This window comes from Osmia lignaria, chromosome 9 (genome assembly GCF_051020975.1).
Source record: "Osmia lignaria lignaria isolate PbOS001 chromosome 9, iyOsmLign1, whole genome shotgun sequence".
Taxonomy (NCBI): domain Eukaryota; kingdom Metazoa; phylum Arthropoda; class Insecta; order Hymenoptera; family Megachilidae; genus Osmia; species Osmia lignaria.
In genome coordinates, this window is record NC_135040.1 from 4,532,095 (window position 1) to 4,648,553 (window position 116,459).

General features: G+C 43.3%; 13 protein-coding genes and 2 non-coding genes across 16 annotated transcripts; 12 read left to right on the forward strand and 3 right to left on the reverse strand.

Annotated features, from left to right (window-relative positions):
- Positions 1–53,670: 53,670 nt before the first annotated feature.
- Positions 53,671–76,640, reverse strand: LOC117604222 (adult-specific cuticular protein ACP-22-like). Its single transcript, XM_076689864.1, has 3 exons — positions 76,302–76,640; positions 54,495–54,729; positions 53,671–53,957 (listed from the first exon to the last, which is right to left on the reverse strand). The coding sequence occupies exons 1-3, from the start codon at positions 76,326–76,328 to the stop codon at positions 53,782–53,784; spliced, it is 438 nt and encodes a 145-aa protein (XP_076545979.1). The 5' UTR covers positions 76,329–76,640; the 3' UTR covers positions 53,671–53,781.
- LOC117604238 (uncharacterized) lies at positions 57,424–58,954 on the reverse strand. The gene is made up of 3 exons (XM_076690156.1): positions 58,535–58,954; positions 58,190–58,493; positions 57,424–57,905 (listed from the first exon to the last, which is right to left on the reverse strand). Exons 1-3 carry the CDS (start codon positions 58,952–58,954, stop codon positions 57,745–57,747), a joined length of 885 nt encoding a protein of 294 aa, XP_076546271.1. The 3' UTR covers positions 57,424–57,744.
- On the reverse strand, positions 61,472–69,600 carry LOC117607178 (uncharacterized). Its single transcript, XM_034330578.2, has 6 exons — positions 69,377–69,600; positions 64,017–64,243; positions 63,419–63,656; positions 62,474–62,626; positions 61,893–62,100; positions 61,472–61,628 (listed from the first exon to the last, which is right to left on the reverse strand). The coding sequence occupies exons 2-6, from the start codon at positions 64,221–64,223 to the stop codon at positions 61,472–61,474; spliced, it is 963 nt and encodes a 320-aa protein (XP_034186469.1). The 5' UTR covers positions 64,224–64,243; positions 69,377–69,600.
- Positions 72,922–75,399, forward strand: LOC117607261 (tRNA N(3)-cytidine methyltransferase METTL6). Its single transcript, XM_034330807.2, has 9 exons — positions 72,922–73,487; positions 73,565–73,710; positions 73,771–73,914; positions 73,991–74,158; positions 74,342–74,392; positions 74,575–74,623; positions 74,813–74,869; positions 75,064–75,117; positions 75,286–75,399. The coding sequence occupies exons 1-4, from the start codon at positions 73,095–73,097 to the stop codon at positions 74,154–74,156; spliced, it is 849 nt and encodes a 282-aa protein (XP_034186698.1). The 5' UTR covers positions 72,922–73,094; the 3' UTR covers positions 74,157–74,158; positions 74,342–74,392; positions 74,575–74,623; positions 74,813–74,869; positions 75,064–75,117; positions 75,286–75,399.
- On the forward strand, positions 74,425–74,510 carry LOC117609377 (small nucleolar RNA snR60/Z15/Z230/Z193/J17). Its single transcript, XR_004582582.1, has one exon. It is a non-coding gene; the product is annotated as a small nucleolar RNA snR60/Z15/Z230/Z193/J17 (small nucleolar RNA).
- Positions 74,664–74,746, forward strand: LOC117609374 (small nucleolar RNA snR60/Z15/Z230/Z193/J17). The gene has a single exon (XR_004582581.1). It is a non-coding gene; the product is annotated as a small nucleolar RNA snR60/Z15/Z230/Z193/J17 (small nucleolar RNA).
- Positions 76,641–77,838: 1,198 nt separating the features above from the next.
- On the forward strand, positions 77,839–78,960 carry LOC117607322 (uncharacterized). Its single transcript, XM_034330936.2, has 2 exons — positions 77,839–77,994; positions 78,439–78,960. Exons 1-2 carry the CDS (start codon positions 77,980–77,982, stop codon positions 78,694–78,696), a joined length of 273 nt encoding a protein of 90 aa, XP_034186827.1. The 5' UTR covers positions 77,839–77,979; the 3' UTR covers positions 78,697–78,960.
- Positions 78,961–80,222: 1,262 nt separating this feature from the next.
- On the forward strand, positions 80,223–82,320 carry LOC117607063 (uncharacterized). Its single transcript, XM_034330321.2, has 2 exons — positions 80,223–80,310; positions 80,428–82,320. Exons 1-2 carry the CDS (start codon positions 80,296–80,298, stop codon positions 82,318–82,320), a joined length of 1,908 nt encoding a protein of 635 aa, XP_034186212.2. The 5' UTR covers positions 80,223–80,295.
- Positions 82,321–85,753: 3,433 nt separating this feature from the next.
- On the forward strand, positions 85,754–87,828 carry LOC117607119 (uncharacterized). Its single transcript, XM_034330443.2, is given in 3 exon segments — positions 85,754–85,842; positions 85,844–85,871; positions 86,025–87,828. Coding segments are annotated over 3 exon segments (1,530 nt in total). The 5' UTR covers positions 85,754–85,768; the 3' UTR covers positions 87,453–87,828.
- Positions 87,829–90,192: 2,364 nt separating this feature from the next.
- Positions 90,193–91,955, forward strand: LOC117604244 (uncharacterized). Its single transcript, XM_034324102.2, has 2 exons — positions 90,193–90,298; positions 90,423–91,955. The coding sequence occupies exons 1-2, from the start codon at positions 90,287–90,289 to the stop codon at positions 91,845–91,847; spliced, it is 1,437 nt and encodes a 478-aa protein (XP_034179993.1). The 5' UTR covers positions 90,193–90,286; the 3' UTR covers positions 91,848–91,955.
- Positions 91,956–95,494: 3,539 nt separating this feature from the next.
- Positions 95,495–98,493, forward strand: LOC117605611 (uncharacterized). Of its 2 annotated transcripts, none has more exons than XM_034327262.2 (7): positions 95,495–95,541; positions 96,403–96,639; positions 96,710–96,977; positions 97,053–97,291; positions 97,450–97,845; positions 97,921–98,117; positions 98,192–98,493. In XM_034327262.2, the coding sequence occupies exons 1-7, from the start codon at positions 95,539–95,541 to the stop codon at positions 98,274–98,276; spliced, it is 1,425 nt and encodes a 474-aa protein (XP_034183153.1). In that variant the 5' UTR covers positions 95,495–95,538; the 3' UTR covers positions 98,277–98,493. The 2 variants fall into 2 exon arrangements, with proteins under 2 accessions (XP_034183153.1, XP_034183065.1); XM_034327174.2 differs by lacking the exon at positions 95,495–95,541 and adding an exon at positions 96,214–96,286.
- Positions 98,494–99,691: 1,198 nt separating this feature from the next.
- On the forward strand, positions 99,692–103,733 carry LOC117602273 (uncharacterized). The gene is made up of 2 exons (XM_034320076.2): positions 99,692–99,746; positions 101,174–103,733. The coding sequence occupies exons 1-2, from the start codon at positions 99,726–99,728 to the stop codon at positions 103,313–103,315; spliced, it is 2,163 nt and encodes a 720-aa protein (XP_034175967.1). The 5' UTR covers positions 99,692–99,725; the 3' UTR covers positions 103,316–103,733.
- Positions 103,734–105,070: 1,337 nt separating this feature from the next.
- Positions 105,071–110,519, forward strand: LOC117605128 (uncharacterized). Its single transcript, XM_034326121.2, has 2 exons — positions 105,071–105,260; positions 106,299–110,519. Exons 1-2 carry the CDS (start codon positions 105,246–105,248, stop codon positions 110,517–110,519), a joined length of 4,236 nt encoding a protein of 1,411 aa, XP_034182012.2. The 5' UTR covers positions 105,071–105,245.
- Positions 110,520–111,987: 1,468 nt separating this feature from the next.
- On the forward strand, positions 111,988–113,835 carry LOC117604254 (uncharacterized). Its single transcript, XM_034324114.2, has 5 exons — positions 111,988–111,993; positions 112,079–112,454; positions 112,517–113,116; positions 113,177–113,590; positions 113,648–113,835. The coding sequence occupies exons 1-5, from the start codon at positions 111,988–111,990 to the stop codon at positions 113,833–113,835; spliced, it is 1,584 nt and encodes a 527-aa protein (XP_034180005.2).
- Positions 113,836–114,244: 409 nt separating this feature from the next.
- LOC117604257 (uncharacterized) lies at positions 114,245–115,463 on the forward strand. The gene is made up of 5 exons (XM_034324130.2): positions 114,245–114,388; positions 114,454–114,693; positions 114,757–114,953; positions 115,011–115,248; positions 115,368–115,463. Exons 1-5 carry the CDS (start codon positions 114,245–114,247, stop codon positions 115,461–115,463), a joined length of 915 nt encoding a protein of 304 aa, XP_034180021.2.
- Positions 115,464–116,459: the final 996 nt, after the last annotated feature.

Here is a 116,459-nt window from a genome sequence, read left to right on the forward strand (position 1 = left end):
ATCGTCGGTTTGTTTTACGATTAATATACGATATCGTTGCTCCAGATATGGGGGCATTGAAACAAGAATGCGTAAAGATGCACCCTTTACCTAAAAAAGTGGAAAATTAATATAATGAATCCCCGAGAACAAAGAAATGTCCAGTTTTATTGCATCTGTAGTCACAGTTGAGCGTTAAAAAACTCATTACATTAATTTCTTATTTTTTTATTAACCCTTTAACTGCGGGTTTTAAATTATATTGCTCTAATTTTAAATTATATTACTGAAGTGATATTCTATTTTAAAAGATTTATTGTATTTATTTGATTTTTATTTTAGTGGTATATAAGTCACAGCTATTTGATATTAACAAAAATTAATATGTTGTTTATATACCATATCCGCCTCTGGCTATAATTTTAGTATGTGGTTTATAAACCACCCCCGCAGTTAAAGGGTTAAAAAAAGAAATCGATCATTGTATCGTCAACAACTGTACACGTTACTTTGCTCAAAACAATCATACCGAGCACACGTGTTTCTTTATACGCGAACGATTCCATTTTCTCGATTACTTAGGTCAAGAGCTGCGAAACGCCAAAGTTATTTTTGTCATTTATTCCCGTCAACATTTATTTGATTTATACATTTTTTTTGTACGATTAATGGTAAAAAGGGTACACGCGTTGCCCGAGTTGATCCCTCTCGATAAAAGGTCTGAACAATAGGGACAAGGTAGGAAGGCAAGCCAGGCTGTGGCGGCATTCAACGCTCATTGTCTTCGCCTAGTCGGCCGGGTCAATTAAAATTCTCGGTGAAATTTCTCATTTAGTCGAAACACTTGCTCGGCGAATGTCGCGCGACGAATGGAATTTCGTCGGGGCCATTTTTCGCCGGCCGTTATACAGCTGAATGTTCCTTTTCCCTCCCCCACAGGACGATAAAGAAAACGCGATTCCGACCATTCTTTCCGCGTTATTGCGGTTCTGTCCTGCGTTTCGAAGCACAGGAAGGCAATGAAACGTTAAAAATGCCTGGCTATTAAGAGCCAATGTGCCAGGATACCGTTTCATTTGCATCCGCGTTGCCGTATTTCCGTTTCTCGGAGACCGGAATAGTTACTGTCTGCCAAAGATCCTCCGGTATTATACAAACTCGTGGGGCTCGTGGGATATACGAAATATTTTCACGTTGGCCGATTAAGAACTGAATTGAAACATAGAGAAGCTCTTCCTCGAATAAGCATTTGGAAAAAGAATCATTTCCAATGATTTTCATTCTCGCAACGTCTTAGACCAAATGTACCTTTCCTTCCAACACGAGCAGATCATCCGCTCGATGTTTGCGATACGTACACGTGTATCTGTCCATGTCACGATGTCTCCAGTCGTAAGGAGAGCGCTGTACACCTCGGCAAGATCCTAACAAGACCGAGCGTACAGCTAATCAATCTTCATTCTCAGCTACTTGATTAATCATGCATCGCACGAAAAGGCAGATCGAGCATCGTGCCCGGGGGTATAACAAACAAGCCGCAATTAGGCTGAAGGCTGCTAACGATACACGTATTTTCCACCAACGCGAGGGGTAATTAAAAATGTCCGATCCCGTTGATAAGTCGCTGATAGGTTCTTCCTTGATGGAATTCTCAAAACCCATTTATTCCTCGTAAGATTGATTCATCGCCGTTGCGCTGGATTCCAAGATCGCGGAGGATAATTCACGATTCGGACGTACGCGATCGAACAGTGCAAATACGACCTGTCACGATCGAAGATTAACGCGTTAACGGGCTGTCGAGGGGGGCCGTAAACGAAAGTCGAAGATGCCAATTTACCTGGGCGAAGTCACCCTTCCCTTACTCGACGCTTTCGCCTCCGCTCGCGAAGATCTTAAGACCTGTTGATCAAGCACGATCGAGTCTCTGGTCGCAGGACAATGTCGGTCGCACGGTACTCGTGGCAAGGCACACACGGTCTCGAAACACACGTATGTCAATTTGCCGCCACCTAACTAATCCCCGGACCACGCTAACAGCTGGGGAACACGTGTGACGTGGATTGGCAATTATGCTTTCATCGAGAGGAACAAGCACACGGGAGTGCATCCAGAGTGTTAACGATTTGATCGAATCTTCGCGTCTGATCAATGCTTGTCAACTTTGCATTTTCATTACACCGATTCGATGGCTAATTTACAAACGGCTCGGACGGATAATCGAACCCCGTTTGAAGAACAATGAACATAAATAAATAAATAAATGATAATTGAGATTCATTGAATCCCGGATATATTTAATAAACCATCGGCTGGATTAGATAGCTCAAGGCTGTAGCTACAATTAATTTCCATGAAGTTATCAGCGTCGACGATCTCATGCAAATATCACTTCCACCCGACGCGATGCGACCGTCTCGACGAGCGTTCTTGGGAGGGATGATAACCCCAAGGCAATCGTCGCCGACAGTCTCCTAAATAATGCATACTCTTCGTTCGTTGCTTCTTAAATTTTACACGACTACCTTTCGTTTCTACGAAGGATCATTTTCCTGCTGAACGTAACCGTAGCTCTTCGAGGGAGGATTAAACGGTAAAGGAAGTGTTACAAATGAATGGCGACGTACACGCAACCGGTTCGAATGATCGGTGAGCGAGTCGGGTTGAAAGCACGAATTACAAGCAAGTTGTAATGTTAGATGGCTCTGTTGGCTCTATCAGGGCCTGTTACGCGCCGAAGCCGCGTAATGTATCGCCCGAAGGGCTCCCGTGGAGTTTCCCGTTTAATTAAACTTCTGATTGGTGACGATCCAGCGAACGCAACGTTACGACCACCAGCAATCAACCGCACCGCCTTGAGGGAGCCGCGTACTTTTCGAAAGCGCCCAACAGGAAGACAGACCTGGGGTCAATCCCGAACAAAGGTGAAGGGATTCTGATTAAATCTTAAGAGTATTTTCGAACATTCTATTTGCAAAGGTTCGAGAAGATATGTGTACTGTGTTGCAAGTTTTCCAAGAAAACTCAGCGTGAAACTTTAAACTCCCTTTAATTGAAAATGATCTTCCACTGTTTCAAGAATAGAGAACAGGAAGTCTCTCAAAGAGAAATAGAGTAGCCTCTTAAAACAAATATGGTACCTTTCGATCCTGATTTCAAGTCCTTTTCAAAGTTTCAAATCATCCGACGCGAGAACTGTTCTTCTCTTTCTACGAAGCAAAGAGACTTAACAAAGAAGTTATTTAGATCGCGTCAGAGAAGATTGGACAGAAAGAGAATAAATCGTTCGGCGTATTCGATAATGATTTTAAAGGGTAATGATGAAATCAGGCAGTCGATAAATTCATTATCCCGCCTGTCGTTATCTCAAACACTTTAATGAACACAAAGGGATAACTGATCGATGCGTCGGATCTTTAATTAGCGATCACCGTTGGTTCGTAACGATACGAGAGCGAAAAAGTAATCAATTTGCGACCGCATCGGGGCAGTTGGACCGCGTTGGAAGCTGTATGAACGGGAATTCGAAGTCTAATTAAAGTTCAAATAGGCTCGGCCAACTCGACACGAAATAATAGAGATGGAGAGTTGGTAGCTTCGTGAAGCATCATTAATTTGTTGCGGCACTGCTCGAGCCAAGATCGAATCCCAAAAAAGAATTTTCCGTATAATTAAATCTGTCGTCGATTCGCGTTCTCCTTTCGTTTAAACATCGTGTCCAAAGTATCGTTAAATAAATTGCTGCTCGCGAACGATCTGAGACCATCTGGACACATATGCATGCATCTATCTCTTTCCGTCACGAGATAAAGAGAAAAAGAAAGGCTTTAATAACGTTCTCGATATCGGTACGATTTTAATTATCGTGGAATATGTTTGCCACCCTATCGCGTGAAAATCGATTATTCGTAACCGACGTTTTAATTAATCAACGCGCTAGTTAATGCATCGATGCAGCTGCACTTCGGTTTCGTTATCCATCGGCTGTTCTTATCGCAGAAAACGAGAAGTTAATAAGCGAGCTTACCCGTCGGATTCATCTGATTATAGAAATTTAGTTTTCTTGAATTTTTCTTTCAAACAAAGATTAACTTTCCGGTAAAAAGGAAACGTTCAAACGATTTTTAGATTATTAATTTTTTAGATCATAAGCTCGCGGATTTTTAGACAGTCTATCTACGTAAGCCTAGGATGTTCCAATCAATCATCTCGTTTGACTGATATTGGACGAACCTCGCTACATCAATCTTTGATTATCCATCCTTCGTCGCTTCTGTAATCTTGCCTCTCGTCAATTCTCTTCAATCGCGTCGCGCAAAGACACGTGTACCGATATGCACCAGGAACGCGTGTCAACGGAATTTTTACTTCGACCTATAAACGGTTTTTTTTTGTTTCATTCGTGACTTTTCGTGAACGAAATTCCTGGGGCTCGATGTTTCGGAGAAAGCTTTGAAAGCTTTTTTTTGATAATTCCATTTGCATGGCGAGTCAAAGTCTATTTTTTTAAATTTTAATCTTCGTTATTGTTCAATTTTTACACACAGTGTTTCAACGAAATATTTGCCACTAGATGTTTCAACAATTGAAGAAAACGAATATACTTAGTAGAAATAAAAAGTGGAGCGTGAACTTTTCCCATCTTACGCTCGCATTGTTCTTGCAGAGTTTCGTAACAATAAATGGCCACTTGTTCGCGTAAATTACACTGTTCGTAACAAGTTCTGATACGTAACATGGCCACTGTAATAATTATAATGAAGCAGCCTGCGACGATGGCCGACACGAAGCATAATCTGGCTCGTGGTGACGATAATGGTGGTCACCTGCGAAACGGGGGTAATCTTTAGCATAATTATTATTGTCGCTTCGACTTGCTTCATAATGACGATCGGTTACATGGTTATCAACACCTCCATCGTCCTGTTGTACTCGTAATTATTCTTCTTCATTATCAAGATTGCAATCGTCTTCCGTTAATATAGACAATTTTTCTACCATGGTCCATTGTAAAAATTCACTTTTTTATTCCAGTTGCGCGCAAACGATTTGCATCACCTCTCTTCCTATCGACGTAAAAAATTTCCTATCTGACCGATAATGGGGATCCCATATCGACGGCAACTTTTCTTTACAATCTACTTCGCTCCGTGCAGTGGGAGAAGAATTAGGAGAAAGTTGGTTCGATAGGAAACGGATAAAAAGTTGTCCGATGCAGGAACGGTATGTTGATAGGGGTTCTATTGTACCGTTACTCGTTTGGTTAGCAGATTGGATCGATCGAGTCCATTCAGACGATCCTATTCATGGATCGAGAAAAGTTTTCAGTTAGGAATCGTTTCTCTAATTTGCCGAAGAATTGATACTGATCAATTGAAAAAGATCCTTGAAATTTCTCCACGTAACATTAATCAGACCCTTCTACGAATCCTCCGAAGCTTTTTGCCAATTTGTTGCGAAACACACCGAGCTCAAAATGAGACCGAATAAAAAATTCATGTAATTGTTAGAAGAACACAATAGAAAGCTTCTCGAAGTTTCTCCTGTCACTTTTCAATTTATATCCTTGTACGCGTGTACGTTCGCCAGACATTATCGTAAATTATAATAGAATATAGAGGACGTGGCACGTTTATTGCTTTCTTATTTGCAACAACCGGAAAGAAAAATTTACGACCCGGATCGATTCTCTGGCAGACTCCGTTTGAGCCACGCAACTTCATTCAATTGTTCCCGGTTTGTGCACGAAACTTCCTTCGCTCGTTTCCATTTGTATCTTTCTTTAATTATTTTGTCAATTTCTTCAAAGTCTCTGTATTCATATTTATTTTCTACTATCTTCTTTGAGTATCTCACCCTTAACCAACCGTATATTATATTTTAGCGTCGCTTTTCCAATACCAGGGAGATATCTTTCTGGAAAATAATCCCTCGAATCACCGACAGAATTTTTCCCACGGAAATGAAGATATCACCGTGAAAGCTGTTTCCGGATCACTTTTCAAGATTTCGTGAAATTACAGCAGCGTTCTTTCTCCCCTTTGTCCTCCTTTCTTCCTCCGAGTAGCACCGTCTATGAAAAGTTTTCGGCAACGGGAAAAGAACAATGAGCGCTCGTGAAATTCCATTTTCAAAAAGTGTCGCGCCGCTGGATGTCCCTTTCAACGTATAATCGTCCGAGAAAAATTTATTTCCGTCCTGGCTAACGCGTCCTGTCGGCGCCCAAAGGGTGCAGGACACAAAAAAGCTGACGTTTCCGTTCCGCGTTCCCGATCGGTCGGCTTACTTGCACGGTAATTAGCCGTACGGCAAAACAGAATTCCCTAACCAGTCGGCTCGTCAAGTGGATCACTGTGAATTACTAATTTGTCACGATGATGTATTGCGACCGTGTAATTAGAAGTTGTCGCCTCATGAATTACAACGGTGTGCGAGCAATTCTTGGCTTACCACGCAATCCGCACACTCTTGCGCATTCCTGAGAATGTGACACAATTGGGCTATTACGGCCATTCATTATACCGTAATTGTATTCAGCTTAATTTCGTGTTACGTTTTCACAGTTGGAAACAATAGTGTCCCCTGACGTTACTGCATTGTCATTACCGCGAAACGCGGCCCTCCCTAGGATATCTACCTGTGTTACCAGAGACCCCCTCGGCCATTGCTACATTATTAAGCGGTCTCGCGAACGTAATTCCCTTCACGCTGAATACTTTCATCCGTCACGTGTGCCATTGTCATTGTTTCATTGGAAAAAGAAACGGAAATCGAGAGCGGTGTTAAAAAGAAGAACGCTTTGCCCGCGATTCCGATCGTCCGAACGTCGTTGCCTCTGGAATTCTTGAAATTTCATTTCATTTCATTTCAATTTCTCGGACTCGATTACTCAAAGTAGCGAAAGCTCCTCGTCGCCAAGAGAGAGCGTCCAAGCGGAGAAACGCGTCTGGATAGTTGACAGAGGGGTCTCGATAATTGACAATCGAAACGACGCAGCGTTTTTACGATTCGAGGAAACATTGATACGTTTCCCGATAACCATCAAACTCTTTACGATCGATGCACCCTTCGAAGGGTAGTAAACGCGGCGAGGAATGGTCCCTGAAATTAGAGACCCTCGGCGAAGATACTCGTGCGGGTTTGCGATCTATAAATCACGATTGCATCGCGTGAAACTGAACGAGGATAGGTGTCAACAGGCTCGAGAACGTAATCATATTCCTCACGAACCATATTCCTGCCGTGGATTTACAAGCCGGGGTTTACGATTTTGTAGCTGGAAACCGTGTTGCGTACGCTTGCGGAGGTTGCATCGATCAAGCAAGGTCCGGAGCTCGTTAAGATCGAATCTAATTACCGTCTGCACGATTTATAGGTCGGATGCGTGTCCTGGGACCCTTTTAAGACTCTGCTAAGACCGTAAGGATTATCCTGCCTCGAGGATTATTCAAAAATTACGTCCGCTCGAACGATCGTCCGAAAAAAAAAGAGCGAAGTAACGAGTCGGTGGTCTTCTTCGAACTGCAATGAAAAGCAAAAGGTCCGCGACGAGGAACGATTACCGGGCTCTAAAATCGTATCGATTCCTTCTCCGCCATTAACTCGAACGATCGTTAACGAATCGTTTAGCTTTAACGATCCTGTAATTGTTTCTCGCTAGTCGAGTAGCTGTAACCGGGCAGACGAAAATGATTCAGCACCTCTCGATTGAGATCGTCCCGCTTTGAATTCTCTCGATCCTGTTTCGGTTGGACGCGCGCCGATCGAGCGAGGATCGCACGGTGAAATCGTCGACGTCTGCTCGAGTTTCGAAAGTCGACGCGAACCGTGGAGAGTAAGTTTTCGCGGGACGTGACGAAACTAACGAGCGCCGCGTCGGTTTACACGTTTCTCGATCTTGCTGCGAAAATTTTAACGACCAGGTAAGAGATATCGATAGAGTAAACAACGATACGAGTCGACGCGATATTAGTGGAACGAAAGGAAAGAGAAATAAAGAGAGATGAAAAAATACCCAGCTGGGGATTATGAACCTACGGAACATCTTATTAGAAAATTTTCTCTTGTTTGCGAGCAAACAATTATATCTCCGCCTGTTGTGTTCACGTTTAATGCTCTAATAAAGAGCACCGGGGCTGCAGATATAATTGTTGACACACAACACCCACGACACCCCGTGTGCCATCGTTCCCGAAATAACAACGTTGTAAATCTCCTTTACGGCTCGTTTTACGTGTCGCGTTCGAGCATCGAAGGGAGGGAAAATTTGGACGAAAGGGTCGAAGGAATTGCTTTGATTTCATACGCGTGACCATCTACAGAGGATAAAACGAAAAACGCTCTAGTAAAATGAAACTGCTCGTTCTATTTGCTTTTGAAAACACGCTGAAATTCGGTGAGCGACGATAAATACGCCCGAGGATTGCTTCTGAAATTTCGCGTTTCAACCGGGCTAATTCTTTATCGCGGCCTTTTACTCGATCCCGTTGAATTATCCTGTCCTGTGTCGAAGCAACGAAAATAAAGCTGGCTGACTGTCCATTTATCTGACCGCTGGAAGCGACCCTATTGAAATATTCATGCGAATCGAGGCTGTTTCCAACAATAAACTCGCGCGATTCGTCCGGTCAGGTATCGAAATGCGCGAATCGATTACCGTGCTAACATTTCACCGAGTTACCACGAAATATCAGGAAATATTAATGATTTACCGAAAAGAGTTTCTCGATTAGCAGTCGCAAAGGGTGCTAAATGCTCTGTAAAACGTTAATTATCGGAATATCGTTTGTACGTTCTACAAACTCGAAGATAATGCATCATTCTGTATGTTTAATCGTTTGTTTCCGCGTGAAAAGTCGCCGGATATACTGGGATGGGTTCTCTAAACGACCGAACGTGTAGATTCACTCGCGCTAATGATGCCGCGCGTCAGGACAGTGCTTGCTAAACAATCGTGTTCCGCGTGCACGGTTCCGCTTGTAATCGCGCTGATTCAGAAGCGGTGCCAAAATGTTTCGCCGCGATATTACGACGGCAACGAGCTCGTTAACGACGGAAAGTAAACTCTGCCTGGATAAACGCTAATCGAATATTCCTGAGAGGAAGAATTTCTCCGATTCATCCGATCCTAAATAATATTCGTTTGAAATTTATTCTCGAATCGATTAGAACGCTCTGGTTATCGAAAGGAGAAGGCACATCGAGCGGGAATCGACGGAATTCCTTTCGAGGATAGGAAACGTTCGGACGGTGAGATTCGATCCGGAACGTGTTCCTTTTTGGATTTACTTTATTTCACGCGGAAAAATGAATTGACACCTCCGCCCTCCGGGGAGCGGAAATATCGGGACGCGAAGTTGCCCTGTTTGTCAGCCCGAGAATGAGAAGCTGCAAAGTACTTTGAAACTCCGCGAACGTGGTAGATTTCGTTTACATTCTTTTCGAATTCCCAACGCTGTCATTTCCTGTCAGATTTCATAGATCTGCGCGGATTTACTTTCGCGAATATTTGATATTCCCACGGACTGACGGAAAAGTGGAGAGCGAACAACGTTACCTGGTTAATTTAACCTTCCGCGTTTAAAGAGGAAAACGTGCCGCCTCGTTACGATTCATCGCGACATCGAGGAGAACGAGGAAAGGGCGACCCGTGCAATTTCGCGAAATCCTTTCTCCCTATATCCCTGATCCTCTTCTCTCGTCCCTTTGATTCGTACCGGTGTGGAATTCTTAAGAAGCTCCTCTTGCACGATTCGCCACGTGATCCGAGAACCCTGACCTCTTGTGTTTCCAAAGGATCGACTTCCGGAAACGAGAACCCGATAATCCTGTTCGTATTTGTTCCTCTACATAGATTTTTCGTTTAATTCAACGAATTATATACAACGAAGGATATATAAGTGGAAAGCGGAACGACCTAATACCACGCTGCTTTTCTTCGCAATTTTCCTCCATCTTAGCGTGGAAAGAAATGCGGAATCTCCGTAAGATTCGAGCGGAGCACGCAAGAATAAGGAAGAGCCGAGCCAGCTGGTATTTCAAAGTAAAGCTGTTCCCAACGGGTTGCGGATAATGTTTGCAACAAGCCCGAATGGTATAACCGTGCGCGTTGTAACAGCAACTCTAGAAACACGTTGCCCTGTCAGCTAGTAGCTTCTACGTACTTCTATAAACGTACGATACAGCGGGAAATCCTTGTGTCCCACGTTTCTGGCCGTGTTTCTGGGAAAGCGACAGGGCCTCGAAAGCTCTCGAAAACCGCGAACCGACGCGTCGGTGCGCATACGAGCGAAACGAACACGCGTGTCCACCGCACGATGACAACCATCGGTATTTGTACAGCCACGCTTGTCATTTCCATTTTCACAGCTCCGCAATGGCATTCTCCCTCGCGTGTTTGTTTCACTTATGTTCCATCACTTTCCTCGATAAGCTCGATTCTTCGCCACGCGGTGAAAAATCGCGCGGCGATAAGCGAAGCGGAACGATAACGAATCGGTACGAACCGATTCGTTCGATTATGGTAAAACGCGAGTTTCCAACGGTGATATTATCGTACGAGAAACTGAATTTCTACGATGAAACGAGGAAAAACAGAAGTTTTTGTTTCGGTTAATGCGATTGTAGATTCTTACTTTTTCTATCCGAAAGAAGATCATCGATGGAACAACGCGTTTCAATTGATTCGCCGAACGGAAGCTGAAGTTTCTATTAGAATCGATGCATTCACAGTTAACGGATGACTCGGCTAAGCTATAATTAAATCGACTGTTCTCCCATTTAATCGAAAAGACCATCTCGTAATCTATTCACGCGTCGTGTTTAGCTCGATAATGAAACCGGGATGTTGTGCGTGCACGCGTTCGATTACTTTACCCCTGATTAATATAACCCCGATTTATCGATCGATCGATCTATAAACGCGTATAACCGAATCTAGCGACACACCTGTACACCCAGTCGCATATTAATCCATTGGTGACACTGTGCCAACGTAAATATCTTGATCTACCTCAATAGTTACGGGCAGTCTCGTCGGAATTCAATTTAGATCGAATGATTCGAGCCTTCGATATTGATCGGATTTAAAATATTTCAATTATTTCAAGAGCGTTAGTTCCTTTCTGCCTAAATTTCTAAATTACCCGCGAAACGGACCATTTAATTAACGCTTAATTAGTAGACGATTACACGCTCTCGAATTCAATCTCTATGTTATATTTCTAAAAGTTGCATAGAAATTTCCGGCACGGTTTCGATGTTAACAGAGGAGCTCGTTTTACAGAGTAATAAGGTCGTTAGTTGCAGATTTACGTTATTTTTCAGCTTGTCGAGAAGAACAAGAAGCCATCCGAAAACTAATAGTTTAATGACGCGAAGGAGCATCGTTAAGACTTTGACAGATGGAAACTGGACCCGGGTGGCACTAATTTTCACGAAAACTCTTCTGTTATCCAGCTCGCGATAACGAGCAGGTCTCGGTAACCCACCGTGGGTTCAACTTTTATTCGACCTTTTTTATCGTCCCTTTCATCTACCCCTGGACACACGCATGCTTTCCTCTCGAATCCCTGTACACGGTGCTCTCACGGAACACCCTTTTATTCGTTGTCCCTTTGGACGAGCACGCGAATTTATCACGGTGAGCTTTGCCAGCGATCCTCCATCAGAAAGCTTCCTATGTGTGCTTACAAGACCGTGGACTTTCAATGGGAAATGTAAATACCCTACTCTGAATATTTATGGTTCCGGAAAATATAATTGGATTCATTTATAATTAACGGGATACAGGCTTGTTGAATCCTTGGCCGATGAAAAGTATTAAATATTTATTATTACACAAAATTTCATTGGTATTATTTGAAATTAATGAACTGGAAGATGGTATCCTTGGGCAGTGGGAGATATTAATTATTATAAATACACCGTTTTGAATTTCAACATGTTTATTCTTAATATACAATCGGATAATGCTTATTGTGTATGTTTTAAACAGAATTGTATCCTGTGAATACTGTATTATCTACGATTCTCGTACGTTCTTCGCCAGCTACCCGCACGGATGGTAACATCAGCAACGCGCTTGTCGCCCGTTATGACTGCGACACACATCACGTAACTTTCTACGGTTTTTATCACGTTGCTGGTTGGCCAGAGTGCTGCTGGTTGCACGGTGAAACCGGCTGATTTCCAGTAGTTATCCTCCTGGGGGATATTTATTGTCTCCGTGGCAAGCGGTCGCGAAACTCCGCGTATCGGGACGAAACTTTACGCGCGTTTCTCTCTTCCTCTGTACAGTCAAATTTCCTGGTCTGTATTTTTTTGCCAGCCCTGTTTCCCACTATCGAGACGATATTCCCTTATTTCGCGCAAAACGCGACGAATTGTCAAGTTATTCCCTGAAGAACGCCGATATTCGTTACGGGTTCTTAACGATAAAACATTTCGTTGCTTCAACTGCGACCAGTTTCGCCAGTCATCGCGTACTCGTGCGATTGAATATCGCGAAAATCTCCAAGTTGCCGCGTAATTACCGTACACACCTGATGGATATCAACGCAACACGAATTAGCTGTTAATTATTCGCGACACGCAGTTAGACAAATTGCAGCTATTCTCGTGGCCCACGGCGGAGCAGTTCGATCGCTCGAAAACGAAAGGATTCGCTAGTGGAATTAACCGAATTTAAACGGCATTTCGAACGCCGACACGGTAAATAAATTACCGTGTTACGTTCACGGAGAGAAGGAATTTCCATTTTCGGATATCATTTTCACGGAGCCACCTTTGGAAAGCGAAACACCGTGAAAAAGATTTGATTTCGAGGAAATCATTGAAATTTCGAGCAACGTCTACAAGAAACTCGGGCGGTTCGTAAAGCTTGAAATATCATTCCGAGTGTATCGCTTAAATTGATCTCCGAGCTCGCTTCTACCAGGCACGAAGCTGATACTCGAGCGTATGCGGAATCTGCATATTTAAATAGTATGAATATTAAAGCGAACAGAGCAATGTACAGACAATTTTGGACCATGAAACGGAATACCGGTAGATAAACGAGACAAGTGCGATGGTACAACATTTCGGATCGCTGCAACGCGAATGAATCGTTAACCCTTTAACTGCAGGTACTTTTAACACAGTCGATTACATTCTAATTTTAAATTATATTACTGAAGTGATATTCTATTTTAAATGATTTTTTTATTGTATTTATTTCCTATATAAGCCACAGCCGCTATTTGATATTAGCAAAAGTTAACATGTTGTTTATATACCGCATCCGCAGTTAAAGGGTTAATAGCAATTACACGCCAGCCTTCGATCGCGATTGTACGAATCAACGATGCAAGAAAACGGGTAAACTAGTTTCCGACGACAATCCGGTGGAAATTGATGAAAGTATGGAGCTTATAAAACGAATCAATTCATGAACTTATCGATAAATGAACGATTTACCGTTCGACGAACAATCGCGAGGCAATCGATATGCAAATAACCATGCAAGGTAGATCAATATGCAAATAAGTTGAAGTGAACGGTTTCCCTCTAAAGGGGGAGTAAATAATAAAACCGGGCGAGTAGATTCAGGCCAAATAATTCAGATCACGTTTCCATAATTTTGAAAGAGCGTTCGCTCGAATAATAGTCGTACGCTGCACGAACTACCTTCGATACTTTCCACGTTGTTTCAGTACGGTTGGAACACGGCCGACGGGCACGCATAATAAATCATTATCGTACACCTGGCAGACTTTTAACGAGCCAATCGCTGTCTTTCTCTTTTCTCCCGGATCATCTTCATACAGGTTGACAATCTTGCTATTTGTACAGCTTTCATAGAAAGTGCAAACAATGGAAATATTCACTTTGCATCCCGGATATCGGCGATGGAGATGTTATTAAAATTAAGATCGCACGATGGGAACTTTCAAAGAAATTCGTAAAATTCTAACGCTGCGACTGAAATGCAGGAAAATAACAGAAAATGTCGCGATAACGCGTCGGAGTGAAAAAATGATCTTCAATCGAACGATATAGGATATCTAATATCCGAACCGCATCATAGAGTCGATGCTGGAAAGTCGGGCGACTTTTCTTATTTTCGTCGACGTAGTCTATCCGGCGCGGCGGTGGCAGAAGATTTGCTTACATTGGTTTTGCATTACCGGCTTCCTATACCTCGTAAAGATAGAATATAAAGGCAGAATCTGGATCATCTGCGCGCCGTTCAAACGGTCTGTGTATTTTTGATAGAAACACTTTCGGAAACTTGGTACAGAAAGCTAATGATATTTTTCTGCAATCACGCTATCGCGTCGCGGGACGATCGTTTTAACCGAATAGTCGAATTATGCATCCGGGAAACGATATCGCATCTCGGTAACACCGAGTGAAATCATACTTTCTCAACGTACGGAGAGAATATGCCGCATGAATCACCCGTATCGCATCCACTTTCGATTTTTGCAAGTCCACCGGTTTCCTCTTCGTTGCCCCACATATTTCTTCGCGAGGAATTCATCAGCGTCCATTGAAACGCCGTTTCTTCAAAAAGACCATCCTGCTCCGAAAATTGAAGCGATGATTGAAATCACTTTCTTGGAAGGTTAAAGAAAAGAAAAATAGAGCAACGAGGAATAGTCCCATTACGCGAGCCTTACTAAGCGCGTAATCTTCGTCGAACAGCGGTTTCAGCGGTTCTAAAAGTAGCCTAGCGGTGGTAAAACCGATACCGACTAAAGCCGGATTCCAGCTTAAGCGCGTGGCTCCGCTCCGATAAAGTTTTCGTTACGGTTCCTGGGTTCATGCTAGAAGTCGATTTTTCGTCCGTTTCTCCCTATCCTTTTCTGTTCCTTCTCTTTTCCCAGTTCCCGGCTCGCGGCACCCCTCGAAAACGCCACGGAGATGCAACGCGACGCAATGCTGGCTTATAAGTACGCTCATGAATAATGCAGAAACGCAAACAAAAGTACGGGCCGAGCCACCGTCTTGCCATATAATACTTGTGTATTTTACAAACACCGACACCACCCGTTCCCAAACCACCGTCGTGCAACCCGTCCGCTTCTCCTCGTTATCGCGGTACGTATGAACACGTCTACGTGAAAACCGGCTCCATCTACGTGCAAGGTCTGATTCGTGCTCGCGATATCTAAAGGTATTTATTAACGAGTCTACCGTCTTAACCCTTTCTCTAATTTCTAGCAAAAGCTCCAATTTGTAGGACAGGGGGAGAAAAAGACGATCCATGCCCCAGACACCTATGATACCGCAATTCGGAACTTCTATAATTGCATGCCGGGCGACCGATAGCGAGAACGCTGTCGTCTCGTCGCCATCTAGCGGTCGCCAGCCCGAATCAAACCCTCTCCCTCTCCACTAAACGCCTACAAATTCTTACCCCTTTCACCTTTTTTTCTACGATGAAAAGGTTCAATTAATTCTCGAAGCGAAGTGCACAGAGTTACGAAATTACAACGAGCTTGCAGGAAGATTTTAACGCGAAGTTACTGGGACACGTTCTTAAATCTCTCGTGCGATTTAAATAATGCCTGTCATTTTTATTGCCAAGCGTTAAAGTCTCATCCATAAATTAGCATTCACGGTTCCGTGCGGTGTTTCACGCGCGTCGCACGGTTAATCCTGTTGCAGGCTCGCGACTCGCCTCGGGAAAAGAATAAAAACAGGACACCGAGGGCTTCCGGGACGATTTTCGCTGCTCGTACTTACGCTACCGACCACCCTCGATGAACCGACGCCGGGTTTAAATGAAACAAGTCTGGGATTATTTTCACTCTATTCCTCTCCCTCTTTTCCGCGTTTTTTCGGTCCCGGAGGACCTGGGTTTCCGGAAGGAAGCACGGTGAATGTTAATCGCGAGGAAGATATCAGAAATATCGATCTCATCATGCCACTTCTGTACATTCTAATTATAATTTTAATTTTAATTGCTCGCCGAAAGAACAAATTGCTCCACTTCGCGGGTCGATGCGAGTTTAACTGTTTTTCGATCCTGCCTCCTGTGTAAAGGCTCGATGTCGCTAAAAATGAACTTCATCTCGTCGAAGAATGTTGCCATTAGTCGAGAGAGACTGCAAATTGCCTGGTCGTTTCGCAGCGGAGTAAAAGTCCTTATCCTTGTACTCGTCGCTTAAGTTTTCAGAATAAAGTTGCGGCAACCGACGCTCTTCTTTTTATCCTGCTCCACATACCTGTATACTCGCAAATTATTATTCCTCCCTTCTTGCTCTTCATGTTTCCCTGACTTTCTATTTCCATCGATATCCACCATCCAACAAGAACTCGATTTAGAGAATAAATACTGAACGTTATATCGAGAGACCACGTGAACGAGAAAGAGAAAAAACGAAAGAGAAGGAAGAGTTGGAACATTCGACCTGAAAAACGACGCGTTACCGTCAAGGGAAATATTTCTCGTTCAAACAGTAATATATTTTCCATGGTTAACCGCGACCGCTCGTCATTTTTCCTCCGCTTGAAAAATACTGTCCCTGTAAAAAGCTCTCGCTCCTGGTCGACGGGGGGTAAAAAAGAACAGAATTCGTTAAAACGTTTTCGAATTGATTAAATTTTTAGCATACCCCGAATACCGGCACGAATCGTCGATTTAATGGTAATCGACGAACGCATTATCACGGAACAACAGGAGCGAAAGAACGTTCTGCTCTAGTTTCGTTATTTTCTTGCAAACGCGCCACCGGTACGAGTCATCAGGAAATTACACGTTTCTTCTAACTCTTAAGCCACTTTTCTTGATACTCAAACTTCTCCACGATCGTCTGTTTGGGAAAATCGTTGGGCTATTATAAAATACTTCGCAATATCATCCAGCCAGTGACAAATCAAGGAAAGCTAGCTGCTTCGAACTAAGACTTCGAAACTGTTATGAACGTTTCCCTGTCCAACGGACAAGTCGATTAATTCCAAACGGTCCGTTTGTCGGGCCACGACAGTTCGCGTAACACGTTTCCGTCCAAACATTCCTGCCTATGCAACTATTCTCTGTGACCAGGTCCCAGTGACAGAGAGAAGTCGAGGGAGCAACCGTGCTCCTGTCTGAGGAGACTCTCTCTCTGGTCAACATTCCTGGATCGGATTCGGCACGACACGCAGAGAATTGCTGGAAACTAGTGACCCATTGGACATCGGGGATCGATATCGTGTAATTTGCTAGCTAGCCGGACAATCGATACACGTTGCGTTGTATTTCCCTTGATTGTTCCTGTTGGATTAAGGAGCTGGAAAAATCAGGATTGGAAATAATTCGAACGACTTGCAACTATTTCTTTATTAAACAATTCTGAATACTTTGTACAATTTATTCGTGAACAGATAGTTAAGTGACGTCAAGTGCTCTTCTGGTGCTATAGTTTACGTTTAACGAATTTATCGCACGCAATTAACAGAGGGCATTTGAAGATTGTAAGTGTAGGGCGTGTAAGAAGTTGTGTACAATCCGTACATGCAGCTCGATAACAGCAGTAGAAGCTGAAAAGCCAGGCTGAGCAGACCTGAATGAAGATATTATTACCTGTACACGAGTTTAACGTGTCTCCCGTAACACGTACAGTCACACAAATACGTTACAGTAAGTACTCGCTTGCCAAGGAGCAGTTAGATCGCTCTCGAATAATTTTTCTTAATTTTCAAGTCGCACTTTATTTGCAAAAAGTGTCGGAGTTATGGACCGCGGACTTTGCGCGAGAATTTTTCACACACGTGAAATTAGCTGCGGACATACCTCCTCTATACCTGTGTATATTTATATTTATTACGTATATTGCAGAAATTCGTTCCGTGTAAAATAAACTGCTCTCCTCCTGTATTATCTCTCTGCCAATAAATTCACTCGCAAGATGCTTCGTAATGTCGCTTTTAGTTTCCTCCTGGAGATATTTTTTTAACATCGTTTACGCGAGATACTGTTTTCCTTCGAATGCTCGCTGCAATTAAATTTAATTCCTTTACCGTGTCAGATTCTATACACTGTTGCTCAAAGGCATTTCGTTCCATTGAACGAAGTTTCCTCGCCGCGTGCATTTATGAATTGCATAGGGGCACTTTGTATTTGATTAAACTTCGCAAATGCAGTGCGCCGAGTTGGTGGCGATTGTTGTTAAAGGTTACACCAACAGTCGATTCCTTCGATCAAACGTTACGTAGCGAAGGTCTCGCTCTGACAGCGGTTCAAAAGCCCTTTGACACGTGCCTGCTGTTCGCGTTTATTCAGTCGCCCGTGCGGAGCAGAACGGACCGCAAACGGACCGCGGCACGAAATAACGAGCTCGGAGATCTTCGGAATAAAGAGCCGCTGTTTGTACAGCAGATAACGCGAAAGTATCGTCTCCAGGGCGACGAACTTAAAAACTTGTAACGAGATAAAAAGCGTGCCCGAGAGCTGGAAGATAAGCGTTCCCGATTAATAAAACTTTCCCGCAAATTTTACTCGTCTCATCAAAGTTGCCCTGGAAGAAATGGAAAGAAAGTTCGCTATCCGGCCCAAAAAAGAATCGCTCTTTCGAAACAGCGACGAGGATGATTTAGAGGGTCCGAAGCGACGCGGTAATTAGTCAAGAGAAGTTAATTCTGTTGCCTTGAAAAATGTTTAAGATACGATGTCGAAAATTTCGAAAGGGTTCATCTATTATATTATCTACCTCCCTGGAGAAAGGTTATATTGCTATAAATATAGTTGTAAAACAGAACGATCCGAAGGAGAAGAGGGACGTTAAAATAAGTAGCGGGTATTTCGTTTATTATAAAAGTTAACCTACTTCCTCGACGAAGATTACGATCGACAGTCGGTCGCCTGGTATTTTCGTGCTCGCCAACGTAACTTATCGATAAGAAGAAATATTCTGCGGTGCGGTGTGCACGAACGGATGAGAAGAATGGAGGCTCGCGCGATTCCCTCGAATCGGGCTGTAGAAACGGTGGATGAGAAGGATGATACGTGGAAACCACCACGTACGATCGTATCCTTCTCCCCTTTCGGATCTCCTCGAGCACCGACCGCGTTATATATTCCAATTCGATAGACACGTTTTTCCAATGTCTGATAGGAAAATGGCTGACTCTATCGGCAGCCCGGTTTTGGATTACCTGCTCGCCGGGATAACGACCGCGGGGTGGGAAGCAGGCAGTTACCGAGGATAGACGGTGGAAAAAGAATTTCCAATGGATATCTTCGACACTCGTCGAAATATCGATTCTATCCGTTCCCTGCTTCTACCGTTTAAAACGACGAAGAAAAGGGACGACAACCCTGTTTCGTCAACGATTCACCATACGAATCCTCGGTATCCACGAATTTCATCCCTTAACGAACGTCGAATTCGTGTTACCTTGACGGAACTTCCTGACGGATGCTGCCGGAGAGTGGTTTCTTTCGGAAATCGCGGTCACACGAATTTCCTACGTAAATATTTGAGAAGGACAGATTACCCTGCTGGAAATCTGGACTTTGAAATCATCGTTTTGTCGCATTGCACCAGCACGTACGAGCGAGTCGTTAGAACTTTCTTACAGAAACGGAGACTCGATCGATCCTCGTTTAATCGTTTCGCTACAATCTCCGTACATGGATTAGTTCTTTTTTTTTTTAAATACAATCATTTTTCTTTCTCATCGAACACTGCGAAAGTGATCCAATAAGCCGTCTCGCGTATTCAATGAATTCATAAAACGTAGCTCGCGGAAACGTGTACACACTGCGCGGTAGTTACACTGTTTTTTTTTTACCAACCCTTCCCAATGAATTTCAATGAAAAGCCGCACGGTAGGCGAGCACTCGACGCGACGTTCCGAGCTTCGTAGTTTCGAACTGACCGCACGAGTCGACCATCGGCGTGCAGTTTGCGGTCGCTGTAAATTCGTCACCCGTTTCTAACGACCGCAAAACGAGTATGATTCGAGAATGGCATCGGTATCCGTTTGCTCGCTTTCAACGCGAACCACCGTCAAGATCCCATTCGTTAATTGAAACGCGCCCGGCTTCCACGCAACGCGTTTGTCTTTCGAGGTTTCGGGAACGCGGCAATAACTCCGCGTTGCATTGGTGCACCGTTCCTCTTTTCCCTTTCGCGCCATTGATATCGGTTCATAGAAACCGCGGCGAGGAAGTTCGCAGTCTTTGCGATTCGTGCGACGGGACGAGCTTTTGTGCCCGCGCGTTTTCGAATCGGAACAGCGATCGACAGAGCCGCGGGCGTGTAACTCTTAGGCAACGAGTCTTGTAAATGTAACGCGAGCTTTTGGTAAAAAAATTAGTAAAAATGGATTGATACATTTTGATAAGAACTGGGTTAAACTTTCCGACTTTATTCCAACTTCTGATATTTCTTTTTTCTGTAAATTGAATAACGAATGCTTTATTGAAAAATAGAATACTTATTCTTTCGTTTCCATTCTCTAAGGGATAGAAGTCGAGAACTCGTTCGAGGTGACTTTACCCATTCTTTGTAGCCGCTGCATGGTGACTTTTATCAATTGTCTAGCATGCACCGCGAACCGATATAAAACTCCGCTTTGCCGTAGTAAACACATAAATACTGCTCCAACCTGTCGTTCGGCCAATGGTTTTGCAATGGAAAGAATGCGCGCTGGTGGAAAAATATTTTATACCGAGCGATGTTGCTGCTGTTTAACCGACCCGTATTTCATCGCTGAATTATTTGACAGATAACAAATATTAATTTGGACATCGTTATGCAACACGACAAGAATATTCCTCCCGTCAGTCTGTTAAAACATAAAAATGCTAGGAAAATGAAAATTTTTCTATTCTCACACATCAACATGAAAGGATTAAAGAAATGGTGATATCCAATGTAGTTCTCTCCTAGCAGTTTATTTCCCTCGTTTGTCAACACAAACTCGGAGACGATGAAATATTTTAAGCATACTTGTCCCATTGAGTATCCGATGACAGTGATACATAAGCTTTCCATTTGTTCGTACGTAGATTCTTCGAAAGTAGTTTTATTCCATCCTCTTCGCCGCGGACAATTTTCTTTGGAAACAGCCAGCGAATAAGGGCGGATTTCGTGTACGTTACAGAGATGACAGATACGAACGACGTTTTCATTCGTAACTATGAAGCCTTGATAACAAACAAATATACCCCGAAGACAAATAAAAGCATTGAAACGCCTGTAGAAAATGTATCAAACTGCCGGCCTGAAGGATGAGCTCCGCTACTTTCTCTCCAGCGATATTTCACCGGCTCGAAGGGAAGAAACGATGCTCGAACAGAAATTGCCACTCAAATATCGAAATTCCTTATTTTTCAGTATTCGGGTCAAAAATATATTCCACGTCCGTAATATCAGCTGATATCAAAATGGCAGCGATACGTGTTTTCACTCGACCGCAGGCCCATTTACAAATGGGTATTTTCGAAGTAATTAAACCTTCCGACAATTAGCGAGTAACTACATTTGCCGAATGTTGTTTATCAAACAATGGTGAGCGTAGCGCTCGTTAAATTAAAGAAATAATACCGTACGGTTTTGTATCGTTGTTGTACACGATACGGCCGACCGTGAATAATGAGAAACATTTACAAATTGCAGCCTTGGTAATTAATGCTACCGGTTAAATTGCACGCCGCTGGTTTGATTAAGAAGGCTACACGAATCCCAGATAAAATATCAAATTTCACTGATTTTCTTCAGAGCTCAGAATAAAAATGTCGAAAATGATTTTTGGTAACGTAACACTTTGATATTGAAAATTTACCAATCTGCTACGAATCGTAAGACGTTTCCATTATTGCGTCGTTATGCTCGCTGATAGATTGACCCATTCACTGGCATACACGCGTACGTTCGCGCGATATTATCGAGTGTCAAGCAACCTTTTACACCGACATATCACATCTGCTGCATCGAACGAAGCTGTGGATGGCTTTCATTCCGCCGGTATTACCGCGTCACGCGAAAGGGTACGTGTTTCTGGCAGACTAGCGAGCTACTACTTCGTTTCGATTCATTCGACGAAATATTAAATTCCACGAATCCACCCTCCCACGACAACGTCGATACTACCCTTTCGATTCCTCGTCTCTGAAACGGTCTCGCGCAAACGCTTTATACCCGATACACGAATCGACGTCACTCCTTTTTATGTTTCGCTTGCATTCATCGCGAGATAAATTCACGGTTGACCGATCGAACGCACAAACTTTCCGCTCCGGGTACCTGATAATTGCTCGCTTCCCCGTTCCAGGCTTAATTGGTCTCGAATGCGAACCACTTTCAGGCTACCTTGCATTCACGTTCGAAACGGGAAAGAAAGGATAATATACAGGGCGTCTCAAAATTGATACGTAAAGAGAGTATAAAAATTGTTTATAAAAATTCGAGATTCAATGTTTCGGTGGAAATAAGTAAATCGTATTATTGTTCTTAGAATTTCGATGGACAATCGCGTGGCACGGGTTTTCTCTGCGCGCAGCTGCGGTAAAAGTTTTCCCAGTTTCATCCCCCGGCCACGAGGCACTGCGAAAACAGTGAAACGTAGCTATATTAAAATCGCATACACATCCCGACCGCGCAAGAGAGTAATTCGAGAAGCGGATTCGAAAGTTTGAGTAGCCGACTCCGGCCCCATAAAAGTTACCCAACGCTCCAACCATGCCTGTCTGAATGAATTTCGCTGAACGACTCTTCTGGGTCTGTACCGTGAAACTCTCCGCGTTTCCCGAGGATTTTCTAGTTTGTCGTCGATAACCGGCCCACTCGAGCCGGACTTGGTCAAAGGAAACGCGAGAACGTTGGTGCGTGAACGATTCCTCTCGTACGCTGGCCACTTATGAAACCTCGCGTTAGCTAGTTAGGAAAACTGTTGAAAATGGCTCGACTTGACATTTCCCAGGACCTAAACCAAATATGGAATTTTTAAAAATTCCTGTCGCTATGTAAAGCTATTTAGTATTCGCTTCCCTCCAGCCTCGAGACAAGAGTAACGCGTAATAATTACTAAGCAAACAGGGAGAAACAATTTGTAGGGTGGTCCGTTGAGCCGGGCATCGTCGTGCAACGGGCGATCCTCGTGTTTGCGTCTCGAGCTGCAGAAGAGGATCGTTCGTTGCCAGGCGATACCGAGCTGTTTGCGGTTGGTCAACATCGATTACCTCGTCGATAGTAGCTACAGGCTGAGTCAGCCGGTGCGCTAATACAGATCGATCTTGGTGACTGGTGCGTCATCGATTGTCTAAGTGAAATCTCCTTAAATTGACAACGGGATGGATCGGCCCCGTCGCGAAATCCATCCTGGATGCCAGGACCGTTCGTCGGATTTATACGGTATTAAAAAGCTCGGTACTTTTCTCTTCGCCTCGTACGGGCACTCGGCTTTCGATCGTTTCATAGTTTTGCTCGCGTGGCACGACGCGTACCTCGTATTTTTCCGGGCTTAATCATATTTTATCCAGCGTCGAACCACGCTCGATCCGAGTCCATCGGATTACCAGCTTACAGGCATCCTCTTATATTTCCTACCGCGGTTAGCTAGCGCTACCCACGCGTGTCAATCTGCCCGGGAGCCCTGGGTTTAAGTCGCAGTTTATCGTCGGGCCAACCGCGAGCAACCATGATTTATCCCCGCTCTTGCGAAATCAATTGTTCCCCGGCTAAATCTATCGGATTCCAGTTGTTTGTTTCAAGGAATATCACTGAGAAATCCTGTTCGTTTTGTATCCGTGCTAGAAGGGGAAGTTTGAAACCACTGTTATTTATGATGGAAACGAACTTTTGAAATGACCTAATGGATGCTGTGAATTATGGCCCTCGGAAAGGACGCTTTGCTTACATCGTAACTTTGTTATTTTCTAACAGCTGAGTTCAATCGCGAATCAGGTCACAGACTCCGGTCTCCTGTCCGCGCGATGTCATCTAATTATTATTGCTATCGTTCCGTTAGTTTTCATTTTTAACGTCCTCCACTCGACGGAGAATTTTCATTCGTGCCGTGTCCCAGTTAAAGGGTTAATAATAACGTGTACGTCAATCCATTAACGCCTAACGATCCGAAAAGCCGGGTTCTATTCGAACAGTAGTCGTGCCAATTCCAGCCCATTTACGGATTGACGAGTCTGAAGTTGAGTCGAGATTCCAAGTAGCGGGTAAAAATTTTTCTAGAGCAGTTTCCAGTTTCTCGGCCGAGCAGCAACCGGCGGTCGAGGCGAGTCGAAATAATTAACCCAGTTGGAATAATTTTCTCGACGCGTTCGAAGCTCTTAGCCGTTCGCGATGTTCATTAATTCTTCCGGGTCCCTTAAAAGACAAATGGTTAAACTCAATAAACTCGCGTAATAGCAATTTCGCTTTCGCGTCGATGCTTGTTGCGTGAAAGGAGCGAGCGAGGGAGCGAGTACGGTTTGCAGAAGCGTTAAGCTAAGAAATCTCGAGAAGTTGCCGTTCTTACTATGCAAATTTTATCCGAAGGTACCTTAAAGACCGACACGCTTCCACCTTTTTTCCCTTTAATCCCTTCGTTGCCCTTAATTGGTCGCGTACACAACGTGAACGGTAAGAAAAATACATTGCTCGCGATAGTGCCAGCCTCTTCGAGCGTGTTAAACGACGTAATCCGCTCTTTAATGCCCAATTACCGTACATTATCTTGGTATGCTAACCGTACACGTTCGCGTCCCACGTACGAAGGGGATGAAATTATTATTAAAGTCACCCCTAGCACGCATTCCAAGGGATGACCCGATATTATTGAGTACTTTCACCTTTCCTGTTTCGGACGATCGTTTCTCCGGATGAAACTGAACGTGAATTATTGTAATATATTTCAAAAATATCGATAGTCCATTACGGTCGTTAATTGTTAACAATAACGTAATTACGTGACATCGTCGCGTCGACTACGCGGCGGATGAAATTGATGTCAACAGGATCGTATTAATTAAAACAATACGCGTAACGTTTACAGAGCGGACGCAACAGAACGCGATCTCGTCCATTTAATTAAGCAAACGAAAATTTATAACTCGTCCGTCGCGCTTCCCTTTCGATTTCGCACGCTTGTACGGAGAAACTTTAACGTTCTTTCACCTGGAAGCGTACAGTTCGAATAACGTTACAATCTAATTACTTTTCAACGATGACGACGGCACTTGAGGAACTTTCATCCAGCCTCGTAAAGCGGATGAATCGTTTTATATAAGTAATAAAGATATTATCCGGATCGTTGAATGGAGGGAAAACTTTTCACCGGATTTATCGTTCACCTTTCAAACCAGCGTAATAAAAGGGGGAAAAAAAAGTGGCAGCAGCTAGTCGTGTCTTTCAAGCTACGAATGTGTCGTTCGTTCAAAAACGATGCTCTCTTGCGAACGTACCGCTGCAAAAGGCGACTCCTAAGAGATCACCGAAGAATCCTCGTAAATCCCAATCGGATCACAAACGAGAAGGTAAAAGATGCTATTGGAAATGGATCGGAGACCCTTCAACGAACATTTCCCTACGACTCGTCCCTGAAAACGACTGCGACGCGACTCTGGCCTTCGTATAATTTTATATTTTACATTTCGATGCATGTCAGCCACGTCCACGGCACGGCTAAGCCGGAATAAATGAATAGAAATCGTTTTGTCGCCTCCTCGACGCGGTCCACTTGCGTGGAGAGTATGGGAAAATCGGTGGAAAACGTAGAGAACGTTTCGTGTTTTCCAACGTAACGCGTCTATTGCTCGCAATACCACGTTGTTATAATTAAATTTACCCCGTTTAATCGTCTCGAAACTCCGACTATTAATCACACCGAGTTTGTTACACCTGAAGTCGATAATTTTCTCCCGGCAACCAGTTAAGTAGGGAAAGTTTAATTATAACCGGCCGGTAAATTGAAGAAAAACTCGGTAAAATTAGTTCAAGCGGTTCGTTAAATCCACCGAAATATCCAAGTACTCGCGGTTTCTCGAACAAAATTTTCCCGTTATAATTTCAAAGACTGCCATACACCTCGAGGGTGTGTTTACGTGTGGGTGCGCGAAAATGTTCACGTACTCGAGGTATAACGAGCAAGCATCTGAGGCCCTCCGTGAGGCACAAGCTACCCCCGGCCTTAAATCGAATTTCGATCGAAGGAAATTGAAAGGAGAAATCTCGAAGACGAGGATGGCCCGGAACGCGGTGGAAAATTACTGGAAGACTGCGGCTAAGGTGCTCGGGAACCGAGAGAAAGCAGAGGAGAGCCTTTGCCCTTTTATTGCGTTATAATCCTACCTCAGCCACGGGAAAATAGAAGCATGGGCATTATCCAACCTGCTGGAAGAAGATCGATACGATAATCAATGACTCTGCCTTGTTCTACCTCGAATGACTCGATCGTACCATGATCAAGTCGCTCGACTTTCCACCCTTTTTCAAATCCCTCGCCGAACCATTTGATTTTCTCACAGAAAATTTTTAGAAAAATTCTATCTTCAAAGAATTCTATCTTCCTATTCCGTCGACGTATTCTCAAAACTTTCAGCGCGATTCTCGTACAGCTCGAGATCGCAGCTATTTACTCGATAATTGCGCAATTAACGCCTGAAATAGCGGTTCTCTTCCGTTTTCACGGTCTGTAGGAAACACAGAGTGGAGTAGCAGTCGCGTGAATAGTTGCATGCAACACCGTGGACCTGGTGCGCTGCGTATTGTCTCGAGAGCAATTTGTATTCAAAAGTTCGAGGACGGGTGAGATTCGGAAGAGGGTGAAAATCCGGCGGAGTCGAGCTCGGAAACAAACGCCTGCCGGCGGCGTTTTCTCCTAATCCGCGAGGTAATTAAGAAGCACGATGCTTGTGTTACGTCAACGACGGAAGGGAACGTTCTTAGCGAACACGATGCTGTGCGCAAACGAGTCTCTATGAAAGTCGTTCCTCGTGCATCGTCTTTCAAATTCTACGCTTTATTTCAGCCTTTCAATGGAAGATAAATGCACCCTATAAAAAGCGCGAACCGTCGTCTCCTTTAATATCCATTCCCGAAGCTCGTTCGTTTATTAAATAGAAAAAGAAACATTTAATGCATCCGCAAAACGGCGATCGATCGACTTTGTGGCAATTCAAGAAAGTTGCTAAGGGAAACTGTTGTTAACCGATAACACGCGGATTAAGTACTTTCCTTCGTAATTACTGTAATGGATTAGTTGCTCGTAATATTCGCCGAGTACAGAGGAAGAAAATTTGAAATAAGGGAACGTGATTGATTAAATTTTATGACAACGCGATTTTAATCAGAATTCCTAACCGTTTCGGTTTACTCGCGACTGCGAGGAGGCGCGTTTCGCTTCCTCGTAAATATTCCTTGGAGGTGGATTACAATTTTTCCAGAAAATAACGCGATCCTCGTAGGAAGACAGTTTTCAATAATTTATAGAATACGTCTGAAAGAAATAAACGCGTCGTAAGTAGCCGTAAGTAGCGATGTAAAATTCAGCGACGTCCTCTCAGGGTGCACGGTGCAACGGAGGAAACGTCACATTGTTTATGCGGCAGGTCGTACGTTTCGAGACGCTACGTCATTTTTCACTTAGTATGCGACCTTCGTTTTCATTAGTATCATACTTGCCGTCCTTCGAACAACACCGTGGCATGAAACGAACAGCGAAGACGAATTCGAAATAAATTACGATTTTCATTTCGAATCGATGCGATTTCATCCCCCGATGAATAATCAACGGGATTATTGGTAAAATACTCGACTCAGGGTGCGATTAAGTTCCGCGAGTATCGATTCGAAGATGGATCTTAAGCTGGTTAGCAGCCGGTGCGCGATAAGGAAGCAGGTACAGGGGGGACGCAGGTGTTCGTTCTCGGAGGAGCAAATGCAGCTAGTGAATCTGTCCAAAGGTGAATAAGAGCTTCTGTTAATCCATCGGATACCGACACCCCCGTGATCGCGTCATTTAACTTCATCAGCCTACTTTGCGCTCATCTAGCGATTTGCAAACGATCGATCTTCTTTCCCCGCGAAATGATCGCGTCGAGTATTTGTGGATTCGAGTAAAATTATCTGCAGGATGTAACAGAGCACTGAGAAAATTAATGTAATAATCGTTGTACGCCGAGCGCTCGTTCAATCTACGCGCGTTTAATTAAATTGTAAATCGTATTAATTGAATCAATATACGTACCGAGAACTTTAATCGCGTAATGCGGTGAGGAACGTATAATCGCTGAACGAACAAACGAACGTTTCCGTAATATCGAGGTTTTCAAACAGGTTTTATTAAGTCAAACACAATGAAATGCTTTTCAAAAAATCCACAGGTATACCAGCTTTTTCACGATTCTTTTTTTTCAGCATTAAATTGTACTGTAATTACTTTTCAAGCTTCCAAGTTGAAGAGAATTTACATTGAATGTGGAGCGTGTAGCCGAAAAGGAAATTTTCAAATGAAAGGAAGCTTTATCGCTGCGCTGACGCGGCCGAAGGTGGCTTATCAGCTATTTAATGCTACGGTATTAAAAAAGAATCGTTTTGTATGCATATGAGCGGACTCTTAAATTCAAAGCCGCTCGTGAAACTTGACAAGATAAGATAAGTATCGTAGGAGAACCTCTACGAAATCTCTTCTGCCTCTCATTTCCCGGTGAACTGCTGGATAAATTTCCCGGCTAAGTGAAAAGACGTAGTGAAATCTGCGGGAAGGAGATCTCTGTAAATACCGGGATCAATAGCGGCTTATCGTCACTTCCGACTTTGACGAAACCACTGGATAATTTCTTATTAGATAGAGGATAAATTGCCATTTAATTTTCAGCTAGTTTAAAACGTTTAACGCATATCGTTTCGAGTTTGACGCGATGATAAAAATCCATTGATTGTAAAATGTGTTCGAGGGAAACCCTCGACGTTAGCAGTTTGCGAATTTACGAGCTATTATTTCACACTGTTCCCCGCCTTTGAATCATTCGCGCGGATCGGCTGTTTTATGAGCGTTCCCGCGGGTAATTGGTAATTACACACCGCTGTTCGGGGAACAACGACAGGCTTACCACCGTTGAAATTGGTCCCCTTTATTTTTATGCCGTCTCTTACAGTGATATCTCGCGAGAATCGCGTCGCCAAAGACTCTCGCTGGCAAACTGGAAAATTACACCCTTGTCTTTCTCGCTTCAACTGGCGAACCTCTGCTTCTTCTCGACCCTCGATCCTCTTAAGTATCTTTTTGCGATCGCGTGAATATCGATAAGAATTCATTGTCCGAAGTAAAATATTCTTACAATTCTAGATTTCGACTTTTCGAGGTCGTTCGACTGAAAGAGACGAAACATAAAAGACAGTTTACAGGGGAAGGAATAAACGAGAAATAGAGGAAGAAAATCCATCGAGGCTAGTTTAATTCGGAATTGCTTTCCTCTTCGCGCGTCCGAGCATCGAGCCTTTTATTTTCTCGCAATCTCTAATCTTTCCAATCGATTTAAACTCAATCACGTCTCTCCATCGAACCACCGTTTCTTCCTTCCTCCGTTCACCTCTATTGCTCTTCTACGCTTGTCCATCGTTTTTCACCCTTCCTTCGCCGCAAACCTTTACCATTCTCTCGATCGTTTCCGTTGTCGGTATCATCGTTCCTCGTGTTGATCTTGCTTTCGCGAAATAAGCCACTCGTTTCTCTTCTTCTTCCTCCTCTTCACCGATCTTAACAAACTCCAACCTTTATGTCTACCATCACGTTTAAATCCGATTCGAGATACCCCGCGATATTCCTATAAATTGGCCATTTTCGCTCCGACAGTCGACCAGTTAATTTATTCAAGCAACGATGCACTTGTCGAAGAGAAGACGATTTCGTGGAAATAGCTGGTAATTATGCGCGTCGCAACTTGCGACTATTCAGAATTGTTCGAGAGACTGCAACTGGTAACACATGGCGTGAAATTACTGCGTGGCTTCTATTAAGTCGGCAACTTGGCCGAATCATCTCGTTGATCTCCACGTTCATTTGAACGTGTTCACATACAGAGCGTTTCAGGAAGTCCAAAGATTTTCGTGTATTAGAAAAGGAATAGCCAGTGTTTTCATTCTTTTTTTTAAATTATTTATTCGTAATGATTGGAAGGTGCGATACATAGACAATTTCTTATAATTTACGTGCGAGTTAATTAAATTTTATTGCACAAACTAACGTGTCGCAGCAATATTTTTTAGATCTGTCAGACAATCACTGAGATTTTTCGGAAGATTGAAATCAAATCATTTTGATTGAAATATTGAACAGTCAAGTAGAATAATATAAAGGGTTGGTGGGTTTTTAATAATTTTATAAAGGAGTGTAACATTCTAAGTCGCGTGACAATTTGATCTCTCCTACTAATAATATCACACCATTTATTACTATAAATATCCTTTGTTTTCATTCTTGTTACCCACTTCTGTTATTGAAACTTCTGTTCAGTCGCGAAGACCGACGAGTGACATCGATTGGGTGTAAAGGAGAGCACTCGACAGTTTTCTCCGAAACGTTAAAGTTATTACTCCCGAGAAATGTTTTCCCATTCGCTGTACATTTACCTGCCAGCAAAACTCCGACGGGAAATATCATCCTTTTCTTTGTCTTCGTGGTCGTTCGATAAGACGATCACAACATCGCGTACGAGGAACATCGGGGAAAGCCGATACGCGATTCTTCCTTTTCTTCGCCGCGTTATTATCTTTCGCATGGATGGAATGCTTCCGCAGTCGAGCTCCAGCAATTCGAGCACTCGAATCACGTACTCGATCGGATAAAGAGATTTTCCTTCCTTTATTTTTTCCCCCGCGTTATCGTATTTCTCGATATTCTTGACCAACTTGCTGAGAATCTGACGGACGAGCTTTGCATCCTTCGATTTTTCTCCATCCCCTTTAAATTCGTCTCACTTAATTTCGCGTTAATAACAAAAATTCATCGTTGAAAGTGGGTTGGCTGGTATGGAAGAATTGTTCGGAAGAAAATGGCGATTGAATTCGAAGGAAATTGAGTACAGAGAACGGGTTTACGAGAGTCGTATTAAATTTAAAGACGAGCCGAGTTTGGTCTGCCGTTGAAACTTCTTACGGAAGCAAATTAATATACTCCGCTCGAGAGTTTCTTTCGAGGGAAGAGCGTAAAACGCAGCCTCGCGTGCTAGTCTCTCGAACAAGAAACCAAATTTTTAAGCACCTACTAATTCCGCGCTGTAATTACGCTTAATGGCTCCTTCGAGGTTCCAGTTGAGAACTCCGAGACTTCCGCTACAACACTTGTGATAATTGCTTTAGCGTCCTCGAAATACACCGGCTGATCTTCGTTAACCCTTTACCTGCCAGTGAAACTAGTATGGATACGAGTAATGAGATAGTTTAAGCCATCTTATTCACGTTGCAGTGATCTATAGAGCTCGGGATAAAAAATATCTTAAGGAGCAGAGATGACAGCTGACGTAATGGACAAAGTAGCTGGGTGTAACCTGAAAAGATTCAATTTCCGGTACCAGGAATCTCCTATTCCTCAGAAATTCCTCCCATTTCAGGGCTCGTCCGGCATAATGACAAGCTGACGACACCTTTATTGTAAGTATTCCGAGAATCCCTACCGAGTTCCCTGCAGGATGCGTCGAATTTATTAACAATAAATTTCGTCGAATTATCGGATCGATGAAACATAAAAAACCAGGATACTAGCAGCTTTTTATTTTTACAAAACGTTAAACGAAAGGTCGTGTAAATTTTTATCAAATTATTCTGCCATCGTGGAAAGAGGGAAAACAGGCGCGCCATTATTGCGGCTTTCGTCGGATAGGGATGATTGCGCTTAAAACAGTTCACGAGAATTCAAAGGCCGTGTATATTATATAATTGAACGAGGAAAATGGCGCCGCTGGCCGGTCGTAGGTAGTGCTGCAACGACGGGAAACAAGTTAAAATAAAAACGACTTCCGGTCCCGTTTATTCGCCGACATTCTCTCCCCGTTATGAACGAGCACACGCGTTCTCGCAGATCTTTAAAAGTATCTCGGCCAGCAATTTTATGTCCTGCGGAATCGCGTTGTTACGCCGTTGCAAGCTCGTCTACTGAAACGCTTAAACGCGTCGGAGAAAATGGAATTTTACAACTGGGCCGTGGAACGGTGGGTCGCTCTTAAACCGATAGCGCAGCCAGGCCAACGTTGTAACCGGTCCAATGTAACCTTCTTTTTGTTTCTTGCTAGAAGTATTTTAACGATCCAACGGCACCATTCGAAAGGTGTATCTTTAGACACGTATAATATATTAAAGGGAGGATAATTTTGTAGAAGACCAGCTGGGTGAAATTGTTCGAAAATACGTAAAACAAGATTCGACGAGACTGTACGAAAAGCGGGCTTTCTACGTACAACTCGTTGTACAACGCTCGCATCGAATTACTTGCTGAACAGCATTGTTTTCGCGGACAATGCGAACAACCCTCCGAGGTTCGCGCGACAAGCACCCTCCAACAGTGACGCTCAAACTCCTATTAACGTTAAGGTTGACACGTGTGTAGCGATAGCTCTGTCAAAATGTTTCGTCTGTACGATTTAACTTTCGCGGTACAATGACTAAACGGAACGGCAATTCAGTTTTCTAAAGGATTACGCTCGAAAAGGTGAGAATGAAAATTCGGGCGATCGTTAAAGGAAAGGAATGCGGTTTGTGCGAATTAACGGCTTTTAATCGGAGAAAGCGCGAGGAGAGTAGGAAGAATCGATTGGAAAGCGATCGATCGCCGCGCGAAATCGCACGTAGATGAAACGAAATCAGACGGTCGCTCGACGAAAAGCCTCGACCGGTCGTCTCACGTTCGATTAAACATTTTTAATTGCTTTCGACCGATTAGCGCGGCGAGCGAACGCCAGAAGGCAACCTCTCTGCCGAATTTCGTTTCGCGCCCTGCTAACCGCTTCAAAATCATTCTCCCTATCTATCCTGCCTTTGCCTCTCCGATACGCTCCTCTCCTATTCGCCCTTGCTCTATCTCCCTTTACTTCCAATCGACGGATTATTGGAGTTAATCCAGCATCGCCTACAACCACCCCGTCATCGACCGATTTCTGATTGACTTTTCGCCCTATCGGCTGCTCTGCACTTTTTCCCCCAACCCCCCTCCGTTCACCCTCCGGTCCACTTTCGACGGCGTAAAACTGAACGAGCATCGCCCATAATGAAATAGGGAACTGCCGTGTCCACTTGGACGGTAATTAACGGCAATTACGACGTTCGTTCGGCCGGCGTTACCGGCTAATATCGCGAGAAATCGGCTTCGCTGCAATTCCAACGAAACAAGTGCCCGTTAATGGCGTGTCAATTCGATCGGGATTTTCCTCGTTTAACGACGCGAGCGAAGAAAAATCGACACCGTGTCCGACGATTGTTTCCTCGATTAGTCCCACCAGAATTTACCACGTCGCTCCGTTTATACGTAATTAACGGGTTTCCTCTTCCATTTGCTGTCGTGGACACGGCAGTGTTAGATTATTTATTTTCACTAGCTTAGCAAAAATGAATTGTGGAGTTTAGGGACACTGGGTGCATTGTATAGAAAAAGGTCTAACTTTGTAACCAGAGTCAATGGGTCTCTGGCCGTATCTAAACTTATAGGCCTGAGTAATAAACACGTTGCAGACCCAGGCCGTTATTTTCTTTCTAAAGTGGGCACCGAATTTTCTGCGTTGCATTCGGAGAAAGCCTCACTTCTTAGCTCAGCTTTCATGAGTAAAAACGTCCTTCCGAGCTTATAATAAAGTTCACTTTTAATTTAATATTGTGTGTTTTTATTTAGTTTTAAACCCCATAATCTAATAGGCAGAACCTGCCGATATGATAACGAATTTGCGATTCGTCCTAATTAAACCGGCCGTGTAAATATTATTCGTGGTTCGCTGTATTCGCACAGCTGATTAGGCAAACATCGCGTTAGAATATTTATTTGAAACCGCGGAAAAATCAGTCACAGTTGCGGTAATGTAAATGGCGCAGACTTTTCAACGAGTCGCGGAAAGTTGAGGTCCTTTTCACGGATTTATAAAGACGCTTTCTGACGAAAAATCTCTTCACGGTTTATGCCCGTAGTCCACACGGTCTGACCATCCCGACGGGATATAAAAATTTTACAAAAACCTACTTCACGTCTACCCGCACGTACATTCCCTACTTTTTGTTCCCCCGGCCGCAGATGGGAACGCGAGCCGCGTGCCAGTCTGCGGCTCGAATTATATTCCAGGGAAATTTTTAAGAGGATTTTCGTGCAGTGCGTTTGAAAGTGTACGCGTGCACCGTCATAAAGCCTCCGCTTGCCCGTCCGTACCTTTTGTTCGCCGTCGCGAATACAACCGTAGAGTTATTAAAGTCGACGCGTTTATTCCTAGCAGTAAATATCGCGTTCTTTATGCCGACCGTCTGGTTAATATAAGAACATGTTACCGCGATAATTTCACGGTTTTAAGTCGTCTCGTAAAGAGGCCGGTCGCCTTCATTAAGCTTCCTTCGCGTGTTCAAACGTTCCTTCGATTCTTCCTAAGTCTCAGACTTAACCCTGTTTAATTCAACCTAAATTTTATGGAAGTTATAGGAGATGCTCTAAATAAATTCTACATGTTCTATATACTTCATTTTGGAGGACTGTCTTCTAAAAACTGCTCTTTTCGAGAGTGCCTCAGGGTAAAACATCTGGGCACGTAATAAATTAATATTAAAATTATTTCTCAATCGATAACATTCGTTCTGTGACCCTGCGAGGGTCTGGACTATCTCTAAGGTCCCAAAGAAGCTAATTGGGGAGTAGGTAATTAACAGTCTAATAGTATGAAAAATTCATTCGTATCAGGGCATCTAATTAAACGTCGTTTCGATGATGAAAACGATACCGGTTCTTATTAGAGGGGCCGGTTGTTAGCGGGCTCGAGGCAAAGGGGACACGAGTGGAGTGATAAAAATCAATGGACAGACAAAAAGAGGAGGGCAACGACAAACCGTGCGAGAAAGGTGCTCGTTACTTGCACGCTCACGGGTATGTACAAGTGGTCGTTGTAACTGGCTCGTTATTCCGTCGCTGATGCTTTATCGTCGACGGACGCGATCGGTCGATTCTTTTGTAACACGCGCACAGCCGTCGTGTTACTCAAATTAATTAGCCGGCGCGCAATTTTCCCCCGCGGTTAAACTCGATTTTCGCGTGTCCCGTCGCACGTTATCATATCTTCCTACCGAGCATGTAAGCCCGATAGGAAAAGTTGCGCTACAAGTGGAGGTATAGGCGGATCGATAAAGTGGCAAAGTAAAAGTTCCCGGGTAAACTAGGTCGTTTAGCACGTAACATGTTGCGCGACAAACAACGATTATAACGGTGACGCTTCGAAAAGCTCTGCCGGTGTTTCGAACTAACGAGCCCGTTGTAAACAGGTAATGCAGGTGTTTTTGTTTCGAATCGAAACGGTGTGCGGAATAAACGTGAAACGTTGGAGATGCGACATTTGTCTCGGCACCCGTGACACAGCATCTCCACCTTTGTGGCGCATAGTTTAGTTATTCGAGTGAAAGCTTTTCCGGGATCCAGACATCCTCCTCGAGCTTACACCTGACACCCTGTTTCCCCTCGCTGTTCGCGAATAATCGTAACTTGCAAACTGCGAGACGAAGGATATCTTCAGTCACTCGAGCACACCGGTGTACATTAACGCGAAAGTCGACAAGCGTCTCGTGATAAAAGTTACAGATCAAAAGAGAGACGAAAAGGAGGAAGGATCAAAGGATGTCGCGTTGCAAATTCGTCTAAAGTATCTCCGTTTGTTATCTTAAACCGAGAAATTCTTCGAACGTTCAGTACATCGTTAATCCGATCCATTTACATCGCGAATAGATTAAACGAAACGAGAAACCGAAAAGTTTTCTCCGTGCATTTCCAAAATTTCAATGCTCGCCGCTGGAAATGAATATTGTATTACAGTGTAACAAAAGTTAGTATCGAGTGGAACGCAAGGACGGAAATTAAAGGAGAGTAGAAAGTTAGTGGAAGCTAATTTCACCGTGTCGTAAGTTCGTTTACAAGTTCGTCGTAGCTGGCACGAAATAAAGATTTCGAGGGCTATTCAGCGGCAGTGAAGCGGCCACGTGTATTAGCGGCGTGTTGACAGGTGTGTCATCCAGGGTAAAAAAGGGGTAAGAGACAGGAAAAGAGCGTCGTTGACGAGGAACTAAAGCAAGCGAGGACAAAAGAGAAACCCGAAGCCCTCTGAGAAAATCGTTGGCACGTGAAAGATAAGTCGTTGCGTGATTTAACGTTGGATGACGTACTTGACTCACGCACAATGCACGTCTCCCTTAATGAGTAGAAGATGATGAAAAAAAAAATTAACAAGACAGATTCTTCAGGGAAATATAAATTTTGATTTGAACGCGTTCCGAATGACAATTGTATTGGAGGAAGAGATTGCTTGCGTTGCGTATCCATTGGCAGAGAGGTGAATCGGTCTGGCAGGCTCATTCACGACGCAGCTTTAGCGCCGGTGCTTTTCATTAGAAGCGTGTGATTGATGAGCACCCATCGCGCTGCGATATTATTTTGAGTAGGCGCGCACCTAGACCAGCAGCCGGGAGCAAGTCCCATTATCTGTCGGTCCTTTTGCCCTCTGACCTCTCTCCTCTTCAACGCTCCTCTTCGTCTCATCTTTCTCGGTCGGCACGAAGCTCGTTCCATGCCGCGCTCGCTTGCCTTTCGTACTCAAACCCCTTTGTTCCCGTGGGCTGTCGACGCTAATGGAAAGCACTTTTAACCGATGCTAATGGAAACGCGCCACCGGCTTACTTCTACGGGTCGCTGCGGACCTTCGACGCGGAGCATCCCTGCGAAAAATTATCTCGCCGACCTATCACTCTTTCTCTCGTTACCAGCAACGGTACTTACAGTTCTGAACAGCGCCGGGGACGATTGACGAGAGAGAGAGAGAGACGGGTTTTCGAGATTGATGATCGCAACTCGCGCGATCAGCCCTTTCATCGCGAACTACCCCACTCGGGAATTAATACGCGTGCGATCGATCGGTATCCCTCGATTGTTCCAGTCAATCAACGACTTATTCGTGGATTTAACCCGTTGCCCTACAATACGTGTCGCAATAGTGACGCAAGTTCAAATGTGTTTAATTTGGTTGGTACTTCTAAGTATGGTTGAATTTTCGCATATTTCATTTTTCTTTTTCATAGGCGAAGGGGTTAAATTTTGATTCAGTGAAATAGTTTCTTCGTTAACCCTTTGAGGACGGAGCAGTTTTAAGCTTGCTCAGAGTATTATTAATTTAAAATAAAAGAAATAAAATATTATAAATCTCTTCCTGCCTATACTTATAGCTTTGTACGTAAATTATGACGTATCGTCCGCAAGGGGTTAAAATATGTTTTTCATGTGTATCGTTGATGGGAATCGGGAAAGCGACCCTGCGGGTGGAGAATAAATCTATCGAAGGGGGTTGGAAGCGTTAAGAGGGTAGCCGAACGAAATCGTTACGAGACAGCTTTCACGGCACATCGGTCTTTGTCCCAACGAATTTTCGCATCGTTCCAACTCGCGTCTACCTAGTTTCCATCCTCGCCAGGGCGAAACGTCCCGTTCGCTTTGAGAATTTGTCTCGGTCTTATCTTAACGCGGCGCTGCATGCATCCGAGCCGAACGCGTTCGACGCCATAAATTCCCATCGCGTTCAAAGACAAACCGAGCGGAATCGATTCATTCTTTAACATCGCCGAAAAAGGAAAAAGCACCCCCGCAATCCGCGTTGCGTTTCCCTTCGCTTATCGCGTCCAAACGACGAGCACCGTTTCGTGGATACGATTTATCTTTGTCGGGAAATGCAATACGTAACTTCGCGAAGATCGCGCGAATCAACATCCTCCGTCCGGTGAAGATTCTTGAAGACGATGGATCTGAACGTCTCGAAGAAACTTCTCCAACGGAGTATCGATTCGATTTCGATCAAAATCGAGAATTTCAGTATGCGCGAAAAAGTCATTTGCGTTCTTCCAGCTCGTTTTCGAACGATCGCATTCTAAACGAACCTCGTTTCGCGTGGGCGTGGAATGAAAATCACGCGTTCCTTGGTTGAACGTCAGTCCCGACGACGTGAGCCGCATTTTCCTACCGCTGCCTTTTCGGCCAGCGCTAATTAAACGAAAAAATTCGCGCCCCAATGCCGGTTTCGAGTGTCTTTTTAACCGCGAGCCCCGAATAACGAACGTATCGTTGCTTTTAATCAAAGAGTACAGAGAAAGGTGGAGGATTCTATTCGTAGCTTTCACAGATTCCACCTCTGTCGTTATATTCACTGCTATGGGAAAAAATGGAGCAACGCTGATTAATCTCGTTGAGGGGAAAAGCTATATTTCACTGGCATAGCTGGTGAACCGATGCTTTCGTTCGATATACCTGACTAATTTTCTAATCATTAGACATCGGAGAACCTTGTGGAGAGTCTTGAAGCAACGGGCCATAACCTCGGGGGCTTTGCACGACCGCGTGGAATACAGAGAAATCCTTATCAAAGTGGATTCTCCGAGGGTAATCGAGCGTATGATTTATCGGAAGCAAAGGGACTACTTTCATTTCCGGGTCCTCCTAAGCCTTCCAGATCTCCCTACCAGTGAATCGGAATCTCCCGTACGTTTGATCGAACGCTACATTTGCGTAATACACCGTGCAAACTCGGTCACCTCGGTCAGAAACAGGAACAACCCGTCCCTTTCATACTGGCGAGCTTATTTATTACGTTTCGATGATGTCTCAAGATTTTTCCCATAGCTGTTGGAAGAAAAATAACTCGATATGACGAAGCGTTGTTCGATTAGTTTCCTATCGAATGGACCTTTTCCCGGAAGTATTGCGGGGACCGAAAGTTTTTTCCCCGCGATCCTGTTGCCGTTCGGTTCGCCACCGTGAAACAAGCACGGATTGTAAATCCGGCGTGAGTTATCGCCGCGTTTCGATCAAAACTGTGAAACTGCAGTTTCAAGCCGGGCACGTGAAATTTTTCACTTCAAGTTCTTCCGGGTTACATCGGTTCGTTGTTCCGTGAAAAATAGTTCCATTTCGTGGATGTCGTTTCCCCGTGGGCCGACCTGCATATGTATCGAGTACCCTATGTTTCCATCCATCGTGCATTAATAGCATTAGATAATTTCTCGTTGAAAAAAATCAAATTTTCTTTAAAATTTTAAACACTATAATTCATTTGCAACGATTGTATCGAGTCCCATCTCTGATGGAACGAGTTACCTTCTTTTTTTCAAAAGGGTGCCATCTTTCTAAACGTCAGACAGGAACGATGGTAATATTTCTTCACGATATTCATGACACTAGTGTGTCAAGCAAAGATACGGTCGGCGACAATTTGGAGAGGGATAGTGTGGATATGGGTTCGGCGATAAGCTCGGCGTCGATTTTTCATGGCGACGACACGGCCAGAAGTCGGTGCTCTTAACGCGTTCACGTGGAAGTCGAAATGTCCAGCGGCGGATCTGGAAAACCCTCGAAAAGTCTCGAAGCAGCAGCTGGAAAGTATGAGGTTCGGGGTTCTTAACGGAGTCGCGATCCACAACTTTTCAAGGGGCGGCGAAGCAAGGGCGTGTCCCGTTCAATTCGCGACTTTCCACGTCTATTCTCGCTTTTCCCTTTTCCCCATCTTCCTCAATACATCTTTCCGCATTTTTATTTCGTCCAATTACCGCTCCCGATATTTATATTATAACACGTCTGACCATATTCGTAAAATTTCACTGCGCCAGTAGTCATAGTCAATAATACAGCCTCCTTCGGGGTTAATTATTTTTTGAAAAATTATTTTCCACTCGAAGAAGATAATTTATTACTTTAATATAATTTCACACGTCGAATTTGTCTCTGAAAGGCTTGCAATATTCCTGATAAGTTAGCCGATCGATCAATAGATTTTCATAAAGCGCCGATAATACTCGATTATCGGTCGGTTTCAAATTGAACGGAAGATTAGAGAAACGAGACGATGCTACTCGCCGGAAGAATAACCGAAGTGAGTAACCGGCGTTGGTGAACGAGGCTGGCTGTACGTTGTAGTATCGACCGGAAGACGGATGTTCGCTTCGATCGAACGCGAACATATTTCAACCTATGGCAGCTTCGATCTCCGCGATATCTCACGAATCTGACGTCGATCGTGCGGACAACATAGCCCAGATGTGAACCACGGATACCTCTCGAATATTCATACAAGCTCAACAAATAGTTGAATAAATAATGGTGTAATGAAATAGCTGGCAAGAGTAATGTTGGTCCTTCAACAAATCGTCGGTGAACGATTTACAGAAATCTCGATGATTTATTCGGAAAAATATTTGACCAGCGTTCGCGGTCAGTTTCCAAACTTTCGGTAACAAAGTTTCTAAGATCCCTAGCGGGATTTTATTTCATCTACTAACTTCGGAAACAACCTTGAATTTTGAAAATCTGTAGGAACGACGAAGGCGCCGCGGAGAAAGTTGAAGAGTACGCAAACAAAGAAATTGAATCAATTGAAATAATGGTCGAACGAATATAATTTATCGCAGCAATTTTTCACCCTACCGTCCTTCGTTCGACCTTGCCCGTCGCTGGGTGTATCTTGTCAAACGGCCATCCTATTGATTAAGTTTTTCTTTTCTCTGCGAGAAATCCTTCGCCACGGTACAAAGAGAGACGACATAAAAACGGATCGAACAGTTCGAATTGTTCTGGTAAGAAGGGCGGCACGGACTCGATTCGAGAAGCATCCTCGACGAAAGCAGCATTTCAGATTTTCTATCCGGAACTAATTCGACCGTACGATCTTAAATCAACCGCGAAAAATGTGATAGCCCGTGACAATAGAATTGCTTTTAAATCGAAATCGTCTTTGGAGCTACCTGTTGGAACTAACTGCAGTTCCCTGCGCCTCGATTTCTTCATCCTCCTCTCGTTCTTACCATTCCTACCCTTTTCTCTTCTTATATGCATCGACCTCTCGAAAACCAGATCAATTCCATATCCCCGAGAAAACCGTTCCCGTGGCTTCCAACTACGTTTTACTTCTCCAGCTCGATTTATGTATCTCATTCCGTTACCAATAGATTTTCACCGGCGTTTTCCTCCAATTTGTAATGGTTTCTCTGTGCCTGCTCGTATATAAACGGTTCTTTCTCGCGTTCCACGGGACTGTCGATGCCAGGAAATCTTTGCTTCCGTATCGAGAACGGTGCTGATTAAAAAACTTTCCGACCATAACGTATCACTCGTTTTCAGGGGAGAAAAGCAACGCGGAAAATTTAGAAAAAAAAAAAAGAAAAACTTTCGCCTTTGCAACTGACGTTCGAGAAGTTTGAAAATTCTTTGAGAAACGATTTTTATTAATATATCTTCGCAGCTCTGGCTACGTCGAGTAAAATCTTGGGGTAATTTTTCTTTCAACCCACGAAAGTGTTCGCGAACGAGCTCGCAGATTTTTGGTGTTCCAATGGCACCGACGACATCGAGGAATTCTGTAAAAGCGGTACTTGGCAAGTTTGAAAGTATAAACGCGCCGGAGAAGAGCCGGTGGACGCAGCCTCTGTCACCATTTACTCTTTGGTAAGTTTCCAAAAGTTGGAACTTTTAGAAGATGCGCGCGTACGCGGCGAGCCGTGTGCACACGCTACACACTCGCCTCTTCTTCATCATCTTACTCGCGGTTACACAGCTCGACGAGCACAGGAAACGTCGCGGTACGCCATTAGAAAAATGGAGCGATTCGGGTTACTACTCTGCTAAAAATCCGCCCTCCTCTCCTTTCCTTCCTTTTCACTGATTGTCATCCTCTATTTCGTGTCAGCCGCAAACATACGCGTGCCAGCTATTCGAAATAATATTTCTTTTTTTCTTAAATTAAATTATCAACGCGACTAATTAAATATTGCAAGCTTAGCAAAAATACTGCCAAGGGGAACTACCCAAGTGTTACACTCACTTATTAATGAAACTTTGCCTGCTTGTAGAGCTCGTCGAGCTGAACACGCCTATACCCCCTTTTGGGGGCAGACGGCTAATTGTTTAAAAGATATTAACAATTACAATTAGTTACTCTTTACATTCTGAAGTATGACAAACTCACACATACAACTCGTAATCTAGAGATCCACGGTTCAAATCCTTGGTTCCCAACCGAGAAAATTTTTTTTTTTTTTTTTTTTTAATGATAATTTGTCTCTTTTTGAATAACTATTACATAAAAATTATCATAAAAAAAAAAAAAAATTGTTGAGAACCAGGGATTTGAACCGAGGACCTTCAGATTGCAAGTCATGGATCCGCTCCGTGATTGAACACATGACTCGCAATCTAAAGGTCCTCGGTTCAAATCCTTGGTTCCCATTATTTTTTTTTTTTTTTTTTTTTTTTAAATGATAATTTGTCTCTTTTTGAATAACTAAAATTCTATATTCTATTTTGAATAACTTAAATTCTATAAAAATTGCAGTGTATATAATTAATTAATAATAAATGCAATGATTGTAGCACTGCTGTATGAGTAAGTTTCCTCCGTTTCTTGTATCGTTGCACAATTAATTCATCGGTTGATTCCTGATTCGTCCAAATTAATACTTAACGCGATAATCAAAGTCACGCGTACACGGTGTTATAGGATAGCATAAATTTAGTTGCAACTACCGTTCAATGTCTGACTATGCAGCCGAACTACTGAGATTTCCCAGTGAAATTCCTACCGGGAACTTCGCTTATTGGGAGAACCCTAGCTGGATTTAATCCCGATATTCGATTCGGCCAATCTGCATGAATCTGGCCCGTAGAATGTCAGCGCGTTGGCGTTGCTCGTCGATCGACGTCGTTAATGTCCAATGCACACAGTTTGTATCCTCCACGCCGGCCCATTCTCGCCGACCTGCTGCGAATCTCCTGGAAAATCCTCTCACGCGAACCCCTGGGATAAAATTGAAAACATTCCAGGAGAATTTATCCCATCGGTAAGACGCTCTCGACTGTCCACATAAATCCAAAGTGTTTACTGTCTGCCGGGATTACACGTTACTGTCCATCGTATTCTCGTAGATGCGAAGATACATTTTAACAATTTATCGAACTTTTCAAAGAGAAACAATGCTGTGTTCTTTAGAACAATTTTTATCGAATGACGTTACAAGATCGAGTACGTGAGGTTTCGTTTCATTGACGGATTCTGAATGTCTGGTTGTTCGAAGACGACTTAGCGATAACAGTACTCATACTTGCAGGCAAAAATGATATTGCCCGGTTAGACTTTGGCCCAATAACGCCGTTCTAGGAGTAGCAATTGAAACGAGGAAACCCCATAATCGGATTACACTTCGAGAGGGACTGTAATCCGAGGTCCTCGAACAATTAAATTTCCCCCCGTAACTCGTATATCTCTGGCGGTTCTCCAAAATACGGAAAGGTACACTCTGTTCGCGTAGAACGAACGGCATTCCGTGTAAAAACGTCGGGAATGCGGATGATGTTTCATCGGGAAACGCGGCGATTCGCGAAGATGCTTGAAATTTACGGAACACCATTGCTCTCTTCCGTCTCTCCATCCGGTTGTCGCTCTTTTTACGATCGGTTCTGCCAGCTTGTTGTCTTCTCTCCGGGGTCTCGTCAAGAGGAATCGGAGATTCTATGATAATGGAACTTCGATGCTAGTTTTTCAGGTAATTTGAAAGAGTGCTCGCAAAGAACCAGCCGGATGAATAGCATTAAAAGTGCTCGGTAACGCTGAGTTTGCGGTACACTCGGTTTCTTACTCTTATCGAGACACGGACCGATCATCAGAAGCTCGAAAAATTCTAAAACGTACTAAAAATCGTTAGAACTTGATTAGCGATCGTTTTATTAATCGCAGAGGCGCAGAAAACGTCCACTCGATTCTCAAGAGTTGCTGCTCCCTGCGGGTTACTTGCTACCGCTCTAAACTAGGCTCCAAACTTCCAAGTATCCGAAAGGAAAACCACGCAAAGTCTTAAAACGTCCAACACCAGCAAAGCAACCAGAGTAATCGCGTTTCCATTCCTCCTTTCCTCCAGCAAACGTCTATCCATCCACGATAAATTGCCGACTAGAAACAGTTCGCGCACGTATCGTTTTCCGCATCTCGTTTCCGGATATCGAGGAGCGGCAAAAAATAGATGGTATTGTTGTCCGTGGAATTACGCGTCACGGTCCATCGGGTCCGCTCGAAAAGTCCACCGCTTTCCCGGCCCGTTTTTCCCCGCGACGAAGCTTCGCTGGTAGGTGTTGTATACGGGCGGCGCAGGCATATTTGCATGATATGGTAATTTTTCTCGATACACGCCGGAGAACAGCGTGCACGGGTACGGTTGTATCCAGCCACGCATCTATCGCCGTGCACAACACGCTCGTACGACGCGTGTATACACGAGCGTGGCCGATATTAAAGCACGCGCCGGTCTGGCTGAATCACGTGCCGTGGCTCGTTTCACGGGGTATTGTAGGCAGAGGTACAAGTTTAGATATCGCGAACGGCACGCTAATTATATCCGGTTTATAGCTTTACGCGAATTCCATTGTCGCATAGTTAGCGAAGCTGGTCGGGAGACGATGAATGCGAGGCGTAACGCGATGGATTTTTCTATCCCGTCGTTCGAAGGAAGAGATTGAATGGTAGAAGAGCTCATTTGACGGTCGGATAGTTGGCTACTGACCTCCTTTAAAAGTAACTTCTTGAATATCGTTCAATAGTCCCGCGTCGAAGGGGCAAACGCTCGATACGCTGTAACTTTAATAAGCTGGCTGAATGAATCGAAGAGGTGGCAGTCTGGCTTCTCGCGATTCAACGAACCGGAGTACCGAATAGACTTGACGAGATCGTAATTTTTAAGAACGCTTTTATTTACGTATTCAGAGGTAGATGGAACGGGGACGAAATCTGGCCGCGTAACAGTTTATTCGACATTTTACTCGCGCGCTAGTTGCAGGAAATCTGATTTCACGTAGAACGCGTTTTCGTTTTAACGTCGTCGAATTGACGAAGCACGGAAACGCAGGTTTTCTCCGGGGACCTCGTTAATCTTACGAGGCAACAAAGCCGTACAAGCATCCATCTCGATGTCGAGGGGAGTCTATACGTATGCATGAAAGTCGAGCATGATAACTGGGTAGGAAGGAGGAGAAAAATTGTTTCGCGCGAAGGGGCCGCGTTGGAGCATAATAAAATAAACAGTCGGCGAGAAAACTTACCAGGCATGCTTCCATTTTCGCTCTTCGCGAGTGGGGAGAAAAAGAAAAAGGCGCGAAGCAATGTTGGCTGCTTGCGGAAAATTGTTAAGTGCACGCAGAAGTATACGCGCCGCTTGGCCGCGATATTTATTTTAAAATGTAATTTACCCTAGCCGGCGAACAAACGTTATCCATTATATTCTTGAAAAATATTCCGTTTCGTACGGTAAACCGGAACTGTGCCGGTTGTTTCTCGTTGAAACGACGAGCGTTTCGAGTGAAAAATCCAAAATTACCAGTGAAATGTTTCTCTGATGGGATATAAATTAAGATCCGATGAAGCTCTCCGAGACAGTCGCGATATTAACGCAGAAACGATTCGACAGGCATCAATCATGGAATAATCTGAGAACAGCGCGGCAACTGGTTCCATTTCCTATAATTCGAAGATTCATGACTCCTCGAGACGCGAGTGTTTGCGAAGGATCAGGTTTACTAGAAGGGAAATAATTTGACGGTCGGGCTTGAAATCGTATTTAAATTTCGCACGAGCTTTGAACGTTCACGGAACCACGGTGACACTCCCTCGAGAGAGAAAACCGAGCATCGATCAGAATCAGGAACGTACACTGCGATCTTAGAACCTGGGTGATTTTCTGTCGCTTCGTCAACGATGTTCTATTTTTGACGACGCGTTAAGAGGAAAAATAAAATAGAGGAGAAGAAATATTTGATCTAAGGCGAAGCTATGGAAATTATTTCGGTGTGTGACGAATGGAATGAAGGATGGCGACGTCGAGTCTGCAGAGCTCGTCGATAGATTTCCCCTGGTCGTTAGCCGACGATATTCGAAAAGAAATAAGAGCGGAAATCGCGTGAATAGGTTGCGAGGGAAAAACCGCGTATTCTTGCAATTCCATACACAGTTGCTTTCGAGTACGCGGCTCTTCAAATACGAAGGAATGAAAGAAGGGACGTGTTTGCGCGATCTTCTTCGAGAGCACTCCTTCCTGTGCCGCGTTATATTTTCGTCTGACGTAACAAGAACGGCGTACAAACGATTTCGAGATCGTTATTTGTCCTGGAATTACAGGAAGATAGCGGAGCTTCTATAATTCAAACGTTTCATAAATTAAAAATCAACCGACTCCTCTCGAGACTGCCAGTGAGTACACGTTCCTTATTTTCCGTCGGTTTTCTGACAAAAAGAAGGAAAAAAGCAACAATGACCGGCGGATAGACGCATCGAAAAACCAGACGAATCCCCGGCAAATATTGGCGCAACCGAGTATTCGCGGGTGCCTGGGTCTTTAATTAAAAGACACTTCTCCATTCGTGGCGCGATTTCAGGGCGAAAGAAAGAGGTAAACACGCCTTATTCCGAGAATTCGAAACACCGAAACTCTGACCAACGTCGAGGCAAATACGTCTGGAAGGAAAAAGTTAGCCCCGAAGGAAGGGTGAAAGAAGAACGAGCCACGGAAGGGACGGTTCCGGTACGTAAACTATCTCTTTTTCGAGTAAACTCGATGTAAACTCATTCCTACGACGCGGCAGACAGTCTTCTCCTATACAAAGTTTCGTAGACGGAGGGAATTTGATAGACACGTAGGAAAAGACGCAAACGTTCGTGGCCGGGGTACAGAGAGATACTTCTTCTATCGCGAAAGATCGACACGGAGAAGATACTTTCAACGATTCTTCAACGCATCGTCTCCGTTCGAGAGAAACGAAAGCGAGCAGGATGAAAATAGGGGAGGAAGAGATTGATACGAAGGTGCATGGAAATCGTAAGAATACGGGATCGTTTGCACAGGGTATCGAACGTTCTCCTTTCGAGAGATGCTTTGTACGGTTGTTCGGGGAATCACGATTAAATCGAAGAAATCATTTCCCTCGTGGAAATTGCAACGATATCGCGCGAAGGGTAATAAAATGATGCGTATGACCGAGGAAACGCGATGGAAATAATTATTAACGACTTCAATTTTATCCCAGAGGATGAACGCGAAGACAGACGAGCTCACTGGATATTCCGTACTCTTCGAACGTCGGCAACATTATCCACGCCACTCGATATCCTCCGGCGACCCTCCGCATTTTCCTTGACGATCCTCGAACGTCAACCGCTGTCCATTTAGTCCTTAGTCACGACGCTTCCAGGAAGCAAGGAATCCCGGGCGAGGGCAACCCGAGATCTTTCGAGATGTAGAAGAACTTGATACCGGCGCTGAGACGAATTGTGCGGCAAGGAAAGGACGGCAACCGGGCTGAAAGTAATAGGAAGGTATTTCGGGTGTTTATTAAACGGCTGTCAAAGATCGTCGATTTTTCACCGTGCAAACGGATGTAACAATTGTTCGAAGGATGTATCATTGGAAAGGTTGAAAGGAACCTTTCGATTTTTTCATTCCAGCTGGTAGCAAAGTTGATTGCGATAAGGTATTCCAGCTTGTAAATCTGTGGAAATCCCGGAACGGTCCCGGCGGCCTCGACTGGAGTCGGTTACCATCCCACGGGTGTGTTTATCTAGCGGGTGTGCCTGGTGAATGCGACCGCGAGCAAGGGAACAGGAGGCAAGGTCTTATCTTCTATCGAGGATTCCTCGGATTCGAGGTCTAGGGGTTGGCCAACGGCCAAAATGGTAATGCAAAGCCCCCGTTGCCACGGCCGTACTTCACGAATCACATTTCCCAGTATTCACTTTTCGCTTTTCCGCTCGCCTCTTTTCCTTCTGCCCCGGCATCTGGAACGAAGAAACGGGAAGGAACGAATGAAACGGCCGATGGCGTAACAGAGACAGGTGATACGGGTAAAAAAAAAGAAAGGAAAGAAAGAAAAAGAAAAGGGAACTCGAGAAGGATAAAAAGGCAGGAACACATTCAGGAAGTTGGTTCATTCGGTGGGTAGCGAGGTAAAAAGCAGCGTTTTCATCACGTTAATCACACCCTGGAACGCTGCGTCTAGGTTGATCCGTGCACACGAGTACATTAACCTGATCGATTCCACCGGTTTCTTCGATCGTGACCGTTGCTTCCCGTTTTTCGCTTTGACGCTTTCATTGCTACGCTAAACACGATGGAAATTCCGCCAGGAAGTAATTTCATTTTTTAACCGGTCTAATTAATTGCCGCGATGTTCTTTGATTGGGAGCTCATTGAAAGTGCTAACAGGCGATTCCTATCTCTGTTATCCAATTCAGTATGTTTCCTAAATGAGTTTAATTAACAAGGATCTGTGATTATTCACTGCATGGTGCATTATTTTTCGAACAGGTTTATTTACCGTTTTTTTATTAACATGGTTTTATAAGGGGTGATACATAGGTAATTTTTATCTCTATTATCTAATTCAATATATTTCCCAAATGAGCTTAATTAACACGGATGAACGATTATTCACTGCATGGTGCATTATTTTTCGAACAGATTTATTTATCGTTCTTTTATTAACATGGTCTTGTAAGGGATAATACATGGGTTATTACAGTTCTCTAAAGAAATCAAGGAGCACCTTTTGTATAAAGACCACTTAACGAAGAATACATTTAACCCGGTAAGAACCAAGATTACAATCCCGCTGATCCCGTTTAAACTTACGAAACGATACTTCAATTATTAAAATACGTTGAAGCAAAGCTAATCGGATAACGGTGTTAGAGTTAACGAGAGGAAAAAAGAAAGGAAAACGTAGCAACGCGGCCTTCCGACCGTAAAATTAACGCGTCGCTAAGCCGAGCTTAAACGCGAGAAGCTTCTATAATCGGTCGAGAACGACGGAGGGAATAAAAATAAGCCTGGCATTTTACTAATTCATAGCCTGTTATATTCTCCCTCTCCTGTGGACCGACTTTAGAATTCCACGCCACGCCGGATGAATTTCTATTCCCGATGAAAAAAACTGCGTTGAGAAAACGGTGGGGAGGGAAGAAATAAAAGGGAAAGAAAAAGAAACGCTCATTGTATATGCCGCCATTTAAAAGGTCGAGAATCGGGAAATGGAATTTCATTACTGGCTGAAATCGCGTTCGCTTAAAATCGGCGACTTCGTGAGACCACGCGTACACCCCCGCGTCTCCTATACAACACCTATCGTACGCTCTATTGTGTAATAACAAAATCCTATTGAAAATGCGTCGAATATTTTTCGCGTTTCTGTCACCGTTCGCTCGTCGAACATATTGATTAAACTCAATTCGCAAGCTCATTGCATTTGCTATTGAAAGTACCGCTTTTAATGCTCTGCAATGCGAGCGAATAAATGGAAATCCAAATACGTGTCTGAAAATATTCCACGCGGAGATTGCGAAGAATTTCAATCAGTTTAATGATTAGAGAATTCACTTTCCGTCTCGATTATGCAGGAGAGAAATGTATCGTTTCAGGGGCACGGACTTTGCGGGAAAATCAAAGCCGATGACGGGCGCGGTTGAAAAATATCCACGGAGCAAAGTGGAAGAATTTCATTTCGAGGATACATTGCCGTGCGCGGGTCGTAAATAACCCGTCGTTCTTTCGCGTCGTCGTGAAAGGACGCCGGAAATCGAGCTCGAACGCATCGACGATCGGTTGCGGTACGTGCACGAGGGCCACGCGGAAAGGAACAGCCGAGAGAAAAGAAGAAGATTAAGATCGAATCTCAGCGACGAAGCACGCGGGGGTGGTTTTGTTTCGAGGACTAGCCCCCGAGTTATATACACCGCGAACGTGTACGTACGTAGGTTCGGTGAGTGCTGGCAGATGTATCTTGGCAAGCTACCAAAATGTTCTCCGGCAAACGAGGAGAGCCCGCTTGTAGACGAACGGCGAGTAAGGTACCGCGAAATTATCGTTGCCCAAGAATTTACTGGTTAGAAGTAGTGTGCCAAGCGTCTAACTGGTGTCGAGGGAAAAGAAATTTTTCTCCTTTCTTTCCCTCCTAGCCTCGTTGCGTACCCATTCTACCATTCGATGATGAATTATCGCATCTTTTTCGAGTTGGCTTTGCAGGAAGGTTAATCGATTCGAAACGACGAATGTTATTCGAAAGATTGTCGGAGGAGTAATAATAGAGTAATAGAGTAATAAAATCGACGGGGGGTAATTGTTCGAAGATATTCAGATTTGAGAGAGCAGGCGATGATATTAAGGGTAGTTGCAGTTCGAAGTCAGTTACGGTTCGCGAAAAGTTTGCCGAACGATTGGAAGTTCGCGAGACACACTTCCGCCCCCGAGACGGCGAGTATTGCGAAAGTTAAATGAGAACGAGTTAGGCTGGCAACAGGCGATAAGCTGTTCGAGTCTTCGCCGCTTCCTGAAGCATATCGATAATGATGCGCCATGGTGTGCCACTCTACGAACCTTATAAAAGATTCTTATTAAAAAAAAGAACGATTAGGACATTGAAAGAGCGAGTAGTCGTGGGAAAGTTTATTACTCGTTTATCCGTTTCGACATTTTCTGAAAGATGGAATTATTTTCGATTGCGTGTAATCTAATTTGCTCCAAGCGCTGATTGTTACGTTGAATTCGCGAGCTTCTTTCTCGACGTATTATTGAATCATTTCGACGTTAATTAGGCACGAAGCCGAGAAGTGCCCTGTGACGAGAGACTTTACGATCCTCGAACTTTCCGATTGGTCGAACCAACGTTTCGTGCAGCCGGAAAACATGGCCAACTTCCCGAACTTCTCTATGTAAATATGTTTACCGAAGAGAAAGCTTTTTCGAGCGAACAGGCGGCGGGTTTCTTTGCGCCACGGATACACTTTGTTTCCCGCCAAGACTGACTGAACGAAACTTTTCAACTAGTTCATCGTGAATTTCCCGTGAAAGATAACTATCTGGATTCATTGGTTTCTTTAGCAACGAGATTTGTTTTTCGACATCAAAGAAACTGTTTGCCCTCGTTTGAATCGTTTAACGTTCATCGGCAACGTTGGTCGAGGAAAATTCTCTACCAGCTCCCGTTTTTCTCCGTACAAAATAAAACGATACACTACGGTTTTGGTTATAGCTTTTATTCCATCGGACGGTTTCGATAGCGTTTCGCTGAAAACAGGAAGTGTAACAATTCTATCGGGTTAAAGCGATCGGGCAAAAAGAGGATTATAAATTCCATGAATACTCACGCAACATTCGAAATACTTGAAAGTTTAATCATTCTCATGGGTCAGTCGATCAACCTTTGCCTCCGGGCACAGCGAAATCGAATGTTGAATTAAGTAAGACGTGATGGAGGGATCATTAAGAATTAATTGGTCATGGTCCGAACCGTGGCAGATCGTCCAGATAATTTTCAATCAGTCGCGAAACGAACTATACACCGCGTTAAATCTATTTTCCTTATAATTACCAAAACTTATCTACATTCCTGAGGAAGTTTAAAAAGGCAAAAGTTATTAGCGAAATTACGAATCGATCGGTGAGTCGAGTTCGATAGACCACGAAGCTTCGTTACGTCGAGCCATTACGTAGCTACGATTCAACGTTCCCGTCCTCTTATTTTCCATGCGACGAGCCTGGCCAGAATTGGATTTCTACCAACACGGAAGTAGGCTGAAGAAGAGAAAAGAAGAAGAAGAATGGCGAGTATAAAAGAGCCGGGAGAAGGACGCGAGAGAATCGAGGGGGTAGATTCTAGTCGACCGCTGCTTCGAATCGAATAACGAAGCTACCCCCCTGAAGGAGTGCCGCCTTCACGCCGGAATAATAAGAACTCCATTCTCTCGAGATCGAGAAAATCGATCGCACCCTATCACGTTCATCGCGTATTATTGCCACCGTCTGTTCCCGACAACTCGTGCCCACCCTTTTGCTAGACGCCTGATTGTGGCCACCGCCGACACAGCCACTCTAGGTGGTCGGGGATGGCCGAAAGGGGATGACGGTCGTTCTCTGTTGTTACTGCTGTTCCAGGATGGTGTTCGTGTCTCCCCGTGTTACACTTCGACACCCCAAACATCCAGAGGAAAGAAGATACATACTGCAAGGAGACGATGGTCCACCGTTTCCAACGCACCCCTCCCCGATGAAACTACCCTCCTTATACGATCGCACGTTGAAATTATCGGTTTTTACGCGCGAACAGCTGTGCGCGATATCGTTTACGAGTTTCAGCGAACGAGAAACGAAGCGAATTAAAGCGATATACCCTCGATGATTTTCCGAATTTCTACGTCTCCGGTGTACAGACTGAAGAAGCAACTCGTTGTCATCCGAGCATAAACGCGTAACGAGAATATTTAGTCTGAATTTCTAACGATTCGCGTGAACGTTGTTAAACATCCCTAAGCATTTCCCTTAAAAGGCAATTATGCGACTAATACCTCTAATTGGAAGCACCGTAATCCGTGATAGAGAGCGCAGCTGGGGCAGCCTGAGAATTTAATACGTAATCTAGTAAGGGATTAACCGAGGCTACAACATCTTTCACGCAATTCCAATTTGAGCTTCGCCTCGAAAATTAGTATCTTTCCTCAGCGCTACGTAGAAACGTAATACCCTGTCAGACTCGTAAACGGCCACGTAATAACAACGTTTAATCCCGGCACGATCGAGGTACAAAGCAACACCGAATCCGAACGCCATAATTTCCCGTTAAATCATCGAGAAATCTCGGGAAAGACCTATTCGTCTTGACTTACACAAATTGATACGATTAGAAAGGTCAAAGGGTAGAAATTGAGTGATTGATTTTGCAACGATGAAAATTCATTTCTCTCTATGCTGTGGACAGAGATAATAACAGTATCCGTCGAAATACGTGACTCGATGCCTCGGGACAGGTTTAGGAGCCACCCTCGTCGTTATTAAGTTAACCCTGTACACACGCGATCCAGACATTTATTTATCTCGCTTTATTCCATACGAGTATTCGTGTCGTTCGAGGGCGGACAAATGCGAAGGTTATGCATCGAACGAAATCAATTTACACGCGGATTCGCGTTGAAAAAACGAACGAGTGTAATTTTTGAGAGTCGTTAAATTTTAATAGAAGGAACTTGGAAGAATCGCGTTCATTAAGACTTTACCTTTTTCTAGGTTAATGGGGATGACAAGCGGTCGCGAGAGGGTTCGATCGATTCCCTGAAACAGTCTTGTTCATTGGGAAAAATCCTCACGCGATCTTGTTACGCCACTCGACACCCGAAAGTTTCAAGTTCGCGAACCGGAGACGGGAAAAATTCGTGTTAATCATTAAGAACGTTAACGAACTTCATTCGGTCAATTCATTAGAAGAGCGCCGAATACAGCGCGAGGGCTTGTACAATTTATAGCCGAGCAATGAAGTTTTTATCGGTACAGGAAACCGATAAAAAACATCACGAGCCTCGTATTTTCTACTGAAAATATAGCTTTATTATGACGGTGTTATGATTGTTACAGTCTTCGCGTTTCTCTTCAAACTCCTTTGATCGCTCGGAATGCGCATCGGTACCGGGAATGGATGGAATAAAAAGGGGATGAAATTTTGTTGCAACAAGGATATATTTAACGGAACAACAAAAACAGTATCAACGAGAAACGTATACTAACAAGATCTCTTGTAATCTTTTTAACGAATCGTAAGTTTCTTTGGTCAATTTGGTCTTCGTCAATAGTAGCCTGATCCACCATCGTGTCCATGTCCACCTCCATATCCATCGTGGTCGTTTCCATTGGAATTATGCACGTAGGCGAAGAATCCTCCATGAGGATCGGCGTGGTACTTGACGGTTCTCACGTTTCCTCCTGGTTCCTTCACCGTGTACTCGCCAGCTACATTTTTCCCTGTTTAACGAGAAATTTAATCATTATGTTGATGGTAAATTAAAAATTCCCGGAAGATAAGAACCCAGCCTCCGGATACTTCGGTCACAAATTACTGTCGAAAATTCAATCAGTGTCACTTCATAAAAAAAAGAAACAACTTACCGTGTGCTTCTTGAATAAAATAATAACCAAGCCAGAGAATTATAAAATAGGGATTCACGAACCTGCCTGTGCCGCAGGAAAAATGTACGAACCAGCAAGGAATATAATATATCAACCTGTTGAGCAGAATTTATCCGCATCTATAATTTACTTTCTTCCACTACGTTCCTGCAGGTCCACGATAAGCGTGTACCCTTATTACAAGCAATACGAGCACCGAACGTTGACAGAAATTTATGTTTCAACGTTTACCACAACTAGGAAAGCATTCTTTTTATTTTAACCAATAAATAGCCAGACGTCTACCTCTCTAATTGCAACTTACTTCGTCGTTCGTTAAAAAAGGTAACGTCTGTTGAAATTTTCTGTGAAAATATGATAGTTTCAACTTACCGTCTCTGTGTTCCTTTTGACTATGATGGTCGCCAGTATGGTGATCTTGGACCCCGTAAGAGAAATCGTATTTTGGATGAGCTACGTATCCATGGTGATATCCATGTTTACCATGGAAGGTGATCTCCTCCGCGGGACCTTCCACAGGACCGTGGAAATGCGCGAAGCTGTGAGCGTGTCCTGCTGATCCATCCTGCACCGATGCCATCATCAGTACGGTCGCAATTAAAACGAACTGTACAGGAAGAAAGTAAGTGAATCAATATTAAAAATTAAAAGGCTTCGAAACGAACCTTCGTCACCATCTTGCTAGCGTATGAAATCGTGCTCGAATGGTGCTTACCAAACGGTCCATAGCACCTTATATAGCAGATATTTGTGTGAGGGAACATTGGACGTGTTACGTTAGTATCAAAAAACTGGAACGGGTGTCTGTTGATTTTCTAAAACTAAAGTATGCGTTTTTTTCATTGGAACCACGCACGTGGGTTTCTCTAAAACAATAATCGATTCCGCTCTATTGATCTCGATGCGGAAGAATGTTTGCATACACAAGGAGAAAACGATCTTGTCGTTAGTAAATGGTAGAAGAAATTATTCGAAGTTATTCCCCAAACTGATCGATTCAAATAGAAATTTTATTTCTGATCGGGATAACTAACGAAGTTGTTTTTGTGCCACGTTGTTCTACTTCGCAGCTCTGATTACGTTTTCCGTGCAACGTTTTAATTCGAAAATAAACAACACGGTGTCACAGGTCGGAATCGAGTCCACCGGTACAGGTAACGTTTTAAACAATTCTTTACAGGCAACGAACTTTTCACGCAACTTGAAGCAAACAATTTAATTTAATTCGAAATTATCTAAGTGAGATAGAAGTTCATTTATCGTCCTGCTGAAAGTTTCGTTTACAAACCTGGAACGTACAGCTATACATATAACGGAAGTTATATTTAACGATAAAAAATATCCAAAAAATACGAAAATGGTCGGTAAAAATTTCGGTGAACAAACTCGGAATATTGCGAACTGGGTTACACCTGGAAAATCGATTTTCATCCGAAAAACAAAGTAATATTTAACCTTCGTCCACTGATGCGTAAACGTACACCCCTCGATATTTTCAGAAAAATATAGAACAAAAGCAAACAGTTTACCGAACTAGCTCGGTCCGATAACCAAAGTTTCGAACTGTTCATTAAATGAAACGTCGAATGATACGCTTTTGAAAGTTGCATTTAAATGAATCTTGGGGAGGGAGACATATACGGATAACGTTATTAAAATAACGAGTCAGCCGGCGAGTAATACTCTTAATTAAATAAGTGCATTCGTTGTGAACGAGCTCGAAGGGAGCAAGGGTCGATAGATTCCTGTGGGATAACCAAGGTAGGATTGTAGCTGGATGGAGTCGTGGCTTTTTTCATGCTTCCCTCGAAAGACTGTTTCCCTCGTTCGACTGGTAATCCATCCGTTTACTTCGGTAACGACTGTATCGATCCGCGGGCCGAGTTGCAACGCGCATTCGTATGCGGAACGGATATGCGTCATTTATGCGTGAGCATGCGGAAGGTAACTCTGACTTCTAGGCACCGCGATGCTTTCCATCGGTCGATCGTTTATTTAAATATTTACCAAGCAATTAGTCTCTTCCAAACACAGGGCGCGGCACGGACGGGAATATTTACTAATAGCTCTCGCCATAATCGGGAACGAAGTTATTGCTGGCAAACGACTCCGCGAGCGACGGCTGTGCTTTATCAAAATGTGCGTAAATTTGATAAAAACACAAGAGTGAAAGTTCTGACTGAAACGAGTTAATTAATTCGAGGAACAGCATCGGGCGGTGCAGGTAAAACGAACTTGCTGTAACAGTAATTTCTTTCAAATTCAATTGCTTCCGGTGAGTTGCGAGACAATCCCCAAGGGATCCGCTGTCTCTAATATCAAAATTGTTTTCCCTCGTCAAAGGATTACGTTTAAAGGAATCGTTCATCCGTCGGTTTATTATAAAATATTTTTCCCAACTTGTGCATGCTCTGCAAAGAGGGTGGATATTATTTCGTAGACGTTGCGGAAGGGAAGATGCACATCCGTGGAAGTTAATTACTTTAACGAGTTTCGAGTGGCATCCGATTGTCGCAAGAATCGTGGACGTGAGAGTGAAACAGTAGGTGTGCAGAAACAGAAGATGTTGCGAGAAGCGACGCATCGTTGTAGAAACGAGAGGGTGGCGTACAATAGTCATGCGGATATTTTTAGGGGTAAAACGATGTCCTCTCTTCCCTGCACCTTTTCTTCCAGAGCAACAGCTATACGTAATTATTTTGTATTTCTGTCCGTGCACAATGGCTGTCACGCTTGGTAGCTTCCAGTAAAATCCTTCGAATGGCAGAAAAAATAATTTGCTTTAATTCTCTTCTTCTACTTCTATATCTTTCGCTTCTTTCCCCGAGTTCTTGATGAAATTCCGTCGTCGGTGGAATTTAAACTTAGCATTCTTAATGGCGTCCGGGAAACTTCAAGGTAGGATAATTTCAAGGTAACCGCGATAAGTTCTACTAATTGATTAAAGAACCTTACTTTCTACTCCGATTCTTATTCCGGGGAAAAATTCGCTGAAAATTTCCCAGCTACGGGAGCTGGGAAACATTTGGATACGATGCATATTTCGTTTTAATTGCACGCTCTTTCACTCAAGTATTCTACGCTTCCTTGTGCGTCCCAGTTCTCGAAGGGGAAGCATCAAGAAAGGGGCGCGAAGTTGGCGTGTCTGTTCGAACGACCAGCCACGTCTACTCGATATCATCCTACGTAAACTTAGAGAGAAATTATTGAAGCGTATGCGCAATACAATTACTAGCGATGGAAATTGATAGCGGAATTGGCGGGGGTGGGTCAGTAACGAAACGAACGTTCGATCCTCCTACAACGCGATCGATCCTGCTTCTTGCTTCTTGCAAACGTAATGCTGTTACAAGCACTTTGAACTACGCGTCTTGATATTCTCTACCTCTGATGAAACATCATCAAAATTGAAGGGTTAGGTCATTCTATTATTCTTCGTTTGGAATTTGCATTAAACAACTGCAAATCAAATTCAATGTACTGATTTATTATATTCTGTGCTTAATAATTGACAAACGATAACAAGTAGTAAATGTTGAGAAACAAAAAGGTGTGACAAGAGTATAACAATAGATAACAAGGATCGTATTTTTAGTGAATGAGTTGTGGGATCACAGGGCTCTCATCTATGCTTGTGTCCTCCGTGTCCGCCTCCGGAGTGATCGTTTCCGCCATAATTATGAACTTCGGCGAAAAATCCACCGTGAGGATGAGAATGATACTTGACGCTTCTCACGTTACCGCCAGGCTCGTGAAGATGATACTCCCCGTCGACTTCCTTCCCTACAATCCCAAACAGAATTTAGGTTAATACTATTTTATCGTATTCAACTACGTACACGGGATTAGCGGTATTAAAGGGAGAAAGACGTAGAAGATTTCAAGATTTTTGCGAAGTGCGTCGAAAGAAGTGAGGGGATTAGCGTGCACCGAGCAGTTCAACGGCCGAACTTGCTGCTAGTTTTAATTAAGAGCAAGGCCGGCTGTCCAATTAGTTCGAGATTCTAATTAAGAGCACGAAATCGAGTCTCTCTACGCTTTCTTGCCAGTTTTCGATCGATGCGTACCGTCGCGGTGCTCCTTCTGTCCGTGATAGTCTTTCGTGTGGCTGTCTTCTACACCGTACGCGTAGTGGTATTTAGGATACGCTTTATAATCGTGATCATAATGTCCGTGTTTATCCTTCCAGCTGACCTCTTGGTGGCCACCCACTACAGGCCCGGAGAAATGGTGGAAAGAGTGCGCGTGTCCACCGCCTCCATGTCCACCGCCACCACCGTGTCCACCACCCCCGTGTCCTCCACCGCCACCTCCGTGTCCTCCCCCGTGTCCTCCACCGCCACCTCCGTGTCCACCGTATCCACCCCCGTGTCCTCCACCGCCACCCCCGTGGCCTCCGCCGTGTCCTCCACCGCCACCTCCGTGGCCTCCGCCATGTCCACCGTATCCACCCCCGTGTCCTCCACCGCCTCCTCCGTGGCCACCCCCGTGTCCTCCACCGCCACCTCCGTGGCCTCCGCTGTGTCCACCGTATCCACCCCCGTGTCCTCCACCGCCTCCTCCGTGGCCACCCCCGTGTCCTCCACCGCCACCTCCGTGGCCTCCGCTGTGTCCACCGTATCCACCCCCGTGTCCTCCACCGCCTCCTCCGTGGCCTCCCCCGTGTCCTCCACCGCCACCTCCGTGGCCTCCCCCGTGTCCTCCACCGCCACCTCCGTGACCTCCACCATGTCCACCATATCCGCCCCCGTGTCCTCCACCGCCACCTCCGTGGCCTCCCCCGTGTCCTCCACCTCCACCGCCATGGCCTCCCCCATGTCCACCACCTCCATGACCGCCTCCATACCCGCTTCTCTCTATGCTATCATCATCGTCATCGTCTAAAATCAATTATCAGCATTATAATTAAATGGCCATCAACTTTATATTACATCTCTGTGCAGTAATTACCATACCTGCATGTAAGGATGTTTCATAACAACTGGTCACAGTTATCGATATTAAAGCAACGATGAGCAATTTCTAAAACATAAAACTTGCATTGTGATGCGGGATATGCACGACAGCGAAGGTTAGACGAAATGATGGTAAAATTTATTTCGATCACACGAAGTGGCACTTTGGAACGAAAAATTGCAAAAGAAGTATTATACTTTGTCGGAAGCCTTCAGAGACACTTTCGGGAGTCACGTATAGGTCTTTAGAACACTTTGCGCTCACGACTTTGAATCTGATCCATTTGACGAAGAGTACGGTTCAACGAACAATTGTATTATCCCTAGCTGTCCAAGTTTCAAATTATAATTAACACATTTACTGCCATTAGAATCACCGGCGAGCGAAAAATTAATTTTTAACCTAATAGTTTACCTCTATTAGTGCCATGTTTTCTCTCTGGAAGGATCACCGATTGACTGTTTTCTGGATAGCGAAAATGCCATTTTATAGGAGTGATTGGTGAGCAGAAGAACAGTCTCATTAAACCATTAATTCGTTTGTTACAGCTTGTCGGGGACTTGGATAGAGCGAGAGGCGAAGTTGGTTCCCCGCTTCAAAGGACGTCGTTACGGTTGCAGTTTTCGACATAGCCAGACACGAGCTGGCATCGACGTCGCATTATGATGCAAAGGGTTCGAAAAAATCCGTTGCAAGGTGTTTGATGGGGCGAGAAATGTAGGTTCCTTGTTTCAAAATCGGACAAGAAATCGAAACCGAACCAAATTCTTCCTGTTCGGACACTGGGAGCAGAAGTTGTGACACGGATACCTTTTCCCATTTTTAGGATTTCAGGAATTTACCTTCTTCGACCCCGCAGCGATTGACAAGGTCGAGGTGCAATAATTAGGTCCACGTTTATCTAATAGAAATATTATCTTAATTAGGTGCCCGCCCACTTCGTAGAACGCTATTCAATCATTTCAATTTATCTGAATTTTCAAAACAATTCTGTCAAATATTATTCGACAGAATAAGCTAATGCATATAATACTCGGCAAACATTAATTATTCGCTGCATTTCACAAGTTCTCGTACTTGTACACGTTTATAGGATGGTCATTTACGAGATTTATACAAACCTGTCGCGTAAAGGAATTTTAATTCGATGTTTCGCTTCGAAATTATCCGTGAGTTTCGCATACGCGAACGCATTACCGATGCTTTAGTAGTTTTAATCAGCTCGGAAATCCGCGATAATTCTAAAATTATAGAGCTACAATTATTCTACCCGTTGGCTTCACTCAATTCCATTAAAGAAACCGCCCTATCATATATTCGATCGGCCACGTAAATTCGACTGTCGAGATTAATGAGCAATAAATTGCACATTCTCGACGATAGAGCGAACGAGTGTCAATATGTCGCCTGAATAGCCGCATCCCAACCTGGCGATACAGTTTATTGTTGAATTTATTGCATTTCCGCGTACCGCCCGTTCGCATGATACATTTATTCCTGGCTGAATTGTAATCTATCGATTTGACGCAAAGTCAAATACCCTTTCCCCTTCTCTCCCTATCGTCCGATCGGTTTGTCTCTCTTCATTTATTTCGATGATTATTATCACCGATGTTCCCTGTTAACGACCGATGAAATGCACTTTTGACGAATTTCACGATGAATTTGCGTTAACATCGCGTTCAAAACAAAAGCTACACCGAGACAAATGTTTTCAAATAATTTCCCTTCGAAACGATTCCACGTTTCAAGAACAACCATCCGGAATTTCAATCGTAATACCTTTTCTTTTTACATAAAGATATATTTAAAAACTTCCCGACAAGTTTTGGCTACCATCTCGTATATTTTAGGAAACTGGTTGCCCGATTTTCTAACACATTGACTTCGGACGCGATTCTTTCTTGCTCTCGACGAAAGTATTGGAAAAAGATTATGCACGGTCTGATGATTAATTAGAATAGCGTTTTGCGCGACAAAAATATCGAGCTACATAATATTTTAAGAAGCGAGCACGTATTTTGTCGGTTACGTATTTTTACATGCGATTCAATTTCATTATATAATTATTACACCCTCGAACTGCATTTATATTGGAAATTGAAAAGGATCTGTACAAATGAATTACAAATCTTTGTTAACATTATATTAATTACAAAACTGTACACACACACACACGCTGTCTAGAAAGCTTAAGCCTCTTAAATAGAAAGGTAATTGAAACGTCAATTATATTCATCCGACATCGACGGGTACAATGTAGGATTAATAGGCATTAAGTTAACGTTTCGATCATTAATCTTACAAAAGTATTACTGGCTGATACGTAACCTAACGTGATATCGATTAACTTATCCGGAGGTAACTTCTTAGTATCCGCGAGATCCGGCGGTTCATCTGCAGAAAAGCTTCGGTTTATCAACCATGTCGTAGGAAGTTCGTGGACAAGGTGTCGTGAGTGCTGGTATCAGGGAATTCTGAATGGCGTGAGTCGACATCGGAGCAGTCCATGTTCCCTCGGAGGAGACTATACCAGACTCCACGTCAGATCTGTGAACACATCGTTTTCTTTTCATCTATCAAGTTTTTCCTTTTTCATCTCGTTCTTGAATACGAGTGATACTTTCTCTTCGTCTTTGAATGGTAACGTTCGCGACAGAGACAGCCGGTAATGATCTCTAAACGTGGCACCAATTACGAACGAAATGCAAACTCTTTTTGAGAATTCAACTCCGCGGGCTAAGCACTTGTACGAATTACTTATCCAACGAGAAGGCGTTCGTGAAATACCGTTTGAGAGAACGGGGGTCTTACGTCTTGAGTACGGGCGAGCTGTAAAGAATAAGAGGATTCACAGGCGGTGGTTTAAGAAGAACCACGTCGACTCCGGACGATTGTAGTTCGCTTTTTAATGCCTCCGCAGCCCCTTCGACCGCCTTCCTCGAAGCGCTGAACGCTACCAGCCCTGTGCCAGCTTTCGTGCCGTAGCTCGTCGTCGAATCGCCCAAAAGAACGATGCGTCCTATAAAATGAATCATACTTCACAGCCGCGTTCTGTATTCTCCGCTTTCAGTAACCACCTCTTAACCTGTTAACCGACAAACGGCCAGTCATTACCAAACTACCCTTCTTACAGAAGGATCTAAATTGTGTGCTCGTTTATCGGTCGATCGATTTCAAAGCGTATAAACTGTGACCCTATTTGATGATATAAAAATATCCATTCCTGTCGGTGTTTTTACTTATTTGTTATTATACCTCCGATGAAAAAAGAAAGGTTTCGCGCCGGTTAACAAGTTAAGCGCGAGCCTGTAGCTAATAGTCTTTCAGCGACACGCTCGCTTTGTAATCACATCAACGCGTCAGTCTCTAATCCGAAGGGACAAGGTGCAGACCTCTTTTCACGCGTAAAAGAGGAATGAACATTCTGGCGGTCCTAAGCGGCGCGACCAAGTTGTGTCGCAACATGGATTCCCACGCCGAACTCGGCTGTCTCTCTATAACACCGGGCAGAGCCAAGCCACCGGTGTGCACGACCGCCCAGAGACCTGTAATTAAGCGAACTTCAAACTCCGCTGTACTCTAAGCAGACACGCTTTTGTGTTAAGCGCGACAGACACGGCGAAGATGGAACTCGCGTAGAAATTCTAGCTACACTTGACCCATTCGCGGCTCGGTTCTTCTCGCGAGATGATTCTTGGGAAATGAAACCACTTTTCTTCTGGTTATTGTAACACTTCTACGCTGTGTTGGGTAATTATTTATCATTTTTTTAGAATACTTTGCCTTTGTGCGAGCCGAATTTCGAAGTGAAAGGGGGAAACAACATTTTTGTTAAATAGCATCGAAAGTAATTTATAGCGGAATATCCACCGTAACACGATTATGTTATATATTGTTGGGTCTCGATGCGCGGGCGAAGCAATGAAAATCGATAAAAGTAAATTCATTGCATCCGGCTAACAGTTATCAGAAGCCGTTTTAACCGAACAATTTCCACAGAGACTAGGCTATTTTACATCTACGAATCTTTGCGGTCGTTGTACATTCGGCAACTCTATTCCGTGTTTCCTTTTCTCTTATTCTTTCCCTTAAAATCCTGTTACCAATGGAAGTCGATAAAAACCACTGGCTATCGAAACTGTCCCTCGCGTTTTAATAAAGCGTATTTTTAATTTGTTCACCTTTGAAAGATTGAAAATTTGTCGTTAAGGTGAAATCCAATTGTTAACCGCGAAATTTCCAGCCCCACTGTGGGAAAATGTACAGAGTCGAGTAAAAGGCAGCGAAGCGTGTTCAATCTTCACCGTTCGACGCGCATGAAATCGACAATTGCTTGCCGTCTTCCCCGGCCGGAAGTTTCGCCCTAACTGCGTCCAAACAAGCGCGTAAACTGTCCTCCCTGGTCGAGTCCAGTTCCAATGGAACGATTTGGCCGCGAGCACGTACTTCCGGATCCTGCGGGTTCCCTCGACCCGTGTCTCCCGGTTCGTCCTCCTTTTCTTTCTGCTGCTCGATCGCCCTCAGGATCTTCATCGATGGTGAGTTACCAGATGGATCCAACACTCCGACAAATACCTGTTCAATAATTAATTAGAATTCAAACTTGTCGAACTACGATCGATCGCGAGTTCTCCAACTGTTTACTCTGATATTTTCCATGGATCAAAAACACATAGCGATCTTACGAAGCTTTGATATTGAAAGAAAGAGACGGGAAGCAAAAGCTTGATACCACGATGTAATTTAAATTTAACGAAATATCCAATTTTCTGGGAGCTAATAATCCTTTGAACGAGTCAAAGGATCGTCGTTTGAGTAGAAGAACGAAACTTTGATTACTATCTCGATTAGCTGTGTCGTAAAAGAAACACTCTAGCTTCTTACTTTTCCACGTAATATTCAGGTGGGAGGGGAAAAAAATCCGTGGATCATTACCTTGTAACCAACCTCGTAGAGCGCAATGGCGATCTGCAAACCCACGCATGTATCGCAGCTGGTAACGAGAACATGACGTTTGTTACGGGTCTCGTATTCGTCCGTTGCGTTCCTCGATTGCCGCATTAGATAGGCTAACAGGGCGGCGACTATCGAACAGAGAGCCAATATTTGTAGGGCCAAAATGGCCCCGGTTTCAGCGTCCATCCTGCCTGGCTATATTCAATCTGCAAAGCAGAAGTTACATCTCAATTACGCCACAATTCAAGCCAACCTCGCACGGGCTTGGACCTTCCACTTCCGCAATACGGTTGAATGGTTTCTCATCGTGCCGATGGCATAGCTCGCCGCTAAATTTCGTAACACAGTTTCGTCTACTGATACGCGCATACCTTCGATTCCTGTAAACTCCATTCAATTACCGTATTCAATTACCAGAGTATTTCGTATCACTTTGATACTTGTTCAACTGCGAAAAGTTCTCTCGAAACCTTTGAAAACTTTTCGAAACTTTACACCGTTGACGAGCGTTCAAACACTGTTGATTCTTGGAAATAAACTGGCTAGGCTTTACGCGCGGATTAATCCTTTCCGTGTAATTATTAAATTTACTAATTTCATTGCTCGATCATCTTCCAAGTTTCGCTGGCCGCACGCAGCCCACATAAATCCTCCCTAAATTGTAATTCGATGCACGAATGTCGTTGACAACCGATCGATCAATAATGATGCTATAAAGCTCAGTATATTCGCGTTCCAATTTATGTTGGAATCATTCAAGAAAAGCAATCGTACGGAAGCGAATCCGTTTCTTTACTTTCTCTATTTTTCTCATCAGTCGTATACTTCTTATCATAACACGCGAGCTATTTTGAATAAAACCCGGCGAACGATTCGACATCTCGTAATGGTATCATCCCGGTGAAATTCATCGGGAATTCTGTTTTTCCCGCGAAAAGTGAAGGGCGTTGGAAAGGTTTTTGCTCGACGAAGTGATTCGCCTTTCTAAAGTATATCTAGGCTCACCGAGGCGTGGCTGAAAGCCGCTCCTGTTTCTCCACGGTCAGCCGTCACTGCTCGTCGTCACGAATTCTATTCGAATTTGCAAAATCGAACACAATCCATTTCGCCGACGACGTGTCCGGTCGACGGTGAAAATCTCTAGATTTAATAGCTCGAATCACGTTTCCGTTAATGTGCTGAATCGATTAACCAGTCGGCCTGGCATTTCGACGAGCATAAAGAGGCGTTTTTCAAACGACCGAATAATTTCCTTTTCGAGACCCAGGAATTTCGGCCAGACCGAGAAAAATCGACGAAAAATATCGCCGACTTTGCCTGCGTAATTAGCCGACTTTTCATTCGAGGAGAAAACCTTTCTAGTGAAACTACCATTATTACTATTACCTACGTTTATTTTACCGCGTCAACTGCCATACGGCGTTACGAGTTTCATTTTAAAAAGGGAAATTGTGGAAAGAATCACAGCAATGATTCGTTTTGCATCGCGATAAATTGTAACGGACGAGTGACTTCGAAAAACAACTACACTTTCTTATTTTTTACAACATTGAAATTCTCATTTCTAAGCATTTTCTAATGCAGTAAATCAGTGAAACTTGTTAAAACCCTCGTAGCTTACGAATTCACACGCGATTTTCTAACTTTACGACCGTAGTCTATTAACCCCTTCGTTGAATACGACGCGTTTCATTTAAAATTAATTCTTCGTATCGTTAATACTCACACGCGCTAATTAATGCATAAATCTCGGTCGAATACCGCAAGAATAATAAAATTCGAATGCAAAACTCATCGTTACCAATTGCAACTGCAAATGAGAATACGTACTTAACGATTGTTACGATTTTCCACTCGAAGCAGCGAACACTTAGCGTTACGAGCGCCATTCAATTAATCTGAGATCGATTAAAGTATCGATCGAATCTTGTGTTAGGTATCCATTCGTATAAATGATCCAGGTGCTTGAACCCTTTTTTTTTTGTTCCCCCTTTGCATTTCATGAAAAACTCGAGTTATCAGGCGCGTATGCGGAAAACGGATGAAACAGTTCGAAGCATATCGCCGGAAGTGAGAGTTAGCCGATACTGGAAGCGTTCGAGGATACTGCGAACGATAAGCTGCGATTTTAAAACGAAATTCAAGATCCTCTAACGTCCGTGCTAAATATTCCGGGATTATTCGTGACAAATTAAGAGAAACTGGTAAAGGAAAATATATTTTGGTTGAATTTTTAAACAGGCACACACGTGATACGGTTACGAATACACGTTAGCCGGCGTGCTCGTCTCGATTTCGTGCCAAATCACAGCAGTTAACTTTCTCTGGAATGCAGGTACAGAAAGAAATCAAGTTGAAAGACAGCTGTCACGAAATTATAGTCTTATCCCGAGATCTTGCAAATGCCATACTTGTTTTTCTCCAATAAGAATTTCTCCGCGAAACCAGCGATGTAATTTTTCGCTAAATCACTCGTGTTCGTTAATTACTTGAAATTTGTTGCAACTCTGTTTACAGAAAAACTTGAAAGCATTCATCGATTTCAGAGGGAAAGTGACTTTTCTCTGAATCTAAATGACACGAGTTTTTACAAGAATATGAGAGCATCGGGAATATTCTGATATGAATGTGTCTGATATGAAACATGTCGAAGAGTTTGATAAATAAAGGAAACCATGTATTTTCGTCCTGGTATTTTCAACATAAAATTTATTGATACATCATTGACTCCGTTCGAGCGAAACGAAGCACGAGGCAATTAACTTTGACATTTATTTACAAACTAGTCCGAATCTGTAAATGACTTTCCCTGTCGAGAGAAACATTCGCTTAGCGTACAAATGATCCTCGATACTTGAAGTGGAATGAAATTCGAAGGACATTATAATTTCCATCATTAAGCAACAACCACGATCGCGATGCTAATAAGCAGCTATGTCATCTCTATTAATCGCCACACCGGTGTGAGACGTGCACCGACTGGAATGTTGGAAGTTACACGTATTACACGTATACACTTGCTAAATACTCGCGTTGCAGAGCGAGAACGCGCAAGCGGATACCGGGTCCTGATAGGTTTCCTTTCCGGTCCGCGCCGGGCACCAAGTAATTCACGTTTCGGCGGTCGCATTATCGAATTACTGGAGTTTATTCGCTCGTGCTAATTTCCAGAGGTATGTGGAAATATTGATCAGAGAGTCCTCTCTCCTACGTTGGCTGCTTCCGATCTAGAATCTTACCCAACAATCCCGTGGTTTCTGCGCCCGCGCGATGGAACATTGCCACGTTCCATTAGCTGACCAACGGAAATCTGTACGTCCATACTAACGAACGGAATTCATGGGATTCGCGCGAACTACGAAACGGTGCGATTTATCAAATTTTCCGATGATCAATTTTCTGATCGATGATCGAAGGTTTCGTCCGATCGAGTAAGTAAATAAATTACCGCGCGTTGTTACCGCTATTTTTACGTAGGCGGTCATATCCCGCTAGGGAATTAAGCGAGGCCGTTCGTGGAAAGCAGGAAGGCTGCGATTTAACGGAGCGTTCTCCGGCCGCAACCGTGCGCGGCTATTTTCTTTGTAATCGTAAGAATTATTGGCGAACGAGTAGCGTTTACTGTAGAGGGACCGTGCGAGCCGCGGTAACCAACAACGTAGATACAAACGCTTCAAGTCCAGGCAAACGTGCAACGGTACTACTCGTTGACCGCGAGTGACCGTGTGGAAAAGATAAACACTTGCAATCCACCGACGACGCCCCACTCTGTTGTTATTTGTACAACAATTATCTCGATGTTTAACTCGGCTGTTGTTTTATCCGCGCCATCGCGCAACCATGGAATCACGTCCGTCGCTGAAACTTCCGTGTACCGTTTGAGAAAATGAAAAACAACTCTGGCACGTTGATTATTTAAGCTAATTATCGAGCCGCTACAACGAGCAAACGTGTTTCGGCAACCTTTTTATCCCGCTGACTAAGGAAAACGGTATGAATTGTGAAAAATACTGTTGTTTGGATAATGCAGGTCCTACCCGAGGCATCTACAGTTTCATCCGTTTCAATTGTTCCAGGAGCCAAATAAGCGAGGTAAGCAAAGACGAATTGCAAACTAAGAAGAGCATCTCGAACGGAATGGATTAGATTATCGTTACGCAAGTAGTCCAGGTCGATCGATACCAGGGGAAGGTCGATTTCGTGTCCATTACGCAACGATATCGTACATCTGTGGAAGGGAATTTTTCAGGTTCACACGCCCTGTTACCTTATCGCGAGTAACCGCGAGCCACGATGCCACGTTAGAAAGTTCAAAGCAAACACTTTTCCTACCTAGCCGGACAGCTGAGAACGCTTCCGTCTTGGAATGCGATGGAATCCGCGCGCCATTCTGGTTTCTCTAGAATCAATATATAATTTGGGACGAGCGAAAATTTAGCGGCGTAAACGTTGACCGGCGGCGAACCAACGCGTCTAGAGGTTTGCATATTTTAGCAAGATCGTTTGCCGAGTCTACAATAGCCTGGTGCTGAAGCAATCGAGAATTCCTATGAGCTTTGGCGAACGAAAGTATCGACGCGTTGTTGCACGAACGACTCCTTTGTTTCGATTAGTTGTTAAGCGAAGATCGTCGTTTCCGCTTCGAAACCTTCGATTATCGCTGTTGGCGAACCGTGTCAATGGAGTGAGACCGGGGATCGTTGATATCCATTGTAATCCTACATTCTGGGCGGGGATTAGCAAACTCGCTGATGCCGTAGAAATTTTGTGAAAAAGAAAAAAAAAATGAATCCTGGTAACGGGAGTTCTCTACTTTCGAAAAACGAGAGTTAATTACAAATCGTCTTACACGGTTACCACGAACCAAGGAAAGAATGCTCGCGAAAGATTATAGGGTTCGCATGATCATTTGATATTCATGTTTCAGCCTGCAATTTATTTTTTCTTGCATGATACGCGCCACTCGGTTTCTTAATTCATGCTCTACTTTGTACCTAATTAACTTAACACTTCATTGTGATTATGAACGTGATGTGCTCGATGTTAATCAGGAATTTTCTATCGACCCGTCGTTTACACGATACTCGGACAGATAAACTATATTTTATTTTCGTAACATGATTTATCGAAACATTAATTTATTCCTAGTAATATTCGTTCCTCTCACGATTTCTACTCAATCATTCTGTCAGATACTGCTAATTAAAGGATATCCTTGAAAGCGACCAATTAAGCGTATCAAAGAACAGTGCCATTAACGCCGTGGATATTTTTGAAGAAAAAAAAGGAATCGAAGGTGAACGCAGCAGGTAGTCGAGAGACAGGTAAGCGAGACTCACCCGAATTTGACCGTAGGCTCTGATGGTGTCCAGATAAGGTAGTTACGATACTCTGGTATTGTATGGTAGCCCCTTTGGCAAGAAAAATCGGCACACTCGAAAACGGCACAAAGCGAGAAAACGGCAGTTTTACGAGCACTCGAAAGTACCGGCGAGCGGCAAGCCGCGACGCGTGTTTCTACAGCACAACTGGCTTTCGAGAATTCCCGCTTGGAATGCCCACGAGGACGAACGGTATAAGATGCTTCGACGTTGGCTGCCTCGACAAATGGAAAAGGCACGCTCGAAGCATCTTCGCCGCGCCTACAATTACGTGCTCGTTGTCTATCGACTCTCCGCTCGACTGCGCCTCCGCGGCCCTTCTAACACCTTCAGAAAATTCAATTTCCTTGTATGTCGTCAAAAAATTGAAAAAATAAAATATACGTACCTTCGAGATTCCTATAAATTCGACACTGAATTATAAAATTTTCACTTCGCTTAATTGACACTTCTTCTTTCATTTATGTATATCAAAATTCTTTTTCGAAAGGATTCAAAACTTAGGAGTAGGTACTTTAAGCACGGTCAGCGCGTTGATCAAATAAAGACCGTAACTCGGAATTATTGCAAAATTTCAGTAAATATTTCGTCGAGGAACGGAACAATAAAGTGGAAGGAATTTCTCAACTTCCGCATTCGCGCGAAATATTGCGCGGAAAGCATTCGTTCTGATTACACTGAAAATTCGTAATAAAAGTTCTAAATCAGCTTCCTTCTTTTCGCTGCAAAAGGACGACCAAATTTTAATTTGCTTAAAGTTCCGCTTCTATCGTGATTTTTCTTATTTATGCGAGCAGACCGCACCGATCTTGATTCGCATTGAATAAGATAAAAATGTCGCGATAGGATTACCGTGGAATTCATTTTCCTAATCAATTTTAGCTGCAAGCAAAGGGCAGTTCGCGTAATGAGAACGTTGGAAAGACTTGAAATTACGTGAAAATCCAATAAGCTTAGTTGGCAAACGTAATATGCAGCAGCACGATGAAACGTTTCATCCTTTGATCTCTTATTTTTTTTATGAAACAATTCTTTTTAGTTCAATCAATTTAAACTCTATCATTTCAACAATACGCTAACAATCTATTGATCCCTCCTGCATAACCAGAAAAATAGATGAATTATTATTGAAATATAAAAATTGTTATAAGGTCGTGGAAACCATGGGATGCAGTATTTGATGAAACACTAACGACTGAGAGTTGCGAAACGTGTTTTTCATTTCATTCAGTTAATCTATCGTCATTCCTTCGAGCCCTGGACGAAATTCTGATCCGTAATGACCTACATTCTACTTGATCGATTCATTTTCCTTTGACCTCGTTCTATTTGCAAGTTGTGAGATAATAGTTGAACGATGCACATAAGATACAACAATCTATGCATTTCAATTAGCTGACTCTAATAGCATGGCCAGAAGTTCTTCATCGATTTCACGTTAAACTTCATAGATTTATATTATAGGATTTGAAACGAAATAAGTGGCAGAAACATCGGTTAAATTTCAGTCACGACTAACCCCTTTCAGTACTGTGTCATTGTGTGACAATGCTGCACGCAGGCAGAAAATATTCGTTTCGAACGGGGGCCGCATATTAATTTCTTGAATAAGTTCACGCGTGGAATTCATATCAATAGTATTCATCATGTTACAAAATTAAATTAATGCTAGTATTTTTGAACTATATTAGTTTAAGAAACAACAAACCATTACATAAATTATCTGCCTAATAAAATTCTACGGAACAACAGTATTAATTACACCATTTTATTAAAAACAATGTATAGATATAAGTAATCGTTCTATTTGTAATTACTTTAATCCAATTGTATCATAATAAAAATCTTGCTAAATAACCAGAGAAAACAGGGACTTTTACTTTTTTCTAATAATAAAAAAATTCTAATTGGCTTGAAGTTACAAGGCTAGCAGAAAAAATAGGGCGGAGTCCATGCAGTGACTACAGTCCAATAAGACTGGACATGCTTTGTAAACGGGCGCCACCTGCTCTATCCTACTATAAAAATGTGAAACACTTTGCACTGCAACAGTCTAATGCACGTTGATGGTAATAGCAGATTGCTTTGACTGCATTCCTTTTTACGAATTTGGTTCCATTTTATAAAATTTTAAAAATTTAGTTCAAATTTTTGCCGCCAGGGGGCGTTGTTTCGACGACGAATTAGCGCCCTCTGGTGGCAGAAAAAGGAACTAAACCATGCTAAAATTTTGGCCCTCTGGCGGCAAAAATGCGAACTAAATTTTCGATGCCGGATCAGCGCCATCTGGTGGCAAAAAAAGGAACCAAATCGTGCAAGAATTTTGGCTCTCTGGCGGCAAAAATGCGAACTAAATTTTCGATGCCGAATCAGTGCCATCTGGTGGCAGAAAAAGGAACTAAATCATGCTAAAATTTTGGCCCTCTAGCGGCAAAAATGTGAACTAAATTTTCGACGTCGACTCAGCGCCCTCTGTTGGCAAAAAAAGGAACTAAATTTGAATTGAAAAAATGGTTCTCACGGGACTTTACTTACCTTTACTTACCTTTACTCACCTTTACTCGAACCAGTGTATTTATAATATATTTATTATAAGGGTTGCAGTGATATACGGGATACAGGGATATAAGGGATGCAAAGATGTAAAGGATGCAGGAATGTAAGGGATACGGGGATGTAAGAGATACAACAATGTAAATGATGTAGAGGTATATAGAATGCAGAGATACAAAGTATTCAAGGATGTAAGGGATCCCAAGATATAAAGAGTTTAGGAATGTAAGGGATGCAGAGATATATGGTTGGGCCCTCTCAGGCCCTCAAAGACAAAAAAATAATAAATAATTGGGAAAGGTGAGCCCCGAGGCCCATAAAGAGGGATAAAATAATAAATGACCTGGGAGGGCTAATGAGTTCTTTCAATAAGCTAAGGGATAAAAATACGGTAAATTAAATGGAAGATAAAATAAAGGAATATGTATGTTTAACAGGTAGATCCGCACTCCTCGGCGGTCGCTATAAGACTGCGGAGGTTGCAACTTGTTCTGGGTCAAATTTCTCATATTGAGAATATATGCTATGTTTATAATTTGTTAAAGATCAAACAGTTATTACAAGTTGTATACATAAGTAACTAAGAAATGTAATTACATGTATTAAATAAATGATTCGGAAAGAAAATTGGATAAATTAAATGATAACTCGGTTCCTTTTTTAAAATGATTTATTTACCAAGACACGTGGAGTGAATACAAGTTTATTAAACAGAAATCAAAGAGAGCCAAAATTGTAACGTTTCAATTGTCAGTGCGAGGTGTGGTAGAAGAGAGCTGGTAAAACAGGCAAGATGACCATACCGACTGTGCTCTGTAGCTGTAGACCTAACCTTACCTGGGGGTGTCTGGAATCCCCAGAATCATGACCCCTCGAGAACAAAGGCACGTCGAGCCTTTATATGCCTGTAGTCTCACTGGTCCATGGTACGCATGCTTCTCGTCCATTTCCTTTTGGGACTCGAAGGTAAGAGGTTGTGTAGTGGACACCGGCTGCAATTTCAATAGTTGTTACTCCATCCTTGCGTAAATGTTCCGTTCGATATCGAACTAATATACGTACAAATTACGGGAGATTGCCAGAGCGTCGGCGTCGCTTCGTATTATACGAAAGTCTTGCTACAATGAGCTACGAGAAAACGACTGAATCGATCGACGGTAATATGGAGTACGTCGGCCACGTGGCGAAGCGTCTTACTTCGGAAGAGATCGAGAAAATGCAGGCTCAAAATTCACGTTTAGTCTCGGAATTTCAAGCCAATCAATTGGAAAAAGATGCTAAAAAGCACTGGGATTTATTTTATAAACGAAACGATACCAGATTCTTTAAAGACAGACACTGGACCACCAGAGAATTTAATGAACTCTTGGGCTTGAGCTCGAAGGAAGATCGAAATGTGCTCCTCGAAGTCGGATGCGGCGTTGGAAATTTTGTATATCCATTAGTCGAAGATGGATTGAAATTTAGAAAAATATTCGCCTGTGATTTATCTCCCAGAGCAGTGGAATTGATGAAGGTATATTATATCTATATAACGATGATCTTTTTATATGTATATGTATGTATTACTTATTTTGATGGAATTCTTCGCAGAACCATATGCTATACCACCCAGAGAAAATGAACATTTTTCAAACAGATATCACTATGGAAAATTGTTTCTACAATGTGGACTGTCCGGTGAACGTGGCAACCTTAATATTCGTTCTATCGGCCATTCATCCAGACAAATTTCGAAAGTAAGTGACGCCATACTTGGATGGCCGCCGGATACTCACTGAAAACTTAAAATGTTCCAGAGTTGTGAAAAATTTGTACAATATTCTTCATAATGGAGGAGTTGTACTTTTTAGAGATTATGGCCTATATGATATGGCTCAACTGAGATTTAAACCCGGTCACAAGATCAGTGATAATTTTTATATGAGACAAGATGGAACTAGGTAATTTTTCGTCCATCTTTTGTGCTCAGAAAGAAAATACGAAATTATGTATTGAAAATGCTTACTTTTGTTTCAGAACATATTATTTTTCAATGGAGGAAATATCAAAGCTATTTGAACATGCTGGCTTTAAAACCTTAACATGTGATTACATACAAAGACGTACTGTTAACTTAAAGGAGAAAATAGATGTACCTAGAATTTTTGTCCAAGGAAAATTTGAGAAACAAATACAAGTTTAATGGTATGTTTCCCTTGAATAATTCAAGATTAATTTATAATTTTTCGAATGATGAATTCATAGTTCAACTGATATATACTGAAGGATTATTGGGATTCTTTCGCCCCTATCTGATATTTATAATCACTGATAATAATTCAGCTGTATAAAAATAATTGTTATAAAATTTTCGGTTGTATGTTTCAGAATATGTGTCTTGAACTTGATCAAGAACAAGTGTTGCATATTATTGCATGGGTAAGCATTTTATACCTTATGATGTATTAAATAATAACTTTAAAATGATGAATTCATAGTTCAACTGATTTAGAATGAAGGATTTTTGGGATTCTTTCGCCCCTATCTGATATTTACAATCACTGATAATAATTTAGCTAGATAAAAATAGTTGCTATAAAATTCTCTATTGTATGTTTCAGAATATGTAGAGAATTTGATCAGGAGCGACCGTTGCATACTATTGCATGGGTAAGCATTTTACGATATATTAAATAGGATAACTTGAGATATATTCTGTATGATGAATTCATAGTTCAACTGATTTAGAATGAAGGATTTTTGGGATTCTTTCGCCCCTATCTGATAGCATTATAAATATTTCCCTATCAGGCATTTAATTACGAAGCAACAATAATGTATGTAATCTCTGATTTTCAGGTACTTAGTACTGGTGAAACTACTCGGGATACATGCATATTTTCATTGCATACCCTGGTAAGTGCTCTTTATTTGATATAGAAGCGCATTAAGTTTTAATTTCGATGATGTATAACTATATATATATATATGTTTGAATTTCAATGATACATGCATAGTACCTTTCGTCACTACCGCTGAGAAGAAAAAAATTATTTTTAGAGTATATTACATTTTGACCCTTTGAAATATAAATTGATATCTCTTTACAGATGTTCCAAGCAAAGAGTACATGAATGATACCCGTATCTTATCTTCTATCGCAGGTAAAGAAAATTGTTTTATAAAAAGTTTTCATATGTGATACTGCAATGATGAACTTATTTCGAATGATTCTAATGATTTATATTTTATTAGCTCTATCTGAAATTTTCAATACTTCTTCACTTGTGAAATTAAAAAAGAAAAATTTTTAGACAGTTTTTTGTTTACAGATTGTTGGCACAGGGAGTACTATGGAAATGATATTTCACATTTTATACAGTATAAAATATTGTAATAAATAGATGATAAATAAAGCGATATTCATAGCACATACGTTTTTGTTACGAATTTCTCACTACCTTATATCCTAGTATTATTATTGCACTTAACATTTATCATTTTAACGATATCTATGAAATAAAATAAAATATATACGCGAAATAAATAACAAAAAACGGGACCCATGCTATTATAAATATCTTTAGTCAGATATGTGTTCTTTATTACCGTCATTTGGGATAGCTAGCCACGTTATTATTATTTAAAATGACCAGTGCATTAACTTATTAAAACGTGTTATATTATATATCACAAAGAAAAAGCACATGATAATTTTCAAGCCATTAATAATTACAGTAGCTTTTTTTATAGCTGCAATCAAGTCTATCACATTAAAATTCATGAGAAATTATTTAGGGGGTGCCGGTATTGTACACCCAGGATGGATTCGAAAGCGAAGCCGCGAAGACGAATAAATTGCATCGCGATTATTAATTAGGCAAAAAGATGTCGTGTTCTCGTTTTCGACCGTGTAACCGGATCACAGCGACGAATTCGCATTGCATAAAATATGATTCCATTAATTATAAAAATAAATGCTCATGGCCATTATACATATAGTAAAAGCAATATTTATAAATAGGTATATAATCATAGTGATTAATAAATGTATGCTGAACAAGCTAATCTTACATGCAAACAAAACCTATTTTTCAAAAGTTATGATATGACATTCAAGGCATTAATAAAGAATAACTTATTAACAGAAATTCGTATTCTTTCGGTACATATATAACGGATTAGAACAGAAGTTAACATTTAACCTTAAAGCATGATTTAAATTACTATTGCCCGTCATATCATTAAATTATAATATTTATTCGAAGAAACAAGTGCTAAATTACATTCAAATATGTGTAATATTGAAACTCTTATTCATCATTCTTAAATTATATTTCTCACTTACCCTTGTCGAGTACTCCATCGGCGCCATTAGAAGACCGGATACGGAATTGTGGAAACGAAGTAGTCCTCTGCTGATGGAAATTCTTGGAATTGTATTCTTGATACTCACGAATCCGATGTAAACAAATAAAACGCAGTGAACAAAAATCTGACCACAGAAAATTCAAATGAATTCTAAACATCGAAGAGATCGGTATGCAAACAGCCGCGCGGCTCGACTGATTTGCCAGACTGCCGGTGCGCATGTGCGTGGGGCAATGTTAGGCAATGACCGGGATTTCCCCCGAAATTTAAATTCAAAGCATCAAGGGTATGCCCTTCAATTGTGAAAGATGTTTGAATTTAATATATCTCACTTTAATTACACAAAATAAATTAAATGGAACATGAACGTGTATTGCAAAAGTTATTTACTTAAGTCCAAACTATGCAACATAATAACAAACAGAAAAAAAATTATTTATAAATGAACAACTTTCACGCGCCAATCGTAAATTAATTGTTAAAAATCCTCTTACGAATTCCTATATTTATTTATTACTGTTGATCCGTATTCAAAGTGGAATGAAGTGATAAATTAAAAGAACACCAATGATTCTGCTCTACTGCTTTAGAAGGTAATTTTTTTCATCGACGTTAATATAGTAATTGATTATTCCGTGTCTAGATCCAGATTTTAAAGATGATGTCAGTTTTTCTAGCCTACCTCCACCTGGTTTTAGCTGTTGATCGGGTTTCGATAAATATGTGTTTGTCTTCTGTTTTTCGTGCATTATAAAAAATGGAGGCGGATGTAAATTAGCAATTCGAATAGCCTTTCGAGTTCGGAATTGTTTCTTTTTTTTCTTTAAGAATGACTAATGAATTCAATTAAACGTATAATCACGTTGCAATGTTTATTTGCTTTACTTTTGTATGTAAAATGAACGCATTTTCGCATCGAAAACTTTCCTTACCGCTGATACGTTTAACTCGACCAAGTATCATAAATAAAAATTCCATGCATTTCTGCCGGTTTTCCTCCAGTTACTTTTTCTTATTAACCGCGGTCTTCCATAAACGATCTGGTTGAAAAATATTTTTCCTGAAATGCGCTGTAATTCGTGGGTAAATACGATCTAACGTTTTTATTTCTCATTTCGTAACATACCTCATTTCTCCGTTGATTCACGGCTTATAGGCGTTCAATGTGTATCGTAATCATCGAAGTTCAGGGAACTCGTTACAATTGTATCATGGTGTGTACACGCGATATTACGTCGTATGTAGTAAAACACTTTCGTTCGTATTTGGCCGATTGCCAAGGTCCCTTGCTTCACCCGCGTGCCGTGCATCGGAGCTTGTACTTGTACATGGGACTGCTTTGGGAATACGTGAACGAGATTCCTTAGCAGACCTCGACGTCCCCGACGACGGCACACGTACACGGGTTACGTATGCGACTTCGTAAACAATAGGACGTGTAACAACCCCGTCAAACATCCACCGGCTCACCAACACACACGCGACAAGGCACACGCACGACGCGTGTGTCCTCGTGCATTGATCAATCAGCGAATGACGCGCGTAGGACGATCTGTCCGCCAGGTATATAAAGGTATCCACCAAAAAGCAGGAGCATCATTCAGTCTTAGTTGATCGTACGAGCTGATCTCGAAAACTACCCACATCTATCAACCATGAAGTGCTACATTGTAAGTATTACACTTCAAATATCACGGGTATTACAACGAGAATCTCTTTATTCAATTGCTTGTACAAATGATGGCAATTGAGAGTGTTCAATACTTGAACCAATTTCGATATTTTTTTATTAATTGATCGATTTTTACACTTACGTGATTTCACCTCGTATTGTTTCAACGGGTAACGTTTTACAATGAACACGCTCGATAATCGCTGTAATCCCTGAAATTACGGTACTATTATTTGGCGAAGTAATGACTGCCTATTATCTATCATTTTCCTCCGCTAGTCAATAACAATTACGCTGGTGTAAAATTGTATACATTTTGCGAAATATCTGTAACTTCCAATCATTCTTCGTGCGATAAAGAGGAATCGTTTGTACCAAGTGCTACTTATGATGATTAATAAAAAATAATTGTAATTACCATCTTTGTTGTTCTTTCTTCTAGGCTATCGCCCTTTTGGCTCTCTTCGCTGTAGCTTTCGCTGCAGAGCAACCCGCTGAATCCGAAAAGATCGAGCCAGTGGTGAGCGCAGAACCCCAGGATGCACCAAGGGACAAGAGAGGTCTACTGCTGGGCTACACTGCTCCAGTTGCATACACTTCGTATGCAGCACCGGTCGCCTACAGTGCTAGCTACAGTGTGCCTTATGCCTACCGCACCTACCCCTCATACCCCTACTACAGCTCTTACTACCTGGGTTAATTTCAATCAACCGAAATATACGATTGACGTACTTTTGTGATCAAGACTTGGACAACGACCATGGCAATCGCATGGACACTCAACGGAGTCGTTTATACTATTCTAGTTTAAGTTAACTCTGAACACACCCACCTTTGTTGACCGAAATTTTCTACGATTTTCTAACACTTGTCGCAATCGTCTTTGGATACACGTACATTTCGATACAGAGCAATATTGTAAATAAGACAATGCTAAATATAAAAGTTAATTATGTTTAAATGATCTTGTTGTATTTTGTTACCCATTCCTAATATTTGTTCTTTGCGAAAGAAGTACTAGAGTGCACTTAGTGCTTGATAAAAAAAATACCACGTATCATATTCAAAGTTTGATATAGAAGATGGTATATCCATTTTTATATTCCAGTTGCATCAAACATAAATGAAATTTGCATATGTTTCATAGTTACGATCTTATTAGACATGCATCTACGGTTTCATCTTTAATAGTAGAATGCATCGCGAAGTGTCGATGCATTATCGAACAGTGGACTTCCTGTTGCAGATGCAACATAACCGCAAACAGAAACGTGACATCATCGGATTGCATTATTTAGGCTAAGTATGAAGTCACTGGGGGGTGGAAATTATGCACGACACTAGCGTCAGTGTATTGTTCTGGTTTCATCGAAACGGATGTACGAAAAGAGGATACTGTTTTTTTTTCTTTTTTGGACAACTCTCGTTATGTAAAACAATAGAAAGGAGTTCTAATATTCGCGTCTGCAGCGTTAGATAATCGAGTCGCGATGCGTAACGCCGGCCACGTTTAGAATTATTTCAAGAAACACGAGCACGCGTGACTTAAGCGTAATCGCGAATTACACAATAGGAATATATCACTCTAAATGAACACTTACTCTGTATTCCCTGAGACTTGATGACTTTGAGTACTTTCACTGAAGGCTTTGGAGGATGTGAACGTGATGGGAATTCTACGAGCCTCGTTTCCACTACACCGTGGAATGTCTTTTACGAAGCCGACGGAAGTTTGGATGATATCCTTTTTACTTCCTGTCCAATATATTTCTACGGAACATCTACTTTCTACGGAATCCAATTGTTTCCATTTTTATTCCACGCAAAGTTCGTGCCTTTTCGTATTTGTAGAATGATCGTTAACGGTATCATAGCTACTTTAGGTAGGAACGGACTGCGGACTGTTGAACGGTTCACGAAGAGTTCAGGATTCGTTCAGTATCCCCAATAGGGAATTACGAAATATCGAATCGGGGAAATTTGGGAGCAGTTCGGAGGAGACGATGCTATACATCGATATGTGTAACATCACCGATCCGTAACAGCATTGCCTAAGTGTGATCGATGAAAGCCAGCAAGAAAGTCTATTGTAATTCGTGGATGGTCGCGAGCCGACTGTATTTATACATGTGCAGGTATGGCCGTGGTCTTAGTCAGTGCGAGCCTGTCCATCCTTGAAGAAATTAGTTTTTTCAGTTCGGCTGCTCTTGTTACATGTCGAGGAAACCCGTAGGAAATTTAACTGTAGCGTAGGAAGCGAACCGTCGGTGTAGTGATAAGTGCAAATCGGATTACAAGCATGAAGTTCCTTTTAGTAAGTACTACAATTTATCATTTTTAGAGTGATCTAACGTCAATATCCCTTGTACCATAAGATATCGATCAAGAGTACGGAGGGTTTGAATCATGGGTCCATTCGTTTTAATTTTAGATAACTTGTCTACTGGCTACGAGTTTATTGTGCGTCTATGGGGCCGAAGAAACCGAGGACAAGCCGGAGATTACAAAGTTAGAGTTGGTGGAACTTGGCGAGGGAGAAAGCGACGACGATGCCGAAGACTCGGATGTTCAAAGAAAGAGAGATTCCGGCTATTCGTACAAGAGACCGGACAATTTCGCGTTAGCTTCGAGATCTCGTTTCCAAGTTGGACAATCTGGCCACAGAGGACGTATCGTTAATAGACATCCAGCCCAAATAAACAGACCTATCACCAAATACGGACCACCCGGTTACCAGAATTCATCCCCGATGAGACCAGTTTCTCACGGTCAACAGCATCGCGATAAATTCCAATTCCATGGTCATTTCGGTCAACAGCATTCGAACAACTTTGATGGCCGGCCGAGTGGTTTGCTGGAGCAGGGAGTACCCAGTCCAATTAGGCAGTCTGACTTTGCCGAACCGAATCCAATATCCACTCAAAACAACGAACCCTTCGCGACTCACTCGGCTAACTATTTACCGCCGCAGAATCAGAAGTTGCCCGGTTTCGGCACGGTCCAAGCATTTTCCTCGGCTCACGCAGCGGCACAGAATATTCCGAGCAACGATCAAGGTCAATCGGCTAATTTCCAAAGTCAAAATCTCGTGCAATCTCAAGGACAAATATCAGACGCGGCTCTTTTCCTAACGCAGAATGCTCAAGCTATACAACAACTGTACGGTCAGCCTCCGAACGAGCAAGATTTCGCTCCGGTTAACGGTGATCAGTTCTTAGGTCACTCTAATCAAGTTCACAATGGTCAGTTTCAAAATTTCGAAAGTACCTCGCAAAGTCCACAAAATTTCCCAGGCCAGTTGCCCTCTTACGCGTCCGGAACACTGAGCGCCCAAGAGACCCTGGAACAGATTCAGTCTCTCGAGAAGGACAGATTGATCGTTCAGCTGCAGCGTGCGCTCGCGAGCCAGGCTCAGAACGCGGACGCGTCTGGAAGGTACGCTGAAAATCATCCGAGCTTCGTTCAGAGTCAAGATCTTCTGGCTTCCCTTGGACAGCGAATGAAGATTCACGGTTTAAACGCGCAACCGACTACCGTTACGTTCGGATCCGGCAATACAGCTTTCAATCAATCACCTTTTTTACCAGGAACCACGATCAGTCCCGGCTTTCCGCTTAGCTACGGGCTATCGACCACCGCTCAACCCCCGACGACCACCACGCCGACAACTACGACGTCCCTGCAGCCCCCTCAGGCAACTAAAGGCGACGGAACTTCTCAGCCCGGCAGCAGCCTGCCCGCGCCACCCTCTGCACCAGCAGTTCCCGTCTACGGTGGTTTCGTGCCGACCTTAATCACTGGTACCAGTTTCCTGTCAAACGTGCCGTCCTACGGGCCGACGTTCTTCGCTCCTGGTGCCGTCACACCTGTCCAACCGTCAGGCTCCTCGCCCACGCACTTTGGTCTACCTATTCCTGCGGACCACGGTCAGAAACCGACAGGTACCACCCCAACTTCCGTCTCTCCCACGACACCCTCGACTCCTTCGACCAGCCGACCCGGTCTTCCTTCCTCTCCTCCAGTTAACACGGTGCCAGTTCCTCTACATCCAGTGGTGACTCCTCTTCATCCGGTCGCACCCTTGCTTCCCCCCGTGACGCCGAGCCACTTGCACCCCGTCCACGCGCCGTCCACCGGCCATCCAACCTACGGCCTGCAAACACCCCTGATTAATCCGCTTCTCTACAAACCCATCAAACCGGTCTATCCGTTCTACTATTACCAGAACCTCGCGTACCAGCCGCACAAACTCGCTTTACCAACTTACCCGTGGAGCTACGCACCGACCTATGCTCAAGCGAAACCGGCCCAAATATGGAAATGACGCGGTCCCATTCTTCGCGGGTGAATCGTAACTCGCCTCCCCGTATCGAGACTGACTGTTTACCCACGCGGAAAGGAGAGCCCGAGAGATCGAGGAAGAAAGTAGCCTGCGTCAAAGGATCGAGCACTGTAAAACCGCAACAACGCGTCTGGTCTCAAGATAACCAGACTCGATCCTGTCGGTCTATCGTGAATTTTCGCTTCATATTTCTTCGATGCTAATTATGTGTACCAGTTTATTTACTCTGTAATTACGTGTCCACGACGTGGCTGTGACGATGTGGTCGTTGAGATGCAACAGCGCGTTTCGTTTCCAATTTTCAGAAGCTTTTGCTTCGTTTTTACTTTGATTGGTAAAAGGTGCTTTCAATTATCTATCGGTAAAAGTAATTTGGGTTTTCGTTTTCATACACTGTTGGGTAAACGGTAAATTACTTGTATACATGGTATTTGTATAAATCAGCGCGATAACCGATTTTATCGGTTTCCGATGCGTTTTCCGCCTTCGTTCATGGTGCACAATTTCTCCGCTGAGTTATGTACATACGTTGGTTTTATTTATTGTATCGAATAAATATATTTTTTACTATCAAACGAGTTTTTATTTCCATCAAACGTCCGCGAGCGATCCGAGAATATCGTTCTCGGCCTTTGAATTTAGCACGATGCCTCGTCTACGCCTGATTCGTCCGCGACGTGCTCGTTTTGCCGTCGAAGAAAGTGTACACCATAGAAAACTGTCTCCACTTCCGGCCTGAAAACTTACACCAAGGAACTCTCACCGATGGCTTAATGGGCGGGCAACCGATCGCTGTCGTGGTTCGTTCGTGACCTCGAAAGTCGTTCGATAATTCCAACCACGGTCAACGCAGCCAGATTATTCGGCTAATCCTGTGCATACATAATGCGATCAGTGTCAGCAGGTGCACACGTTCTCGTCGGTTTCGTAAACTTTGGACACTTTGCCGTCGTAGGAAAGGGTATCGGACACGTGTTGTGTTAGCAGATCCATCAATTTCTACAGCAACTTCGTTGACACGGTAAATTTCGGTTGAAAATCCCAATGTGCTCAACGTTTGCGATAAACGTCCGTGGCATTAATGCCGGACAAGTTCGTTGACTCGTTCGAAACGAGCGGTTCACTCGAAAAAGCAACGATGTTACGCAGTGGCGCAATGCAGCTACGAAATGCTATCAGAGAATCGTGTGACCGAGTTATGAAAAGTAAAGCGATGAACTAGTACTTCGCAACGATTATACCGCTAAACGTGCTAGATTTCTACAAATACTCACTGAACTGGTATAATTGCCTCGAAGGCGGATGACCATTCCATTTTCTGTAAACCGCGGTTTCGAATGAGAAAGAAAAGGGGCAGAGACGGTTTAGATGGACACAACTGCTTCACGATTCACACAGGAAACTCGTTGTCAACTCACTTTCCGTGGCTGACCCGAATCTTATCCTACTTTTCGTTTTACCACGCTTCCTTCACCTTTACCGTTTCATTACGAACCTCCTCGATCTACCATTTTCCCGATACTATTTTAATTTTTTAATTATTCGATTGTCGCGCATCAGACCTCGCTGATAATTATACGTAACACGTTTACGTGAAATGTAACAATGCAAGTACAACGATAAGAATCGCTGAGGTATTTTAATTAGAAAACTCTCACGAATCGTCGTGCTCTTTGTTCGCAAAAGAATGCCAGTCTGCGAAACATTTACTATTACGTACACCTAATTACTCCTTAATGCGTGAAATTCACGATTCTAATATACCTTAACAAATTCATGCACCTGTTAAGGATACTTTTACCACTTTCTGTCGCGAGCAAAAACAAGACTCATTAATAAGTCGAAAATCATCGAAGAGAAAGAGTTAAAAAATCGTTTGCAATTCTTCTTTTCGACAGCAATTTACGATAAACGGTACGAAATTAGCTTAATGCTCGTTTCGATTAGCAAAAAGTTTGCACTTCTGGCGATCCCTGAAGTCCTGATCGAGAGGCAACTAGAGAACAACGACTTCCTGTGTCCCACGAGTGAAAGTAAAACGAAATCAATCGGTGTTTCGAGTCGTTGTTAATCGTCCGAGAAGCAAATAGTGGACGTTGGTCCTTGTTTTACATTTCACGATTCCGTTATCGCTGTCTCTTCGTTCATCCTTCAACGGCGCAACTGTCTTAATTACTACGCTCACGACACGATTATGCCGCGTGAAAATAAGAGCAAGAGAACGTCTAAATCTTCGCCACTATTTTTTTCTGCAAGCTATTCGCGCATTTCACTTTCCAACATCGAAACTACTTTCAGCGAGTTCTGAAGGTAGATTGTACCTGCTATGTACCACACCTTCACTACTCCTTTCATATCGAATCGCATCAGGCCGAAATACGAAAAGATAAATGTCTCTTGGTCGAAATTTATTCAACAACGTTTTCGTGATTTGAATTTTACTCCGTTAACGTAACATTATTTCTCCGCGTGCATTTCATTTCGCTCGGAGCAACGACAATCGTCGTTGGAGAAATATTTTCTGCAAAAAAGTTAAACACCTTCTTTCAAGAAAAGATGGACTAATAAAGCGGAATAGCTTTTTACCTGGTAATTTGGTAAATCTCTCAGAAGTATAGCGACGGAAACGTTTTCTCGGAGTCAGCTAATTATCCGACAGAAAGAAGTTTTAATTACCTGGATCTGCACACGCGTTCGTACAAAGCCATCTGAGAACTAATTAACGAGGAACACGATGTACTTTATAACATACGAGCACATTCAGAAAGACACTCGTTGAATAGAAATGTTTGCATGCCTTGGTTTAGAGGATATAAATGCGCGTATGTCGAGCTACGAAATGAAAAAGATATTTCATAACAGCAGAGAAGATAGGTTTCGTTCGGTGCAATAATTCAAACGATCGTTAGATTTCATTGCTCGTTTGGTACTCTGCAAATTTGCCAAAAATGAATGAAATATAACTCGATAGCTATATCCTCCTGTTAAAGAACAAAAATTCAAGATTAATTAACAAATTATGAAATGAAAAATTTATAAGATTCTGCAATGGTATCTTAGTGAAATTTTAAAGGAACTTTACGTATCTGATCAATGGTGTTTGGTGTAATCGAAAAGAGGAAGCCGTTTACTTTCCTCCTTTCGTAAGAGAGCATCGACATCGCCGAAAGGAAATGCATTCTTTCCCTTTCTGTATACCTTCGAAACAATGTACGATAAATATCCATTTTGATCGCTTTTACCGTACTGGACACACTCTCGTTCGCAAACTTCATATCTGAAGATAGATCAGAGCACGCCAGTGTGGAACGCGTTTCTTGCGAAGGTGGTGGTGTACTAGTACCACAGCGCGAGAGACTCACCTTCACCTAGACCTTTCTTTCACCGTGTGAGAGGGGATTTGTATATAAAAGGTCTCTTCTGGGTAGCAATGCCATCAGAAACCACAATTTCACTTAACATACTCGGTTCTTACCTGACCACGAGAAATATCGAGCAAGAAGATCCTGTTTACAAGGAATATGCGGTCGTTAGTAAGTGTATCACAGAAATCTAAAATCAAATCCCTCGTTACATCTTAATAAGAAGATCAATCTTCGCGAGGAAAACTTTCGATTCACCGTTTCTCTATCGCGTTAACACGAATACCTGATATTTTAAATAAATTGCAATTTACTATTTTCCAGATAATATTGGTCCTCGCAGTTGTGGCGATCTCAACTGTCTCCAGCAGGGAGACGAGAGGAGAGATGAGAGTACTACGGCCACTGGCAAAGGGTAAACGCGGTGTCAGTGATTATTCAGGCGGCTACTCGTCCGGAGGATCATCTTACAGTTCTCCAATTCACTCGAGCGGAAGCTCAGGATACAGTGGAGCATCGCTTGGAGGTTATTCCCTGGGACACTCGTCTCCTATTCAGAGCTTGGGAGGTGGATTGGGACACGGTTCCGTTGGATACTCACTTGGATCCGGAGGATCTAGCCTGGGCCATGGATTAAGTCTCCAAGGACTCTCTTTGGGCGGTCATTACGGTCAGCCCTCGTATTCCGGCGGAGGAGGAAGCATCGCGTTATTCTCTCCTTCCTCGAAGACTGGACCAGTCACTTTCGGACTCCACGGAGGCGGTCTTTCTTCGGGCAGTTCCGGTTCCAGCGGCTACTCTTCGCCGATATACGCAACAGGAGTCCACGGATTGTCCTCTTACAGCAGCGGCGGTTCGTCCGGCGGCATCAGTCTTCATCCAGCGATGTTGGGCTCCTCGCACGGTGCTACCTTCAGTCTGCCAGCTGCTTCTTCTTCTAGCCATAGCATTCCGATTCAATCGATCTCGCAAAGTTCTTCCTATCCGGTCAGCGGAGGTTTGTTGATCGACTCTGGATCACTCGGGAAAAGCTCGAGTTATAGTCAAGGGGGATCTTCCTTGGGTAGTCTGCACGGATCCAGCGGTGGTTCCGGTTACTCTATCCCTATCTCGAGTGGATCCCACGGAATATCTAGCCTCTCTTCGAATTCTGGAGGTTCAGTCAGCTATTCCTTGCCAGTCTCCTCTGGGTCTCATGGAATATCCAGTCTGTCCTCCCATTCCGGTGGATCCGGAGGTTATTCGTTACCAGTGTCGTCTGGATCATCTAACAGTCACATTAGCTATTCCAGCGGCTCCTCCGATGCTTCCAGTTATTCTCTTCCAGCTTCTTCTGTATCCTACTCTTCTGGATCGTCCGGATCCAACTACATACCGTCTTCCTCTGATGGTTCTTCTTACGCCTCCGGCGGAAGTTCCAGCTACTCGAGTCCCTCGTCCAGTTATTCCAACTCTGGTTCTAGCTACTCCAGCCCGATTTCCAGTTACTCCAGCCCCAGTTCCAGTTATTCCAGCCCTAGTTCCAGTTATTCCAGTCCGAGCGTGACTTACTCTGGATCGTCCGGTGGCTATTCTCAAAGTTACTCGTCTCCATCCTCGTCGTACGGCACACCCGCGGAATCCCATGGTTCCTATTCGAATTTGAGCCCCAGATACGTGGGATACGCTTCAGGAAAGAGTTACGACAGCTCGAACTCTGCCAGCAACAAATACGACACCATTTCCTACTCCAGCCCTAATGGAAAATATTAAATGATCAAAATTTCGAGCGCGTTTGCTCGAGATCCAACCGGGACGCGATCTTAATTAGCATGAATTGACTCGTTGATTTAGCCCACTTTAGAACTGGTCCACAAACGTCTGGTAAAGAGTGGAACGTCCATGGATCCAAGGGTATTGTTTATTAATTTATATGTACGCGTTTAGAATAATTATTGTATTTAAAACGTCGCAATGTATTTGTATTCCTGTTAATCGACTCGGATACCGCTGATCCAACAACGACGCCGACATTGTGATGCTTGTTGAATAGTTTTGTACATTGTTTGTAATAAAATGATTCATCTCTGTTTTTTTTGTAATCAATTTATGATCTCATGCTCCTTCACGTAGCGTAGAAATTATAGAGCCGGCGAAATCGTAGCATATAATGTATTCATAAGCTTTCACTACGCGGCAATTGGTGTTAACTGATTGAGAATCATTGTGATTTGAAATAATTTAAACTTAAAGATGCATAGAAGATATTTTCTTTAAAAATCCAACTGCAATCTTAGTTATAATTATTTCTACCTGTCACTAATCGGTTTTTCTTCTTATTTTTATTTTTTATTTATTAACCCCCGGTTTCTTCGTGAAAGTTATTGCCTGTGGGAAAAGTAAGCGAGAATGCCCGCTACGTATAATAACGACAGCAAAAAAAAAATAGCGCTGTTAAAGTATAAAAAGAGGATCACTTTTACTCGAAGGCTGGCTCCGGCGAAATGGGCGGATTCCTTTCTAAAGTTTTATTCTTTTTGGGAAAGTAACCGACGAGTCATATTCTTTATGAGCTGGTCGCTGCTCGTCTGCAGACCGGTTTGACATGATTCATAGGGGTACTGTTCTTTTTCCTCTGCCCTTATTCCTATGACACTAACGGTACCTACGCCAACCTGTATAAAATTACCATATTTTTCCCTCCGCGAAGCCAGTCTTTCAAGGATATTTATGCTACTTACTAATTGCTTTTCTTTCATTAACAGCTTGATTAATAGCTCCTTTAAATTACGAACTTCTCCGTTGGAACAACTTGTTTTATCTCTTCCCCGTACCTCGAGTTACGTTTTACGGTCTGAAGACGAGATTAAAGACTCGAATGGAATTTCTTAAAATGTAACAAAGTTTAAAAGCATCGTTTATTTATTAACATTGTATCAATTCAAACTCTGGCTTATTTTTCGTCACCCAGTATCGACTATCCTTTCTTTCGTCCGAAGCCCAGAGTAAAACGACACCCACACAGAAGAAAGTGCGCGACGCATCGTTGCAGTATTCCGTGTGCAGTTCTCGTACCAGTAAGAGTGGCACACTTTTCAACGATCGCGCGTCTGCATGCACAAGTAAACACGCATCTTCGTCAATGCGGCTCGTTCGATCGCCGACATCGATCCGATACGTCTACCTTCGCTCGATGAACGTAGAACCGATCGCAGAAAACCTACATTTCACTATTTTCCGACTGGTTCACGGCAGGCGACATACTTGAGCCTTCACTCTCGCGTCAGGTTCAGACGTGCTCCCAGCGAAAACAGGGAAAATTCTGCTCTTACTCTTCGCGATTCATCCGATTTCTCTTGCGAATTTCGCGCGGAAATCCGACGCGCCGTTGATCGCCTCGATCCTCCGATCGAACGTTTCCTCTCGATTCGTCAGGCTCGTATTGGAACGGGCACTTTCTCGAGCGAGGTGAAAGAAAAATAAACGAAAACTCGTGGCTATCGTTTTTAGACCTCTACCCCTCAAATTTGCATTCGAAGCTTCGAAAGGGTTACGAACATCGCGCACGCTTTCCCTTGCTAATTATTAATGAGAAAATAAACATATGCAATGATTCTATGCATTCAGAGCGTTCTATTTTATAAAAATATCTAGCCTTTGTTCTCGAAGGTGTGGCCGTCGCGACGACCCGATGCGCCGAGCGGACGCAGCACCGGTGAAAGTGAAACGAATCGAGCAGGATAGATCTCGGGCGGACCGCGCGAAAAGGCTCGAAAGAAATTGACCAACGAAACTGGAGGAAAGAGATCCTCCATCGTGGAACGTTTTACTTCCGTGACCACGTCGCGTTCCAGCAAATTGTTCTTACTTTTTCTTTTCAGCTCGATTGCCTCTCGAAGATCGCGTGCCAAACGACAGGCTCTTCGTTAAGGTTGATTCACACTATCGTAGAAGCTTTGGTACTTTGAAATTTCTCTAGAACAGACGCGTTCGAATCAAACTAGTGTGAATGTCAGGGAACATGGCGTGTCTGCGAGTGACCGCAGATCGTGAGGATACTTATAGCTCGTGTCAAGTCTTTCTCTTTCGTTTAGTGTGACCAACAATTATAATACCGTCGGTCGAAGCTCATCTGGTCTGACGAGAACGAAAGCTTTCACGCTTCGACTTCTCTATCGGTATATTTCCTTCTCGTGACAAGCTGGATCTATCTCAAGCCGGAGAGGCATCTTAGACCTGTTTACAGCGAAACAGTAGACACGAGTAGTACATACTAGATCTCGAAGCGTTTTACCAGCTGGTTTCACTGAACCGGGCGTGCACCATTCACGTCCAGATCCACATATAAGAACAGTGAAATGCTAAACTAGTTTCCACGATTTTTCAACCGGCCGGGTATAAAGGAGAAATTCAATGTCGATCGATACATCATTAGACATCGCGACCGCGCGGCGTGTCGGTTCGATCTGTTTCGATATCACGGATACCTCGTTCGACGGATAGTGAACGGTGAACGCAACGAACGGATGAAATTTGCCCGGAGATACGAACGCACGCTGATCAGAGGATCGTAATTATCGATAGGCGAGAGTGACGACCCAATTGATATGGAGCTGCTGGTCGGTATACGTTTCAATTTCTTTTTCTTTCCGATATACCAGAGATCGTGAGATAGGACGATAGAATTTCAGATGCAGTGGATCTGTGAAACGTTTGCATTTAAATTTTTTAATATTGTTCCAGCTACTGTTTCTACTGGCACCGACGATCCTCGTGCAGGGAGACGGGAAGAGCAACGATCCCAACGACGAACCTTTCCTGCCGATATATCCGGTTTATCCGTACAACCCGAAATTAATCAAGAGGGGAACCGACAGAGAAACCGCCACACAGTTATCCCCGGAACTGTACGCGCCCAAAGTCGACGCTAAGGATTCCTACAGCGCCAGCTATACCGCTAATTATCCACGAGATCCATATTACCCTAATTACAACCCTTATCCAAAGGTTTCCTCCTCATCCGGTTATTCGTACTACAGCACCATTCCCTATTCCTATCAAACTACCCCGTACAATACCTACACTTCGTATTCCTCCCCGTATTCCGCTTCTCCGCCCACGTACGCGTCGATCCCATATTCCTCCTCCTATCCCAACCTCTACTACCAACATCCTTATTATTATCCTGGCCATTACAGTCAGTCATTGTTTCCACCGCCTCCGCCACCGCCGTTGCCGTTACCCGGTACGGATTACACCGGCGATCCTTATTCCGACCAAGGGAGCACCGAGAAAAACAGGGATAAGAATGGAGATAAGAGATATAGAGATAGCGACGTTAATCAAGAGCCGGTCGGCAATCAGTTCGTTGACGGAGGTAATTACATTTCTGGAAATCCGAAGGATCTCGACAGCCAGCCGAGCACATACAAAACCAGCAGTCCGCAGAATCAGTTGAATCAAGATCCTCAGATAAAGAATCTTCCCATACCGTTACCTAAAACCACTTATCGAGTGATCAGCGTCGCTGGACAACCCGTGGGTCCTGATTACCCGTTACCATCTACCTACGTGAAAGCCCAGCAACTGGAAGAGCTGGTCAGTCATACCTGGGCGAAATTATTGGCGCAAAATTTGCAGCAGCAAAATGCTCAGAATGCTGAGCAAGATGCTACTAAGGTTGTTGCGAATCAAAACGATCAGGGTAATAATTCGCAGCGTCTATTGGCTTACCTCGTGAATCCTAGCATTCTTGGGAAGCTGAACGTTGCACAAACTGTTGGTCAACTGGTGCAAGCACCGACTACTCGATTGAAAAATATTAAATATCCTCCTTTGACGCCAGGGGTGTACACCGCTGTAGAGAAACCGGAGAAGGATCAGACCGAGTCTGAATACGAGAATTACGAGAATTCGTCGTCTCAGGGCGCGCAGGATTACGATGCTTCTTCCAGTCAGAACGACAAACAACCGCAGAGTTACGAGAACGATTCGGCTCGGTCCGTGTCTTATCAGAATCAGAACTTCGTCACGGTGGAAACGCCGAGGAGATATAACTATCAGTACTCCAACTATAATCCATCGCAGACGATAACTCAGCAGCAGTCTCAGCAGTACAAGAATAATTTGGACGATTCGAACTTTGGAGCTAAAACCAAGAATGGTTAGATGCTTATCGGCTAATACGTTGACTGTCACCACTAGAAATTTTTAAGTAGAGATACCATGAAAGGAATTATTTTTCATTCGTTTCTTTTGGCTATCTTTTATCCTATACTTTACTCGCATTCTCGTAACGAATGTCACCCAGTGTACTGTCAAGACGAGTTACCGATACTGTTCATTTCTTTCGTTGGCAGAGCACCTGGTGCAGGACCTCTTTAGAGTAAGTTGCACGCATAGTCTATAATTCGACAGGATTTTGGTAATCCTTCTCACCTATGACCTAACACCGCGATGTTTCTATTTATGAGTGTATGTAAATTTTGTACTAGTTTCACTGTTACCAGTAATAAACGATCGTTGTTGTTTTCTGCGAGGCTTGCGTTATTTTCTCCTTTCCCACAATATTATACATATCAGTGTACCAGGCGCTTCACGCTTATAGCCAGAGCCCCGTTTGCCACCGGAATAGCCCGGTGCCCGGACCACACCGCGAGGAGGAGGGGTTGGCACATGGCACCGCTGGGGCTGGGTGCAAGGCCCCAAACGGCACCTTTGTGGTCCAATATTATATATCTGATCGTTCATGGCATGACTTCTCGAATTTTTCCTTCGGTGACCTAGGTAAATTGCACCGCCTCAAAATCTTGCACTGAAAGTGCAACGAGGGAAATCGAGAGGCAAAGGATGAACGCGTATCGATTCGAAACGAGAGTTTTTCACCTCTCTCGATGGTGTACGCGGAAAGGCAATGGTCGGCGAATGAAAGGAAGCGATCCGGATCTCGAGAACGTCCGGTCGATGGTGTTTGGGCGCGGTAATGGAAAGGGGAAGTGAGACTGCGGATCCAGCGGAACCGCTTGAACGTTCGTACGTCCAGGCAGGTGAGAGAGAGAGTGGCGTGTTCCAGTGTTTTGCTTTATTTTTCGCATTCCCTGCGCGATCGTGCCGCTGGTCGAAAATAAAATCGGACGAGCTCGAGCCTCTTACTTTCTCGTACCTTGGCTCGATTTCGAACCCCAACATACACGGTGACCCGAAAGCTCTTTTACTCTCCTTCGTGTTTACGGAAATCTCGTTAAACTTTTCGAAACTTTGATCGTCACGGTGGTAGCAGACTTTCAGTTCCTTTTACAGCTACGCTTTAATATTCTCTCTCTGAATTTTTACGATACGTGTGTGGTCTCTTTAGCTGTTATCGAAAATTTACATAGATTTCTCTGATTTTTTATTCCCATGAATTTTTATTGGTCCATCATATTTGCAAATAAAAAATAACTGGATTTGATGGTCTGAAAATCATTCAAATTATTATAATAAAAATTTCAAACATTTTTTAAATTGATTATTCGTTCTTAATATTTCTCTTTTAAATAAAAGTCAATTCATAATCCTTTAATCTCTAAAGTGCTGTGTATATTAAAGGACTGTCTCTGATTTATCTCACTGTCACTTCAAAGTGTTAATTCACTCCAATGAACTTTCCTCTCTGAAAGGAACCATCTGTCTTGACGTAACTCAAACCCCATCGATCCATAAAATGCTGCGTAGGAGATCAGGTTCGGTCGTGTGTATACAAAAGGTTTAAGTGATTTTCCAGTCCTCCGTTAAACTAAAAGCCGAGAAAGTAGACCAACCGAAAGACCGGGTGGTCTATCTACCTGCGTTTGAACCCGTTCTGACGAAACCGCGCTCCCAAAAATCGCCATGGTTACTTGAAATTCAAATCTTTCGAATGCTTTTGTTATTTTTGCAAACATCCACGTCACCGTGTAGGCCGAGAAAGTTCCTCGACTTAATTGAAGACAATTCCGTTCGAGGCACGGCCGAGACGCGGTCATCGTTTATTAGATCATTCCCTCTGCTTCCACGCCCAGAATGCGGATAGAAAGTGTTTTTTTTTCTTATTCATCTTGCACGAGCGGATACGGCGTGTACGCGGGAATCGAAAGAAAGGGTTCGCGGAAACGCGAGGATCCAATGGAGGACTGGTTCTCCGGCAGAGAGAGGGATCCACAAAGAGATTGATGAGCTTCGAGAGATCCCCTTTACTTCCGTTAACTGTAAAACAAATTTTTCGAAGGCTATTTCTAGTGAAAAGTAACCTCGTTCTTTTTCTTCCCTCGCTTCAGCTACCCGTTCGAGCACGTATCTCGCGCTGGTCTTCCTGTTCAATTTCACTCGGGATGAATTTTCCTACGAGCTGCTTTTACCGATTTCCATCCTGTATACGCAAAACTAACGGAGCACGTGTTTAAATTGGTATCACTATTTCCCGGGACGGCTGTTTGCGAAACCTAAGATACCAGTTGTATATCGGATCGTACACGTAGAAGCTTTTACCGAGGAAACGTGGAAGCTTGTAGAAAGCGAAGGATATTATCTAAACGTTGTTAGCTCGTATCGATGCTGCGGAACTGACGAGGATTCGGGCCAGGATAACGACCGTTTCGCCTAATAGAACGAACGGGAATAATAAATGCATCGCGAGCATTAAAAGTGGATTCTGTTTTTCCTGTTTTCTACCTCATCCTGGATCGTGGCAATTTTTTACTTCGAGCCCGGCGAACGTTTCGTTCGAGTTCTTTTTGCGAGCAACAATACGTGGAACAAAAGCTGCAGACTCAGTCGCCATTAATTTTGACGATCATTAAGACTCATTCTCCATTTCTCTGTCTTTGAATACATTCAACGACTCTGTGTTCAATTGTTCGACCCAAGTATCTTCTCCGTCGAGACTTCATCCCCTTGCATTTTTATCGTTCCCCAAGAACAAAGGGCCTGTATCTCGATTCATAAATTCTCCACTTCCGCGGAGATACTTCCGTTGATCGATCGGTAGGAAACGGTTCATCGATAAAACGTTTTCTTCTCCCCCTTCGGTTTTCCCTCCATACGGAGGATATTCTCACAATACGATCGTTTGTAGTATCTTTCGCACGACGGGACCCTACGTCCCGTTAGAGCCTGTCCAAAGCGAGCTTCATTAGCAAGCTAATGAACCGATCGACTGGCTGAATAATTACCGCGACTTCATCCTCCTCGGGAACTATTTTATACGGCAAATCGAATTGTTTCGCGACGACCGTTTAACGCACACGGTTTTCTATTGAAATTAGAAAGATCCGGTTAACGAGCAATTTCCGAGCGACGCGTTCTCACGGATAAACCTGTAATAACATTTGTTTTTCTTCGATCAACACCGGTCGGTTATCGTGAGAAATTTATATCAGTCGACTCGACGAGAAATTAGAAATTAGAAAACTCGATGTTTCTTGAAATGGAAGGCGATCTCGACTGCATTTGCACAAGAAAATGCAAGGTTTTATATAATAAGATTAAATCTTTTTTATATCAAGGTCGAATGACAGATAATTTGTCTGTCATCCCGATGGTAGTTCATCTTCCCTGACGTTCGTCTTTATTTCTGTGAAATGACACGATTGCACGGTTCTTAGGCCCGAAAGGGAGAAGAAGCAAAGTGGAATCCGTTCACTCGTACCGGAATCGACGGGGTACTCCTTGGCACGTGGTCCATGGGACCATTATGCTCGCTATGATCAACGAGTGAAGTGTGCCCCGTCAGGAAGCACCATAAGTAGGGGTAAAGGCTATATAAGAGAAGCTGAATCTACTTTACTTTTGTAGTAGAGCTAGGATCTTGTGTCGTGTTCGTACTTTCTGAAATTAAAGCGACATGGTAAGTGATGATCATCTTCACGGATGATCGAGTTCATTTAAAAAAATAATCATTTATCAATTATGGATGGGTTAAGTCTGAAGTACATTCGAGGAGTTTCAACGAGTGATCTGCGAGTGTCGAACAAAATTCTTTTAAGTCAATCGAATCATGAAATTTCTTTCCACGTTTCACATTAAATGGCAATTGAAAAATAATTGAATTATACCTGCGCTACCCTTAACACGTTGAATATCATTGGGATTATAAGTGACCGACACCTCTAATTAGACATGCCTGAATAATTAAAGGAAAACATTAGAAAGATATTAGTTTGGCACAAATAATGTAAAATAGCAAATAGAAAACTTGAAATTTACTATTTCTATTCTAAATAATTAGAGCTTCAATTTGTTCGAAATTAACAAATAGTTAATTTAGAATTTTTTAAATGCATACAAAGGGAGGAGGGAAACTATTATACCATGTGTGAAAATATTAACAGTAGTATTATACCGATAACTCGGACGCGATGCATCATCTTTCCCGGCGTTGCACTGGAATTCACACGCGAGACAGGAAGAGAAACTTTTACTTTTGTATCGAGGAGGCGATACACTTGGTCACGGGAGTGGTCCTCCCCGGAGGGACCGGATCCTGCCACAGTGTATATAAGAGTGGTCCATGCTGGATCTTTGACCCAGAACTTTGTCAGCAGTGAAAGTGTAGCCGATTGCAAGTTCATGATTTAGCAGCTATCGCAATGGTTAAGCACCAAACATATATGCCTGATGATAAACCTCGAGTCAAATCATCCCTGATCTATTATCAAAAAAAAACAAATTTTCATCTCTCGAATAAAAATATTCATTTATTTTGTAGAAACTCTTTTTGATATTGGGTCTATTGTGCGTGGGGATCCATGGTGAGAAGAAGATCAACTTGGAGGACATAGAGAGGGACAATTTGAGAGCGGAAGACGTATCACAACCGGGCAACACGCGATCCGAAGAACCAAAGTATTCTCCAAAACCGGAAATTGGCCAGCAACAGTATCAAATACAAAATCAATACAATGGACCACCTAATTCTCAAGTCGCCTACGTGACACCGTCGTCGGTACGAAAGATAAATAAATTTCTGTGGAAATTTACCAAATTTCTTGTCTCACTATCGTTTATCCGAACAGGTCCCATCGGAAACGTACGTTCGAGCCGGAAGTTACGCTACGAAAGAACAAGCTTACCAGCAGCAAAATAACATCCTACAGGAACAGATACAATCGCCGCGATATTACAACGAATACCAGCAACAGTCGTTCGCTGCGAAAGGAATCGCGCCAAATATCTACGAAACGCAACAATTGGTTTACCAACCGGAAGTGAACGTTGGCAATCAACTGCAGTCCACTCAACAGAAGACGATTACGGCGAAGTATTCGAAAAACGTGAACAAAGGTACAAATTAAACAGGCATTAATTGATTTTTAGTTTCAATAGAATGTTTTCAATTATCGTTTGTATCCTTCGCAGACACAGTTTACATCGACATTCCCGTGATGCACCTTCTGGCTTATTACCCGAATTTAGATGTGCACAATGGTAAAAACAATGGATTCCTGGTGCCTCAATTCAACACAAGAGAACACATATCCATACCTGTGTACACCTCTGCGCTGAGTCAGAAGCCAATTGTCCCAGCGAAGCCGAGTTACCAGGTTCAATACGCTTCGAAATATAATTCAGTCGCTCCTTCTGCATTCACGACCAAGGTTAGTAGAGAAGTAGAAACTTTAGTAAGTAGAAATATCACGATATTGCACCTGGTAACGCCATCTGTCGAAAGCTTCAGGTGCAAGCAAGGTGTGAACGGTAGTTAAAAATTAATCAATTCGTAATTAAACGATGTACTAAATATTTTCTGTTTCAGATAACAAAAGGAACAGCGTATACCACTCCTGTCACCTCCAAAAAATTTACTAATTCTCCTTTGACAAATGTGCCAACGTACCTGTCCCCGGATCAATCGTACGCTCAAGGAAGACAATTCTTGTACACCCAAGCGTACATCGCTCCTTCTCAGTCTCAATACGTCCCCCAGTTTGTCTACAGTCAACCGACAACGGTTTACATGCACGCCACGCCGGTTTACAGTGACATTTACGCTCGTACGCCCACCTACGTCCAAGACAACGCTTTGCAAGCCGGCTCCAAGTACAAACCTTCCAGTGATCAGTTGGATACCGGTGTTCCAGTCGCTGACGAGCTAGCCGGTCAAGTTCTAGTACAGCAGACCAGTCAGAGCGTGTCACAGAACTACGTCAAGGTTTGTATTTCTGAATTTTATCTTTGATTGGAATATTTAGAGATCTGTTCTGAATTAAAATATTTTTTGCGATAGGATCTCGGTGAACCAAGTACCGATTTGGTGCCACCTCAAGCAGCTGCGCAAAATTTTCAATCAGCACCCTTACTGCCAGTTTCGTCGCAGGAAGAGGAATCTGTTCCAGATCAGAATCACGTAGGCCTGTCTGAACCCAGATCCTTATTGGATTCGTACGTTCCAAGTAAATTAATTGCGGCGCAAGATTCTGCAAGGTATATAATTATTTTTTAAAATTCTGTTGGATGTATGATTTTGATTGTAATTCTTTTGTTGAACGTTTATGAAGATATCAGGAGAGGCCGATCAAATTGGAAGGAGGATTTCTGCCTTCGAAAGAGAATTTTTTGTACAAGAAACGTAAAACTGATTAATTAGTACGGTATCTTTTCACGTGGCAATCGATGGACGTCGAGCAGGATGGTCACTAGGGTGGCCGACACTGTACAAGGAAATCTCGACGTTCAAGATATTTGCAATTGACCGTGAAGATATGCCGCCGTCACAGTAGGAGGCACGATCGCATCTAGTCTTTCATCGAGAATCGTCAAACGACAAGCGTGAACGTCCTGCTTATGTACCATTATATGCTTTGTTAGCTTTTCGTTTTCTAACGATCGATGAGTGTACGTTTTGTATGTTTTTTAAATAAACATTTAATCAAAAACAGTTGTTGTTCTGTAATTTACTCTTTAATTTAGATCAGTTAATGACCTACTTCGGGAGTAATTGCGCGAGAGATATCCTCGAAGCGAATCAGATAAAAATTAGTCTTCCATGTTCTTGGAACGATGAATAATGCGGTACGATTAGATATTTATCAGCGAATATAAAGGAGATGAATGTTAAACTATGGAACATAAATCTTACAGCTACGTTACAGTCGTTACATCTGTTAATGATTTATTAATTACTTAAGTCCTATATAGTAATAGAAAATGGTAACCTCAGTATCATCCCGATAGGGTGATAAATGAAAAATAAAAATCAGCCAGTGATAATCATTAAACTATAGTACTATAGAATTTGTAATGAGCTACATAAGAAATTCGAAGAGCACAACACCTAGGACCTTGGATTTTTTAATTGATAACAGAGTTTAGTCCACAGAACCTCCTTCTTTAGGTATATCAATTTTACGTAACTTATTGCACATTGTCCCTAATTTTTACAATTACACCATTAGTATTCCTCTGAAGATCCTGTTGCCAATCGTGTCATATACTCGATAGCGTTGACATAAGGCACACGTGCGGAGGTGCAAGACTGTTTACGCGCACGATCGTGCCAAAACGAGAAAGCGGATGCTGGAGGAAAAGCCAACGGTGTAGGCTTTTGAAATTATCCTCATCATTTAATCAATATATCCTAAATTCAATTAATCAACGAAAACGAGGAATCAAGTGTCGTTCGATGCAAACAATGTTTCGTAACACCATGAAGAAATAGTTAGAACAACCAGCTGACGTAATGTTAGCAGAATCTATTCAAGAAACCTGGCGATTAGAAAGATTCGTCAAGCGACGAGTAAAAGAAAACATGTTTGTCGCGTTCGGAGTCGCATTAATCGTGGCGGGAAATTGGTCGTTGGCTTTCTTCGTGTCGGGATGCTAATGGAGGATGAGCGCTACGCTACTGGCAGGTGTCTTTCCGTATGTACGTATCGAATCGAGGAATGCCGGCGTGATACAGCGGTGAAACTATAATCATGGTGTCCCTCTCGCGTTCAAGCGAAGGCATATAAGGTGGGATGCTGCTGCCTCTGCTTCATCAGTTCCAAATACACACGAGAAGGCCGCCAAGCGCACAGGTTTAAGGTCGTCATGAGGATCCTCCTGATACAAGTAAGTAACCTGATTTCTCGTCCAAGTTTTCGTTTAAGCTTCCTGTTCATTCGACGGACTTCCGCTTTCGAGTGTCGTGCCATCTGTGCCTGTGAACGGACGCGTGTTACTTGTGAAATTGTGAACGATTTTATTAAAATACCGAAAGGATATTCGACGTTTTATGAAACGGTATAGTTGGAGGAGAATATGGCCGCAACAGTAATTACTGGCATAACTTTAAGCCGAATATTGCGTTTCGTTTTAGCTAGCAATAACGGTTCTACTGATATTGTAATTGGTACATAGCTTTTCTCTCGACGCAGAAAATAATTTGCATTTCAAGTGCTTGAAGTTCGTACTCTCTTTTGAAGGGTAGAAAATGTGAAACGAATTCCTGTTGATAAATTTCCAAAGGTAACTGAAATTTACATGTAGCTTTCTCAATTTATCTTAGAGATATTTCTATTTAATTAAGAAAATTATCGTTGAGCATTGTTCATTTCTGTCGGTGATACGATTGTTTTATTTCATTTTCCAACGGGATAATCCAGACTGTTCGGAATCGGTCATTACGGAGAAAGTGCTTCTTATTTTCTTTCGTCCACGGTCGCGCACAGGTCCGGCAAGTTAGCCGCGTGGCAGATGCTCTTGAGTAAGTCAGTGAAAGTCCTTGAAGGTATTCGAGGAACAGTGACTCTTCGGCTATCGTTAAATCTGTTTGACTCGTTCGTTATTAGGTAACGTTCGATTTCTTCTTTGCTCGAAAAACAAATTGAACGAGAACGATCTTTGTTAATCCCCTTCTCTCCTCTTCTTTCTCTATCTTTGGTTACGAAACACTGGCAATTTTCAAGAACAAACAATTTCTATGAACGTGAAAGAGCCTGACGTGATACTTTTCACCTGTTTCAAATAACTTTCATGCCAATCTCTCGAAGATCATTAACTTCGGAGGCAGAAAAAGAAACTTTTATCGCGATAGTGAAACGTCGCGACTTCGTAATAACTTAACGTTGAAACTTTAATTCGAAAATCGTAAAGAGAGTATTCCCTCTTAGGCTGTTTCTCGAAGAAAGCGGTGAAAATCGCAAGTACTCTCGCAACTATGAAACTTGTTCGACCCGAACTCGATCGACACAGATATCGTCTACGCGTGTTGACCTTGTAGAAATTTCAGCTCCTTCGTGCCAAGGTCGGGATATTATAATAACACCGAAGAAAGTAAAATTTCCCCTGGAGTAATTGTCGGTTTGCACGGCGCACGTTTGTCCACGTTTCATATAAAAAGGGAGAGGGACCGGCGGTTCAAAGAAGGTAAAGGAAGAGAAGTGAAAGCGAGATTATTACTGGTGCATCGAGCTGTTAAGATTGATAACCGACTCATCCTGTTACGCGCTTTTTTAACGAACGCTGTCGATTTCTTACATGTCTCCTGTCGCTTTCAGATCACCACGGTTCTGCTGATAAGTTACGCTAAGAGGACTTCCGGCAGGCACTTACCTTCCACCGTAGACGTTGATGGAGAAGAAGAATCCGTTTCTTCCCAATTCGACATCGATGACGACTCGAAGACTGACGAGTCGAAAGAGGATCCGTCAGAAGATAAACTACCAATTTTACCACCATTGATCCTGCTAGATTTTGGAAACGACACCGAAGAATCGAACGTTACTTCCGAAGAGAAATCGAAACGAACCGTGAACAGTGGTCTAGGTTACGGCCTCGAGAACAACGCCCTTCAGCCCCGAAGGTACAACTATTATTTTCCAGGTGGAAAATCAGGAACCACGGTCAGCATCGAGGAATCCATCAGCCCGTTCTTACCCAAAACGATCGTCGAGAGGGTTCAAGCTCCGAGTCAAAGGAATTACCTGGACGGTTATCAGAATTCCTTCGTTTCCTCGACGGATCGATACTCGAATCTGCAACAGACGAAATCTCAGTCAGTATTCGGGCAACGAACGAAGCCCCAGAAAGTCGCCGGAGCTTCCAGTTTCGAGTCGTACCAAAATGTAGCGACAACCGCGAAACCATCTGCCGATTCGTTCCCGGTTCAGAATTCAGGATACCAGAACGTTGGTATCTCCACACAATCGCCTTTGGCTTTCAGTCCCAGCGATTCGGTCAGATACGTAACTCCCAGCCCCGGGAACTTTGCGAGCCATCACAGCGGCTCGTTCAACTACGCCAGCACGATAAGTCCATTCTCGATGAACGAGAACGGGCGTACTTACGCGGAGCAAAGGCTTCGATCGAACGTCGATTCTCGTGGCTTCCCTGTCTCTCAAACCGTCGACTCATCGACCGTGGCTCCGTTGAGCTACGACTCTCATTTCCCAGCCGGCTCGCAACTTTCCAACAGACCCAGGTACACGGTGGAGAACGGGGTTCGCTACGAGAATAAAATCTTTTGGAAATATCCGGACGGCCGAGTGTCCGACGTGCCACCGGCCACTTACGTGGAGTACACGCGATCTTCGGCCGGTCAATCCGGCAAATCCCAGCAACCTCATGCGATTTACGAGCCCACGACTACGGAAAGTAGCGTGCTTTCCCAGGGACCGGTACAGTTTCCCACGGTTCCCGAACCGGCTGCACAGGAGCCGAATCCATTCGTTTCCGGTGAATCTTTGTCGTCCAGTCTGCCCCAGCAACAAGTGTACCGGCTCGGTTATCAGAGTTTAGTGAGCCAAAGGCAGAACATCAACTTGGCACGACAACGAAAGCCCAACAGCAACGCTGCGGCCTCTTATTCGTTTTCTACGTCGTCTCCTTCGAGAAGGGCGAAACCTGGTTCGAACAGTGCTAAGGTTAACTATCAGGCCTATCAGCAACCCTCCAGGTACATGGTGAACGGTCCTAATCCCGAATACACCGATGGCTACACGACAGAGGCTACCCTCAACAGTACCACTCCTCTGAGCAATTTATTCAGCTCCTCCGGTGATCGTTCTCCAAGGAAATACACCTCGAAGGTGCGGAATTACTTGGACAGTGTCCTAGCCGAGGAGGATGGATCGAAGAAACAAAGCTTCGATAACAATGACCTGAACAGTTACTCGAATCTTCGATACTCGGATCTATTGAATTACAATCCGTCCATCTCGGAATATATTAGAAATCCTTCGTCTATTCTGAACGTACGACCGACCTTCGTGCAGGCCGGGAACTCTTTGATACCGGTTATTATACTCCGAGTGGATGGCGCGTCTCCTATTCAGACGAAATCCTCGCAGAACATTAATTTGAAGGCTCTGCTTCAACAGTACCTCGTTCAGTACGCCAAGAGCATTCAAGAGCTGGCCCAACCGTCTACCTACGATCTCGGAACGGAATCTATCGGGAAAGGTCAGACTTCGGGGCAAGGTAAGAGCCCCGTCCTGGATTTGATTCGATTGACCCAGGAGGACGCTCGCCAGATGCCTGGTTACCCGACGGACTCCTATATCGGAAGATCCAGTTACGAGACTAGTAACCTGGAGGAGCCGAAACAATTATCCAATGGACGTTACAGTAGTCGACAGAAAGTAAAGAACGTTCAGATTTTGGATGATCCTCGATTCCCTAACTATAGGGTTAAGAACTAGAGTGCATCGATTTTAGATGAAAATTAACCCTTCTCTTGTTTACCGAAAGGGTTAAGGACATTATCGATTAAACCTTATATTAACCGTGAAGTATGATTTTTCTTTTAAGTTTTCGGCACACTGTTTTCGCTTTGCAAAGTACTTGGTGCCATTCGAGTGGATTCGATAACGTTTAACACGGGATTGTGCAATAAAATTTCACTACGAAATATCGTACCTGGCTGTTGATTCCTCGATATCTATAAAAATTGCGATAGATTTCGAGAAATCAACGTAGTCGAAGCATATCGTTGCTTCGTAACTGTGTACCTACGATCGACCAAATTTTTTCACTTCAACAAGGTACCTTATAAGCTTAGTTTTTTAAGAATTTTGTACGAGGCAACACACCTATGGCTTTGTATGCATTCCTATACGATTAAATGGTCTTTCAACCTAAATAAGAATTTTTTTTAATTCCTCCTCTTCCTTTCCTCTCCTGGTCGTCAAACATTCTCGCCATCGCGATATTAATCTGACGGTAATTAACGATACTTTGTATCGTTCAATTAACGTAGAACGCCTGGAATAATCAAGAAAAAGTAAAAACCTACGATGAATTTCTAATGGCACCTTTCCTTTGTTTCTCGAGCCACCCATGTACGGCGGAAAATGCAAATATCAGAACGCGTGCTTTTCATATGCAGTATGCTAATCATCTAAAGTGCATTCTTTACAATATTGCGTAGATTTAATCTTCTGAAATGTGAAGGTGATCCTAAAAAATTTCTTTCGACGCTATTGTGATTTTGACACTTGCTTAGATTATTCAATCGCTCTTAGTATCAGATATCAAAGAATGTTGGAAAAGATAGAAGGGGCGGAATAATGAGATTGAAGAACAAGTGAACGCGACACGGTTTGCGAGGAGGGTAATTAGCATTAATTGTCTGTTAGGTGCAGACGAACAAACTAAAGCAGTCGAAGGGCGCAGTTAATTCCACGTTTTCACAACGAGAGGCAACGATTATATCTTCGCATATCTCGGCGAGCAAGGCAATTAGGTAGAAGGCATTAAACTGTAGCGATTGCAGGCGAGCTCTTACACAGCGAAAAGGATGCACCAGTGTGCTTGCACCGCGGTGCACCGACGTTTCTAACGTGTCCGACTGGTTGCATCGGGAGGAGCAAGCGCAGGCTGCATAATGCGTGTGTTTCAGAGCGCATAGAGTTGCAGTGGATAAACTATTGACCATTGAAACTGAATTATTTACAGTTTGCTCAAAATCCAATTACCGTTTTTTTAATTTCGTAGAAAATCGAAGTGATTGCATTTGAAATAAATTCATTCGGGATTACTTTTAGATATCCTTCTATAATTTCTTTAACACCTTACTTGAATTCGTTTCGAGATGCTTTGAACGTTCTAAGACCACCAACAGAATACGGACAATTAACTGAAAAAAACACCAACATGTTACATGTAATTATCTTAAGAGATAATTGTACTTAATTGCACAAAATATTTGCAGATGTTGGAATGCGATAGGTTAAGACGATTCTTCTTCTTCTTCTAGCGTACTCGCATGGGTTCCACGATAATGATGGGTGGTAGCATCCTGCACCCGTTACGGACAACAATTTTCCAGCGTTAGTCGCGTGTCGCGAATGAAAGTATCCTCCGGCCGGTCGGCTGTAGGATAATATTTAGAACGATATTTTTCACTTGGTTACCGGAGTGTATAAAGAAAATCGCGTGTCTACTATGTGGCTCAGTTCTCGCATGGAGGTTCAACTGGCAAGGTCTTTTGGATTATAGAAACTACAGAGGAGAGGCCGCGGCCCGTGATCAATGTGTTCGACGTGAATATTTTGTGACACACACACGGCCCTTCTTCATCGCGATTCTCTATTTACCGAGCGATACGGTGCGCCTACTCCATCCACGAAAATGTTAATTCATCTTGTAAGTACGTGACACTGGCAAACCCGTCGAAGTGTGAATCCGATCCTCTGTGCACGGTGACGATCGATCGAGAATTCAGAATTTCGTGAACGAGTGTTGTCATTCTTGAAACTGGAAATCGATTTTCAGTGACGGCAATCGCGTCTCCCCGGAACTCGCTTTCTTATCTCGAACTGAACTTCTTGGTTGATAACTGAAGTTTCGTACCTCTGCGATAGATACCGAAGTTTGTAATTATCTTGTTAACACTTTCGTGACTAGGATGGTAATCCAGATTATAAATTTATTTTCTTGAATTTTTTAAGGCTCCACGATTACTAGGAAAAAAATAGCGGATGCAGTGGCAAGAATAATTTTCAGAGTGTATCTAAACATGTGCGAATCAGTGGAATTGGAGCACTTTCTTTCTTAATATTTCGACGTCACCGTTTTCCCTAATTTAACAGGAGACGATCAATTAAGAGAAAGATCTTACTTTCCTTTTGCTTCGTGACGAACGAAGGTTTACGCGTTACTCGAAAGTAGATCGACATTTGTCGATTATCGCGCGATAAATATATAGAGTATCTTTAAATATACAGAGGCGATCTCGTTACTGTCAACTAGAACCATTGTTGAATCAGTGAGAAAGTTTCGTAGGATTTGCTTCCGTGCACATTCAGTTCTTGCCCATCGTAATACACACGCATGCCTCTCGCATTTTACTTTTTCCAGTCTGCTGTTCTTTTCTAGGTCAGCCCCTTGACTACCACTTATTTTCGCTGATGATTTCGTTTACCATTACCGTAAGTTCGCGATAATCGAGGCGCTTTCTTCTCTAGGCCTCCGATCGAATTCAATGTATGTACGTTTAAACACTCGTGCAAATCGATTTAATCAATATTTCCACCTATGCACAAATTTTATTTTACACTGAAACGTAAAGTATCTTCCGCTTGGGGGTTCCTCTTAATTACTTTCGTGGCATTTGGTTTGTCTTAATTAAGTTTAACAATCGATTTTCACGTTCGTTCGCTAATAAACTCGTATTGGTCGCAGGTTTTTCTGTTGTCGTTGAGCTGGCCGCATGTAATAGGAAACGCGGACCTCCAGGATGAAGTGGTTTTCGATCAGATTGCAACTGCGTCGGAAAATGTGGCTGAAAGTGTGAAGAAGCTCGAGCAAAAGGAGTTTCGGGACCAGTTGATACCGTCCATGATAGACACGACGATACATTACGAAAACTCCAACGGTTTCGTGCCTATGGTGGCACCCATCGCTAAGCGGCCCGATAATCTATCAGAAGTAACATCCTCACCGAAAATTGCCAATGTTACTTGGACCAATTCAAGTGTAAGCCGCGTCGATGATAAGAAAAAGGATAAGCGAGGTAACATCGAGAACGATCCTGCCTTTTCAACGGAGGCCAGGATATTTCTGAATTTTCCAAGTCTGAGCAACAATCGCAGATCTTTCGAGTATCAAGGCAGTCAGAACGAGTTCGAGTTGCTGAAAGTTCGAAACGACACCCCGATGGTGGCCAATTATCCGGACTTCTACGAAGATCCATCGAGTTCCATGGAGATGAAGGAGGACGAGGCTGAATCTTCGAGGCACAGGAACAAAGGAAAGGGTCAAACGGTGCAGGATTACACGGGGAATTATGGAATGGTACGGAATGAAAATAAGGAACGCTCTTCGTACGAGGATTATTATTCCCGCAATGTGCCGAAGGAGAAGGAAAAGAAGAGTCAGTCGAAAGCGAACGCGAATTATCATCAGCAAGATGCCGTCAGCTACGACGGTCACGGGCAGACCGCGACCAGGAAAAATGGGCCGACCACGTTCTTCTCAAGGACGAGCCAGCAATCTAACGTTCCTGCGAACAGCAATCCTAAAAACCACGAAGATGCATACGACAGCGTCGCTGCAACGTCTCAAATTTCAAAGACTCATCAGAAATTCTCCAGACCTGTCGTAGTCGCCGAATCGAACTACAATTTTGACCATCAATCATCTAGAAAATCAAACTCGGATCTGGACGATTATCAAACCGCTAGAATCATCGATTCGTCGAGTTCTGAAATGTCGCATCGTCACACGATTCGTAACAGGGACGGTAGATTCCGAAGCGACGAGGATTCGAGGGACACGTCCGACGATTCTGAATACGTCGAGTACACGGAGCGACCTAGAAGAGTGCAGAAGAGCAGAAGACGTCCTTCCAGCGCGGACAACTCGAAGAGACTTCAAAAGGAGCACCGCAGTTCCATAGACGAGAGCGGGGAATTCGAGAATCAAGGTAAAAGACATCATTCGTCCAGGTCGAAGTCTCATCGTCAAAGGGTGAGAGGGAACTCATGGTTCGACGAGGATCGTCATCACGATCAGGACGAGAGCTACGAGGACTCTAGATACGATGGTAGAACGTCCAGCTCTGAAACGAGGCATCAAAGCTCCAAGTTTAAGCCGAGTAATAGCTGGAATCAGGTATCCCCGAATCTGGAGATTTCACACTCGAACGGGGTCGAAATCGGTCAGCTCGAGAAACCGAAGCTGATCGTTCCGGTTAAAGTGAATCTGGTACCAGTGGCGAACTTCGACCACGCAACGGCCATCGGCAGTAGCCAAGGTTTCGACGTGTCGAATGCGGTTTTGCAAAATATCGTCTCGGGGAATCCGCTTAGCACGCCATCCCCGGTTATGAGCACCGCCGAAAACGTTCTAAGTCAAGATTCCAAGATAAGAATGTCCACTCCGGTGCCAGACATAATCGTCGGCCAGAACGGCTATCAGAACTCCGTCCAGACGAACGAGCAAAACAAGTTCTCTATGAACTTCAAACCGCAATTCATCTCCACCACGGTTGCCCCGGTTTACGCGGTCACTCCGAGCTTGCAGAGTATATCCGTCCAGGATATCCAAGGCGCGTCTACGCCTCGACCGACCTACGTCAGCGCTTCGAACCAAGTGCAACACCCTTCGACGAACCAAGTGCAAGGAAACGGACCGCAGCTGGTGGTTCCTCAGCCGACTCTTCAAACCATCTCCACGTTGCTGCACACCCCGGTTCCCAACTCGGACTTCAACATCCAGGTGAATCCTCACGGCATGCACGGTCAGAATCCCATCGATCACGGTAATTTGCAGCTGCAGGCTGTGCCAACGGTGTCCACTGTTACTTCTACCGATCATTCTGTTCCTATGACGAAATTCAGCCTGCTGCCCGCGGAATCGCAGAGCAAGAAGACTCTGTTCCCTAATTCCAACACGAATTTCTTGACCTCCGCAAATTTTCCTATCGGTCAGAACGATCAAAGACAGGTGAACGGTAATTATTACCTGCAAAATTCGAATAATCAGCAAGTTAAATCGCAGCTGCAGGGAAATCTGTATCAGCAGGTTCTGAGGAACGTTAACGTAGCCCCGAAGACCAAGACGTACGTTCAGACGACGCATCTCCTTCCAGCGCTGTTGCATCCAATGCCCACTATCGCTACCATTGCGGCCAGTACTCCTCAAGTGTTATCCGATCATCAGAACGTTCAAGGTAACGTGGTGCTGCAGGCGCCTCGCGATCAGAATCAGCAGTTCCTGAAGATTCAGAACACCGGGGCTGATAATCAATTATCGACGCTGAGGAAATTGCCGTCGCTCGTGTATCAAACGATCGACAACATGGGTAGCCATAGCACTAGCAGTGTTAATACCGTGAACGCGTTCCCGGGAATCACCGATACGGCTCATCTACCTTACGTCGGCACCAGGAACGTCGAAATCGTGAATCCGAACATCAAACCAAGCCCCATCGACACGACGGTCCTGAATTCCTACGAGACGATGCATTACCCAGCTACGGTGTTAACCACCTCTATTCCCATGTTCACCACCACCAGCTTCGTGACCGCTAGACCTCTGCTCTCGTCGACCACCACAGAATCCAGCCACGTTCAGGGTCTGGTGAATTCATTGACCGAGATAGGGTCGAAGAATCATCAATCCACGGGCGATTTGAAAGCGTACCAGTCTCAGGACAGACCCGTGTTCAATCCGATCAATTTCGTTCCAAATATGGATCTAATGAAGAGTCAGAGCGCTCTGAACAGCAAACTACACGCGTCTGAACCTCTTCCACAGAATCTGAATCTCGTTCCCTTGATACCAGGTGGTAATTTCTTCAAACCTTCCTTCACGTCCCAAGGAGAGTTGTTGGTGAAACCGAAATTAAATTCAGACCTGGCGACCTACGCGGAGCAAATGTTCAAGGAGTCCCTGAAGACCATCTACAACACCCAGAAATGGAACAACGATAGAAAAGCAGCGAACCAGGCGCGTCAGAACGCGTCCGATTCGGACATCGCGAAGCTGAAGAACGAACTGCAACGTTTGAAAGCTTCGCTGTACGATTCGAAGAGGAACAAGGATCAGCTGGAAGGACATCAAACTGAGACCAAAGTGCAGACAGCTGAGCTGCCCGGAAAGAAACCGGACGAATTCTTGGCTGCACTGGAGCAGATGTTTAAGAACCATCATACGGAACCTCCGCACGTGTATTATGGAAATAATAAGCCGCACAGGTATCGAAGACCCGAGCAGGATAAATATAATCCAGGATCGAAGGGCGAACATTTTAAAGAGACGAACCACATCAAAGATTTTATGACACCGCCGCAGCCAAATCCCTATCGATCGAAAGGACATTTCCATGATAAACCGGGAAAGAAGAGACCTATCTCTGGACCAACGAGACATAATAGTCATCATAATCATCATCACGGACCGAGACCGTATCCGAGGCACCATTTTTCCCATAAAACCGGCGGTGTCGAAGGTTCCGCGACGAATCTCGATCCAGTTTACTTGGATGGATTTTCGCAGCGTGGAAATCTGCACGATTCCAGGCAACGAGTTCGTCCGGAATTCAGAAAAAGCTCGCCGTTCGATTCTTATTCCTCGTTCTCTACACAGTTACCGGAAAAGAAGGGTTATTTCAATGGGTTTAATCAGCAGAAAGGATCGATCGGTAAAGAGATCAATCATCCAAAGACTCACAATCTGCTTGGTTTGTTGATGAAGAACAAACAGCTACCGGAAGGAAGGAATACGAGCTATTTCCGAGACCAGGATCAATTGAAGCAGTTCTTCGAAGGCGAGAAACAACGATTGCAGCAACAATTTTACGACGACACTTTGAAGGATTATATTTATAAGATGTCGGATGGTCATGGTGGCTCCGATACCAGGAGATCTTTGCCACATTTACAGAAAAGTAGAGTTTGAATTATAGCAGCGAATTGTCCGTGAAAGGATATGTATGTTTTAATCCTACGATTCAGGTCAATGATTTGTCTATTGCAAAAGAAAATATGAGAGTGCATTGTAGGGTTGAAATCGTTTTTACCTTTTCTTTAAGTGCAATAAATAGTAGAAAGTAAGTACCGTTTCAAAGTAAAAATTACGCTTGCGTCGAATTAAAAGCGTTTCAAAAATCGAGACTGAACGAGAAGAGTTCTAACGTGTGTCTTTAAGGTGCTAACACTTGTTGTATATACTAATTATAATATATAAATGAATTATGTAAAAATAATATTTTGTTGTATTTTATCACCTCCGTTGTTCCTTTTGTTTTTAAAAGCCTTTCGTTCGAGTTATATAACGCGACAAAATTAATCAGCAAACACTTGGCCTCGTTTTTATCCTTCTAATGCAAGTTAAATATCGCGTTTACACGATAGGGTACTTTCACTGAACAAGCAGCGCGATTAATTGATTTTACAGAGCATCACGATGTTCCATCACGCAACATTAATGCCTCTCGCTTTTTCTCACCGTTAACTAATAAATCATCGTCAATTATAAATAACACACGAAACACAATGTTTCGCTAGAAATACAACGAAAGTGAAAGCGTTTCGTCGAGGAGAAAGATTTGACACCGACCTTGTTATATTTTCACTTGCTTTACGGGGTGCGCAAGAAAGTGTGAAGAGTATTTTTCTAAACGCTCGTTCGAAAGGACCTCGGTTTTAAAAAGAAATTTAGATGGTTTTTTTAAAGAAATCTTAATGCATCAAAGATATAATGAAATCGACGTAATGTGTATCACGAACAAGTGCCTACAACTTTCACCAGAAACGACGCAGTCGGCAAGCAATTAGAAACAAATTTTTTGCAGCAATTCCAATCTACGACGCCGTTCAGAATAATATGCTCGAGTAATTTTCTCGGGGACAATAACCAACGAGTAATTGTACTTCCGTTGAATAATTTCCTTTATCAAGGATCGGCTTGAAATTCGCTTATCAATGGTGCACTCGGATGCATCGCGATCCGTTTTAACCTTGCATCGAATTGTTCACGGATCGCGTAAGTTTGTGAATGGACGAGTAATAGACGGCGGAGGGTCTATCATTATACGGCGAGATTGATTAGTCGAGGTGCTTCGAACGTTGTTATTAGGAAGATTGCAGTAACTGTGACGGATGCCGTCGACTAAACCGCAGACCACGAAACCGAGGAAATGCAACGTTAACGAGTCAGGTCATTGACACCTGTGCTTAGGCGACGACAATCAGGGAGAGTCGCGGAGATTTGACGCGGTTTTTCTCGACACGCTTTTTCTTAATCGTAGAAAACCCATTCGGTTGTCTCGCATCGCTAATCGCTGAATATAAAAGATCATCGACTCCGGCTCGCAGCCAGTTAACAGAGAACTTTGCTATCCGTCTGTCTCGATAAAATCGACGCGATGCTGGTACGTTTTGCATTTAACCGGACGAATGTCAAGATGAAATCTTCATTGTGCTCTTAGTGAATTCGGTGAAATTATTCTATTTCAGATACTTCTTGTCGCATTGACTGTGGCGGTGCTGGATACAGCCGTCGGGGCGGAGTACCAATTTCATTTGAGATCCAGAAGAGGTGTCGAAGCTGGACACAATCCTCAGGAATTTCGCCAATCACGGTATAAGAATCCAAATGTACAAAATACAAGAACCGAGGATGCAAGGCCTTCTTCTTACAAGAGCGGCAAAATAAATCCGGAAGAATCGGTGAATGCACCGTACAGTAATTTACGTCAGTCTGAATCTCAAAGCAACGAATCGCCGTATTTAGATAAATTGTTCACGATGACTGCGAGTTACAAGGTTGCAAGTGATAAAATTAAACCATCCAAGCAAATTAGCACCCATAATCAAAATCCAGGAACAGAAGGTGAGAAATTAAATCCATCTTTTTATTATTCTATTTCATTATCTATTAATTATTTTTTTTAGGTGCTTACGGTGCGTTTCCGTCTTTCAACGTTCAAGTCCCATTGTACAAATCTTCAGGTCTGCAAAGTCACGCGCCGATTTTCCAGAACAACCCTTACAGCGATGCTACCAATCAGAAGAAACAATCTCTGCCAGTTCTTCAACTACGAAATACTCAAGATCTCTCCACGTACTTGACCAACTTCCAAAATCAACCGTACCTCTTGAACCCAACCGACTATCGGTTCAGTTTCGTCGGCAAAGCTCCGAAGGTGAATAACGTGCAACTGGGTTCGCCGTTCCTGTCGCCGCTTTCCAGTTTTCAGAGTCAAGTGGTCCCGATTTCCACGGCAGTCAACAGCCCGCAATTTCCACAGTACAAAGGAGCAAGCATACAGGTTTACCCGACTGTCGGCGGTTTCCCGGCGACTGCTTATCAGCCTCTTCAGACGCAGCCGCAATTGCATTTTCAACAGGACACGATGCAACGTGTGCAACCTGTTGGGGCTGTTCCTCAGTCGGCACCCGCGCAGGAAATAAGAGCCGACGTGGAGATCATCGACAAGCATCCCACGACTCCACCCCTGAAGAGAGACGACGAGGATGGTGATGAGGAAGGAGGTTTGTGTTTAAAATTAGCTTTTCGATTTTTTTAGATGTTAAAATAATTTCTTCGCGCAGGTTACACGCCAGATGAGAAGGAATACAGGCCGAATTCAGAGACCGATGAAGAGTACGATGATAAACCGGACAGGTATTTTAAAGCTCCTCGAACAGAAGGGAATTTCAAGCCCTCCATGACGTTCCCTTTTAAACAGTACGACGAGAAATTTGGAAAATACTCCGATCAGAACCACGAAGAGGAAGTTGATTATGATAGCAATGAAAAGATCCTGTCGAATAAATATCAATCAAAGGACACTTTGTCAAAGCCATACTATAGTAGACAAGAAGAAGAAGACGATGATGGTAGAGGAAGTTATGAGAAACAGAAGGCTGAAGAAAGCTCGGAGAATACTTATAGACCTAAATATTTCGATAAGAACTTCGACGAAGAGTTTGGGGCTCCGTATAGAAAAGAATCACCGCCGCAGAGTAAGTATGTAGTTTTTGGAGAGGTAGGAAAAGAGGAAAAGTGATTTGTAATTTCAGAACCAAGAAGAGACGAATCGGAAGATCCTTCCAGCGAAGAGAATCGAACGAGTCTGAAATATTACAAGGCTCCACACTATTACCAGGATAACGAAGGACATAGCAGCGATAATTTAGGGAGAGTGTCCAAGGTGATACACGAAGAAGGTTTTGGATACAGAATATCCAAGGGGAATAAAAGATTTTGAAGTTCAAATTATAGAATAGTCTAAGATTCATCATTTAGAATCTATAAACCCGTTGTTATTGTTATGTATATTTGTATATAAGTTCTATATAAATTTGTATCACGAATGAAACTTACTTGAAAAGTCATTCCACTTCCATGTCCATACAGTTAATCGATCAAAATTAACTCGTACCTAAGATTGAACAGTGACCTTTGACACAGTTATTCGCATCAAATAAATCTCGCTTTCCCTCGTAAGAAATACCTGAAGCAAATCAGATAACATAGTCACCGAGATCCTTCAATTTCCGGGCAAGTAACTGCTGTTCCAGTAGAGTAATTGTACATCGAATCGGTCAGAATAAATGGTCATTAGACAATAAAGACCTGTAATTTCATTGTACCGTTCCTATATTTACTTTACCTTAATGGCTTTAATTAATCCCGTCATTAAATCGACGTCGTCCTCCCACGAATCCAAATCTGTATATATACTGGTCCTTAGAGCCGAAGCATTCAGTATCATCGATAACATCATCCAAAGCTGTTTCAAGATGAAGACCATCGGCATGGTAAGAGCAGCTACACATGAAACAAAAATTCCACTACGTCAGAATAATTTTCGAAATGTCAACAGATCATTATTGCTCTCGCGTGGGCAAGTATAGCAGAGTCAAAACCGCAAGGGAAGAAAGAGAAAAGAGGGGTGGCACTGTTGGGACCATCGGGTTACGACTTCTTTGGGGTTGCGCCCATATTTTCCACCGCCCCATGGACACCCACCAATTTTGGGTCTACTTCTTGGAGCTCGTCAGGTGCACCTGATGTTCCCTTAACGCAAGTTCAAGTTCAAGCCACCCATGATATCGCTATTCAGGTTAATAACTAAATATATTTTCCTTTTTATAGTAATAGGATGATTTATTTAAATTAATTACAGACGCTGAGAGATTCCTCCTCTGGGACGCCGAGCATTGCTTACCCTCCAGATGTTCTGAAAGCCATTCAACAAGCAAAGGACGCGAATCGCAATGTAAATTTGGCTCAGCAGAGAGTAGCAGAGGCTAAACAAGCCGCTGTCATTCAACAAAAGCTCGCACTGGCTAAGGAAGCCTCGGCGAGGGAGGCTGCGGCAAGGTAAATTACGAAAACATAGTACTCCTCTTCGATACCATCCTTTTACCGTGTCCTTAGATCGCAGGAGATCTCGTCAAACGCAGAAGCCGAGGCCAGAGCCAGTGCAAAACAATTGGTGGCAGCTCAACAGAGATTGGCGTCGCTGAAGGATGCAGTTGCAGCTGCTCAAAGGGTGGCTGCAGCCAGGGAGGCGGCTGCAGCGGCTGCGATTCAGAGGAACGCGGCTGAAACTGCCGCTCAATTGCAGAAACAGGATGTCGACAAGCAGATCAGTCAGAGCGAACAGGAAGCGAAGGTACGCGTTCGAGTAATTACGATTCGATTGTTAATAAATACTACCATCATACAAATTTCTGAATCTTCTATGAGAAAGAGAAGAAGCTTTCCCTTAAATAAAGTTATTCAAATTTTCAGGAGAAGGACATAATTGCAGCCAAGGAAAATGCTGTGGCGAATGCCGTGCAGCTCTCCGCGCTGCAGAAACCACCGCATCATCCCTGGAACCGCTGAGACCCTTTATTTTATTATACAAACACGTTAATTTTGTATCGGTGATGGTGTACCCAATTGTTTATATTTGTTGTCAATAAAAATCGTTTCAAAAATTCTGTCTCTTAATTTACCCGATAATCATCTCGTTTAATTAACTGGAAAATGTCGCTGTGGTTTGGGTAACCGCATCGTGGAAGATTATCTAACAAGAATCCGCGATCGTGACACACTTATCGTTGCACCAGGTTCAAGAATCTCTGTCTAACCATTTCCTGGACTGATTCGAGACAATGGCAGCGAGACCGGTACGCTGCCAGGAAGTGGCAGTGAAAGTTACAGTGGGCAGCGTGATTCGTTTCGCAGGAAGACAGTACCAAAGAACGCAATATCAGTGTCCAGTTACGTGCAACGCCCTGTTAGTGGCGGCAGCATCTACGACCGGGTTGGATAAACTGTCCGTATCGAATCTACCGAGGTATCCCTCTCTGAATCCTTTCACTCGCCTCTTTCTCCACCATCACCTTTCTCCCCTGAAACCCTGCCGGGCCGTCCCGGTTCCACGAATCAGTAGTAATTATCTAGGAAGAAAGTCGTTCGATCAAAGTCACCCCTACCCTTGCCCCTTGACCGTTCACCTGGGACAATGACCCCTGCTTGTTTCGAAAGACTACGTAAGCCTCTTGAATAATTAAACGATTCTAATTTTGTCGGTTTTTATTAAAAATAAAAGTCTAGTTACGAAAAATAGTTATTTAATAATTTTTCATCGAAAAAGCAGGAACGATCCGATCTGTTTCGAGAATAGGATCGTAATAACTGTAATTCGGGCAGATACAGCTATTTTAATGACCACCAGCTCCTCCTTTCACGCCGAACTAGCCAATACTTTCATCGACGCTGCTTTTTTTGGATCTACTCGGTTTTCGCCTTTTACCTCACCCAGTTTTATTTTCTTTACTTTCTTATTGCGTGAAAGAACGCGCTGCTCTCACCGAAACTAGCCGTAACTCGAAC

Excerpts from the sequence above, each read along its gene's own strand:
- LOC117605611 (XM_034327262.2), top strand. Across the intron at positions 96,978-97,052 it reads TTCGAAAAACGTGAACAAAG|ACACAGTTTACATCGACATT; the intron begins GTACAAATTAAA and ends TATCCTTCGCAG. Across the intron at positions 98,118-98,191 it reads GCGGCGCAAGATTCTGCAAG|ATATCAGGAGAGGCCGATCA; the intron begins GTATATAATTAT and ends ACGTTTATGAAG.
- LOC117604257 (XM_034324130.2), top strand. The coding sequence starts at position 114,245 with ATGGCTTTAATTAATCCCGTCATTAAATCGACGTCGTCCTCCCACGAA. Across the intron at positions 114,694-114,756 it reads CCCATGATATCGCTATTCAG|ACGCTGAGAGATTCCTCCTC; the intron begins GTTAATAACTAA and ends AATTAATTACAG. Across the intron at positions 114,954-115,010 it reads GCGAGGGAGGCTGCGGCAAG|ATCGCAGGAGATCTCGTCAA; the intron begins GTAAATTACGAA and ends CCGTGTCCTTAG.
- LOC117604238 (XM_076690156.1), bottom strand. The coding sequence starts at position 58,954 with ATGGAGGTGGTGGACATGGGGGAGGCCATGGCGGTGGAGGTGGAGGAC. Across the intron at positions 58,494-58,534 it reads CGGAGGCCACGGAGGTGGCG|CACGGGGGTGGATACGGTGG; the intron begins GTGGAGGACACG and ends GGCGGTGGAGGA. Across the intron at positions 57,906-58,189 it reads ACAGAAGGAGCACCGCGACG|GGAAGGAAGTCGACGGGGAG; the intron begins GTACGCATCGAT and ends TTGGGATTGTAG.
- LOC117602273 (XM_034320076.2), top strand. The coding sequence starts at position 99,726 with ATGAGGATCCTCCTGATACAA. Across the intron at positions 99,747-101,173 it reads TGAGGATCCTCCTGATACAA|ATCACCACGGTTCTGCTGAT; the intron begins GTAAGTAACCTG and ends TGTCGCTTTCAG.
- LOC117604222 (XM_076689864.1), bottom strand. The coding sequence starts at position 76,328 with ATGGCGCCGATGGAGTACTCGACAAGG. Across the intron at positions 54,730-76,301 it reads CGATGGAGTACTCGACAAGG|TTCGTTTTAATTGCGACCGT; the intron begins GTAAGTGAGAAA and ends CTTCCTGTACAG. Across the intron at positions 53,958-54,494 it reads TCAAAAGGAACACAGAGACG|GGAAAAATGTAGCTGGCGAG; the intron begins GTAAGTTGAAAC and ends CTCGTTAAACAG.
- LOC117604254 (XM_034324114.2), top strand. Across the intron at positions 112,455-112,516 it reads TCAAAATCCAGGAACAGAAG|GTGCTTACGGTGCGTTTCCG; the intron begins GTGAGAAATTAA and ends TATTTTTTTTAG. Across the intron at positions 113,117-113,176 it reads GGATGGTGATGAGGAAGGAG|GTTACACGCCAGATGAGAAG; the intron begins GTTTGTGTTTAA and ends TTCTTCGCGCAG.
- LOC117607261 (XM_034330807.2), top strand. The coding sequence starts at position 73,095 with ATGAGCTACGAGAAAACGACTGAATCGATCGACGGTAATATGGAGTAC. Across the intron at positions 73,488-73,564 it reads GAGCAGTGGAATTGATGAAG|AACCATATGCTATACCACCC; the intron begins GTATATTATATC and ends AATTCTTCGCAG. Across the intron at positions 73,711-73,770 it reads CATCCAGACAAATTTCGAAA|AGTTGTGAAAAATTTGTACA; the intron begins GTAAGTGACGCC and ends AAAATGTTCCAG.
- LOC117607178 (XM_034330578.2), bottom strand. The coding sequence starts at position 64,223 with ATGGACGCTGAAACCGGGGCCATTTTGGCCCTACAAATATTGGCTCTC. Across the intron at positions 62,101-62,473 it reads TCTTTTACGCGTGAAAAGAG|GACGCATCGTTCTTTTGGGC; the intron begins GTCTGCACCTTG and ends TTCATTTTATAG. Across the intron at positions 61,629-61,892 it reads AGCTCGCCCGTACTCAAGAC|ATCTGACGTGGAGTCTGGTA; the intron begins GTAAGACCCCCG and ends ATGTGTTCACAG.